This window comes from Geotrypetes seraphini, chromosome 12, assembly GCF_902459505.1.
Source record: "Geotrypetes seraphini chromosome 12, aGeoSer1.1, whole genome shotgun sequence".
NCBI classification, from domain to species: domain Eukaryota; kingdom Metazoa; phylum Chordata; class Amphibia; order Gymnophiona; family Dermophiidae; genus Geotrypetes; species Geotrypetes seraphini.
Window position 1 is genome coordinate 66,884,666 of NC_047095.1, and position 119,813 is coordinate 67,004,478.

At 42.7% G+C, this 119,813-nt stretch overlaps 1 protein-coding gene and 1 long non-coding RNA gene across 2 annotated transcripts; both read right to left on the reverse strand.

Annotated features, from left to right (window-relative positions):
* Window positions 1–3,447: 3,447 nt before the first annotated feature.
* LOC117346678 (vitamin D3 hydroxylase-associated protein-like) lies at window positions 3,448–80,036 on the reverse strand. Its single transcript, XM_033916632.1, has 15 exons — window positions 79,772–80,036; window positions 70,654–70,767; window positions 57,990–58,133; window positions 52,540–52,673; window positions 51,123–51,329; window positions 40,636–40,676; window positions 34,258–34,382; window positions 31,686–31,811; window positions 30,113–30,210; window positions 28,222–28,321; window positions 24,792–24,835; window positions 20,613–20,652; window positions 12,753–12,861; window positions 9,415–9,560; window positions 3,448–3,859 (listed from the first exon to the last, which is right to left on the reverse strand). Exons 1-15 carry the CDS (start codon window positions 79,997–79,999, stop codon window positions 3,731–3,733), a joined length of 1,785 nt encoding a protein of 594 aa, XP_033772523.1. The 5' UTR covers window positions 80,000–80,036; the 3' UTR covers window positions 3,448–3,730.
* An 11,267-nt stretch (window positions 80,037–91,303) lies between these two features.
* On the reverse strand, window positions 91,304–98,253 carry LOC117346122. Its single transcript, XR_004536561.1, has 3 exons — window positions 97,828–98,253; window positions 96,201–96,263; window positions 91,304–91,587 (listed from the first exon to the last, which is right to left on the reverse strand). It is a non-coding gene; the product is annotated as an uncharacterized LOC117346122 (long non-coding RNA).
* Window positions 98,254–119,813: the final 21,560 nt, after the last annotated feature.

A 119,813-nucleotide genomic window follows, 5' to 3' on the forward strand; every position in this document is an offset into this window, starting at 1 on the left:
AACTTTCCAGCAGAAGTTTTAGGCACTTCAGTCTAAATGAGGAATAACACCACACAGTCATCCACCCGGCAAAGATAAGTACAACATAGGATATAGCAACGCACGTGGAGTGCCTTGTGTATAGAATAAGGGTGGTCAGGGGACAGTGAAGGCGATGATGGTCCCCTTGTTAACCTCATTTTAGTGACAACATTAAAGCACTGGTTATAAGGTCTGAGCACTTCACTTTAATTTGAAAAGGATTTTAGTACGTGGTTTATAAATTTATTAGAGCTGTGATAATTAAAATTGCAAATAATGCCATGCACCATAAAAAAAGAATGCTTGAATTAAAATGGTAAGAAGTGTTTTTTGCATGTTGGTAGACACCTGAATATAATTAAAACTGGACTGATCTTGTTGGTTTATAATTCAGTGAATAAAACTTGCCAGCCTGGAAAGTCCCCTACTTGATCCCTCTGTCAGTGGCATAGCGAGGGTGAAGCGCCTGGGGCGGTGGAACCCCTCTCCCATCCACGTTTCCCCCCCCCCCCCCCGCTCCTTCCCCGACCCCCATGCTACATGTGCGCCCCCTTTCCCTTCCCCCAAACCTCTAGTTGTTTGCCGCAACCAACAACTTCAACGTGCTCCTCGCGATAACATCCTCTCCCTCCGACAAGTCCACTTTTGAATTTCAAGCGCTGCACATTTGGAATAAACTGCCTCTATCTCTACGACAGATCACCTCATACTTCCGCTTCTGGATGACACGTAGGGCTTATCTCTTTTCTTTATAAGATAACTCCTGTTTCCAACAGTGGCCAACCCAGGTCACTAAACTAAACTAAACCTTAGGTTTGTATACCGCGCCATCTCCACAAGCGCAGGGCTCGGCACGGTTTACAGGGTTAGGTTGAAAAGGAGCTACAATAAAGGGTTATAGGAAAGGAGCTAGGAAGATAAAGAACCAAAGAGCGGGAGGTGTTAGATTTTTGAAAAGAGCCAAGTTTTCAGGTGTTTGCGGAAGGATTGGAGGGAACTTGAAACTCTGAGCGGGGATGTGAGGTTATTCCAGAGTTCTGTGGTTCTAAAGGGGAGGGATATTCCTAGTTTTCCTACGCAGGATATACCTTTTGCAGAGGGGAATGATAGTTTCAGTTTTTGGGAGGATCTAGTGGAATTAGGGTTAGAGGAATTCCAGAAGAGTGGGATAACGGGAGGGAGGATGCCATGTAGGATCTTGAAGGCTAAACAGGCACATTTAAAGAGGACTCTGGAGTGAACTGGGAGCCAGTGAAGTTTGGACAGGAGTGGGGAGACGTGGTCAAACTTGCCTTTTGCGAAAATAAGCTTGGCCGCGGCGTTCTGGATTAGCTGAAGTCTATGGAGTTTTTTTTTAGTTAGGCTTAAATAGTGCCTGGCAAGATCCCAAGGAGTAGCAAAATTCCAGAGCTCATTTTGTGATGTCATAATGTCTCATTCCACCAATGCCTAAGAGCCAGCCTCAGCAGTGATGTCACAATGGCTTGATTATTCCTATACAGACAGTCCCCGAGTTAAGAACGAGTTACGTTTTTATAGCTGTTCTTAAGTCGGATTTGTATGTAACTCAGAACTTGAAGATTTTAAGATTCTGCTCCTAGCTGACAAAAGGGCCAACTGGCCCTACCAGTGTTCCCTCTTAAGGTACAGCATAAACAACCTCACACTGTTCTTAATGCGGCCATGAATCATTCCTGAATCTGCTACAGGAGAAGCGTAGAAGTCTCTGCCACTGGAAATACTGCTCAGTGAAATCAAATGAAGCCGGAACCGTGTTCTTAAGTCAGGCGTCTGTAACTCAGGGACTGCCTGTACTTGTATATAATATGTAAATTGTTTTGATGGTAACCACAGAAAGGTAGTTTATTTATTTAAATGAGCTCAGAACGGGTTATAAGTTAACATGCATAGAGTCAGACAGGTTCCAGTTATACTTACAAAACAATATGTTCAACCCACTTGATTTTGTGTCTTGCTAGAACCTTCCTCACGTACAGGCTACGCCTTCTCTCCTTCTTCCAACAAATATTGTCCTACCGGACATCAATGTGTAAAATACCACCACAAATCACAGCGGGAGAGCTTGTAATTTTATTAAAAGAAATTCCTTTGAGACGGAGGACAAAAGGCGCCAGAAGAGTTGGAGACAAGAACTATCGTACTTTGGTTTCGGCCATAGTATAGAAAATTGATCTGGTTACAGCTGATGAAAACAAACATTTAAAATGCTGGAATCGAACTATTACAAGGAGTTATTGAATTCACATGTTATTAACCTGTTATCTACTGGCAGCTCTTTGATTTTTTTATAGTTACAGATTAACCTTTTCAGTCATGAACATGAATTGTCAAACCAAAGATTCTAGAAATAGTTAATTAGAGTGAGATGAAAATATGTTCTAATATGACATTTACCCCTCTTTTACAAAACTGTAGCATGATTTTTTAAGCACTAGCTAGGAATTAGAGAATGACATGGTGACAAAATTCATCACCGTTCCCGTCCCCACGGATAACCGCGGGAAACCATCTTCATGTCATTCTTTAAGGAGAGTATGAATGGCCACAACCACTGACCCGCAAGCTTTACTCTGAAGAATGCTGGTGTAGAAGGACTGAGGTTGAAACAGACACTACAGAATGACAGTCTCTGGTATCCAGAGCAGATATTGTGATGTCATAATGCCTCATTCCACCAGTGCCTAAGAGCCAATCACATCACTGATGTCACAATGGCTTCATTATCCTTGGCTCACATAAGAATCAGAGTATGAATGGCCACAACCACTGACCCGCAAGCTTTGCTTTGAAGAATGCTGGTGTAGAAGGACCGAGGTTGAAATAGACACTAGAAAATGACATGGGATTATTTCCCACGGTGATGAATTTTGTCACCGTGTCATTCTCTACTAGGAATACTATGATCATCGGAGTTGCTACCACCGTGGCCTACAAACCACGCTACAGTTTTGTAAAAGGGGGAGGGTTAAATTGTTACAAAAACTACCCATATAAAGATAAAGAAATGTATTGGTGGGGCAGGAATAACATTAATAGAGCGTCTTAGAAAAAACTATTTCAGGATAATCCTTGCATGATCATCAGCGTACCCTCATAAATCCACCATTGAAGGGACAAGCCATTCATTTACAAATTTTGAGCCTTTTTTTTTTTTTAAGAGCATAAGTATAGCCTTACTGGGTCAAAGTAATGGTTTATCTAACCCGGTATCATGTTGCCAAAACCAAAATAGGAGCAACATTCCATACACAATCCCAAAGAATAGCAAGATTCCAAAATCCCAGAGAACAACAAGATTCTAGAACAATCCATGCTACCAATCCCAGGGCAAGCGGTGGCTTCCCCCATGTCTGTCTCGAGAGCAAACTATGGACTTTAACTCCAGGAACTTGTACAAACCTTTTTTTTAAACCTAGCAACGCTAACCACCGTTACCACATCCTCTGACAATGCGTTCCAGAGCTTAACTATTCTGAGTGAAAAGATATTTTCTCCTATTGTTTTTAAAAGTATTTCCCTCTAACTTCACTGAGCGTTCCATAGTTTTTGCCTCCTATTACAGAGATCGATCCTGGTTACATCTCAGAATTCTTCTGTAACAGGTTTTTCTAAGTTGCTCTGTTAATATTATTCCTGCGTTTAAGCAAAGCACCACTAACAAATGTTTGTAAGAGTGGTATACATGGGTTTATTTCTTTGTCCTCTTCTCCTGGGTCACCATTTCCACCTCTTTCATGAACCGCAGGCACAGTTCCTCCTGCCACGGTAATGCCACACACTGAACGGCCACGGGCAGCCCCACCCCTCCTTCCACAGCCTGCAGGGAAAGAAGAGATTGGCCATTACAAACACAAGACCTCAGGCAATCTTAAAAGCATTCATAAAGCTAAGACTTATATTCTGAATAATACAGTGGGCACCTTTGCTTCACCCTAGGTGTAAAAGAAATTAAATCCATGTCTTCAAGTGTTCTTGTGTTTCTGGTGCCTCTGCCTTTAATAAGTGTCATGTTTGTACAAAAGTCCAGGAAGGTACCACAGTATTAGCGGTCTGGGCCATGATTTGATCTGACCTATGGTTTCTAGAGATGTGTGCTCTTTCCCTATGCATCCTGCTGATTCACCCACTTTGGCGCATAAGGTGAAGGAGACCACAGAACTGCAATTACATTACATTGCGTGATTTCTATTCCGCTATTACCTTGCGGTTCAAGGCGGATTACAAAAGGAGTTATCTGGCCATTTCCAGAGGAATTGAAGAGTAGAGCGAGTTGCTTCAGAGAATTGGGACAGGTCTTGCATTGTTATTTTGTCTTCAAGGATTTCTTGAATAGGATTTCTTGAACGATTTGTAGTCTGGGGTCGTTATCAGTAAATTGGAGAGATGGTCGTCTAGTTTTGCTGCTTGTGTGGCTAGAAGGCCAACGTATAGTTTTTTCCATTTGACGCCTCTGATTGGGGGATGCGTGATTGGGGAATCCTACGGCATAGCGTTAATAAAAGCAACGGGGAAGCAGCGTGAATAGTTTGGTCTTCCTCAGTAATCTTCAGCATCAGATCCAGCGCTAGCACACTGGGATGGGAGTTGCATAATTGAGCTCCTAGGTATATATTCTGTGTGTTTTTATAAAGACATTAACGCTATGGCGAGACTTAAGGAACGTGAAATGCAGTAAGCACCGCAACTTAAAATAGTTAAACCGTGGGATGCACTGAGGTGTCCTGCACTAATTTGGTGATTTGCACACGCAAACCATGCACTAAAAAAATAATTTTAATTTTTCCACTAAGGGGGACACATGTGGTGGTGGAGCGAGGGCTTTTCTGCTCTAATCAGTGCGTCTGCATTTCCATGTGCTAATTAGCGAGTGAGTCTTACCACCTGCAAAATAGGTGATGGTAAGGGCTCCTATGTGAATTTTTGTTAATGGCAACATTAGCGCATGGCCTTTAATTCAGAAAACAGAAGGTCAGCCATCTCCAGCTGTGCTTAAAAGGGCCTTCAAGAATGGGAACGACCCGCACACGGGTGCACAAAGGCCTCTTTTTAGCGCATTTTAGTTAAAGGAGTCCATAATGTGGATCATCTACCCTGACACAATATATCTAAATGTGGGTCCATGTCAGTTGTTGGCTCCTGGTTGTTTTAGATACTGTATATACTCAAATATAAGTCGAGACCCCCATTCCCCCCCCCCCCCCAAGATATCAGGGAGCCCCAAGGAGCCTCTCTGGTCCAGGATAGGGTTACAATATTTGTGAAGACAAAAAAAGAGGATATATGACCCCACCCACAGCCCTGCCCACACACCACCCACTTCCTTAGTTCCCCTTCCCATCCTCTGTACCCTTTTAGTGCTTCTCTCTCTCTCCTTCCACCCCCCCCCCCCATGGGTGCCCCCTCTCTCCTTCCAATTTCTTCTCCTGCTATTCTTTCTCCCTCTCCCATCCAACACTACCCTACCCCATGCTCTTTTCTCCTGCACTCTCTCCATAATTCTTCTCCAGCCATCCGTCCCTCCCTTCATGCTTTCTCTAGCCCCTCTCCCTCCCTCTATGCTGTTTCTCCAGCCTCCCTCCCTCCATGCTGTTTCTCCAGTCCCCTACCTTCCCTCCTCTGACCTCCAATGCTGCTTCCCCTCATGATCTCTCTATCTCCCAATTCCCTCTCCTACCTCCTCCCTGGCCGGCCGCTATAATTTAATCTTTGGGCAGCTGGCAGCAGCAACAACAAGGTGAGCCTGTTACCGTCGGCCTGCCCCAGAAGCCACCTCTCTGAAAGTCCCGCCTATGTGGGAACAGGATGTCGCTGCCAGGGCAGGCTGCCAGTAATAGGCTCATTGTTGCTGCTGCCGCCAGCTGCTGGAAGATTAAATTACAGCGGCTGGCCAGGGAGGAGGTAGGAGAGAGAGATAGAGGTAGAGGTAGAGAGATTGTGAGGGGAAGCAGCATCGGAAGTCAGAGGAGGGAGGGTAGGGGAATGGAGAAACAGTAGGGAGAGAGGGAGGGGGCTGGAGAAATGGGTGGGGGAGTCGGGAGAGCCAGGTAAACCCAGACAGACTCCCCTATTTTTCAAAAATCGTCCGGGTACCCAGACAATCCTTGAAAAAGAGAACATGTCCAGGGTTTCCTGGACTTCTTGTAACCCTAGTCCAGGGAGGTTGGAGGTATCTCATATGGACTAGGGGAGGGGAAGGAAGGGGTGCTGTTTCAGGGGTTGATTATTTGGAACGCCATTGGTAGATGACTACACCAAAGAGCACGTGTTTAGCTATTAGCAGAGTAAGTTAAATTTCTATTATTTTCCAGAATAAATTGGAGATATTGAAGGTTTGTTTAATAAAATACTGCTAGATTTTTGCATAAAATGTATTTTTATTGTTATTTGATGACAGGAGAATGCTTTCCTATTCTCTCATGTTTGTAACACGATATTATTACCCAAAAAAACAATTAATGCAAATCAGAACAAATGGCTCCTCATCTTGACAGGAGTAGCCATGCAATTGATAATGAAAAACTGGAAAAGTTGGGATAACTTAAATGATAGGTTTTGGTGGGAATCTCTATGCCAGATTTATAAGTTTGAAAACATTAATTCTTTACAGCTGGGACACCATAGCAAATTCAAGGAAATTTGGGGCCCGTTAACAAAATATTGTAAGTTATGAATATGAATTATTATCATTATTATTATTATTGTTATTTCCCTTTGATTCATGAAAGATTGTTATACATATCCAGGAGGGGTGGGGGTGAAGGGGTTAAACAGTTTCATATTATTTGTTGGAATAGAGTGCAGTAGATTATATTACTTGATTGTTCATGTGTTTGCAATTTGTATTTGATGTCAAAAATGAATAAAGAATTATAAAAAAAAACCAAAAAAAACCACTGTATTACTGGGGTTCTAAAGAATCTGACCCCACTTGTTCTAATAAGCATATTGGAGACTCTATTTTTTTTTTCTGTACTGAGTTATTGTTCTTTTTTAATAAAACGGACTTGACTTAAAATGCATCATTGCTAAATGTGAAAAAAATAAAAGTTATAGTTATAATATCAAGAAATTTGCTCCATTGAGCAATAATAATAGCAAATTTTTAAGAAAATGGAGCTGTATGGAATCTGTGTCTTTGAGGGACCACTGGATGGGCTTTAAAATATATACTTTTTAATTATTTTCTGATCAAGCACAATCAGATTCATGGAGGGGAACTTCAACTCACGCCGTTTTTCCAATTTTAGGTTTTATCTGGATAACCCTACGAGGGAGTGCTGAAAAGTTCTCAGCCCAACCAATTAACTTCCTAAATTCTGAGCATTATTTTGCTACTGTGGCTGAAAAGAGTGTTCTCTTATTTCGTTAAGGGCCAATTTGCAGAAACATAATTCTATGTTTTGACCTTGTTTCAGATCATTGATTGACCCATATCCATGTCATTCTCTTCTTGGTTGGGCTGAGAATTTTTCTGCACCCCCTGGTAGTGTGAAGAGTTTCAGTCTCTGGTACCCAGAGGAGAGATTGTGATGTCATAATACCTCTATCCACCAATAAGAGCCAACCTCATCAGTGATGTCACAATGGCTGGATTGTCCTATACTTGGCTCACTTTTATTACATATGACGGGGTGCTGAATAGTTCTCAGCCCAACCAAGCAACTTCCTAATTCTGAGCGTTATTTTGCCACTGGAGCTGAGAAGAGCGTTATCTTATTTCGTTAAGTGCCAATTTGCATTAAAAAATTGTATGTTTTGACCTTGTTTCAGATCATTGATTGACCCATATCCATGTCATTTTCTTCTTGGTTGGGCTGAGAACTTTTCAGCAACCCCTCGTAAAACTTTAAAGACAAGACTTTAAAGCATCTTCTATTGCAATGTATTGAATAGGTAACCAGTGTAAATATAATAAATTAACTGTTTTGCTAGAGAATTAAAAAAAACTAAAAAAAAACAAAGGAGCAGGAGCAGACCACTTATTTTGTAATTTCAAAGTCTTTTATCCAAACACCAGCAAAACATTATACATATATAACAAAAGTAATTCAACTATGTGTTATAAAGGCTGTTTCCAAACCAACTAAAGGTACATCACTAACCAGGGCAGGACTAATTCGTCGAGGGCCCCTAGCCACACAAGTACACTGGGCCCCCTTCCTAGAGAACTCCATTCCTCAGATCAGCTGCTCTTATCTGCACCCTTCTCCTCCACTGCCAATTCCAGACTTGCTTCCTTTCCTCTAGCTGCCCCTTATACCTGGAATAACTTACCCGAGTTTGTCTGCCAGGCCTCTTCCCTTTCCTTGTTTAAAAGCAGACTGAAAACCTGCCTTTTTGATATAGCCTCCAATCCATAACCCTACTCCCCACCAACCTAGCCAGCAGATTAACGGTTTTCCTTAACTGTATCCATGACATCCTGTTTGTCTGTCTTGTCTGTTTAGATTGTAAGCTCTTTTGAGCATGGACTGTTTTATGGGGGAGGGGGGGGGTTGTGACTCTGTACACCGCTGCGTACACCTGGTAGCGCTATAGAAATAATTCATAGCAGTAGTAGTAGTGTGAAGAGTTTCAGTCTTTGGGAAGCAGAGCAGAGATGGTGACATCATAATGCCTCATTCCACCAATAAGAGCCAACTTCTTCAGTGATGTCACAATGGCTTGGTTGTCCTATACTTGGCTCACTTTTACTACATTTTGATTTCTAGAGTGGCTCAGTGGTTAAAGCTACAGCCTCAGCACCCTGAGGTTATGGGTTCAAACCCACGCTGCTCCTTGTGACCTTGGGTAAGTCACTTAATCCCCCCCATTGCCCCAGGTACATTAGATAGATTGTGAGCCCATTGGGACAGAGGGAAAAATGCTTGAGTACCTGAATAAATTCATGTAAACAATTCCGAGCTCCCCAGGGAGAACGGTATAGAAAATTAAATGAATGAACAACTGATTGGCCAAACGGCTCTATTAGATGGGAAAGTTAAAAGCTTATTGTGTCCTGGTAAGTAAGTAATTTACAGGTATGCATCGTTGAATAAAATGGATTTTAATTCTCTTTTAAGTTATTCAAGGGAGTGTTGTTGATGGGTAGCGCGTTCCAAAGACAGGGTCCCTGGACCGAGAAAATGATGCTGCGGATGACAAGCCGCCTTCGGTTACTCGATCGAAGCGATCGAGAGGGTGTGTAAGGTGCTGCACCAGAATTTAGCGTCTTATACGATTGGCACCTGCTGAGATGAATTACCGTGAAATGAGTGTCGGCTGACGTTTGCAATGTGACAATCTGTCCCTGGTCATGGCACTGAGGGGCTGGAGAACTCGCAAAGAGAACTAGGCCTCAAAGCCTATTTACTCATTTTCGCACAGACTGACCTTTTTTAGGGTTCTGTCCCAGGCATCGTTGTAATGTCCCTTGTAGTACCTCAGCGCATCCTCATCTTCCTCGGTCACTCTTGTTACGGGCACGACGCCAGCTGGGAAGTTCAGGACGTTGTAGAGCATCGTATACGAAATGCCAGCTGCAAGAGGTAACACACAAGCAAGAGTTTCAAGTTTCAAGTTCAAGTTTCAAGTTTATTCATTATTTGATTGATCGCCTATCATAATTACTAAGCGATTTACATATACAAAGAATACAGGATAAAACAATAACAATAATATAAATAAAAATATAAAAATCATTTAAATACTAGACAAATTACTACAGGAAACACTGGGATAGAGGGGAAAGAAATACAATTTATAATAGGAAAGGAGAGAACATTGAGGGTAAATTACAAAAGGAAAGGGAAAAACAAAATAAATTTGGAAATAATATTTTTAGATGACTAGTATGAATGGTAGTAATAAAGAGCAATTAGCATTTCAATTAAGTATTGAAAGCGTCTTTAAAAAGAAAGCTCTTAAGTTGGCTTTTGAATTTATCAAGATTTTTCTCTACCCTTAAATATAATGGGAGAGAATTCCATGTTTGTGGTGCTGTAACGGTGAAAATATATTGTCTTCAGGTATTTATGAATTTAACCCTTTCAGGACTAAGGGACATATTTGTCCCATAACTTTAAAATCCTATCAATTTTGATTGGGATAGTCTACAGTTCTAAATTTGATATGTACGGATTCCATAGGATACTGCCTTTATGTAAACAAACTGGTTCCGACATTCATTCATTAGCGTCGTTGCCAGATTGACGAGAAGATTCACTTGCCACACTGTCCATAAGCCAGAAGTGTGATTTTTTTTAAAAAAATAATGATATTTCACAAAAAAAATCAATTTTTTTGGCATCTGCAAGCCCTTTTTACCATAAAAATGTCGTCAAAACCACAAAAATTGGCCTACGATCCTTATGGTCCTGAAAGGGTTAAGAGTAGGAATAACCAATAACAGCTGTTCATTGGATCGTAAAGTTTTTTGAGAAGAGTATGGAATTAAGTCTTTATAAATAAATGATGGAGTTTTGTGTAGCAACGATTTAAAGGTGAGTAAAGATAATTTATACAATATTCGGTGTGCACAAGTTGAAGGCCGACTGGGCGCTGGAAAGCAAAACTCACCTGAATTCGCTTCAATACTATGACAATCTAAAGCAGGTAAAGAGCCTCTTTAGTAACTGGACTGTGTTCTCAAGCTAGTTAATAGTTGTCCAAAGTGAGGGAATTTAAGTACAGAGCTAGAATGCTAGATTTTCAGGGCGGCTACACAGCTATCCATTTCTTATGAAGTACAGTGCTCCCCTGATATTTGCGGGGGTTCTGTTCCAGGAACCCCGGCGAATGCTGAAAAGCCGCAAATATGGTTTTTAGCAGGGGGAGATAGGAGAGGACAGTCAGAGCGGCAGGAGAGGGCAGCCGGAGCGCCGGCGAGTGCAGAAAATCACTCGCGGTATGCTCCGACCGCCTCTTCCTGCACTACAGTCGGGCCTCACCAATCAGGAGCTGCTTTGATTGGCGAGGCCCGACTGTAGTGCAGGAAGAGGCGGTCGGAGCATACCGCGAGTGATTTCCTTCACTCGCCGGCGCTCCGGCTGCTCTCTCCTGCCCGGTCATTCGCGGTTAGAAAATCTGCGAATGACCGGGACCGTGAACAGCAAACCGCAAATGACCGGGGGAACCCTGTACAGTAAAACCTTGGATTGCAAGTAACTTGGTTTGCAAGTGTTTTGCAAGACAAGCAAGACATCTGATTAAATTTTAACTTGTTATATAAGCAAAGTCTTGCAATACGAGTACGTACAGTATACACGCGTCACATCATCACAACTGAGCCGATGGTTCTTCTCTCTCTCTCTCTCTCTCTGACAAGCAAGGTCTTGCAATACGAGTACATACAGTATTTTGTTTTGAAGTTTTGAGGTTGTGGAGTTTCCATTATTTCATAGGGGAAATTCGCTTTGATATACGAGTGTTTTGGGTTACAAGAATGTTTTCGGAACAAATTATAATAATAATAATAATAACTTTATTTTTGTATACCGCCATACCCCGAAGAGTTCTAGGCGGTTCACATTAGTTAGACAGAGATTACAAGTGGTTACATATCAAATTGATCATAGAGTTGCAAACAGCAAGGAGAAAAGTAGGGGAGAGAGGAGGGAGATGGGGGAGGGGAGTAGATCAGAAGGGGGGGGGAGGAGGAGGATAGAAAAAGGGCATTAAGGGTCTTGGTCTCGAAATAGGTGAGTTTTGAGTAGTTTTCTAAAGCCGAGGTAGTTGTAGGCCTACCAAGGTTTATGGTACTTATGTTTAGACATGGAAGTAATTCTCCATAGGAAGAATGACCTAGTGGTTGGGGCTGCTCAGTGGTATAGTTAGGTGAGTGGAGGATGGAGCACCCTAAACATTGTTTTTGCAGGGGACGCTGGTGCTAACACCTCTCCTCATCTTCACCCCCCACCCCCACCCTCACCCCGCGTTCTTTATTCATTTAAAAACTTTCAACAAGTAATTCATTATACAGTCATATACACTATAATCAAACTATAACTTCACCCTTCCATCCTTCTTCCAATATAATCATATAATTTTATACATATAAAATCCTCCCCCCCTCCCCTTAAACTTCAATAATCAAAAGGAGAGAAATAAATTATTAATGAGCAACATTTTCCAGGTACTGCTCGTCCCAGCCTTGGTTCCATTTTGACATCATAAGCAGCGCTGTACGTTTTGACATTTATAAACGGTCCCTGCTCGGAAGAGCGTACACTCTAACTTGGACAGACCGACAGACATATAGGGTTGGGGTTGCAGAACCCAAGTTGAGAAGAGTTAGGAGTCGAAAGCACTCTCAAAGAGGTGGGCTTTTAACTGGTTCTTGAATACTGCCAGAGACGGAGCCCACCGTAGGGATTCGGGCTTGATCCAAGCATACGGCACAGCAAGGCAGAAGGGACGGAGTCTGGAGTTGGCAGCTGAAGAGAAGGGCACATTTAGGATGGACTTACCAGCTGAGTGGAGCTCACGGGATGGGGATGGGGGACACAGGGGAAGATAAGTGAAGAGATCTCTTTAAATCTCTGTTTAAATCTCTTAAAGGGGGTCTTCCTTTAGAGTGAAGGCAATTAAGCGATGGTTTGCAGTGATAAGAGACACAAGACACTCTCCAGTCACACTGTTACCTTCAGCTATACAGCAACCATAACACTGGACACTGGATACCTTGACCCAGTGGCATTTCATTGCTAAAATAAAAATCAGAAAGCTCCTACCGAACAGTTTTCCGGGATATCCAATGTTAAAGGCGGGACCCAACATGGGACATAGCAAAACATCCAGATCTAGCCTTCTCCACTCAGTTATAAACTCCTGGCAGTAGGTCTAGAAGGAGAGAAATGGGCGCACCCGTCAGAAATACCGCTCACAAAAAAGATTCTTATCTAGAGATGTTCGGCACGGTGACCCGTCAACTGCGCCCTGAAGGTGGATACTATTTTGTCTTTTTGAGGGTTACAAAGTAACCCTCTTTTTTGAGGGGGGCCCCCACCCCACTCCACTACACTTAAAAGATTCACTTGCTATCTAGTGTTAGGGTAAGGTTTACATCATGATTATGGGAACCTTTTACATCAGTGGATATCTGGAAGGCCCTGATTTGCTCAGACTCCTCAGGCCCCGCCCCTTGGGAGGGGCCTGAGGAGTCTGAGCAAATCAGGGCCTTCCAGATATCCACTTATGGCAGATTCAGTCACGGGCTGCAATTGTCGTGCGCGTACTTGTCCCTGCAGACAACGGTGGGGGCGCATTTGTCGGAGTGCAATTGCCGTGCGTGGATTTGGCGATGCACCGTTTGGTACGATACAGGTGGCGCTGCCGTGGTTGGGACTCCTACTGCTATTTATCATTTCTAGAGTGCTGAAAGGCGTGCACGGCATTGCATATTTAATCTTCAGTAGACGGTCCCTGCTCAGAAGAGCTTACAATCTAATGTGGACAGAAAGACAGGACATCTCAGGGTTGGGGAGTTTCTGTTAGAAGGAATGATACAATGGGTATAGGTAGTGGCGTCGTGAGGGTAGGAGGCGCCGGGGCCCTCCCTTCCGCCCCTGTACCTCGTTAAATCGTCACCAGCGTGAGCAGCTTCTTCAGGCTGTAGCTCACATCAGAGTTGGCTTTCCCTCTGATGTCGCTTCCTGGCCCCATGACCCCAAAGTGATTTCAGAGGGGAGCAAGGCCAGCGCAAGCAACGGGCCTGAGAACTTGCTCGCGCTGGTGAAAATTTAAAGAGGTATGGGGTGGGGGGGGTGGAACGAAGGGTGAGAGTGTAGAATGGGGAGCCCCCTTTTCTACGCCACTGGGGTATAGGTATCTGACAGTGAGTGGGAGTTAAGTGGGCTGTTCTGGACTGGCTGCATGCTATCTTATAGTCTCGCTCTTAAAGTGGTTTCAAACCTTTGGAACGTCTACCGTCTCCATCGTATATTAAGATCTGAGGGATGTGTCAGCACAATAGTTGCACACCTCATCATTAATTAGTGACGGTGGGGTCTAAAGAGCTGGTGCAAAGTTATTAGGGACTCAAGCCTTGATAAAACACAGGGTGAAACATGTTGCGACGTTACATCAGACAATGTATTAGGCTTCCCGAAAGATCTTACACAAATTCCTTGAGATCTATAAAGCGAGAAGAGAGCTTAGAGACGTAAATGGGATGAAATTAAGTTTGCAGGGTAGAATGTCGACTAGGCATGCTAGAATCGGAGCACCAATGATATCTGTGGCTGGCGTAGAACTATGGAATCCTGCGGTTTTGTATGGGGAGGAGGAATTTTAAGAAAATGCTGAAAACTCAATTATTTGCCAGCGTCTTCTTATGCTAAGGGATATTTCAGCTGATAATCGCCTTTTAGAATTTTTTTTGACAGCAATGTATAATTTAAAGCTTGCTTGTACAGTGGTGCCTCACACAACGAACTTAATCCGTTCCAGGAGCAAGTTTGTTATGTGAAACGTTCGTTGTGTGAAACGCGTTTTCCCATAAGAATACCTGTAAAACAAAATAATTCGTTCTGCAGCCCTACATTTCCCTCCCTCCACCTCACCTCACATGCAGAGCCTGCCAGCCTTCTCCCTCACCCAGCCGCACGATCTCAAAAAGCTGTGCACGCGCAGCTGCTGGAGTTGATCAATGTTCTCCTCTCCTGCAACTTCCGGTTTCCGGTTGCGTCAGAGGAGAAGATTGAACAACAGAGCATGCGCGCATGTGCTGCTCTTTGAAAGTGTGTGGCTGGCCGAAAAAGAAAGCCGGAAAACTCGGTTTTTAAGGTAAGGTGGAGGGTGCTGCTGTTCCCGGCTCACATTAGAAAGCGGCGAGAGTAGTTCCGCCCCCCCCCGGGCCCCTCGGGCGACTTCGTTGTGTGAAACGAAGTTCGTTATAGGGAGCAAGACAAAAAGTTCGTTATGCGCAGCGTTCGCTGTACGAGGCGTCCGTTATGCGAGGCACCACTGTATTTCTGAACTGATTGAATTTGCGCTCTGTTTATAACAGGGACGATTAATGATGTTTTTTAGACATGTCTATGTTATATGTGGATTTTATGTACATGATATGGAAACCGCATAGTTGTATGCAGTATATAAATTTTTTAATAAATATATCCTTACTTTAGAGACCACAAAGCTAAGTACTCTTTGAAAGTACATAAATTCATATTTATATAAATACAAACTTATTGATTAAACAGTGCCTCTCAAACTTTCTCGAGCTGGGGCACGCTAAAGGTAGTGGCCAACGGTTTGAGGCACTCAGAAGTGCGCAGACGTCGCCGTGATGAAATCGCGCACCTGTGTGACATCATCATGTCGACGTTCACGCATGTGTAGAGGCCCTCCAGATGGGCGTGCCAGCAGTAGGAGAGGCACCAGCTGATTGCCTTCAGCAGTGTTTCTCAACGACTTCAAGCTAAGTACCCCCTAAGTCTAACAAATATCCCCAACCACAGACCACCCTAGGCCCACCCAGGCTTTGTCCCAGATCCCACCCCCTTTACTAATTGTAATGCAATTTTTTCCATTCATTTTTCATATACACACAATATACACAAAACTGACACATTTCAATTACTATATTGAAAATAAAATCATTTTACCTACCGGCGATCCTCTGCAGGCTGCAGTAATTAGCTTTAAAGGTGAGACCAGGAGGCCAGGGGGGAAGCTGGAGGATGCTAGAGAGAAGGGGGGAAACATGCAGGCCTTTGGCGAATCGGGCAGCGCTGGCGCTATACTGCTTAGGGAAGTCAGCTGGCAGGTGCCTCTCTTCCTCCTCAGTGTGCCGTGGCACACTTGGAATCTCAGGAGCTGCTTCAGGAAGATCCTGACAACGAGGTACAGGAGGTTGTTCAGCAGACGGTTCCAGTTCCGGAGTCAACAGATCGAACCACCCCTAAGAAGCGCAGGGTGGTAGTCATCGGGGATTCGCTACTAAGGGGCACCGAGGGACCAATTTGTAGACCACACCTGCAATCAAGAGAGGTCTGCTGTTTGCCAGGGGCCAGGATCCGGGATGTAACTACTTGCCTGGACAGACTCATCAAGCCCAGAGACCACTTCCCCATGATTCTCATCCACGTCGGAACCAATGACACCGCCAGGAGCACCGCGGAGAGCATACCCGATGACTTCAGAGCCCTGGGTGAGAAGCTGAGGAGGATGGATGCGCAGGTGGTCTTCTCCTCGATCCTCCCAGTGAGGGACAAGGGCAGGGCCAGGGAGGATCGCATCCGGAGGGCGAACGACTGGCTGCGAGGATGGTGCAAGGAGATGAACTTTGGGTTCCTGCACCATGGAGAGGCACTGCAGGGATTACAGGGACCAGACGGGTTACACCTGACCAGAAGAGGGAAGAACGTCCTGGGACACCGCTTAGCCCGCCTACTTCACAAGGCTTTAAACTAGGTAAGTTGGGGGAGGGTACTGGCACAAACAACCTACTTGACGAGCTAAGCTACCAATTTCTTCTTGAGACTGAAGTAAGGGAGACTAAAGAAAGTAAACACTATAATTCAGGGTCACATTATAATTCTGGATCACATTGTTATGCTGGGGCTAAGGGGAGTATACATTGTAAATCTGGGTCTAAGGGGAGTTCAAATTGTAATTCTGGATCTAGGAGGGGTGCACACTGTGATTCTGGGACTAGGAGAAGTACACATTGTAATTCTGGGTCCAGCGAAAGAATACACACTGCAAACTATATTATAGGAAGTCAAGTTGCTCAAGAGGGAATACCCCCACAGAGTACACACAATTCTGAGTCTGGGTTAGCCATAAACTGTAGTTTTGGGTATGGGGAGTCCGGGAAAGGTGCACATTGCAGCTCTGGGTCTAGGAAGAATACGAGACATGCAAATAATGCTAAAGGTGGCCTAGCTGCTATAGCAGGAATGTCCCCACTGAGACATAACAAACATACAACATGGAGGGCTATGTACGTCAACGCCCACAGTCTGGGAAACAAGATCCTGGAACTGGAAACAGAAATGATAAATGCCGACTTGGATGTGGTGGCGATATCTGAGACCTGGCTCACAGACTCCCACGGGTGGGACATGGTCATACCGGGTTACAACTTGCTTCGCCGGGACAGGGAGGGCAAAATGGGAGGAGGTGTAGCATTATATACTAAAGATGACATTAAAGTCACCAGAATCACAGATGTACGGTACACTGGAGAATCCCTTTGGGTAAATTTGGCCAGAGGGAAGGACAAATGCTTGTATCTTGGCGTAGTATACAGACCCCCAAGACAACAGGATGACCAAGATATGGAATTAATCGGAGATATAGAGAATATCACCTTGCGTGGGGACACAGTATTGTTAGGTGACTTCAACATGCCTGATGTGGATTGGGTCACGCTTTCCTCTGCTTCATGCAGCAGCAGGAGGCTATTAAATTCCTTGAAGGGAGCAAGACTAAGGCAACTAGTGTTGGAACCAACAAGGGATCAGGCAATCCTAGACCTGATACTTACCAATGGAGAAAGTGTCACAGAGGTCTCGGTGGGCGACACATTGGCCTCCAGCGACCACAACATGGTATGGTTCAATCTCAGAAAAGGTTTCACTAAATCTACCACACTAACCAAGGTCCTTAAATTCAAGGACACAAACTTCAAAGAAATGGGAGACTTCGTTCACCAGGTGCTACAAAGCCAAACAGAAACCGATAACGTGGAAGAAATGTGGTCAACTATAAAAGCCACCATACAGGAAGCAACAAACCGCTATGTTAAATCGGTAAGTAAACGGAGTAGGAACAATAAGCCACAATGGTTCTCTACGGAGATCTCGGACCTCATCAAGGAGAAGAAAAAAGCATTCATCTCTTACAAACAATCAGGGAAACAGGACTCCAGGGAAATCTATCTGACCAAGTCAAAAACAGTCAAAACAGCAGTTAGGGAGGCCAAATTCCGCATGGAGGAGTCTTTAGCAAGGAACATAAAGAGAGGAGATAAATCCTGTTTCAGGTATATCAGTGACAGGAACAAGAACTCAGGTGGGATAGTACGCCTCAGGAAACCAGGGGGAGACTATGCAGAAACGGACTCGGAGAAAGCCCAACTGTTAAATGAATACTTCTGCTCAGTCTTCACCCGCGAGGCGCCGGGACTTGGTCCTCAGCTGCAGACAAGGGTTGACTCAGCTGATCCATTTAGTAATTTTGAGTTTACGCCCAGCAGTGTCTACTGCGAGCTGTCAAATCTCAAGGTTAACAAGGCAATGGGGCCTGACAACCTACACCCCAGGGTGCTCAGGGAGTTGTGTGATGTCTTGGCGGAACCGCTATCCGCGCTCTTCAATCTCTCCCTTAGTACAGGTGACGTCCCGTTGGACTGGAAAATGGCTAACGTCATTCCACTTCATAAGAAAGGCTCCAAGATGGAAACAGCAAACTACAGACCGGTGAGTCTCACATCAATAGTGAGCAAACTAATGGAAACTCTAATCAAATGCCAATTGGATACGATCATGAACGAGGAGAATCTACGGGATCCCCGTCAACATGGATTTACTAAGGGGAGATCCTGCCAATCCAACCTGATCGGCTTCTTTGACTGGGTGACGAGAAAGCTGGATGTTGGGGAGTCCCTGGACATCGTATACCTGGACTTCAGCAAAGCATTCGATAGCGTACCACACCGCAGGTTGCTGAGCAAAATGAGTTCTATAGGATTGGGCGACACGCTGACGAAATGGATTGGGAACTGGCTTGAGGGTAGGCTTCAGAGGGTAATGGTGAATGGCACCCCCTCCGAAACGACGGAGGTGATCAGTGGAGTGCCACAGGGCTCCGTCCTGGGCCCGATCCTGTTCAACATCTACATAAGAGACTTGGCAGAAGGTCTCCGAGGTAAAATAACATTATTCGCTGATGACGCCAAACTAAGCAATGTAGTGGCCAAGAGTACAACAGACAAAAACTCAATGCCCGACAACATGATGCACGACCTACTACTACTGGAGCGCTGGTCTAGGTCCTGGCAACTCAGCTTCAATGCCAAAAAATGCAAAGTCATGCACCTGGGCAGCCATAATCCATGCAAGACTTACACCCTAAATGGCGAGATCCTAACAAGAACTAATGCAGAGCGTGACCTAGGGGTGATCGTCAGTGAGGACATGAAGGCTGCCAATCAAGTGGAGCAAGCTTCCTCCAAAGCAAGGCAAATCATAGGTTGCATACGCAGGAGTTTCGTCAGCCGTAAGCCTGAAGTCATTATGCCATTGTATAGATCCATGGTGAGACCACACCTGGAGTACTGTGTGCAATTTTGGAGGCCGCATTACCGAAAAGATGTGCTGAGACTAGAGTCGGTGCAGAGAATGGCAACCCGGATGATCGCTGGGCTCAAGGATCTCCCTTACGAGGAAAGGCTGGATAAGTTACAGCTCTACTCACTCGAGGAACGCAGAGAGAGGGGAGACATGATAGAGACGTTCAAGTATCTCACGGGTCGCATCGAAGTGGAAGAAGATATCTTCCTTCTCATGGGTCCCACGGCAACCAGGGGGCACCCGTGGAAAATCAGGGGAGGGAAACTGCACAGTGACACCAGGAAATTCTTTTTCACTGAGAGAGTGGTTGACCGCTGGAATAATCTTCCACTTCAGGTCACTGAGGCCAGCAGCGTGCCTGATTTTAAGGCCAAATGGGATAGATACGTGGGATCTATTCACTGAGTTAGGTGGGGAAGGGTCATTGCGGTGGGCAGACTGGATGGGCCGTGGCCCTTATCTGCCGTCTATTTCTATGTTTCTATGTTTCTATGAATGTGCCTCGGCACACAGTTTGAGATACACTAGATTAAAGGAATCTATACCTAATAAGTAGAAGATCCAGTGATGATATGACACGTCAACCTTTAGGCAGTGAGAGGATCTGGGTTGCACTAATTAATGATGAGGTATGCAATTGTTGTGCTATAGAGAGTACACCTCAATTTGATACACAATAGCTTTTAAAAAAATATATAAAGAGAAAGGTGCTGTTACTGAGGGTTGTTAGTGACGTGGAAACTAAGATTAAGCGAGAATTGGTGATAGGTTTTCAGTGGTAGGAGTGAAGCTTTGGAACTCTCTCCTTGGAGTCCTGCGATTATGTAAAGATTGAGTAGGTTTCAGGAAACGACTGGAAACTCTGTTGTTTGTTGACGCATTCATGTAGTTGGGCGTGATTCACGTGAGTTTTGAGAACCTCCTGGATTTATATCATACGGATTGATTGTACGCTATTGTAATTTGACACCGTATGACCCTCTATGAACGAATTTTGTATGAACTAGTAAGAATGTCATCTAAATAATTCTGCCTTGTATGTTGTGTGCGTTGGTTGTTATGTACTGGGTATGTTTTATCTATGATTTACAGCCGGTCTGTAAAATTTTTTTAAATGAATAACAATAGATCAGAGCAGCTGAAGCAATTTTATTAGCAGCGGGAAGAGGCTGGACTGGGATACGAGCGACATTCATGCCAGTGAAAGCCAATCCCCCCCGCCACACAGACACAAGGCGGTTTGCACAGATCAAAGCAGTGCATTGTGTGAACCCCCAAAAAATAGATTACCTGTATAGCGGTCTGCAGCCTCCAAAGCTCCTGCACAGACCTAAATATTCAAGGACACGTTTCATTTAATTTAATTTTTTAATTTAACTTAATTCTTATATACCGCTAATAACCGTGAGGTTTCTAAGTGGTTTACAAAAATGATGCATTAAAGATATAATAAATAAAAACTAAATAAATAAGATAGGTACTTGGAAATTCCCTAACTGTCCCAAAGGCTCACAATCTAACTAAAGTACCTGAAGAAATAGTATGAAAAATAAAAATAAAAAGACAGAGGTAGAGAGAGCGATAGAAATGAAATATTCCAACAAGTAATGAATAAATAATTTAAAGATAGAATTAAAATAATAATTAAAGTAAACAAAATAGAGATAAAAATAAGCCTAGAGAGAAACAGAAACACACTCCAAAAAAGCATCAAGATCTTTGACGCATGTTGGGGCAATTCTAGACCTGGAGGCCACCATTTAGGCGCGTCAATTTGGCGCACTGAGCCCCAGTTCATCGGTACATCAAGATTCTGCTATAGAGCAGCAATGTAAACCCAACTGGCGCAGGTACATTTAGGTGTGATCATTTACGCCAGGTGAATAGCGGGCATACAAGGATACGACTAAGTACGCCGGGCAGTGGGCGTAACAGACTATGCTATACATTACTCAAATAAGTTGGAGACATGAGCATAGCCCACCCAGGCTCCACCCATACATACTTCCCCCCAATTCGATAAATGGCGCACAAAGACAGGGGCACAATTGGGTGTGCAGTCATAGATAAGAGTCAGTTATACACGTAACTTAATTAGATAATTAGCACTGAATTGGCACTTAATTAGCTATAAGTATCAATAATTGGCACTTAATTAGCTATAAGTATCAATAATTGGCCTTAACGAGCGCCACTTGGAAATAATTTGTAGTTACGCACGTAACTGACTTTGCCCCAATTCTATAAGCCAAGGCCCAGATTCTATAAACAGTGCTTGAAGTTAGGCACTACAGATTTAGTCACCTAACTTACCCTCCCCCCCCCCCTTTTACTAAACCGCGATAGTGGTTATTAGCGCAGGGAGCTGTGCTGGATGCTCCCGACGCTCAAAGGAACTCTATGAGCGTCGAGAGCAGGACACAGCATTCAGCGCAGCTCCCTGTGCTACTAACCGCTTTCGCAGTTTAGTAAAAGGGGGGGTTATTTATTTGTTTATTTAGAAAATTTCTAACCCGCTTAAACCTAAGCAGTTTACCAAATACAAATGCAATCATCATCAAATAACATCCAAATCGATAAAACAAAATTCCAATATACACTTCTCCCTCAATATTCGCGGGGGTTAGGGACAGAGCCAGCCCGCGAATATTGAAAGTTCGCGAATAAGTTTTGGGCCGGCTCTGACCCACCCCCGCCTTCCCCTTGGCATCTCGGACCTTACCTGGTAGTCTAGCGGGCTTGGGGCAGGAGCAATCTTCCTACGCTCCTGCCCCGTGCAGATAAACTCATACAAAATGGCTGCCGTGAGTTCCCGTAGTCTCTCGAGCCGCAGCCATTTTGCATGAGTGATCTGCATGGGGAAGGAGCGTAGGAAGGTTGCTCCTGCCCCAAAAGTCTGCTAGACTACCAGATAAGGTCTGGGGAGGTCCGGGATGCAGTGTTTCTTATCCCAAAAAAATTGCGAATAACCGAATCTTAGGATACTGAAACCCCAGATTCATAGGGAGAAGTGTACTTATAAAAACTTCCCTGTCCATTCAGTTAAAAGTGGTGGGAATGGAGGCAGGGCTTGGGGGCATAACAGTGCTGAACTGGGGCATGAAAGGGCGGGGATGGGTGGGCCTGTGGGCGAGTCTAGGGGGGTCTGGATTTTCCAGACAGAAAATCTGGTAACCCTAGTTAAAAGCCTCCATGAACAGAGTCGTTTTCGATACCTTCTTCAACTTCTTCTATCAAACTGCGCTAGCAGTTTTTAGAGCAGAGAGCAACGCTGAATGGCCCGCACTGCTCCCGACGCTCATAGGAACTCTATGAGCATCGGGAGTAGCGTGGGCCATTCAGTTCGGCTCACCGCGTTACAAACTGCTTGCGCAGTTTGATAGAAGAGGCCTTTCATTTTTTAGTTGGCTTAACCGGTGCTGTTGAAAGCACCATTGAAAAAGAAAAAAGTATTTTAAAACAATTTTTAAAAATTAATTAGCCGATAGGGGCCTAACTCAGTTTACAGCAATGATCGCAGGCTGGTATATATAAAGGCACTGCGAGAATCGCAAGCTGGTGCGTGTCCCGATATTTATACTATCCCCAAATCCAAACTGATCCGCGTTCAAAAGTTTCGGATCACCCGTCTGCGATCATTGCTATATACTGAGAGACAAGGGTACTTGTCATCCAAAGATAAGTAAAAACTTTTTGGGTGTTTAATTGTCATATAGAAATCTATATATATATAAAATCGGAGGTATGTATGTGTGTATGTATGTATGTGTGTGTGTATGTGCCGCGATCACGCAAAAACGGCTTGACCGATTTGAACGAAACTTGGTATGCAGATCCCTCACTACCTGGGGTGATATGTTCTGGGGGTCTCTTCACCCAAGAATTTATATGTTCTTGCTCCTGGAGGTGAAACTAAAAATGTTGTTTCTAATCAAGTTTTGTGTTAGTTGTATTGTATTCATTTTGTCAAATATTTCACATTATAATTTGAATATTTTACTTTTTATAAAGCTGTAAAAAAATACTTTCATTCACCACTATAAAGTATCTTTATTTGAATCCATTTACAGTGTTATTGCTATAATTAAATACCCGTGCAACGCCGGGCCATCAGCTAGTTGTTAATATATTAAGGAAGTAAGCCATGAAGTTAACGGCAAAGTTATTCTGACCAAGGATGTGGCTCCTGCTTCAAACTGAAATACTTTGAAGTTAGGTTAAGTCCTTTGGATACTAAATTGATTATATCCCTAGAGACACCGAGGCCTTTTCTCCATCGCGTGAACCAGTGGATAGACTAATCCCTGTAACAGTATTTAAATTTTTTTATCGTTTTATGAATATTTATTTGAGTGGACATAATTGAGAGCACCAGATTTTAGAATTGCCCTTCACGTCACATTATATCATTAAGAACAAACTGCATTTCTGGGAAAAGTCTTCATCTGGGCAATGAGGGGGATGAATCAGAGCAAATGTCCCATACTTTGGATGGTCCTGGAGACCCGCATCAGTAACCTATCCCCCAAAGAGCACAAGAAAGTTTGCTTTCTTTATGTTTTATGTTTCGTCAAATCTTTATATGCCGCATATACAGCCAAAAAAGGATCAAAGCGGTTCACAATATAATTCAATCAAAATTATGAAAAGGGCTCCATTTAAATAGAAAAAAAAAAGAAAAAAGTAACATTCCTTATACATAATATTATATAGCAATCTCAATTAATAAAATTAAAGATAATGAATTAATTGAAAATAAATGAAAATAAAAAATGTAGGAATATATAAATGCAGATTGAAGTCCCAAATTCACATCTCGTCAGTTTAAAAAGGTCAATTGAAAATCATAGTAACATAGTAGATGACGGCAGATAAAGACCCGAATGTCCATCCAGTCTGCCCAACTTGATTCAATTTAAATTTTTACATTTTTTTCTTCTTAGCTATTTCTGGGCAAGAATCGTGTGCCTTTAGATGCCTTTTAAATTTTTGGAAAGATTCTTCCGTTCTTAATTCTGCAAGCAAACTATTCCATAGAGTGGCAGACAGCCAAAAGTCCTGCACCCCCCTTTTCCCCCGGACATTTTAAAATCAGGCAGGTGCTGTTTACATGGGCAATAACATTTTCAAATGCAATCCCTAAACAAAACCTCCCCCTGGGAACACCCTGTCTTGGCACGATGCACTTTTGGCCACGCTGAGGAAGGACAGCTTTTTGACGATCATTTTATACGTGTAAATCATGGTTGACATAATGGTCCTGAAAACTGCCCCAGTATAGAATATTTTTCTGAAAAATTCAATGAATTAAATACTGTACCAGTTAAAGTCTACCAGTCACGTGGAACTGCATTTCTTCTACTTGGCCGACAGACTGAAAGCACTCCAAGAGTTAAAAGGTCACGGGTGGATCTCCCAGTTGTCTGACAGCAAGGGCAGGGAAATTTTGAATTGTAAAGAATGTCTTACCTCACGCCACAATGTGACCTATAATAGTTGGCGAGTCTGGGGAACTAGAGGAAGAGAAAAATATAAAGATCTCAAAGAAAGTATTCTGTGCTATCAAATTAGCTGGAGAATGTACTGCTTTTCGTTTAAACATTTCATTTTAACCCAGCTTTCATTACTTCCCTTAAGGTCAATGAGCCTCGTGAACAGCCATGCTCTCAGCAAATAATGGAGATTTCGCTTTCGCTTTGGAGCAAGCTCCACCCCCACTTCCCATTTTTTCAATTATATGTAATCGCATATGGGGTAATATTTAGCCCACAGTGACTAGTGATTTGTAAACCACTTCTAGCTGTGGGATAAACTAATGCCACACCATACATAGAAACAGAGAAACATGATGGCAGATAAAGGCCAAATGGCCCATCCAGTCGGCCCACTATCTCCTCCTCTCCCTATTGGCTAAGGCTCTTAACATTTGTATCTCCTCTTCCTATAGGCTAAGGCTCTTTACACCTGCATTGTGAGGTCATAGAGCTTTATGGTTATAGAAACATGACGGCAGATAAAGGCCAAATGGCCCATCCGCAGCATCCACTATCTCCTCCTCTTCCTATTGGCTAAGGCTCTTAACATTTGTATCTCCTCTTCCTATAGGCTAAGGCTCTTTACACCTGCATTGTGAGGTCATAGAGCTTTATGGTTATAGAAACATGACGGCAGATAAAGGCCAAATGGCCCATCCACTATCTTCTCCTCTCCCTATTCCATCATCTCAATGGAGAAAAGAGGACAGGAAATAACCCAAAAGGCTGACATTCCATGATCTAAATAGAACAAAAAATTGCTGACACGCCATCATCCAACAGGAGGAAAAGAGCCGACACTCTGCATCCAACACCACATCGTTTATAGCTGATTAAAATTTACTGCCATAAGAACAAAAGAATTGCCACTGCTGGGTCAGACCAGGGATCCATCATGCCCAGCAGTCCGCTCACGTGGCAGCACTCTGGTCACATTGGTCAAGTGCCCTAACTGAGACTAGCCTTACCTGCACACGTTCTGGTTCAGCAGGAACTTGTCTAACTTAGTCTTGAATCCCTGAAGGGTGTTTTCCCCTATAACAGACTCTGGAAGAGCGTTCAAGTTTTCTACCATTGTCTGGGTGAAGAACTTCCTTACGTTTGTACGGAATCTATCCTCTTTCAACTTTAGAGAGTGCCCTCTCGTTCTCTCTATCTTGGAGAGGGTGAACAATCTATCTTTATCTACTAAGTCTATGCACTTCAGTACCTTGAATGTTTCGATCATGTCCCCTCTCAGTCTCCTCTTTTCAAGGGAGAAGAGGCCCAGTTTCTCCAATCTCTCACTGTACGGCAACTCCTCCAGTCCCTTAACCACTTGAACAAAGGAAGCAACAAACTTCAAGTCGTTCTTCAGATACGTCAAGGGGAAGCAACCGGCGAGAGAAGAAGTGGGACCATTGGACGATGGAGACAGAAAGGGAGTTGTAAAAGAAGAGAAAGAGATAGCTGACAGGTTAAATGAGTTCTTCACATCAGTCTTCACGATGGAGAATATAACCACCATACCAGAACCCGAGGAGATCGTAATAGGAGAACAAGACGATAAGCTGGTCGATTTAGAGGTAAGCCAAGAAGATGTACTCAAACAGATTGACAGACTAAGGAGCGACAAATCGCCGGGTCCAGATGGCATTCACCCAAGGGTACTCAAGGAACTAAAAGACGTAATAGCGGAGCCACTTCGACAGATATGCAACCTATCCTTAAAAACCGGAGAGATCCCGGAGGATTGGAAAATAGCAAATGTCACGCCCATCTTCAAGAAGGGCGCAAGGGGGGACCCAGGAAACTACAGGCCGGTGAGCCTGACCTCAGTCCCGGGAAAGATGATGGAGGCACTGATTAAAGACAGCATCTGTGAACACATCGAAAAAAATGGGCAGCTAAAACCGAGTCAACATGGCTTCTGTAAGGGTAGGTCATGCCTCACAAACTTATTGTACTTCTTTGAGGGAGTGAACAGCCAGGTGGATAAAGGGGAATCTATAGACATCATTTACCTTGACTTCCAAAAAGCCTTCGACAAGGTGCCACACGAGAGACTGCTTAAAAAGATATGGAACCACGGGGTACAAGGGGAGGTCCACCGATGGATCAAAAACTGGCTGGCAAACAGGAAGCAGAGGGTTGGCGTAAAGGGCCACTACTCAGACTGGAAAGGGGTCACGAGCGGAGTTCCGCAAGGGTCGGTGCTGGGACCGCTCTTGTTCAATATCTACATAAATGATCTAGAGGCGGGAACTAAGTGTGAAGTCATTAAATTTGCAGATGACACCAAACTATACAGCAGGGCTCAAACCAAGGAAGACTGCGAGGATCTCCAAAAGGATCTAACGCAGCTGGAAAAGTGGGCCGAAAAGTGGCAGATGAGCTTCAACGTGGGGAAATGCAAGGTCATGCACGTGGGGAAAAAGAACCCGATGTTCACATACAAAATGGGGGGAACACCACTAGGGGTTAGTAACCTGGAGAGAGACCTGGGAGTGATGGTAGACGCAACACTGAAGGCATCGGCGCAATGCGCCACAGCCTCTAGGAAAGCAAACAGAATGCTGGGTATCATTAAGAAGGGTATTACGACCAGGACGAAGGAAGTCATCATGCCGCTGTATCGTGCAATGGTACGGCCGCATCTGGAGTACTGTGTCCAGTACTGGTCGCCGTACCTCAAGAAAGACATGGCGGTACTTGAGGGAGTACAAAGAAGAGCAACCAAACTGATAAAGGGAATGGAAAATCTCCCATATACCGACAGATTGAAGCAGTTGGGACTTTTCTCCCTGGAGAAGCGAAGACTTAGAGGAGACATGATAGAAACCTTCAAGATCCTGAAGGGCATAGAAAAAGTAGACAGGGGCAGATTTTTCAAATTAAGGGGCACCACAAGCACAAGGGGGCATTGGGAGAAATTGAAAGGGGACAGGTTTAGAACAAACGCTAGGAAGTTCTTTTTCACTCAGAGGGTGGTGGATACATGGAACGCGCTTCCAGAGGCTGTTGTAGACAAGAAAACATTAAATGGTTTCAAAGAAGGTTTGGATAGATTCCTAGAAGAAAAGGGGATTGGGGGGTATAGATAGGTATAGACCATTGCTCAGGCAATGGGCCTGATGGGCCGCCGCGGGAGCGGACCGCTGAGCAGGATGGACCTATGGTCTGCCTCAGCGGAGGCAACTTCTTATGTTCTTATGTTCTTATGAAAATTTCAGAGAGGTCGCTGAAAGGGAGAAAGGCTTTGGAGTGGTTGGAGCCAGTGAGAGGGAGTCTGATCACTAAAGAGGAAGGCTAGATGACTTTGATAAACTTCTGTGGCTGAGGGTGACCTGTGTCTGCAACGAAAATGCAAAAAAAATGTCACTTACCAATGGCTTCAGAAGAAAAGCCATGATGCTCTTTGCCAAATGAGGAAGTCTGTACAGAAAGATCTGTTCCTTCAAACTTGGATCAACAATGTCCACATCACTAGGACAAAACAGAGGACAACCTCTCGTATACAGGATAAACACGGATTTGTATTTAGCACTGAATTGTACATATAGAGCCCCATCTATTTAATCTATCTATCTCAGTGGTCTCCAACTCCAACCCTTTGCAGGGCCACCTTTTGGATTCGTAGGTACTTGGAGGGCCTCAGAAAAAATAGTTAATGTCTAATTAAAGAAATGACAATTTTTCATGAGGTAAAAGGCTTCTAAATCTTTCCTTTTGGCTAAGTCTTATTACTAGTAATATTGTCATTTACAGCTAACGAGACATATGATCAAGAAACTCTTTTATTTTCCTTTTGTGATTATGATAAACATACCCAGGGCCTCAAAATAGTACCTGGTGGGCCACATGTGGCCCCCTGGCTGCGCGTTTGAGACCACTGATATAACGGTAGCATGTCTGGGCTGCCAACTAAAGATTTCTATGCATTGAGCAGAAAAGCATAATATTCACAGACACTGTAAGAAAATCTCTCTTTTTCTGAGAGACAAGCACCATCTGCAAACGGCACCATCCTCTTGTGAGTCTCCAATTAGAGAATGACACGGTGACAAAATTCATCACCGTTCCCGTCCCCGCGGATAACCGCGGGAAATAATCCCTTGTCATTTTCTAGTGTCTATTTCAACCTCAGTCCTTCTACACCAGCATTCTTCAGAGCAAAGCTTGCGGGTCAGTGGTTGTGGCCATTCATACTCTGATTCTTATGGGAGCCAAGGATAATGAAGCCATTGTGACATCACTGATGTGATTGGCTCTTAGGCACTGGTGGAATGAGGCATTATGACATCACAATATCTGCTCTGGATACCAGAGACTGTCATTCTGTAGTGTCTGTTTCAACCTCAGTCCTTCTACACCAGCATTCTTCAAAGCAAAGCTTGTGGGTCAGTGGTTGTGGCCATTCATACTCTGATTCTTATGGGAGCCAAGGATAATGAAGCCATTGTGACATCACTGATGTGATTGGCTCTTAGGCACTGGTGGAATGAGGCATTATGACATCACAATATCTGCTCTGGATACTAGAGACTGTCATTCTGTAGTGTCTGTTTCAACCTCAGTCCTTCTACACCAGCATTCTTCAAAGCAAAGCTTGCGGGTCAGTGGTTGTGCCCAATTATACTCTGATCCTTATGGGAGCCAAGGATAATGAAGCCATTGTGACATCTCTGATGTGATTGGCTCTTAGGCACTGGTGGAATGAGGCATTATGACATCACAATATCTGCTCTGGATACCAGAGACTGTCATTCTGTAGTGTCTATTTCAGCCTAAGTCCTTCTACACCAGCATTCTTCAAAGCAAAGCTTGCGGGTCAGTGGTTGTGGCCATTCATACTCTGATTCTTCCCTCTCTCCTTAAAGAATGACATGAAGATAGTTTCCCGCGGTTATCCGCGGGGAAGGGGACGGTGATGAATTTTGTCACCGTGTCATTCTCTATCTCCCATAGACGCAGGGAATCCTGCATATTACATCATTTCAGTGGAAGTAAAACCCGGATACCTCAATCCATCCTCCTTTTTCTGGGGCCTAGGATTTAGCAATTAAACCCATGGAATGCCAGGGAGCCAAACCAAGAAACACACGGGGCTCCTTTTACTAACCTGCGGTAGCGTTTTTAGAGCACGCTGCAAATTAGCGCACGCTAACCCCTGCGCTATGCAGAAAAACTAATGCCAGCTCAATGGAGGCACGCGCTAAAGATTAGCATGAGGAAACATGAACCACCCGATATCCTAATTTAGCCCCCGTTACTCACAACTTTTCCAGTAACGTTGAGGCTCCGTCAGCAAAAAGGCCTCTGATGAAAAACTCATTGAGAACATAATCCACCCGAGGAGGCACGAACAGGATAAGCTGTAAGGTTCAAATAGACAGACTGTAAGCAAATATTGGTTCTACAACATAAAACATGAATAGTTTTGTCACAAATGACGGAAGCAATGTAGAAGAAGAAACATTTTCTTTCCTTAGATCATGAATTCCTGCACCAGAAATTGTCTCGCAGGCTCGAGTTTAATCAGATCCGTTCTACTTATATAGCGCTGTACATTTTGACACGTCTTTCTCAATAACAGACTATGGACTTTTCCTCCAGGAAATTGTCCAAACCTTTCTTAAAAACAGCCACGTCATGTAAATGCGCACGAGTCGAGTCTCTTTCATTTGAAAGGAAGCTCTGGAATGAGACGGCATAGGATGAAGCTAAGAGGTGAAATCTGAGGAAATACTTTTTTATGGAAAGGGTGGTAGATGTGTGGAACAGTCCCCTGGAAGAGCTGGTGCAGGCAGAGACTGTGTCTGAATTCAATAGGGCCTGTGATGGGCACGTGGGATCTCTCAGAGAGAGAAAGAGATAATGGTTACCGCGGATGGGCAGACTGGATGGGCCATTTGGCTTTTATCTGCCATCATGTTTCTATGTAACCACAACCTCTGGCAATGCATACTAGAGCTTAACTATTTTCTGAGTGAAAAAATATGTCCTCCTATTGGTTTTAAAAGTATTTCCCTGTAACTTCATCGAGTGTCCCCTTTATCATCTTGGTCACTTTTCTTTGAACCTTTTCTAGTGCCGCTATATCTTTCTTGAGATAAGGAGACCAGAACTGAATGCAATGCTCCAGGTGAGGTCGCACCATGGAGTGATACAGAGGCATTATAGCATTCTTGTGTTTTTGTTTTTTTTCCCAATTATATTTATTAGCAATTGCAAAAGGGACATACAACCAGAGGGCAGCAATGAGGAACAGTGCAAAACAAGCAAATAATTGTCTCAGCAAGAAGCAGAGCGGGCCAACAATAAGAGAGAGAACAATATACCCGTAGGTGGATGCCCATCACAAGCATTCTTAGTCTTGTTAACCATCCCTTGAAGTAGAGAATGACACGGTGCCAAATTCATCACCGTTCCCGTCGCCGCGGATAACCGCGGGAAATAATCCCTTGTCATTTTCTAGTGTCTATTTCAACCTCAGTCCTTCTACACCAGCATTCTTCAGAGCAGAACTTGCGGGTCAGTGGTTGTGGCCATTCATACTCTGATTCTTCCCTCTCTCCTTAAAGAATGACATGAAGATGGTTTCCGCGGAGACGGGAATGGTGATGAATTTTGTCACCGTGTCATTCTCTACCTTGAAGCTCTTGAAAGGAGAGAAAGCTCGTGTGCATACAGTGCCATCTAGAGGCTGCCTGAGGAGCAGCAGAGGAATTGACACTCCTGAATTTGAGTACAGAGATGAAGGTTAAACATAAAAGCACTATTGTCCTCTAGGGTAAAAACTTGATCATTTGAAGTGAGACTCAACTAGCATGAAATGTAAATTGGGTACCTCGTGCCCCGCCGCCTCAAGGAGCTGCTTGGTTTCTAGGAAAGCTCGTCTCATGCTTGGGGGAGGAAGGAAGAAGCCATCGGTGTCATAATATCCAATCTTCAGGAGGTCAGTCCGGGAGTAGAGCTGCAGAGGGGAGGAGTAACACTTTCATGCAGCTCATCTGCTTTTCTTCATATTTGTTTAGTTCGATAGTTTTTAAATACGGGGTGTCCACAAACCCCCTCTCTTACTGAGGTGCGCTAACCGATGAGCAGAAGAATTAGAATTAGCGACAAATGGAAAAGCAGAGAATGAGTGCTTAAAAAACAAGGAATTAACAGCTTTATTAAAATAAAATAAGAAAGCAATATTTAGGGCTCCTTTTACAAAGGTGCACCAGGGTTTTTTTTTTAGCGCACACATAAGATTAGTGAGCGCTAGCCAAAAAACTACCGCCTGCTTAAAACCACTGGCGCACCTTTGTAAAAGGAGCCGATAATGTGTCGCCTGTCGTCCTGCACGCTTGCCAAGTCGTGTCCTACTGTATTAGCCATGCTAGGTTTTGTCAAATTCTACTCGCCACACCGTGTTTTATCATATTATGTTCTGCCATGCTTTGTTAAATATCCCCCCCCCCCCCCATTTTTATTAAACTGCGATAGCAGTTTTTAACGCAGGGTGCTGCGCTGAATGCTCTGCGACTGCACGGATCGCTTCTGCCGGCTTTTAAATTTTTTTATTTTTTTTTTAATCGGGCAGATATTTTGCATGTTTTACACACGCAAAATATCAGACCGATTTTTTAAAAAATTAACCCACCCACCCCTTCCTGACAAGTGCCCCTTTCCCCTCCCTCCCCCTCCCCAAACCAAAAAATAACGTGTGCCCCGCTTTTAAAATTATGACAGGAGGGTTCCCACTCCCTTCTGCCATCTCTACTATTTCTCCCACCCCCAAAAACAAATGGCAGGAGGGATGCCGATGCCCTCCTGCCACCCAAGAGACACCCCTTCCCTGTACCCGGCCTGACCCACCCCCCTCCCCGTACCTTTAAAAACATTGGGAGCAGGAAGGGTGCTCAGTTCCTCCTGCTCCTTAGGCCTCCCAGGATCTTTGGGAACAGGAGGAAGCATAAAGTCCTCCTGCGTCTGCTGCTCTGCCGGCCGCAATACAATACTGGCCTTAGGCCACGCCCCAGTGCATTATGTGATGCATGGGGAGGGGCCTAAGGCCATGATTGGCTGAAGCGCCTCAGGCTCCTCAGCCAATCAGGCGCTTCTTTAGGAAGGAGTCTAAAGAAGTCCCTGATTGGCCAAAAACAATGAGAACTGGGCCGCAAAGCTACATCCCGATGCTCCAGGCCCAGCAAAAAAGGATCCTTCCTGGCTTACTGCTCACACTCTCTCCTCCAAAAAAAGCCATACATGCCCCCCCCCCCCAGCTAAATCCCTATCTACCTCTACACCTAAAATTCCAAGCCCCCTCATCCCCACCCCATATGGCCCTAGAAACCCTAAAGGGGCTACCTTCTTTACCACTGGTGGTCCGGGGGTCTTCAGGCTTGATTGATGTCCAGTCTGGTGCTGTCTGCAAAATGGTACCTCTTGTAGTAGTCTGACATGACTACCACTAGAGGTCATGCTCCTGTATAAGAATATATGTATCTATGCTCTAACAGCAAGCTTGAAAAAGCTTACCGGTAATTACATTACATTACATTAGTGATTCAAGGCGGATTACCCAAGAGGTTATCTGGACATTTCCAGGAGAATTACAAAGTAGAGCGGGTTACTTCGGGGGAGATCTGGACATTGTATCAGGGTCATTACAAGATAGATAATTTATAGGTCCTTTTACTAAGGTGTGCTAGCCGATTTAGCGCACGCAAACTGATTTAGGACGCACTCAATGCTAACGCGTCCATAGACTATAACAGACACATTAGCATTTTGCGCACGCTAATTGTAGGTCCGTGCTAAATCAGTTTGCCCATGCTAAATCGGCTAGCGCACCTCAGTAAAAGAGGGGGTTGGTTGGAAGGTTGTAGGATCCGATGAAGACTGAAAGGCTTGAAATGTGGTGTTAGTTTGTCTCGATGGGTTTCTTGAAAAGCTGGGTTTTTATTTCTCTGGCCTTACATAAACTAAAATAAACCTTAAGTTTCTATACCGCATCATCTCCATAATTATAGCGCTCGGCACGGTTTACAAAAGCTTAATATGAGGAAGGAACAGCATAATGGGGTTGGAGGTTGAGTATAGCCTAGTGTTTGGATACTTTCGGAATAGTTGGAAGGAGCCCAGATTCTGTAGTGGGGCAAAAAGGTTGTTCCAAAGCCCTGTGATTCTGAAGAAGAGAGATTTCCCTAATCTTCCCGCATAGAGGATACCTTTTAACGAGGGGAAGGATAGTTTAAATTTTAAGGCGGACCTGGTGGTGTCGGGACTCGAGGAGTTCCAAGATAGTGGAATTAGGGGAGGGAAGATGCCGTGTAAGATCTTAAAAGCTAGGCAGGTGCATTTAAAATGAACCCTGGGAATTACTGGCCCCCGCTGGCACGTCAGCATTTACTATTTCTGCCCCCCCTTACCTGGTCTCTGAAGGGGACGGGAGGCACCGTAGGGTCCAGGTGGAACATGTGGTCACACAGAAGCGCCTTCATGCACAGAGCCAGGCTGTCCACATCCCTCGCCATCGGTCCCAGCACGGTTGGTACTAAGATTAATAAATAGCATGATTGTAAATTATCGGCACGTCAGTTGTAAAAATTTGTTTTTACAAACTAAGGCTTATACGTTCTCTATCATCTATCCTCGATACTACAGCCATCACAACTCTAATTCATTCACTTGTCATCTCTCACCTTGATTACTGTAACTCTCTTTACAATGGACTCCCTCAAAAAGAACTACGGCGACTCCAACTCATACAAAATACAGCCATCAAACTTATTTACAAATTGGGAAAATATGACCATGTTACACCTCTCCTGAAAGAAGCTCATTGGTTACCTATAACCCATCGTGTCACATATAGAACAATTATGCTAGTCTTCAAAATCAGATTCTCCCGCCAACCTTCTTTTCTAGATAAACTTCTCATCCCCTACTGTTCATCTCGGACCCTTAGATCAGCTGATCAAAACCTGCTATCTATCCCCACAATCAAAGATTTCTTTTATACGAGAAAGACCAACTTTTCGGTAGTCGCTCCTACCCTATGGAACTCATTGCCACCTCATAGTCGTCACGAGACATCACTTGATAAATTTAAGGCTAAATTAAAAACTTTCTTATTCCAAGACGCATTCTCCTGTTCCCAAATATAATTTATTCTTCAATACCTCAACCGCTTTTAAGAAGCGATCCCATTCCTTATGTTTCATCCTTCCTTTTTCCAATTTTTTTTTTGCATAATGTACTTTTTTTTTTCCCCCCTTCTATCTCATTATTCCCTGCCTTCACTTTCCAGTATGTGTAGTTAAAGTTTAAATGTCCACAATCCCCCTTTCTTTTTTCCATTTCAATTATATTATTTACTGTACTATTTTTAACTTGTAAACCGGCTAGATACTCGTTGATGGTCGGTATAGTAAAAATTTAATAAACTTGAAACTTGATAATATGTAGAAATAGGGGCGGTGCCTGAATATAACTCACCTTGGGCTACCACTGGGAAAGCGTGAGCAACATCTCAACGACTGGCCAAAGTAACCCACCAGCCTTTGCTTTGAACGGCACAAAGTGATAAGACTGAAAAGCCCAAACGAAACGAGATATGTGCTGTGAACTTTTAGGGGTTCCTTTCACGAAGGTCCGCTAGCGTTTTTAACGCACGCTAGCTGAAAATCTACCGCCTGCTTGAAAGGAGGTGGTAGCGGCTTGCGCGTGTGGCATTTTAGCGTATGTTATTCCGCTCCTTTGTAAAAGGAGTCCTTAAACTTGAAAAACATAATAATAATAATAATAATAATTTTATTCTTATATGCCGCTAAAGCCATAATAGTTCGAGGGGTTCATAGACAACGCCACGAAAGACAAAGGCGCGTGCCGACAACTGAGCGCAAAACGGAGGCGCGCGCCGAAGAAAATTACAGTTTTTAGGGGCTCCGTCAGGGGGGTTTGTTGGGGAGCCCCCCCAGTTTACTTAATAGAGATCGCGCCGGCGTTATGGGGGGTTTGGGGGGTTGTAACCCTCCACATTTTACTGTAAACTTAACTTTTTCCCTAAAAACAGGGAAAAAGTGAAGTTTTCAGTAAAATGTGGGGGGTTACAACCCCCCAAACCCCCCACAACGCGGCGCGATGTCTATTAAGTAAAGTGGGGGGTTCCCCCCATGCCCCCCTGTCGGAGCCCTAAAAACAGTAATTTTGAGCGGCGCGCGCCTCCGCACTGCGCTCAATTGTCTGGGCGTGCCTTTGTCCCGGCGCGCTTTTGACCTGACACCGTTCGAGGCAGTTTACAGTAAGAAGGGCTGGACAATCAGTGAAGAAACAATACAGATCACCAGAAATACATACATACTGGATAAAAATAAAGTAAAACAATGAATCCCTAGGTTACAAATCGATCAACCAATTGCGTTTTTAACTGATTTTCTAAAACTAAAATAGGATGGGTTATTACCCAACCAGTCATTCAGTTTGCCCACCTGGAAAGCAAGAGTTCTGTCCGGGAATCTTTTATAACGACAAGCCTTTATTGTCGGGTAGGTGAACATATGGATTCTACGTGGAGGCCTGTTAGGGCAATCCCCCCCAAAAAAAGTGAGGGACCAAATACGCAGGGGCCAAGCCAAATATTAGTTTAAAAAAGCATACAGGGACTCATATGTATACACACTAGTCAGTAAAGTGGTTGTGATATAAAATGAGAGACTGACTATAATAGTAATAGTTACCAGTAGGGAGAGAGCAAATAGCTACTTGAAAAATGCTCAGAGAAGTGAAACTCTGAAGGGGAGGTGGATACCTCCCCTTAGGGAAAGAGTTTACCGTCCAGTCATGGCATTTGCTTTGCAAAACATCACTCTCTGACCACTGGTAAAAAGCTTAGTTGTTTGAATAATGCTTGAAAGATCGACATCAAATGTTCAAAATTGTTATGCACAAGGATCTCTTGCTCGTTGAAAGAATGATACCATACACTTATCTGTGCAAACTTTTAAGGCTTGTGGTTGTTAGGACTCATGGGGGTCTCAACGTGGCCCCGTTTCGAATATCTGCTTCAGGAGACCCAATATTAACCCCTTTTTTTTTACCCTCTGTGCAACCGTATCAATCCAAGAGATGGTCTGAAATTACAACAAATTTATCTTATCAATACCACTCACAGCGCAGGACAAACTCACATAAACTGCGCTGTGGGGAAGCTATACTGCTTATTGGCAAAATAGAAGAAGGAAGAAAGCACGGAAAAAACGGAAAAAACTCACATACCGTTTACCGAATTCAGAAATTCCAAACGACGGAGACCGCTGTCCACCTCACCAACTTTATACTACAGTGAGGAGGAGGGGGGAGGGGTGACCTCCGACGGAGCGTGATGACGTCATAACGTCAAAAAGGTTATTGTTATGAAAGAACCACTGTCACTGTAAATAGGAGGAGGGGGGAGGGGTGACCTCCGACGGAGCGTGATGACGTCATAACGTCAAAAAGGTTATTGTTATGAAAGAACCACTGTCACTGTAAATAGGAGGAGGGGGGAGGGGTGACCTCCGACGGAGCGTGATGACGTCATAACATCAAAAAGGTTATTGTTATGAAAGAACCACTGTCACTGTAAATAAAGACTGTTGGAAAAGATGTTGAAAAAAATATTGAAAAAATAAATGTTGAAAAAATAATAAAGATAATAATTACAGGAAAGCGACCCACTCGATCTCATTATTTAACCCATTAGGATGAAGCGTGTTTAATTCAAAAATCCACTGTTGTTCTTTACGCCAGAGAAATTTGGGTATGTCACCCCCTCTGGTGGTAGTCACTATATCTAACACAGAAAATCTCAGATCAGCTGTATCATGTTGCTGTTGAATCCAATCTTGTATGAGGGGAGCTTCTTGTATGCCAGATCTGATTCTACTTATGTGCTCTCCTATCCGAGTTTTCACACTGCGAATCGTGCAGCCCACATATTGTAGCCCACACGGGCATTGTATTATATACACCACTTGTTTAGTGTTACAATCTGAAACTGTTGAAGTGAGTTTTTTTTAGTGGTGAGATTCATTTCTTGTAATGAAACGCTATGCTGACACATTCTGCAATGCCCGCACGGGTTGTGCCCTCTCGTGATGGTGGAAGCTTCTTGACAAGGGTTTATAAACTGAGAGTGAACCAGTCTTTGTTTCAGATTTTGAGTTTTAGAAAATGCAAAACGAGGAGGCCCCTGAAACTCAGGGTGATACTGCATAATATGCCAATGTTGTTTGATGGTACGTTTGATATGAAACGCCAGGTGAGAATATGGCAGAACACATACTAAAGATTGTTCATCACCTTTAGGGTGAGATTCTAACAACTGTGAACGATGGGCATACAAACCCCTCTTGTAGGCTTTATTTACAACTGTAACTGGATACCCCTTTTCTTTGAACCTGGCTTTCATGTCTTCTGATTTAGAAATGTAATCCTGTGTTGAGGTGCACAGTCTTCGAAGTCTCAGAAATTGACCCGCAGGGATATTATCCCTTAGGTGTTTTGGATGAAAACTGTCGTATTGTAAAAGATTGTTTCGATCAGTGGGTTTCCGATATATACTTGTTTGAAAACTACCATTGGCCAACTGAATGCTAATGTCCAAAAAAGGTACTTGGTGATAATCTTTGACCAACGTGAACTTCAAATTGACGTCACAGCTGTTCAGCCATTCTACAAATTGGTCCAATTCTTCTGCAGTACCCATCCATACTCCAAGAATATCATCTATGTATCGTTTTCAAAACAGCAGTTTGTGCCAATGTGCTGAAGAATATAAAAATATCTTTTCAAATTTAGATACGTAGAGACAGGCCATTTTAGCTCCCATGGCGGTGCCCTTAATTTGCTTGTAAAATACATCACCAAACTTAAAATAATTCATACCCAGCGCGATTGAGGCCAAACTTGTCAAAAATTTGATCCTGGTATCAGGAATGGCCAACATATGTAATTCCTCCTTAATGATGGTAATTGCTTCACGTTGGGGTATATTTGTATATAAGGCAGTGATGTCCAGGGTGAAAAGTATGGCACCATGTGGGATATTGTTAAACGTGGCCAAAAACTTTATCATACTGGCTGAATCTAAAACATATGAGGGTGCCATGGGAACCCGATCTTTAAGATAAGAGTCCAACATAGATGACAAGGGTTCCAATATAGATCCTATGCCTGAGACTATCGGTCTTCCTGGAGGGTTGGTAAGGGATTTGTGAATTTTTGGGACAAAATAAATAACTGGAATTTTAGGGTACTTACAGGATAAAAACCTGTATTCCCTCTCAGTTATAACTCCCATTTCCAACCCCTGGACCAAACAGTGTGAAATAACATCCTGAATATCTTCTACTGGATCTTGATGAAGGACCTCATAATATGTAGTATCTGTCAGTTGGCGTTGGGCTTCGGCCACATACTGATCTGTGTCCAAAATGACTCCTCCTCCTCCCTTATCAGCTGGTCTGATGATAATACTGTTATCTGTGGCTAAAGAGTTCAATGCCATTTGCTGGGAGCGAGACAGATTGAAACGGAGGGGGGAATGCTGATGTTCCAAGATACCTACATCTTTTAATATAAGATTCTCAAAAGCCTGTATGTGTGGATCCACGGTACCGGGAGGGCACCATGTGGATTTCAATGGTAATTGCACTTGTATTGAAGATTCTGAATCTGAATCTGTGGTTGTTAGGACTCTTGGGGGTCTCAACGTGGCCCCGTTTCGAATATCTGCTTCAGGAGACCCAATATTAGTTTAAAGCAAAGACAAAAAAATTTAAACAAAACTCTTGCCTCCATCGGCAGCCGGTGTCATTTTTGATCATAGGGACTAATATGTTTCCATTTTTTCAAACCAAAAATCAGGCGAATTTTGAATAACTCGGAGTCTGTTGATGCTTCTAAGTTGTGGGTGACTTTGATAAAATTAAGAGTGAAGGCATAGTCAAGAGAAGCTAAAAAAAAAAAAAGTATGAAAAGAGCAAACGGAAAAAAGAAACACTATTAAGGGTTTTTGCCGATGACTGTGCAAAATAGTAACAGTGATTGAAATAGGCTAAAGCTTGTTTCTCTACAAATAAGAATGGTAAATGAGAAATGATAATTATTCAACGATCCTTCAACTGAAAGTGGGATTTAGCGCTGTCTATTTGGACCACTTGGTCAGACATTTGTTTAGTTAGTGTTTTTTGCATATATGGAATTTCAAGGCTGCATTGTTTGTTCCCCTGATGAGCCAAACATTGGTGAAACAAGGTCGCTTGTTGGGAAGATTGGAGAAGACATGACAGCGTTGGAGCTCAAGTCATCTTTTGTCAGCTAAGTCCTTGAACGTGCCTCCGGGTGACTTTGCCCTTTTCTGGACCTGAGCTGTTCTGTGAGGGAGTTTTTTTTGCCAGTGAAAGTATTTCAAGCAGTTTTGATTTGTACCTTTTGGTCCTATACTGCTACATTAGTCTGAGGCTTTTTCTCCGTCTTTTTGGGGTGCACGCTGGGTTTGAAGAGGGGGGTACCTCGGTGCCACAATCACACATTTTGACTCATTATATGCGTCCTTGTATAATTTGTTAGCATATAAAGAACTGCCAACAGCTACCTGGGCATGGACTTAAGTATCAGTTTAAAAAAGGCTACCCCTAACCCTTTGCTGGACTCTTATTTCCTCTATTTCAGGCATCTGCATACATTCATACCAATGAGCACTCGAGCGAATGCATCCCAATAAATAAAAAAAGGCATAGAAGAAAGATTTTAAGGTACATTACCTGACAGTATGCCACTTGCAGGGCCAGTTACTCCAGAGGGACTGCGGGAAACAGAAACAAACAAATGCTCCAGTTTGTTTTCTACCACAGAATGGGCTTCCTAGGTTTAATTTAATTTAATTTATATAAAAAGAGCTGTGATAATAATTAATAGGTAGGTACTTCCTAGGTCAAAGTCATGAAAGTGTCAGTCATTCTGCCCAGTTTGGCCATTTCTGGGGCCAGGGCGTCAACATTTTCTCAGTGTCATAGTAACATAGTAACATAGTAGATGATGGCAGATAAAGACCCGAATGGTCCATCCAGTCTGCCCAACCTGATTCAATTTTAATTTTTTTAAATTTTTTTCTTCTTAGCTATTTCTGGGCAAGAATCCAAAGCTCTACCCGGTACTGTGCTTGAGTTCTCACTGCCGAAATCTCTGTCAAAGCTCACTCCAGCCCATCTACACCCTCCCAGCCACTGAAGCCCTCCCCAGCCCATCCCCCACCAAATGGTCATACACAGACACAGACCATGCAAATCTGCCCAGTACTGGCCTTAGTTCAATATTTACTATTATTTTCTGATTCTAGATCCTCTGTGTTCATCCCACGCTTCTTTGAACTCAGTCACCGTTTTCCTCTCTACCACCTCTCTCGGGAGCACATTCCAGGCATCCAGCACCCTCTCCGTAAAGTAGAATTTCCTAACTCTACCATCCCTCAATCTCAAATTATGTCCTCTGGTTTTACCATTTTCCTTTCTCTGGAAAAGATTATGTTCTACGTTAATACCCTTCAAGTATTTGAACGTCTGAATCATATCTCCCCTGTCCCTCCTTTCCTCTATAGCAGGGGTAGGAAACTCCGGTCCTCGAGAGCCATATTCCAGTCGGGTTTTCCCCAATGAATATGCATGCACTGCTTTCAATGCATATTCATTGGGGAATTCCTGAAAACCCGACTGGAATATGGCTCTCGAGGACCGGAGTTCCCTACCCCTGCTCTAAGGTATACATATTCAGGGCTTCCAGTCTCTCCTCATATGAATGTCCCTCTGTACTTGCCCCCTTGACTATATAGTAAGATGTTTCATTGTTTGTACAGATTTGTGCTTCTTTATTTTTCATCCATTTGATATAGTTGGGGGTTTTTTTTCCCACTTCTTTATTATTTTCAATACTTACAATAAATGTAACAGTAAATATTACATTTTATACTCAAATATCACACTTAATATTCTTATAATATCCATTTCAGAATTAATCCCCCCCTGTCCCCTAAACAATCACAATGCCCATACATAAAATATCTATAATCATCCAAATCAATTATTCAAAATTCATTAACCTATCATCCCCCCACCTCTCCCACCTCTCCCCGGATGTGCATATTTAAAGGGGAAAACATTATTTAAACATTACAATATTTTGTTAATGGCTCCCAAATCTCCTGAAACCTCTTAAAATTCCCTTTCTGAATGGCCAATGTCCTTTCCATTTTATACATATGACACAGTGAATTTCACCAAAAACTATAATTAAGCCTTGTCCAATTCTTCCAATTGCTCGTAATTTTTGTATGTCAACTCCTGTCATTATTAACAAAAGCCTGTTGTTCTTAGATGATATTTGGCTTTTAGCCCTCATTGACATACCAAATAATACAGTATCATAAGACAATGCCATTGGATTTTCCAACAATTAATTTGGCCCCATATTGATTTCCAAAATGCCAAAATAAAATGACAATAGAACAATAAGTGATTTAAAGTCCCTGCTTCGAGATGACAATGCCAACATCGATTTGACTTAGAGCTATCCAACTTTTGCAACCGAACTGGGGTCCAGAATGCTCTATGTAACAGAAAAAACCATGTTTGTCTCATAGATGCCGACATTGTACATCTCATCCTCCAAGTCCAAATTTGTGACCATTGAGACACAGAAATTTGGTGCTTAATCTCAATACTCCAAATATCCCTGAGAGCAGTTTTTGATTTCTTATTTGCTAAATTCGGCTAACAATTTATACCACTGTGCAGCCTGGTGTCCCAGAAAGTCCACCTGAAAACATATGAATTCCAAGCTATACTGATTATTTAAATTTTTCCATTCAGGCAGGGCCGGATTTAGATGAAAAGAGGCCCTCCTAGGTTATTCCACTTATGAGGCCCTTTCACCTCCCATTTTTAAGTTTGTAAATTACATGAGAGATAATAAAATACATCATTACTGTGATATATATCAATACGTTAAATGAAACATGTTGTTATTGGTACTAACCTTTATAAAAAATGTGACACGGATAATAAATAAAAAAAAGTCGAGAACACTTATTTGGACATTTATTCTCAGCACCATATATAGTACTTGTAACAATAACTAATCAAACATAACATACAACATTGCCCCTTCCTATGTCCATAGTGCCCCCAGTGCGTCCTTCTTCACCTCACCCCCCCTCCGATGCCCGCCTGCCTCCCAGCCCCCTTCCATTGAACACCCCCCCATGCCATCCTGCCTGCCTGCCTTCCATTAAACCCCCCCACCCCCCTCCGATGCCAGTCTGGGCCGCCCTGTCCTGATGGATCCACGTTTTGCCTCTTTCCCCGCGGGGCAGGGCTTTGCCCAGCTGTTTCCGGACTGACGTCTTTCCCTCCCCGATCCTCCTCCCAGGACGAGAAAAAGAAAGGGAGAAGCCGAGTCGGTGCCCCGTTGCGGCCGGAGCCGGTTCCGATCCCGAAGCGTAGAATTTCTCCTTATTTTCGGTTCAGTGTTTTAGTGTCCACTGTTTTTAGAATAGTGTAATTTTAATTTTGCTAACAATTTGAATGTAGGCCCCTCTTGATCTTGAGGCCCTAGGCTGAAGCCTAGTTAGCCTATAGGAAAATCCGGCCCTGCATTCAGGGAACCCCGCCTGAATGGTCTGCTTCAGTTGCAGCCATCTAAAACTTTGGGTTCCTTTTATCAAGGCGTGCTACGGGGATTAGCGCGTTGGACAATTCATCACGCCTAACCCCTGTGGCAAGCCAAGAAACTAACACCTCGTCAATGGAGGCTGTGAATTGTTAAGTCCAAATTTATGCTGCAACTGTGAAAAGTCAAGCAGCTTACCATTAGATATAACATCATCTAAAATACATATTCCTGCTATCATCCAATGCTTCCAGATAACCTTAAATCCGCCAATTTGAATCTTGGAGTTTAGCCATATAGTATGATTTGTTGATTTATGTATTGGGATAGGTGTTAAATTGTTGATATATCGTAAGGTTTTCCATGTATCCACTAAAATTCTGTTTTCTTTATATAATCTAGGCATTTTGATACTGAGAACGTGGCATAATCGCAGAGGAAACATGAGTCGCCATTCCAACCACAACCAATCTGGGAGATTTTCATTGAACTTTGGGAGGACCCAATACATACCTTGGCGCAAAATATAGGCTTGATGATACCTATAAAAATTGGGAAAATTTACCCCTCCCTCCGCAATTGGCTTTTGTAGAGATACTACCGAAATTCTAGCAATTTCCCCCAGCCAAATAAATTTTTTTAATGCATATGATATTTATGTGTTTATTATTCACTTTTATTGTTTTTATGATATAATTATAAATCCGTATGTTTTTATTTATGATAATTTGTATTTCTGTATTCAGTGCTCTCATGACTCATTCTATTTTTAATACTTCATTTTAATATACGAGTGATTTATGTTTGATGATATACACTTTTGCTGTTCTGTTTTTATAGGCTACATTTATATATCCCTGAAGAAGGCTTTTATAGCCGAAACACGGACCGTGTTAGGATCCATCATAAAACGGATTAAAAGACTCTTTTGTTAGGCCTGCACATTTTTAAGTATAAGTTATACTTGTATGTAACAATTGTTTTTATATATTTTTTTAAAATAAATTGATAGTCCTTGAAGTTGGTTGACTGTGGCCTTTCCCCATTCTTTTTTTGTTTCACATTTTCATACGTGGGGTTGTGTTTCCTCTCTGTTGTGGGATATATTCTTTATTTATATGGCCAGCAGTAGCATCGTATCTATGCCACCTGAATGACAATTATGATGCATCATTTATACCGTATTTCCCCATATATAGGCCGCGGACCTATACATGGGTTTTACAATCCCCTGCAATTGGTGCGGCTTCCTTATATGGGGTGGCCTATCTAAAGACATCATAGATAAGCCGCCCCATTGGAAGATCAGCCGTGGAGTCTCCTGTACCTGCAGCAACCTCCTGGACGGCTACCGGATGCCTCCTGCCTCGTCAAGGCTAGCGGTGCAGGGCAGAAGCGATCTTTTCAGTATCGCCGTCCCTGCGCTGCTTCCTCAATGCCTGCGCCAGTTCTCACAGAGACTCACAAGTCACGTGAGAACTGACACAGGCACTGAGGAAGCAGCGCAGCGCCAGCTGGATACTGAAAAGAATGCTCTTGCCCTGTACCGCTGGCCGCAACATGGCAGTAGGCGGCCCACCAGTATTTACTGGTGGGGGGGAAGGGATGTATAGGCTGCCCCAGCCGCCCCATTGAATAGGCCGTTTTAGATTTTAAAATGCTTAGATAAGCCACGGCTAGTAACATGGGGCGGCTTATCTAAGAGTTTTAAAATCTAAATCGGCATTTCATGCAGCCTATACATGGGGAAATACGGTACTCGGCAGACTTTTACTGTATTCCTGTTATATGATTATTCTCGATAGGTGTCATTGACTCGTGCTCAAGTCCTAGCGACTTGATGAACATCTGCTCTCACCATTGTCATATTAAATGTAATCCTCCACCTCCAACACTGCCCACCTGTTGCTGCCCAGATGGGTGGTACATGGTTAGTCTGACACCTCCGCCGAAACCTGTCCGCCTTGGGAGGCCCTGCTGGGAGTGAAACTACCGACGGCCTGGCTTTCAGCTTCTCAGATGTGCGCGAGGTCCAGTGGCACGACAAGTCCAAGTACCGTCACTGGAGATGATTATTCCACTGTGCTTTTTTCATGTGCCTATTTCTGACGCTGAATTCATGTAGGATTCAGGATCCACTTCCCTGTTTCCAAATTTGCCTCATTTATGCTTGCTGTATGATTGTTCACTTTTCTATTATTCAGATTTATTAACCGCCTTTATGAAGAGAAACTCCGCTGTTCAGGCAATTTGTCAGGACAACTTAATACAGACCCGAATTTTATCACCATGCCTGTAATGAACACAACTCAACAAAGCTTCACGTTTCTCTCTGTTCCTGCAGTTTATATCTTTTGAAATCCGCCTAGAGCCGCAAGGCTGAGACGGAATATAAATCACTAATAATGTAATTTGCTCAAGCTGGTGCACAGCAAGTACAATTTACAATTTTGATAACGGTGTAACAATAGCAAAATGACTGAAAAAATGAGATAAACTTGGAAACAGCAAATTGAAATGTAATAATAACATTAGTAAGATGTAAACATTTAACAGAACTGTAAAACAATCATATAGCCCAGGGCTGCCCAAGTCCGGTCCTCGAGATCTACTGGCAGGCCAGGTTTTCAGGATATCCACAATGAATATGCACGAGAGAGATTTGCCTGCACTGCCTTCTTGGTATGCAAATCTCTCTCTCATGCATATTCATTGCAGATATCCAGAAAACCTGGCCTGCCAGTAGATCTCGAGGACCGGACTTCGACAGCCCTGATTTAGCCGAAATACAGTATATATGGTAAAAGTCAGTACGATACAAATGATACCAAACAGGCAGCATAGCATAGCGGTAGGCAATTCCGGTCCTCGAGAGCCGGAGCCAGGTCAGGTTTTCAGGACATCCACAATGAATATGTATGAGATGGATTCGCACGCACTGCCTCCTTGGTATGCAAATCTCTCTCGTTTTTTAGCGCAGGGAGCCTATGAGCATTGAGAGCAGCGCAGGGCATTCAGCGCAGCTATCGTGGTTTAGTAAAAAGGGAGGGGGTATATTTGTCTATTTTTGTGTAGTTGTTACTGAGGTGACAGTGCTTAGAGTCATCTGCCTTGTCCTCTTTGAAAACCCGCGGAATGTAAATGATAATTCGCATTTTCTCTGCGTACAGCGCGCTTTGTGGTTTGTTTGTTTGGTTTTTTTTATTGTTGGTAGATCATTTTGACTTGGTCATTTTAAAAGTAGCTCGTAAGCCCAAAAAGTGTGGGCACCCCTGCTATAATGTAACCATTGGACAGGGTAGCAGCCTATAAAAAAAAAATTGCAGCTAAAGAAATAACATTTGGTTCATAGTAACATTTCAGTGAGAAAAGGTAAATTGAGCTCACAAATCTCTCTAACGAAAAAGAATGGGGTCCTTGTACTAAGGCGTGCTAGTCATTTTAACGGACGCTAACACGGCGAATACGTCTTAGTAAAAGGACCCCTATATTTTTAATACCAGTATGCCACTAAATAAGTGATAAGAAACCATGAAAAATGTGGCAAATTAAATCCAACATCATACCGTTAATTAAAATAATTGAAATCAGTTATGTATAAGAATATTTATAACACAGTCATATATGTGTATATTAAGAATATAAGAACTGCCGCTGCTGGGTCAGACCCGTGGTCCATCGTGCCCGGCATTCCGCTCATGCGACGGCCCTCTGGTCAAAGACTGAGACTAGTCCTACCTGAGTACGTTCTGGCTGCCTGAGTCCGATCCTCGAGATCTACTGGCAAGCCAGGTTTTCTGGATATCCACCATGAATAGGCACGAGAGAGATTTGCCTGCACTGCCTTCTTGGTATGCAAATCTCTCTCATGCATGTTCATTGCACATATCCAAAAAACCTGGCCTGCCAGTAGATCTCGAGGGCCGGACTTGGGCAGCTCTGGTTTAAACAATGATATGATATTATCAATAATGACTTAAGACACCCCCCCCAGCTTTTACAAAACCTTAGAATGGTTTTTAGCACTGGCCGTGGCAGTAACAGCTCTGACGCTCACAGGAATTCTATGAGTATTGGAGCTGTTACCGCCGCGGCTGGCGCTAAACACCATGCTACGGCTTTATAAAGGGGGAGGCGGGTTGTCTTAACCAGTGGTTCCCAACCCTGTCCTGGAGGAACACCAGGCCAATTGGGTTTTCAGGCTAGCCCTAATGAATATGCATGAAGCAAATTTGCATGCCTATCACTTCCATCATATGCAAATCTCTCTCATGCATATTCATTAGGGCTAGCCTAAAAACCCGATTGGCCTGGTGTTCCTCCAGGACAGGGTTGGGAATCACTGGTCTTAACCATAAGAGCCAACAGATATGTTTTCAGTAAACTATAATATAACCAGGAAAACGACATTTTCCAGAGACTTCAGATATTGGGCTAAAAAAATTAAATTCAAGTTATTGACAAATACGGATTAGTATAAAAATACTAGCGTTGAGAGGATTTAAAGAGTATTCCATGAATGTTTTAAGTATTTCGAAAGAGAGGAACCCAAAATAGCTAATATTTCCATAATTTATGTTTACGAATCTACATCAGTTTCTCCATACCAGACTTAATCTAGCCACTCCCTTTAGGAAACTAAACTAAATCTTGGACTTATATACCAAGTCATCTCTGAGAAACAAGACTCGACTCAGTTAACAATAGTTGTATTTCAAAGAAAGAGTGAACCTCATGGAAACATATCTGTTGGAAAACGCTGAAACAGAGTAATTTTCAGAATTTTTTGAAAAACTTGAAGGGATGGACAGGATCTTATTTGAGAAGGTAGATCGTTCCAAATTGCTGCTAGTAAATAGGGGAAGGAACAAACATTTTTACTGATAGATCTGGTACCTTTTACCCATCCTGTTGTTTTCCCCTTATTTGTTTTTCTTTCCTATCAAATATTGTATTTCTTACCCTCCTTCCCCATTTAAGTCCTGTAGGTCCATTGTACGTTTGAAATTTTGTACCCTTTGAATGCTGTAAATTTTATTTATGTTCATTGCTTAGAAGTTCGATTAAGCGATTTATCAAATTTTAAATAAAACTTGAAGTTTAAATATATTGATGAGTGCCCTGGGGTCATCGGAGTCCAGACTCTGGAGGAACCATGTGGGTTTTGTTGGGAGGGGAGGTTGGCTTGCCTAGTCCTTCTTTGTGCTTTCCGTGCTCAGGGGGGTCTTCGGACTCCCGTGTGCCAAAGAGACACACTCGCAACCCCCTCCATGCTTGGGGGGGAGGAAGGGAGGATTGGATTCCTGGGGATAGTAGGTAGATAAATGACACATGACTTTGTACTGTTATGCCTTGTTCTAGCGGATTTCCCACTTCTGTTCACTGTATTTTGCATTCTACTGTTTTCTTATGGTTCCATCTTTTTTTTTCAACCAATAAAAAATTGTTTACAATATAAAACTAGAGAGACCGGCGAATCAAAGATACCATGTAAGATATTTTTAAAAACTATGCAGGCACATTTAAACTGAACTCTCAATCGAAAAGGAAGTCAATGTAAACTCCTCAACAGAGGTGACACATTGTCATACTTTGTTATACAAAAGATCAATCTTGTGGCAGTATTTTTTCCATTTCCATTGCTCAAACCCACATAAATGGAGTTACAATAGTCCAGTTGTGCCAAAAGGATGGGAAGGTAGAAGAGGATCTTTCCATGTCAGTGCTATGCATATGTTGGCTGCCAACAAGAGTTGGCTGCCTACAAGAGTTGTCAAATTCCAAGTGTCTAGACTAGAGACCATTGGATATCGATTGGTGGTTTCCCCATTAAAATGAAAGTTAGATCTAAGAGAATTTTTGTATTAGTCAAGACAGAGCTATATTTTGTGACCTTTTCCATCAAAAAATTGTATTTGAGGGCAACCCCACCACATATGAATCATATCTCCTTTGATATTGCAGCCTCTCCAACATAGAGGAGAGATGTCAGGATTCCAACAATGTAATCATTGAGGAGGAGATATCTCTGTCCTAATTTGACCTTAGAGTATTTACACTTGGGGTGGGTGGGAGGATGGGAGGATTTATTAATTTGATTAGGGTAAGATTATTGGGGAACTCTATGTTGCTGAGTTTTATGGAATAATCATTGAATGGGTGGAAGAAATTGAGTGATTAAGTATAATTGTAAGTTGAATGTGCTTGTATTGACATATTATATGTTACTAGTCTTATAGCCCGTTACATTAACGGAAGAGAAGTGAGCAGAGAGCAAAGAAGAGGCGCTGGAGACAAACCGTGAAGAGAGGGAAGGGAAGAGGGGGGGTCATAGGCTTTTTCCTCCCTTCCCTGCGGCGGGAGCCTGAGCCGGCATAGGCGGTTGAGGGGGGAAGGTTGTGGTCGGAGTTGCTAGGCTGCAGCGGATGTGTGAGTTGCGAGTGTGGGGCCTGCAGCGGCGCGAGGTGGAGAGCAGGCTGTGGTGACGTAGTAAGCGCGCATGCGCACTCTCATGTCCGCGACGGATCAGGGAACACGACTTTAGAGTGCACATGCGCGGCGTAGCATTTTATTATATTAGATATATTCATGTTTGCACTATTGAAGTATGAAAATCAATAAAGAATTTTTTTTAAAAATTCTCAATCGTGCATTCATACGTGAGAGAGAAAAAGATGGTTGAACTTTATAATCCCAAACTTCATTCCAAAAAATGCTGATTTCACTTGTTCCAATGAGTTTCCCAAGAATTCATATATTGGAAATGTGAAGGTGGGAGAAAGAAGACGATACTTTTAATAGTGCATGAAATAACTTTCTTTAAGGAGAGATATTCAAAAAGAATTTCTTAAAAAAACTGTAAAGGTCAGTGAATATGCATCATGAGGTCATGTTTAGTAATGCAATGTCGAATTTGAAAATATTGAAATAGGGAGAAGTGAAGTTTGAACGTGCGTGAAATATCACAAAGTGCGCACAAAGTATTATTTAGAAAAAGATTGGCCAAAGGGAAGTTAGCTAGAATAGGCCAGTAATGGTATAATTGGAGTAGAATTAGGAGAAATAGATTTTAAAGAACAGGTTTTCTTTCAGCTAAGGGTTCCTTTTATCAAGCCGAGTCACTGGGGTTAGCGCATCGGACATTTCATCAAGCGCTAACCCCCGCGGCCGGCTAAAAAACTAACACTTGCTCAATGCAGGCGTTAGCGGCTAGCGCGGCAGGCGGTTTAACATGTGGTATTACGTGCATTAAACCCCTACCGCAGCTTGATAAAAGGACCCCCAAGTATTACTGTAATATATAAATGTTTTGCAATCATCATATTGAAAATGCAACATATGATATACCTTGTTATAATTATTGCATAATTCGATAAAAAATATTTTAAAATAAATAAAAAAGAATATTTTTTATACTTCTTTTAAAATAAGGTAGTGCCATATAGGTGACAGCTATCTTGCTTTCTTTTTCTACCCGGTTGCCATACTAGGTCAGAAAAGGGTCCATCAAATCCAGGATCTTGTTTCCACTGGTTACCAGTGCAGATTGCAAGCGCTTGGCAGGATCCCAAATCCATGCCAGACTTACCTCAGTCTATATGCTGTCGGTTTCAATCCACAGAGCCCACAGAAGCTGGCTGGCAGACGGATGCTCCCACCAGTATCAGATCCAATGCCGAGAATGCTTCCACCATTTGCAATCAGCGCACCCTCTCCTCCCGAGGAGCCACCAGGTGTCTTCTTGGGGTTCAGGGGATTCAAGGTCTGTCCAAAAACTGAGTTGCTGCAGTCATAGCTGAAGGGAGCCAACAAAAGAACTCAGCTCTTGAAGGAATGCAATGCTCTACTCCGGAAAATATGTTAGATTATAATTCCTTTTTAATTTTCAATACAGACTCGGTACAAATGTGAAAAGGACAAATCTGCAGATGGTACATACAGAGTTAGCATCGATTTAGGTCAGTGGTTTCAAACTCAAACCCTTTGCAGGGCCACATTTTGGATTTGGAGGTACTTGGAGGGCCTCAGAAAAAAAATAGTGAATGTCTTATTAAAGAAATGACAATTTTACATTATGATCAAGAAACTGTTTTATTTTACTTTTGTGATTATGATAAACATATCGAGGGCCGTGAGTTTGAGACCACTGAGTTAAGGGGAACAGTTAATCTGCTGGCTGGGTTGGAGGGCAGAGGGGAGAACAGGACAATCAAGCCATTGTGACATCACTGATGAGGCTGGCTCTTATTGGTGGAATGAGGCATTATGACATCACAATCTCAGCTCTGCTTCTCAAAGGCAAACAGGATGTCATGGTTACAGTTTAGCCAGTGGTCTCCAACTCCAACCCTTTTCAGGGCCACATTTTGGATTTGGAGGTACTTGGAAGGCTTTAGAAAAAAAATAGTTAATGTCTTATTAAAGAAATGACAATTTTGCTTGAGGTAAAACTTTTTATAGTTTATAAATCTTTCCTTTTGGCTAAGTCTTAATCATAATATTGTCATTTATAGCTAAAGAGACATAAGATCAAGAAACTCTTATTTTACTTTGTGATTTTGATAAACATACCGAGGGCCTCAAAATAGTATCTGGCGGGCCGCATATGGCCCCCCTGGCCGCAAGTTCGAGACCACTGATTTAGGTGGTAGGATTACCATTATTGGAACAGGGAATAAATTGCCCTAATCCCTCTTTGTTAGAAAATTTGACCCCCACTTTTACAAAACCAAAGCATGATTTTTAGTGCCGGCCACAGTGGCAACAGCCCCTACGCTCATAGGAATTCTGCGAGCATTGAAGCTTTTACCGCCATGGCCAGTGCTAAAACCTGCACTACGGTTTTGTAAAAAGGAGGGGGTGTAATAATGGTGTTAATATCCCTTAGTTACCCCCCAAATAAAATTAGATCAAGATTGCTTCACACTGCTGATGCACCAAGTAACTGAGAAAGCATTAGAGTCAGAGATACGTGGACAGAATATTATTACAGTCGGAATAGATACTTTAAAGTAGACTGAGAGACGTTGGTTTTTACAAACGGAACTGCTCCCTGCTTTTTCAGGACCTGGACTATCACACTGTCCTGTGACTCCAGGACATTGAGGAAGAATGCCAGACCACAGGGCGAGGCGGATCCCTAGGAAAGCAATGAAAGATAGTCAGACTTGCAATGTCGCCAAGTGTGGACCTTCAGTATATTCAACAAAAAATTCCAGACAAGTCTCTAGCAGGAGAGGCAGTTCAACGGCAAAGAGCACCGAGTCTCTTGTACAGCTCATAACATATTCACATTGCACTAAGGCAGACTCTGAGAAGTCCAGGAACAAATAAGAAATAGACACCCAACAAGTGTAATGGAAAAACTAACTAACTTGCTAGTCGAACACACAAGGAGTCAGGGGTATTGCAAAGGTAGGGGGCGCCTGGAGCGGTAGAAGCCCCCCATCTTCCTCTCCGCCACCTGCTCCTTCCGCACCCTCACACCACATTCGCACCCTCCCTTCTTTAAATCTTCACCAGCGCCAGCAGCCTCTCCTGCATGCTGCTCGTGCTGGCGTTGGCCTTCCCTCTGTCAGCACATCCTGACCCCGTGACCCGGAAGTGATTTTGGAGGGAGCCAGGCCAGCGCAAGCAGCAGGCTAAAGTAGTTGCTTGCGCTGGCGAAGATTTTAAAGGGGTACACCAAGATGGCGCACAGGGTGGTGCACCCTCCTATGTCACTGCAAGGAATGACACTAGCTGCACTTACCGGACATGTTTATCCACTCCTACCCTAGTGTGCAACGTTCTTTCTATTAGGCCCCTTCTTGTCTTACTCCTGTTTCTCTAGATAAGGTCTTGGAGACTGCAGTGCTTATCAAATGGTAATCTAAATGTTCCATCTTTGTTTACATCCTATACTGTCCATTAAAATGTTTATAGTATATTATTGTGTTGGCATTGTAATGTAGCACACAGGAGGTTGTAATCGCCAAAACGTCCAGGTGCCTATTTTCAAAACTTATTTTTTAGATGTCTTGCAGGTCATTTTCCCTCCGCTATATCTGAATCGTAAGTGGGGGGACACATTAGAGGCATGTTTTGGATGGGATTAGGGCTTGGATCTCTTAAAGGGATAATCAACCCTTTTTGAAGAGATCCAGGGTGTCATTTAGACGTTTGGAATTAGACCTGTTTTCAAAGGGCATAAGGACTGCTAGGTGCCTTGAAATTTTATTTAAGTTCTGCTTAAAATGATGTTTTCCTCTTAATGTAAACCGCCTAGATGTCGCAAGATTGTGGCGGTATAAAAGAATAATGTTATTATTATTAACTTAGGCGCCCCCTAAGTGATTTGCCCCGGATGACAAGGAACAGGTTGGGATCAAACTCAAACTAACCACTAGGCCATTCCTCCAGTCCACTAAAGAGCTATATTAAGGTGTTCACTTTTATGACATAAGAGGCATGTGTGGTTCAATATTCAAAGAGATGTAACCAGTCGTAAATGACTCCTGGCTGGTTAAGTCACTTGTCCGGGGCTAATCTGCTATTTTGAGGGCATTCTAAAGACAGAGTCTGCACTTGGTGGTTTAAGCACTCATATTCAGCATTTAACCAGACAGGACCACACAAAAGCCAGTCCTAGTTTTATCCAGGACTCCATAACCGGTTAAGTGGTGATTACCACATTTAACCAACTAACACCCCCACTTTATTTATTTTTTTTTTTTACTAACTCGCAATAGAGGTTTCTACCATGGCCCAGAGCGCTAAATGCTCACAGAATTCCTATGAGCGTCGGCGTTATTACCACCACGACCGGCGATAAAAACGCCTATTGAAGCTTTGTAAAAGTGTGGGGGGGGGAGGGGGAATTATTATGCTCATTGTCAGGGAAAGTTTGCCTTGAGAGACAGGTTGGAGAAAACCTTTGTCTGCATTTTATTATTTATTTATTTAAAATATTTATTACTTGCATTATCCACTAGTTCAAGGCGAGGTGCAATAAAGACATGCAAAATCAGAATATAAAACAAAGCAAAAAGAAATAAACTTTAGGTCATATACATCCCTTAGTCCAGTGGTCTCCAACTCCAACCCTTTGCAGGGCCACATTTTGGATTTGGAGGCACTTGGAGGGCCTCAGAAAAAAATAGTTAATGTCTTATGAAAGAAATGACAATTTTGCATGAGATAAAAGTCTTTATATTTTATAAATCTTTCCTTTTGCTAAGTCTTAATAATAATATTATAATTTATAGCTAAAGAGACATTTGATCAAGAAACTGTTTTATTTTACTTTTGTGATTATGATAAATATACCGAGGGCCTCAAAATAGTACCTGGAGGGCCGCATGTGGTCCCCGGGCCACAGGTTTGAGACCACTGCCTTAGTCCTAGTAATATAAGAGGTCCACTAAGCAACAAATATTTTATCATGTACATCAGTGGTTCCCAACCCTGTCCTGGAGGACCAGTAGCCAGTCAGGTTTTCAGGAGAGCCCTAATGAATATGCACGGGGTAGATTTGCATGCCTGTCACCTCCATTATATGCAAATTTCTCTCATGCATATTCATTAGGGTTATCCCCAAAACCCGACTGGCTGGTGGTTCTCCAGGACAGGGTTGGGTAACGCTAATTTACATAATTGAAAGGGCAATTTCAAAACTGCGTAGGCAGGTGCAAAGTCCATGAATTTTACAACAGTTCTCAAAGGGAAGCTATGGGGAGCGTATTTTAAGGAGGTGCTAGAAATTTCATCATTTGAAGAAATAGTAAATGCTCTAGATCAGGGATGTCAAAGTCCCTCCTCGAGGGCCACAATCCAGTCGGGTTTTCAGGATTTCCTCAATGAATATGCATGAGATCTATTAGCATACAATGAAAGCAGTGCATGCAAATAGATCTCATGTATATTCTTTGGGGAAATCTTGAAAACCCAACAGGATTGCAGCCCTCGAGGAGGGACTTTGGCACCCCTGCTCTAGATTTAATATTGTCTTTAGAACTTTCAAGGAAATTAGTCAAATCTAAACTAGCTCCACCTAGATCGGTGGTTCTTAAACCTGTCCTGGGAGGACCCCCAGCCAGTTGGGTTTTCAAGATATCCCTAATGAATATGCATGAGGCCGATTTGCATATAATAGAGGTGACAGGCATGGAAATCGGCCTCATGCACGTTCATTAGAGATATCTTGTAAATCCGACTGGCTGGGGGGTCCCCCAGGACAGGTTTAAGAACCCCCGATCTAGGTGGAGCTAGTTTAGATTTGACTAATTTCCTTGAAAGTTCTAATGACGATATTAAAACCAGGGCAACCCTCGTTGTTATGTCCTCTACAGAGAAGCATAAATGTATGGTTCTGAAAGCTTTCTTTAAGAATAAAGATTCTTCATTTTCAGCTCAAAGAATTCACTTTTCCATTCAGTTGAGAAGGAACCAATTTCTTAGATTGAAAGCTCGTACACTTGCAGTAGAAGCCACCTATTTTAACGGTTCCCCTACGGTTGACTTGTTGGCAAGGGATGAATTCTGTTGCCTTTGATCCCACACAATTGGAAAAAAGTTTCTAGGTTAATTCTTAAATGTCGTATTAAATGTCATTTGAACTTCCCTAATGTGGGCTACCTGTACCTGTGGTTATGAGATGGGATATTTGATATATTTATTTTGTTTTGTATGTCTTTTAAAGATTGTGCTTGTGAATTTGTTATCCACTTAGGAAGGTGTATTTTCCAGACATGTTATGGTTATATACTGTAGGACCCTGGGCAAGTCACTTAATCCTCCACTAGTGGACCCACCGGGACAGACAGGGAAAATGCTCGAAGTACCTGTATGTAATCCACTTTGGCTGTATAAGTACAAAAAAGGTGATATTCAAGCCCCCAATCCCTCTCCCCTATTATGAATTCTTTAATTTCCAATATTGTCCAAGGATACAATATCGGAAAAGATTTGCCCCTGGTTTTAATGCAGGTACATTTTCCAGCAAAAGAAGTGCAGAGTTTTGAAAATGAAAACCTACCTGTGTTGTTTTCCCCACACTAGGAACACCCGGAGAAAATGCAGCTATAAGGAAGTGTCTGGTGGGCAAATTTCCAAAACCTCCTTTACCCACAGAAATAGCCATTTACACATTTTTTTCCCCCAATTGGCTTTCTCAAAGTAGAATAGAGTTAGGGACGGTGATCTGTGTTTATGTAATGATTGATTTTGTAATGGAGAATTTTTAGCTGTCTGTATAAATGATGCTTCATTGAAATTTGAGTGCTTTATTGTTTTGTCATTAGAACAGTTCTTATGGAGATGTAGTTTGTTATAATATTTATGAAGAAAAAAAATTTTTAAAAAAACTTTTGTTCTTAATCTTTCCTTTTCTATTTTTAAATGGAGTTCTTTTCTTGATGAATGTGATTTATGCATTGTATATAAAGTTTTTAATAAACATTAACATAGGATGATTGATTATGGCATAATCATGCCGGTATTAATAACTCTTACACCACCACAGAGCTCCATGTATTTCTATATAAAGCCCTTGTATTGTAACACCTCACAACTCCTTATGGTAACATCTCTACAGAAGCTCATGTATTGTAGTGCCTTTGCAAAGGCTCATGAAAACTGCTCTGAATTGACACCCCGGTCATTAGTAGCGGTATAGAAGCTCTCAATAAACAAATACAGTGTTCCCCCGTGAATTTGCGGTTCGCGGACCCGGTCATTTGCAGTATGCTCCGACCGCCTCTTCCTGTACTAACATCGGGCTTCGCCAATCAGGAGCTGCGTGTCAAAGCAGCTCCCGATTGGTGAAGCCTGATTGGTGAAGCCTTGACAAATTACAGCTATACTCGCTCGAGGAGCGCAGAGAGAGGGGGGACATGATCGAGACGTTCAAGTATCTTACGGGCCGCATCGAGGCGGAGGAAGATATCTTCTTTTTCAAGGGTCCCACGACAACAAGAGGGCATCCGTTGAAAATCAGGGGCGGGAAACTACGAGGTGACACCAGGAAATTCTTTTTCACTGAAAGAGTGGTTGATCGCTGGAATAGTCTTCCACTACAGGTGATTGAGGCCAGCAGCGTGCCTGATTTTAAGGCCAAATGGGATCGGCACATGGGATCTATTCACAGGGCAAAGGTAGGGGAGGGACATTAAGGTGGGCAGACTGGATGGGCCGTGGGCCCTTATCTGACGTCTATTTCTATGTTTCTATGTTTCTAGTACAGGAAGAGGCGGTCGGAGCATACCGCGAGTGATTTCCTTCACTCGCCGGCACTCCAGCTGCCCTTTCCTGCCTCTCCGGCTGCCCTCTCCTGCCTCTCCCAGGTGAAAAACCGTATTCACGGTTTTTCGATATTCGCGGGGGGTTCCTGGGACGGAACCCCCGCGAATATCGGGGCAGTACTGTAGCTTTTGAAAATGTTTCACGCATGGAAAATGCAGTAGAAATTGCCTAATACCTTGTAAGCAATGTGTTCCTTCAGGCTGATGGGGACCCCATACAGCAGACCCTTCTGCTTCTCCGTCTTAACTTCCTGAAGATGATTTTCGCAGTCTGGAAGAAATGCAGTCACACAGTTCACCTTTTCGTTTGCTTCCAAAGTCTAAAATACATAGAAATAGCCATTAAAGATGAGGTGGAGGGGATTTGATAATAAAGTGCAGGTTTAATGGTATACACAGGTTTTCCCTGCACAGGAAATGATGAATTTTCAAAACAAAAGCATAGGTATACTTCCATTTTGAAAATTGCTCCAGAGAATGGACGTGCTTACATTTTTTATTTTATTTTTAAATCTTTATTCATTTTCTTATGTTACAACAAGTGTTTTAAATAGATTCATTAGAAATTTGAATATATACACTTGATTAATTCACATATTAATTTTAAATTTAACATTTCTTTAAAAATTCAATATTATATAAATTTATAATATTATGTCATAAATCTAAATTTATATAATTTTTTTTGAATATAATAATTTCCCATCCCTCCCTCCCTTCCAATCAATAATACATACAATCATCTTTATTGTAAATTCATTCAAATATTGATATAGTATGTAGTAATCAGGAATAAAATCCCACCCCAATCCCTTCTATTCAATTATCTTATCTTGGGAAAAGTTAATCATTCATTACAGTATTCTGTTAACGGTCCCCAGATATTTTGAAATTTACTCACATTGCCTTTTTGTGTTGCATTAGCTAGTTCCATTTTGTATATATGGCATACAGAATTCCACCAAAAATTGTAATTTAACATATCATGTTTTTTCCAGTTATATGTTATTTGTTGTATTGCTATTCCAGTTAAAACAAAAAGGAGTTTATTATTACTTGATGAAATTTGGCTTCTTGCTCTCATGGTTGTTCCAAATAATATAGTATCATATGACAAGGCTACTGGATTTTCTAACATCCTATTAATTTGAGGCCAAATTGATTTCCAGAATGATAAAATAAATGGACAAAAGAATAAAAGGTGATCTAATGTCCCTACTTCAACGTGACAGTGCCAGCATCTATTAGACTTAGAGCTAAATGCTTACATTTAATAATGATAAATTTGGGAAACACTTCAAAGGCTAATTAATAAATTATATTAAATATTGACATCACTAGTGTCATAAGCTTTTTAATGATCAATAGTCAAACCTATATTACAATACTGAACACATCACATCTTATATAAATTTTAAATAACATTCACCCACACAGAATCCACCTAGAGGGGCATAATCAAAAGAAACGTCTAAGTCCGTTCTGGGCCTAAGTCACCCAAAGTCGGACATGGGAAAAGGTCCACTTTCAAAAAATATGTCCAACAGCCGTATGATCGTCCAGACCACTAAGTCGTCCATCTTTATACCTTATTTTCATCCAAAAATTCATCCTAGTCAAAAAAGCCTAGAAAAAGACCTTTTTGACGTGGGCGGGGTCAGCAAAGTGATGGACTGAACACCTAAACATTGCACCAGAGTAGTGGGGTACCGTACAGGGCACCGCTGTGAACTTCACAAAAAGGGTGCCACATAAACATCTCACTACAGCTCCCTTATAGGTCATGGTGAGCCCCCAAAACACCCCCAGAACCTACTAGACCCACCTACCTACCACCCTAATAGCTTTTATGGCTGCAGGAGCCACTTATATAGCAGTACAAAAGGGTTTGGGGGTTTTTAAGGGGGTGCACATTTTTCACGATGAATGCAGTGATTAGAATGGCTTATGGGCCTAGGTCCTCCTCTCCATGGTTCACTAACCCATCCCCAAGACCACTTAAGCCACCTCCTTGCAGCTCTACTAGGCTTTCCTATGCCAGGCTGCCAGGTGCTGATGTTCTGGAGGCAGATGTGTAAAGTTGTTATTATAATTTTTAGGGTGGGGGGGTCAGTGATCACTGGGGCAGTTTGTGGAGGTCTGTACTTTGTGTCTGCAGTGCTTATCTGGTCAGTTTTGATACCTTTTGTGGACTTAGACCTGGTTTTAGATGGCCTAAGTCACAATGTCCAGGCAGTGTTGTAAAACTTTTGGTTATACATGCAGTAGGATGGCCCACGGCCCGCCTAAATCCCGCCCTCGACACTCCTCCTGACATGCCCCTTTTAGCTCTGGTCGTTCAGCAGCACTGTGCAGGCCTAAGTCATTTTTAGATACGTCTAAAACCCGGTTCGATTATCGGCACTTGGACGACTTGTGTTACTGATCGTCCAAGTGCCGATTTAGGCCGGTTTTCAGACGTATTTCTGTTTCGATTATGAGCCCCCTAGTGTGTAAAATCATGAACGTTCAAAATAAGTATTAACTGTATTAATAAGTATTAATAAATAATCCAAAACTGAACTCAGGTTCTTTCTTAGTTCCGAGCTGTATCTTTAAGTTCTCTTTTAGATGTTTCTGAGACAGAATATAGAAACCAGAATCATTTGGCGATCTTGACAGCCTTCATTGCAGCCTTGCTCAACGCTCGACGGTGCTCACATTTACTCTCGCCTCCGTTTTTCTGCACTGATTTACCCACATATTTTCAAAAGCGTTTGCATAAAAGCCCAGCCCTCTCCTGTGCCCTCCCTGGGAATGTCTCCGCTCAATTTGGGTAAAGTTAGGTGCGCATAGAGCGCATACACTTACCACAGTGAGGGGCTGATTCTGTAAACAGCGCCTAAATAGGCCGGCGCTAGCCGCGTGTCAATCACAGGCACGGGTTCACAGAATCGCGGCTAGCGGGCGCCCATGTCAAAACGTGGGCGCCCGAAATGTAGTCAAGGGTTTTAAAAGCTTACATTTTAGGCGCCTAAGTTAAGGGACAATCGTGGCTAGCGGGCGCCTAACTCACGCTCCGCCCGCGGAAACGCTCACGTAGGCATTAGGGGGCAAATTCTGTAAGAAGCGGCCAAAAGTTAGGCGCCTATATAGGCATCGTTCAGCATGGTGTCAGGTCAAAAGCGCGCCGGGACAAAGGCACGCGCAGACAATTGAGCGCAGCACGGAGGTGCGCGCCGCAGAAAATTATTGTTTTTAGGGCTCTGACGGGGGGGCCGGGGGGGGAAACCCCCCACTTTACTTAATAGAGATCGCGCCGCGTTGTGGGGGGTGTGGGGGGTTGTAACCCCCCACATTTTACTGAAAACTTCACTTTTTCCCTGTTTTTAGGGAAAAAGTTAAGTTTACAGTAAAATGTGGAGGGTTATAACCCCCCAAACCCACAACAACACCGGCGCGATCTCTATTAAGTAAACTGGGGGGGCTCCCCAACAAAACCCCCCATCGGAGCCCCTAAAAACTGTCATTTTCTTTGGCGCGCGCCTCTGTCTTGCGCTCAGTTGTCGGCGCGCGCCTTTGTCTTTCGTGGGGTTGTCTATGAACCGTTCAGCACGATTCAAGTCAAATTGGGCGCTGTTTAGTGAATCACGCTGAGCGGCACCTATTTTGGAGGTGCCCAAGAAATAGGCCAGCTCTAGGCCCAGCTCAAAGTTAGGCACCCTTGCGAGCGCTTAAGCACGCTTAACAGCAGCGATTCTGTAACAAGGTGCCTAACACAAAGCCATGCCCAGGCCTAACGTGCATAGCGCCTACTTTTTTGAAGACTGCCTAAATTTTTAGAGGCGCCTTGTTACAGAATCGCGCTTTCTTGATAGGCGCCTATGTTTCAGTCAGTGCTGATTAAAAAGCTTAATTGCGCTTGTTCTTCAATTTCGATAGGTCTTATCTAGTTGGGCGCCTCTTCCGCCTTAACGCTCCCCCTCTCCACATTAGAAAACAGATCAAACACTCTTCTTTGCATCAGATCAAATCCTTAACTCTCCCCTCCCCCCCCTCAACACTGCCCACCTTTCTTTACTTTTTCCCCCTCCTTTCCCCCCTTCCAAGATCCCTGCCCCCTCCCTCTCATATAATATGCACTGTTCCCCCCTCTCATAAATTCAATTGTACTCTCTTACAGTACATACCGTATGCGCTCTGTATTTGAAGGATCCCTAGCTAGCTGACATAGCTGGGTCACGGTGTATATGAAGAAACTATCAGTGGGTCATAATTAGTACAAAGAACAACTTGTGACTCCATTTTATTGCTCTGAGAAATCACGTATACATACAGGCCTGTTCTATGTATCTGTCTTAAGTGCCAGGCACGGCAAGGAGGCAAAAGGATGTTGCTGTTAGTTAGCCTTGATGTATAGATTATAGGATGGATTTATGGTTTTGTTTTTCTCTCTGCTGTTACCTTTTGGTCAGAGCTGGTTAGAACTGGTTTGGACTGGTTAGGACCCTATATAACTTTTGTGTCCGAGATCCTCAGGGTCTTCTGTTTATGCAGCCAGTTCTGCCCAGAAGTCCAGCATATATGCTTGTTTAATAAAAGCCTTTTTACATCTCTTCAGTCTCTGGCTCAAGTCTCTGCACTACTAACGGAGGGCCTTATCCTAAAAGGTACCTTCATTTGGCGCCCGAACAGGGACTTGATCTACAGACTTGAGCCTGTTTGGCACGATCGTCTCCCTCGGAGGATTTCAAACCTTGCCTCCTACGAGACCCGTAATAGCCGGCATTAACCTGGTGGTTGACCAGGAACGGTTTCTCGTCGAAGACAACGGATTGCACCTCGAGAAGGAACGAATCGGTGGAGATTTCTGGCTCCTGGTTTTGTTGTGCCGGTACCGGACCTGTCTTGGTAAGTGAGAAGTTGATTCCTTCTCTATCCTGTCTCTACCTCTTCTGTCTAGTAACTTCTTAATCCGTTGTGAAGCACAGAGAGGATTCTGGTTTCTGGAAATTGGAACTTTTGTTGGGTGCATATATAGATTGTATAATATGGGTCAGAGCACCACCGACCCCCTTCAGATCATGCTTAAATATTTTACAACTGCCTTTTCTGGCGATTATGGCGACCCTAAGATTTTTTTATTGTTTTCTTCATCCTTATTTTTATTGTTGTCAAAGGCTTAGTATTTGGAATTTAATCAACTTTTTGTCATACTTGTCAAATTAATAAAACAAAAGCTCTGGGGACACCTGACAAGACACAGAGAACAAGAAATTGGTGATGTTGAGAAATTACCCGGGGAGATGGAAATAGCATTTAGGTTGGAAACCTGGGAAAGGTTGGTAAAGCAAGCCAGCATGATTGTTTTGCCGAAAGTTGCAGACAGGATAGTGTAAGTTGCTTAACAGGGTAAAATGCATGTGGATCAAGACAGAATTAAGAATGTGAGTTCGCACTGATGAACGAGAATAAGGACTGTGATTTTAGATATATGTTGCGTGCAGTGGATTTGTTACAGACAGTGAGTAATTTAAAGAAAGTTGAGCCAGATAGTTTACGTGTTCTCGCAGTTGTCAAAGTGTGTCTGCTGGTAATAAAAAAAAAAAAAAAAGCAACCGTTTGTCAGACATGTGGGGTTTGTGTTTGGCACATCCCTGCCTTTGTATCCCAGTGTTGGGGGATTTAAAGTACAAGACTAACAATGATAGAGGTTAAGTATCCATATTTTTCTGAAAATTGAAATATTTGCTAAACATGGGCTTGATAATTCAAGTTCAAGTTTCAAGTTTTATTATTATTTGATGAATCGCCTATACAAACATTCTAAGCGCTGAACAAAAAAAAAAAAAAAAAAAAAACCAATATTTTAGAGGACAAACAATTTTAAGACACAAGTACAAAGTTAAATAACAAAGTTTTTAAGAGTTTTATAAAAGAGATAAGATCTTTTTCTTTTCTGATGTACAGTAGCAGTGCATTCCACGTTTGTGGCGCTGTAACAGAAAACATGTCATTTCTTCTTGTACCCACAATTTTTAAGGAAGGGACAGTTAATAAGTCTTGTGATGATGATCGTAGAGAACGAGGGGCATAATAAGGAATGATCATTCTAGACATGAATTGAGGCTCATTGAAAGCTAGAACTTTAAAAACCAAGAATAATATCTTAAAAGTAATTTGGTGGCTAATAGGTAGCCAATGGGACTTAATCAATAGCGGTGTAATGTGGTCAACTTTTTTTTTTTCCTTTATGAATGAGTTTTATTGATAACGGATGGATTGAGATTACTTCTTTTGTGCTAACAGTCTCCCTTGCTTTCCCGTATTGTGTCTTTATCCTGGTGTTCTTTATGAATTCTTTCTTCCCATGCATGTTTGTATAAAGTGTTATTATCAATCTGATTTTAAATACAATTGGAAAGAGAAATACCTTTCAAATAAACTTGGTAGCTCAAACTCCAGAGGAAGGGGGTAGTTATTATGTAAGGACAGTGCAGAGTAAAGTAGCTACATCTAGTCTGCAGCAGTGCCCACTCCTCAGAGTGTAGCGGGACCCAGGTGGCAGACAAGGGTTCCAGGTCTGCCTGCAGGGAACATGGCTAAGTGACCTCAGGGGTGGTGTCACGTTAAAATGTCTCTTCTTTGTCTTCGCAGTCATACATACAGAGCTGTTCTGGACCTGTTACAATGAGCCTTTTTCTACCCAGAGAAGGAGGACAATGTTCTGCTTTCAGTAACCTTGAAATGACCTTGCACTTAACATTTAACATGTTTCTTTTTTTTTCCTTTGAATTGACATTGCCATACTTCAGAATACCTCTATATTTAACATTGTACACTGTATCTTACTTTACCTAGTAAGTTTTGCTTATTTTTCAAGATTGAAGCACACCCTAGCAGTTGCGTCCCTGTCTGCCTTATGAATGTAATTGGCAGGGCACCAAGCCAGAGTGATAACATTCTTACGTTTTCTCTTTCGGACGTTCCAGTAACCATTTAGATGCCTTTTATGATTATGTGATTATTATGCCATGTGTTATATCGCACTTTACTTTGCCACTGTGTGCACACAATTATGATTCGTGCTATGATGGACGTTTGTTTTTGTATAACTGTGCATTTCTCTGCAGATCTAAGTTCAGCTCTGAATCCTTGCCAGCTGGAAGAAAAGTTTCACGCCTTTTCTGTTTTCTATGTTTGTTTATGCCCTGTAATCTTTGTGTTGTCTATCTGTTTGGTTTGTGGGGTACCCCAAGGAAACCAACTATACCATTGGCCATTTTTGGAGATTTTTCTCTCCCTTTTTGCATTTTTGTTTTTTTCCTATCTAAATTGCCTTTCTAGCTGTTCACGCCCACGCTGCCCTCTGGCGCCAGCGCTCCTTCCTCACCTCCTCTGGATCCCCTATCCAACACCACCAACTCATCCTGGACCTTTTGGATGCTATCCTGCTACCCTCCAAAGTTTCTATCATGCACTGCTGGGCCCACCGTCGCCTCCGTGATTTCATCAGCCGCGGTAATGCCTTGACTGACCGCTCGGCTCGCCAGGCGGCCCTCCTAGGTCCGCCCACACCCCCTCTTCTGTTATCCCTTTCCTCCCCTCAACCTTTCCTTCATTCCCTTTCCCCCCAGTACACTGACCCCGAGCGCAAGTAGGCCACGCAGCAACCTGGCCATTGCACCCTCCCATCCGGATGGATTACTATACCCTCCTCCCACACATCCACCCCCCTCCTGTATGTTCCACAACTCCTGGCCCTCACTGTTGTCCAACGTGCACACGATTTTTCTCATGCCGGTAACCCAGCTCTCCGCACTCTTCTCCGACAGAATTTCTATATCCCGAATCTCTCTCAACTCATCTCCCATGTTCTGCTCCGCTGTGTCATTTGCCTCCGACACACCCCTCTTCTGTCAGATCCCCCGTTCCTGGTCACCAGCCTATCGGTTCACACCCCATGCAAGTCCTCTCTACTGATTTTGCCTACTTGCCCCCCTCCCATGGGTTCCGTTGCCTCCTGGTTTTCATTGATTCCCACACTGGGTGGCCAGAGGCCTACCCAGTGCGCACAGAGAAAAGTAGGGAAATAGTAAAGGCTTTACTCCATGACATCATCCCTCGCTATGGCCTGCCCCTAGTGATTGGCAGCGATAATGGCCCCGCCTACATATCACAAGTCACACAAGCAGTCTCTCGGGCTCTGCAAATCACCTGGAAATTACATGCGGCCTATCACCCCAGAGCTCTGGCCAAGTTGAACGCATCAACAGAACTATTAAAACCCTCCTCGGAAAAGCGGCAGAGGAAAGCCGCCTGCCATGGCCCAAACTGATTCCTTCTGTTCTATTTCACATCCGCTGTACCCCAGGTAAACGCAATCGGTTGTCCCCATTTGAGCTCATGTATGGCCGACCCCCGCCGATAGTCAGCCCAGACCCTGAGTCTCTTGAACAGATAGGGAACGCTATCACAGACGCAGAGATAAAGCAGCTAGGAAAGACCATTATGAAATTACAGAACTGGGTCATTTCTAGAGCCCCGCTACCAATTACAACCCCTGTCCACCTCTACAAACCTGGGGATCAAGTGTGGCTGAAAGTATGGAAGAAAGAACCGCTGAAACCCCTTTGGACAGGGCCTTTCACTGTCTTACTTGCTTCCCCCACAGCTGTCAAATTGTCCCGCCACGAGTCTTGGATTCACTACAGCCGTGTGAAGCCCGCTGCTGAGTATATTTGTGAAAAAGGGCCTACTAACCTTCAACTGAAAATCACGCGGCTACCCCACACTCTGGAAGAGTAATCACGCACGTCTGATCCGGAGATCTGACAAGATATTTAACATGAACTCTGTTGTATATTTACTGCTTGTGATTTACGTCTTGCCAACATTGTCCATGTCCCCTACCCCTCCCACGCCTGGGTGTGCCCCTTGTGTGGCACTAGTGGACAATGGGGGCAAAACGGAAAATGTTATTAGATTTCAAACTAATTATGAGTGTAAGGGTCAACTAGTGACCCCTGTATGTATATAAAACAAGGTTGAATATTCTATATGTAATAATGGAGATTCACAGATCTGTTTCGACCCCAAAGCAACTAATAGGGATACTTGGATAGAGGTCAGGTCAGTCTGGGATCAGGGCCCCCTGATTCAACAAACCCTGGTCACTAATCCCCATGTCCCGGCCTCAGTCCTCTTTGATGCTTGCCATGCCATGGACCAGAACCCCACCTTCCTTGGACGTTGTGGTGCCCTAGCATGGAGGAGGGAATATATGCACAACGATAAATACATGTGCCTGGCGGGACAGAAGCCGTCCCACTGTGAAGGGTCTTCCGAACACTACTACTGTAACTACTGGAGATGTGTATCCTGGGCTACTTGGGGTATGACCCGACTGCCCACCACCCGAGCCATATTATCCAAAGTGGTGACTACCTCTGACTGTGGCCTCCAGAACTGTAATCCACTTAACTTCACTATCCTACAGCCGTTTAAATGGAACCTCGATGATAGCCTCCGGAAAGCTCGCTATCTTGTGGGCCTACAGATATATGGTAAAGGCACGGACCCTGGTACTGTCTTGCACATCAAACTCGTTGAGAGACACCGAATCCCTGAACAACACAGCATTGTGTTCCCAGACTTTTATGAACATATGAAACTTGACCAACAAGACTTTGTGCCCTCTGCCACCACTCGCAACCTTTTCATACAGTTCGCTGAAGCCATAGGAGCCACCTTAAATCTGACAAACTGTTATGTCTGCGGGGGCACCCAGCTGGCCCCTGAAAAACTCCATTCTGGCAAAACACTGCATACAGCGCCTCGGACCATCCTTTACCACTCGTGTTGGACACCTGCAGTGCCAATCCTTATGGACTAAAAACAGCACCTCTCAGCCTGGTTGGACTTATTGGACCGGAGATCCTAAGTTAAAAATACCCAGACGATGGAATACTACTGGCAATGCTACCACATTAAATGTCTACCTCAACCTGCCTGCTTCTGCCCCTTGGGCTGCACCGGAAGGATACTACTGGATCTGTGGGAAAATGGCATACCCCACTCTACCCTCAAATTGGACTGGCACTTGTTTTCTGGGCACTATCAAACCAGCCTTCTTCCTCCTCCCGTTATCCGAAGGAGAACATCTGGCTGTCCCAGTATTCGATCAACGGGCCCGTTCTGAAAGAAGCCTGGAGATTGGTAAATGGGGAGACACTTGGCCCCCGGAGCGCATCATTGCTGTCTACGGTCCTGCTACTTGGGCTGATGATGGTATGTTTGGGTACCGGACCCCAATCTACATGCTTAACCGCCTCATACGACTGCAGGCGGTTTTAGAAGTTATCACCAATGAAACAGCTAGGGCCCTGGGAGCCCTGGCCAAAGCGAACACTATGATGCGTACCGGCATCTATCAGAACCAACTGGCCTTAGACTATCTATTGGCCGCTGAAGGAGGGGTGTGTGGAAAATTCAATCTTTCCAACTGCTGTCTACAACTGGATGATGAAGGATTTGTGGTTGAAGAGGTCATAGACAAGATTACCAGATTAGCTCATGTTCCTGTCCAGACTTGGAAGGGTTTTTCTGCTGATATGTTTGGACTCAACTCACTGACTGATTGGGCCTCCAAACCGGGACTCTTTAAAGCCCTCACCATAATTTTCCTGGTATTCTCTGTCATATTTTGTGTTCTTCCTTGCCTGTTACCATGTTTATTGAAAACCCTTAACCGTACTATTAGGACTACGATTGACAAAAGTACCACCGCCCTAGTCCTGGCCCTTTCCTCCTATCACCCAGTCCCCACTTCTGATACAGATGGCCCTGACCTCCCATAACCCAGCTAGTCAGCTAGCCTACAGAAGAAAAGTTGGGAATGAAGGATCCCTAGCTAGCTGACATAGCTGGGTCACGGTGTATATGAAGAAACTATCAGTGGGTCATAATTAGTACAAAGAACAACTTGTGACTCCATTTTATTGCTCTGAGAAATCACGTATACATACAGGCCTGTTCTATGTATCTGTCTTAAGTGCCAGGCACGGCAAGGAGGCAAAAGGATGTTGCTGTTAGTTAGCCTTGATGTATAGATTATAGGATGGATTTATGGTTTTGTTTTTCTCTCTGCTGTTACCTTTTGGTCAGAGCTGGTTAGAACTGGTTTGGACTGGTTAGGACCCTATATAACTTTTGTGTCCGAGATCCTCAGGGTCTTCTGTTTATGCAGCCAGTTCTGCCCAGAAGTCCAGCATATATGCTTGTTTAATAAAAGCCTTTTTACATCTCTTCAGTCTCTGGCTCAAGTCTCTGCACTACTAACGGAGGGCCTTATCCTAAAAGGTACCTTCAGTATTAGCCCTTCCTTCACTTAAATCGTCAATGTAAACTAGTTTGACCCTTCGATTGCCTTGTTATGTTCTTCTTTTTTCGATTGCACTGTATGTAACTCATTTATTTGTTGTGAACCGCCTAGAACTCCCTGGGTATGGCGGTATACAAAAATAAATTATTATTATGAAATAGGTGCTTAACATTAGGCCCTGCTTACAGAATTTGGGCCTAGGTGCATTATGATAGGCACCTATCACCCAATTAGTTTTTTTAAACCAATTATTGAGGCTGTTAAGGGTATTTTGCCAATTAACCCCTCCGCTTTTACTAAATTGCGATAGCAGTTATTAGCGCAGGGAGCCGAAGTGAATGCCCAGCGCTGCTCCCGACGCTCATAGGAACTCTATGAGCGTCGGGAGCAGTGCGGGGCATTCAGCGTGGCTCACTGCGCTAAAAAAGGCTATCACGGTTTAGGAACTGGGGGGGGAGGGGTAAGTTAGGCACTTAAGAGGCACTTATCTTTAGACGCCCTTCATAGAATCAGCCCCTGGATGGATAATTCTGTAAGGAAGGTACCGACATTTAGGGATTCTTTTACGAAGGTGCAGTGAGGCCTTGCGCATGTTTACCGCATCCTAAAAGGGCTTACCTTGAAGCATGCGCAGGCATCCCACGCTAAGTTCCAAATGGGCGTCCGTTACCCACGCACTATCTTATCTTAACAAGTTTTTTTCCTATTCCACCTTTACCAAAATAGTTCAAGGACAGTTAACAGAAATCAAAGAACCAGACTAATTTGTCTGGGAATTATAGATTTGAAGCATGAAACCTGCCTGGCCTAATTAAGCCCAATTTTAAATCTATCGTGGTGGAAACAGGAAAGATTTTCTAAGTTTTCTGAACCAAAATTGAGAGATAGGTGCCTACCCGATTCTTTAAAGGACAGGCACCTATTGCATAGCGCATAGTGGTGCCTAATGCCTTACTAGAGCATGACGTAGGCACCGCTAAGCGCGAGTCTCCCAAAAAGCTTAGGTTCTTGAAATGTAGGCCTTTAAAAGCCTGGCCTAAATTTCCGGCCCCAAAGTCTTTACATAGGCGTCGCTAGGTGCGATTCTGCAAAAAGCACCTAAGCATGTCTGACCAGTGGCCGGTGCCATTTACAGACTCTGGGTCTTAGTGGCACTGAAAATGCCACGATAGCGCCTGACGCAAAACCGAGGAGAAGTTAGTCCTTGGCCAGATAAGTGTCAATATTCAGCACTCAACCAGCTATGATAAACACATAAACAGGACTGCCTTAAAGTCCGTCCTACCTTTATGTGGTTCGCCATGGCTGTTCTAGAACTGCCCTATGCATGTGGCTCTCAATATATAAGAGCTTGAAAAGAATTTTTTTAATTTGCCTTCATACAAATTGGCATAGGTTAAACAAGATTTGTAAAGCCATATAAATACTATACTGTACTTTGCTGGTGACATGACAAAACTATACAGTGTTTCTCTCACTTTTTCCATGTAGGCACAGAGGACACTCTCTGGAGACAGGGAGCCTTCCTTCAGCTTCTCAGTAAGCTCGAAAAGTGATAGGGTAAGGATGGAGCCACAGTCTATGCCTGGATTCTGCAAAAAAGATGGATATAATTTTATTATGTTTAGGAAACGGTGCATGAAACACTGCAGCACAGCTTCCACAAAAATGGTGTAGAATGGGTAAAAGTGAATTCATGTTTTACTCTGTCAAAAATTACATAGAGTAGGAGACATTCAATGAAGTTACATGGAAACACCTTTAAAACAAATAGGAGGAAATATTTTTTAGCCAAATGATTAAGCTCTGGAACTCATTACCAGAGGATGTGATAACAGCGGTTAGTGTTAAAAAATGGTTTGGACAAGTTCCTGGAGGAAAAGTCCATAGTCTGCTTTCTGACAGGAGAGGAACACATTTCTCTGGGAAGTGAACATTATATTGCTCTGTACTTAGATAATGTGGGGAATAAAGATTCATTTTAGGTTCCTTTATAAAGACAGTTTAAAGAAAGGTTTGGGCAAATTCCCGGAGGAAAAGTCCATAGTCTGTTATTGAGACAGACATGAGGAAAGCCACTGCTTGCCCTGGATCGCTAGCATGGAATGTTGCTACTCTTCGGGTTTTTGCCAGGTACTGGATTGCCTGGATTGGCCACCGTGAGGATGGGCTAGATGGGCCATTGGTCTGACCCAGTAAGGGTATTCTTATTAGCTAGTTTCCATAGTATACACGTAAAAGCCTTTTCCTCATAGTTTTTAAACTTGAACTTTATGCTAGAGTTAACAGTCACTGCATACACCATTAACAAATAGGTTCTGGCAAGCATAACAGGGCGTAGCTCAGTCTTCTTACCTTCCTGCCCACCCCAAGCACATTTTTCACTTATAATTTTTATTTATAGTCAGTTATTCTACTTAGGATAATAGGACAAGTGCTTATTACAGATTCTTATCACATTTCATTACTTGCTAAGAATCCGACACTAATTAAAGCAGACAATATAATCCTGCACTTCTTCGAGGGAGTAAACAGGCATATAGACAAGGGCGAGCCGGTCGACATTGTATACCTGGATTTTCAGAAGGCAATTGTTGGCATATAAGATTATATGACACCTGGGCCGGCTAGTGTACATCCTAGGGTGCTGAAAGACCTCAAATGTGAAATTTCTGATCTGCTGTTAGTGATCTGTAATCTATCGCTAAAATCATCCATAGAACCTGAAGACCGGAGGGTGGACAAAGTTATGCCCATTTCTAAAAAAAAAAGGTTCCAGAGGTAATCCAGAAAGTTACAGAATGGTATGCCTGACTTCAGTGCCAGGCAAAATAGTGCAAACTAATATAAAATATATAATTACGGAACACATAGACAAACATGGTTTAATGGGACAAAGTAAGCTTCAGTCTAGAGAGGTCTTTCCTCACCCAATTTGCTTAATTTATTTGAAGTTGTGGATAAAGGTGAGCCAGTTGATGTAGTGTATCTAGATTTTCAGAAGGCTGTTGACAAAGTTCCTCACGAAAGGTTCCTGAGAAAATTGATGTGTGGCAAAGCTCAGTTGTGGATTAGGAATTGGTTATTGGATAGAAAACAGAGGGTTGGGTTAAATGGTCATTTTTCTCAATGGAGGAGAGTAAACAGTGGAGTGCCACAGGGGTCTGTACTGGGACCGGTGCTATTTAAATTATTTATAAATGATCTGGGAAGTGGAACGACGAGTGAGGTGATTAAATTTGCAGATGACACTAAACTGTTCAAGGTTTTCAAAACGCATGCAGATTGTGAACAATTGCAGGCAGACCTTAGGAAACTGGAAGACTGGGCGTCCAAGTGGCAGATGAACTTTAATATGGACAAATGCAAAGTGATGCACATTGGGAAGAATAATCCAAATTATAGTTATCAATGCTAGGGTCCATCTTGGGGGTTAGCGCCCAAGAAAAAGATATAGGTATCATTGTGGACAACACAATGAAACCTTTCGCCCAATGAGCGGCAGCAACCGAAAATGCAAACAAGATGCTAGGAATTATTTAAAAAAGGGATGGAAGACAAAACTAAGAATGTTATAATGCACTCGTATCACTCCATGATAAGACCTCACCTAAGTATTGCACTCAGTTCTGGTCTCCTTATCTCAAAAAAGATATAGCGGAACTAGAAAAGGTTCAAAGAAGAGCGACCAAGATGGTAAAGGGGATGGAACTCCTCTCATATGAGGAAAGATTAAAACGGTTAGGGCTCTTCAGTTTAGAAAAATCCATGCTATTCAAGAAATCCATGAACACCATATGAAACATTTCAATCCTCTGAAGCAACCCGCTCTATTCTGTAACACCTCTGGACATGTCCGGAAATCCTCTTCTGCAATCCGCCTTGAACCGCAAGATAATGGCGGAATAAAAATCACTCATGTAATGTAATGTAAATCCTGAGTGGAGTAGAACGGGTACAAGGGGATCGATTTTTCACTCCGTCAAAAATTAGAAAGACTAGGGGGACACTCAATGAAGTTACAGGGAGATGCTTTTAAAACCAATAAATACAAGTCCTGACGTTGCTCATTAAAATTGAACCGCTTAACACTGACTTAGATAGGCTGCCCCCTGCGCACTGTTCCTCTAAGATGACAGAGAGGCCTCCACCTACAGTCCTGTCAGTAAGGGGTGCTGTTTCGCTATCACATTCTCAATAGCGAGACATAAGCAAGACATCAGGGAATCTGCCTGTCTCTAGCAACTGAAAAAACACAGTATTGAAACAACACCTCCAACTTGCAGCAATGCAATGGCAGGACTCCCACTCGGTTAAGAGGGCATGATGCTCTCTGAATATTGGGTCCTATTTGCGGGGTATAAGAAACAATATGGTATACAGTACTCTCACAAAATTCGCGGGGGTTCTGTTCCAGAAAACCCGCGAATTTTGAAAAACCGCAAATGCGGTTTTGAATATGTCAAGAGGCAGGAGAGGGCTGCTGGGGCGCTGGCGGGTGCACTAAATCATACCTGGTAAGCTCCAACTGCCTCTTCCTGTTACTAAAGTCAGGCTACACCAATCAGGAGCTGCTTTGACACGCAGCTCCTGATTGGTGTAGCCTGACTTTAATACAGGAAGAGGCGGGTGGAGCATTCCGGTAATTACTGAGTCCGCAATTTGTGAACCACAAATTCATGGGGGAACACTGTATATATAGTTTTGTAATGTTTTATTTATTAGGTATTTATATACCGCCTATCAAGGTTATCTAAGGATTATAGTCAGGTACTCAAGCATTTTCCCTATCTGTCCCAGGGGCAATAGAGGATCGAGTGACTTGTCCAGGGTCATAAGGAGCAGCACGGGGTTTCAACCCACAACCTCAGGGCCTCAGTAGCTCTAACTACTAGGTCACTCCAGGTTAGAGTTGGGATTATTTGGGATATAGAAAGTTAGATCAAGCTAGGAAAATACAGGTCTGACTGTCACAACTAGGCCACAGATGATATCAATTGTTTTGCTACAAACAAATTGTTTTGATATTTTGAACATTAACGAAGGACCCAGATATGATGCTTATTTCAACCAGCTTATACGTCAACTTAGCATCCTGAAGGTGTGAATAACCAAGTCATGGCACCTGGCAGAGTCTTGAACAAGGACTTCCAACACCTGGACAAAATGGAAAACGGGCACTGGATCTTTCCTTGCCAGGGTAAGGTGATGTGAGTTGAACGTAATAAGAGCCCTGTTATCAGAGACATATAAAAACTGCTGTTTCTGGGACTACAGCCAGAGGCTTCTGTTGAAACTGGAGGAGAAGTTCAGGCCTAGTGGGTGTGTTAGTCTGGTTCCTGGTTCCTGGGAGCTGCTCCAAGACAGCAAACACCGAGATCTTGCTTGAGCAGCAACTGTGAATACTGTACTGCCTGGAAAACAGCCATCCTAGGGAGGGTGAGAACATTTTAAACACTGGAATAGACAAGGTATACTTAGAAGAAATCTAATATGGTGTGGTAAGCTGATTACGAAGCATGCAGTGAAACTGAGTTTGGGGACGAGATTGGATTGTTATTCTGAATTATATGTAGTGGCATAGTTTACAGTTTATAGCTTATCCTTGATATAGTGCAAATAAAAAAATCATTATATAAGTGGTTTACAGTGGAAAAATAAAGAAGGGGAGAACATATCACATAAAGATAAGCTTCTGTATAACTGTAAACTTTAATTATATGTAACATAGTAAAACAGTAAATGACGGTAGATGAAGACCTGAACAGTCCATCCAGTCTGCCCATAAGTTATACTCATTAAAAAATATATGATTAGATGAACTTGTCTCTTCTTTGATATTCTGGGCCGTAGACTGTAAAGTCTGGTATTGTCCTAGGTTTCAAATGCTGAAGTTGCCATCTTTAAGCTCACTCCAACCATCCCGTTGTTTGCAGGACATCTACCGTAAAGTCTAGCCAGTAACATCCTCCTGTTCCATATTAGGGGAGTTCCCATTGATGCCCACCCCAGCCCATCCTACATCGAATCACCATAAATGGGACACAGACCGTGCAGGTCTGTCCAATACCGGCCTTAATTCTTTAATTTACATCCTTCATTTTCTAATTAGAGATCTTCTATGTTTATCCCACACTTTTTGAATTCCAGCACCGTTTTCCTCTCCACCACTTCCCTCGGGAGGGCATTCCAGACATCAACCACCCTCTCCGTGAAGAAGTTCCTAACTTTGCTCCTAAGTCTTCCTCCCCATAACCTCAAATTTTGCCCTCTAGTTTTACCATTTTCTCTTCTCTGGAAAAGATTTGTTTCTATATTAATGCCTTTCAAGTATTTAAACGTTTGTATCATATCTCCCCTGTCCCTCCTCTCCTCCAGAGTATACATATTTGGATCTTCCAGTACTGGAAACATTTATATAACCTTTGAGATAGGTAATAATTCTTTATTTCACAATCCTAGTGTGTACAAGTCATAGCATCTGTGGTTTCTTCTACTTCCTCTTATAACAATATACATAAGGGGTATAGTTCACTCAGTGCCTATATTGTAGCTTACTTATAGCAAGCTAACAAGGAGAGGCAGAAGTTTGTAAATTAGATGGAATATAGAAAATAGTGGCGCTAGAAAAGGTTCAAAGAAGAGTGACCAAGTTGATAAAAGAGATGGAACTCCTCTCGTATGAGGAAAGACTAAAACGGTTAGGGCTCTTCAGCTTGGAAAAGAGACGGCTGAGGGGAGATAGGATTGAAGTCTACAAAATCCTGAGTGGAGTTGAATGGGTACAAGTGGATCGATTTTTCACTCCGTCAAAAATTACAAAGACTAGGGGACACTCGATGAAGTTACAGGGAAATACTTTGAAAACCAACAGGAGGAGATTTTTTTTTCACTCAGAGAATAGTTAAGCTCTGGAACGCATTACCAGAGGATGTGGTAAGAGTGGATAGAGTAGGTTTGGACAAGGTTAGAAAAGTTTGGACAAGTTCCTGGAGGAAAAGTCCATAGTCTGTTATTGAGAAAGACATGGGGGAAGCCACTGCTTGCCCTGGATCGGTGGCATGGAATGTTGCTACTCCTTGAGTTTTGGCCACATATTAATGACCTGGATTGGCCACTGTGAGAACGGGCTACTGGGCTTGATGGACCATTGGACTGACCCAGTAAAGCTATTCCTTTGTTCTTAAGTGGGTTTGGATTTCTTTTTTCATATAATCATTAGAGTTGGCGGTACATAGAAACAGAACCAGCATAGGACACTCGTATAGTAGGCGCAGAATAGTGAATGCTTTACAACAGGGGTGCCCAACACGTCGATCGCGATCGACCAGTAGCTCAGGAAGGCAACGCGAGTCGATCGCGGAGCCCATCCCGGGCTCCGTGATAGACTCGTGTTGCCGTCCTGATCTACCGGGCCGATCAGCCTTCCTCTCCAGTGTTCTCTCTAGGGCCTTTTAGCTGGGCGGTCCGCCCAGCTGTCATCTGCTGCTGCCGCCGCTGCTGAATATTAAAAAAACACAAAAAAAACCGGCTTGGAGATTTCAGCCCGTAGCGAACTTATGCTCCGTGGCTCTAACGTGTGCGTGCCGGTTTCCCTTCTCTTCCCTCCGAAACCGGAAGTTATGTCCGGGGGGAGGGGGGGAGAAGGGAAGCCGGCACGCACATGTTGAGAGCCCTGAAGCAAGCGTTCGCTACGGGCTAAGGCGGGAGACATGTTAGTGAAGCATTTCCTCTTCTTGCTGCCGGGTCCTGCCTACTTTCTGTTTCCGCGAAGGCATTTCCCCCAACAGTTCCTCGCGATGCTGGTCGGCCAAAGCAGGGAGAGGTTGGGGCGGCGGCGGCTTTTGGGCGTGTTATTGGCATCGGCTTTCGGGCCTGTTATTGGTGGCGGTTTGGGTCCTGGTCCCCGATGGCAGTGGCAGTGTCTTGGGGGAGGGCAGGGAGAAAGAAAGAAAAAGGGCAGGCAGGGAGACAGAAGGAAAGAAGAGAAACAGAAAAAAAGGAAAGGGAGGCAGAGAGAAAGAAAGGGCAGGGAGAGAGGAAGGAAAAGTTGGGGGAAGGAATGAGGTCTGGAGGAGAGGAAGCATACAGGCTAAAAGGGAAGAAAGATTGGATGCACAGTCAGAAGAAGAAAGTGCAACCAGAGACTCATGAAATCACCAGACAAGGTAGGAAAAATGATTTTATTTTAAATTTAGTGATCAAAATGTGTCTGAATTTATATCTGCTGTCTATATTTTACACTAAGGTTCCCTTTTACTAAACCGCAATAGTGGTTTTTAGCGCAGGGAGCCTATGAGCGTCGAGAGCAGCGCTGAGCATTCAGCGCAGCTCCCTGCGCTCTAAAAACTGCTATCGTGGTTTAGTAAAAAGGGAGGGGGGTATATTTGTCTATTTTTGTATGGTTGTTACTGAGGTGATAGTGCATAGAGTCATCTGCTTTGACCTCTTTGAAAAACCCTGGAATAGGAATGATAATTTCTATGCGTACAGTGTGCTTTGTGTTTTTTAAAAAATTTTATTGTTGGTAGATCATTTTGACTTGGTCATTTAAAAAGTAGCTCGCAAGCCCAAAAAGTGTGGGCACCCCTGCTTTACAAACAAGACTTTCTGCACAATAAATTCTTCCGAGCAGATCAAAACCTGGCTCCTACATGCCTTCGACCGGTCCACTAGAGAGCAGTATGAGAATGGGGAGAGAATTCCTAAGAACGTCAGAGTTTTTACCACTGCGTCCGGCGCTAAAAACGCTAGCACAGCTTTTTAAAAGAGGGAGTAGGTAAGTTACTTCTATACTCTTTGAAACAGGATAGATTTCACTCTTTTTCTAAATTGCATCACATTTGAGGATCACTTACTCCCACTTTTACTAAGGTGTGCTAATCGATTAGCGCACCTTAGTAAAAGAGGGCCTATATTTCAACAGGCAACGAATTCCATAAATTTAAAAAAAAACTCCGGGTACTATACCAAGTATTTCTCTAACTTTTAAGTTCCAGTGGAAATATTGGAAGTTCCTGAGGGTTCACTACCTCCATTTACACAGGTTTACTATTTACCCAAGAAAAATCAAATTCAACAACAGGAAGATAGCCAAGAACCAATAGATGTATCAGCATTATTGGAATTATCAGATAAAGAAATGGTTACTCCCGCAACATTAGTGGCAACTTTAGCTCTAACGATGGATAGGAACTGGATTTTGAGACTTTTCTTTAAAAACAGAGTGAAAGAATTTATGGGTCTCAAAATACAAATGTTCCCAGACTTAGCCAGGGACACACAAAGGCGAAGAAAAGAGTTTCTTATGTTAAAACCGGGAATTATAGCTCTTGGAGCAACTTTTTTTCTTCGATACCCTTGCAAATGTGTTATACAATATAATTCTCAAAAATATGTTTTCTTTGAGCCCTACCAGCTGACAACTTTCCTATCTCTTTCTCGGCTTGAGAAGGAAAATTAAGATGTCCACATCAGCTGACTTGCATTATTTTTCCTTGGTAAACATTTCTTAGTTCTCCGTTTTATAATTACATTTTGTGGACTTGAGCTGATTTAAGTTAAATTTAGCATCTTTGAACTTATTATATTACTGTGGGATTTTCTCTTTCTTGACTTAAAAGCTTTCTGTACAAGTATATCTTGAATTGTATTACTGAAAATTGAATAAATAAATAAATAAAAAGTTCCAGTGAAACAACTTGAAAAACTTTTTTGAGAACTTTTCTAGAAAGGGAAAAAGACGGGACAAACTTGTGCACCGGAGCTCTAATGCAGCTCCCTAAACTAACGTCATAGACTGACGCAGTCACCTATTAGATTCAAAGAGATCTTAAGACGATCATTTTTGACGTGCTCAGGGGACCTCTAGACATCGCTGCCTCATCCTCTACAACTTTTCTGTCCTCTATGTCGTTACAGTCCAATGCATTTCCTTTCTCCATCTTTTTTATTTTACTTTGCAAACCTGCTCTGATAGCCTATGTTCCCTCTAAGCTGAGCACGTCAGCGATCGCTTATACGGTCTAGGAGCGTCGCTCACAGGTTTTGCAAGGTCGCTCACAAAAATACTTGCAAATCTGGAGAACTCGTTGCTCACACGAAAAAAAAAGTTGGGTTTTTTTTTTAAACTTGTCACTTTACATGAGAAATATTTTGCACGCACCCAGCTGATCCGTAGAGAGGGCATTGCCAGTAGGTCCCCGGAAAGTGGTATATCAAGACCAATAAAAACCTGAAACTTAAATAATAATACTTAGAATTGTGACTAGGTTTGCTACATAAATCCTACTGTCAGAACGTTCCCCTTGGCTCTTATGCTGCACCTCCTCCTTCTACTTGGCACTGTATTACGGAAATTAATTTTCACCTTGCTGATTTTTATTTGGAACACTCCCGCAACTCCAAATGTCAACGTCTTTCAAACTGACTCCAGAGATGTTAATAGTTTTTGTCATATAAATCCCTGCATAATCATGTATCGCCCTCCAATATTCCCACCACAGTCTATAACAGGTGTATACATTCCGACAGATGTCAAGGAATATTTATGAACTTCTGCAAATGAAAATAGATATGGGAGGGGGGAGGGAATACCTGTTTTTTAAACCGCAAAACTGCTTCTTGCAGTTCCTTCAGGCTTTCATCTCTCTTCTGTCTTGCCTTTTTTAGATTATTTCGAATTCTCTTTCTTTCAAGCCATTTCAGGGCAAGGACGGCTGCAGCTGAGCCACACACAATAACAGTTAGGATGCGAGGGTCTTTCCCAGGTTTCGATAGAAGCTGCTGCACTCCTGCCACACTCATAATGTAGCCGCTGTCCATCTCAGATGGCTCTGAATAATTGGAGACAGAGCGCCAGCAGATCTGCAAAACAGAGCTGAAAGTCTGAGCCGAATTCTCCAGGTGTGCTGCTGAAACCCAAGAGGTGGAGACTGTCTCTTAAAGGAACCAGAGCATTAAGAGCTCGTGTAAACCATTAGGCTTACAGATCCTACACCAATAGCTAAGGGGACCTTTTTTACCCAGCATAGCAAAAGGGGGACTACCATGGGACACACTTCAGCATCATGAGCAAACTGCAGGCCACTTGGCAGGTAAAGGGACCCGACACGGTCCATGTTTCTCAGCACTGACACCTTAGCCCATAGATCAGGCAAAATTGTTGCGAGCATCTTTTGTAAGCACCATCTTAGGAACCCCTGATGAAGAAGTGTTGATCGAAACATGAATCATGCCGGGTCCCTTTTCCTGTCAAAATTTATTTATTTATTTATTCAATTTCCTATACCGTTCTCCCAAGGGAGCCCAGAACGGTTTACATGAATTTATTCAGGTACTCAAGCATTTTTCCCTGTCTGTCCTGGCGGGCTCACAGTCTAGCTAACAGGGGGGGGGTGGTGGGGGAGGGTTTAAATGACTTGCCCAGGGTCATAAGGAGCAGTGTGGGTTTGAACTGACAACTTCAGGGTGCTGAGACTAGCTTTAACCACTGTACCACACTGTCCCCATTCTCTCCTTGTTTGGGCTGAGAACATTTCAGTGGCTCCTCCTATTGTGATGTCATAATGCCTCATTCCACCAATGCCTAAGAGCCAGCCTCATCGGTGATGTCATAATGGCTTGGTTTCCCTATACTTGGGCCCATTTACTCGATGTGTCTGCCTCACTGAAATGACAAATGTGGAATAAATTTTTATTCCATATTTATGTATTCATTTTTCTAATACCAATCTCCTAGAGGAGCTCAAAACAGTTTACATAAATTTATTCAGGTACTCAAGCATTTTTCCCTGTCTGTTCCGGCAGGCTCACAATCTAATGTACCTGGAGCAATGGGGGGATTAAGTGACTTGCCCAGGATCACAAGGAGCAGTGTGGGTTTGAACCCACAACCCCAGGGTGCTGAGGCTGTAGCTTTAACCAATGTGCCACACTCTTCGTGCAGACTCTTAGAACCTAACGGATGTAGCGGTATATAAGAAATAAATTACATTACATTACATTACATTACTCTTAGAAATTGCAGGAGAACCTTAGCAGATTGGAAAACCGGGCGTCTAAATGGCAGATGAAATTGAATGTGAACAAATGCCCTTTGGCTTTTATCCTACTGAGCACAGGTGTTTTGGATTTGTAGAACTTATTAAAAGTACAATCATTTTAAAAAAAAAAAAAACTGTCTCCAACCAACCAAGAAGACAATGACATGGATATGGTTCAATCAATGTTGTGAAAGTGTAGAATTTTGTTTCTGCAAACTGTCACCTAACGAAATAAGATGCCACTCTTTTCAGCTAGAGTGGCTAAATACTGCTCAGAATTTAGGAAGTTGGTGGGTTGGGCTGAGAACTTTTCGCCACCCCCTCGTATCACTACCTCTGACACCCTCTATATTCGTGGTCAGTCCTTGGTCTAGCGACACTGTAGTGCTGAAGTGGAAAGTGATGCTAGGTTCAAGAACCATTACAGAATCGCTCGAACCACTTGTCAACCATTTTCATGGCCATAAGCTGATTTGCAGTTAGAAATAAAATGTCGTGTTGTTGGCGTGATCCATGATTTACGGGCACACGTTAAAACGCACCTTCTCTCAACCATAGCTCACAACTGACTGACTGCACCAAATAAGTTGAAACTTGTCACACACTGTTACTGAGGTTTGATGCCTCTCCGTTGGAAGGCACTTGGCAGTAGCATTCACCGTATTTTTTTTTTTTATCACACCTCTTACATACCAAAGAAAAATGAGCCATGATCTTCTTGTTAGGTGCCATCAACTTGAAAACCATCTCTGAAAACGCTAACTCCGTATTGTAACACCTTTACACAAGCTCATGTAAACCGCTCTGAATTGACTCCCCAGTCATTAGTAGTGTTTGAGTGCTAACGACTTGATGACCTTCTGAGTTACAATTTTAAGCATATCATTCCTTTGCAAACATTGGGCTCCTTTTACAAAACGATAGTAGTTTCTACCTTAGGCCAGCGAGGTAAATGCGGTACTTTGATGCTCAAGGGCATTCTATGAGGGTCAGAGTACTTACCTCATAAGAACATAAGAACATAAGAACATAAGCAGTGCCTCCGCCGGGTCAGACCATAGGTCCATCCTGCCCGGCAGTCCGCTCCCGCGGCGGCCCAAACAGGTCACGACCTGTCTGAATCACCAGAAGGGGCCCCCTTGCCACCTTGGTTTCTCATTGAAGTCCTATCTTCCCATCGAAGTCCTAACCCTCCGGTCCTGCACATGCACGACCTGGTTGGGTTTCTATACTTATTACCTGGTTAGCTTTCTATACTTGTGTTACATCCCAGCTCCTCCCTCAGTATCCCACGATCCCTTTATCCCTCAGAAATCCGTCCAATCCCTGTTTGAATCCCTGTACCGTACTCTGCCTGATCACTTCCTCCGGTAGCGCATTCCAAGTGTCCACGACCCTTTGGGTAAAAAAAAACTTCCTTGCATTTGTTTTGAACCTATCTCCCTTCAGTTTCTCCGAATGCCCCCTCGTACCTGTTGTCCCCTTCAGCCTGAAGAATCTGTCCCTATCCACCCTCTCTATGCCCCTCATGATCTCATCATTACCTCATCATTACCTCATCAGCCTGTGGTAAAAAACCTCTACCGTGGCTTTGTAAAAGGCAGCGGCTGTCAATTGTTGTTTGCTATGAATGTTAAATGTTGAATTAATGGGGAGGAGCTCAGGCATGGGGGGGAGAGAGAGGGTACAGGGGGGACATAAGGGAGAAAAGATGGTACCTTTTGAAGGCATTCAGGGATGTGCAGTATAACTCTTTGTAAGGTTGAAATATAAAGATGCATTATATTTTAATAGGGATTTCAATCACAGGAGCTTTAAAGGAAAATGTTTAGAGTGGGGGGAGCACTTTCTTTACAAAAACTACAAAAACTAGGGGACACTCTATGAAGTTACAAGGAAATGCTGTTAAAACTAATGGGAGGAAATATTTTTTCACTCGGGAATAGTTAAGCTCTGGAATGCGTTGCCAGAGGTTGTGGTAACAGCAGTTAACATAGATGGGTTTAGAAAAGGTTTGGACAAGCTCCTGGAGGAAAAGTCCATAGTCTGTTATTGAGACAGACATGGGGGAAGCCACTGCTTGCCCTGGATCGGTAGCATGGAATGTTGCCACTCTTTGGGATTCTAGAACGTTAGTCTCTGGGATTTGGGAATCGTGTTATTCTTTGGGATTCTGGTTGGAATGTTGCTACTATCTGGGTTTTTGCCAGGTACCAGTGACCTGGATTGGCCACCATGCGGACAAGTTACTGGGCTAGATGGACCATTGGTCTGACCCAGTATGGCTAGTCTTATGTTCTTAATTATCATGGGCTGGTGGTCGAAGTCATGGATGTAAGGACTAGGGTTACCATATGGCTCCAGAAAAAGGAGGACAGATTGAGACATCCGAGTTTTACTTCCATTGCTTTCAAGGGCGGAAAAACCCAGATGTCTCAATCTGTCCTCCTTTTTTGGAGCTATATGGTAACCCTATGCAAGGCAATTGTTCTCAATCCAGTCCCTGGGACACATCTAGCTAGTCAAATTTTCAGGATATCCACAATGTATATGCTATCTCCATAGAATGGAGGTAGTGCATGCAAATTTATGATAAGTAGATAAGGACAGGTTGTTCACCCTCTCCAGGTAGGGAGAACAAGAGGGCACTCTCTAAAGTTAAAAGGGGATAGATTCCGTACAAACGTAAGGAAGTTCTTCTTCACCCAGAGAGTGGTAGAAAACTGGAACGCTCTTCTGGAGGCTGTTATAGGGGAAAACACCCTCCAGGGATTCAAGACAAAGTTGGACAAGTTCCTGCTGAACCGGAACATATGCAGGTAAGGTTAGTCTCAGTTAGGGCTCTGGTCTTCGACCTAAGGGCCGCCGCGTGAGCGGACTGCTGGGCACCATGGACACCATTGGTCTGAGCCAGCAGCGACAATTCTTATGTTCTCCAAGGTAGAGAGAACGAGAGGACACTCTAAAGTTGAAAGGGGATAGATTCCGTACAAACGTAAGGAAGTTCTTCTTCACCCAGAGAGTGGTAGAAATCTGGAATGCTCTTCCGGAGTCTCTTAAAGGGGAAAACACCCTCCAGGGTTTCAAGACAAAGTTGGACAAGTTCCTGTTGAACCGGAACATATGCAGGTAAGGTTAGTCTCAGTTAGGGCTCTGGTCTTCGACCTAAGGGCCGCCGCGTGAGCGGACTGCTGGGCACCATGGACACCATTGGTCTGAGCCAGCAGCGACAATTCTTATGTAGTAAAAGAAACTTGTATTTATTTCTTAGCTATTGTTCTGTGAAGGCCCAAACTTGCTGCCTTGACCATTCTTTCAGAGGTACTTTGCTGTTATCACACATTAGATGCAAAAATTAGCATTCAAATGCAAAGCCTCTCTGCTAACTATTGGAAGTGTTCTCAGGGCCAGCCCAACCATTATGCAACTAGGAAAGCAGCTTCTTGGGAGCAGCAAAGATTCAAATCAGTGGCATAGTAAGAGGGAGGTGGGGGGAGGATCACCCCATGCGGCAGCACCTTTCTGTCCCCTCACACCATGCTCGAACCCTCCCTTTCCAAGCTCCCCTCCCCCCCCCCCCGTACTTTTTTAAATCTTCACCAGCGCAAGCAACTTCTCCGGCCTGCTGCTCTCCTTGGGCTGGCTCCCCTCTGAAACCACTTCTGGGTCGTGGGGCCAGGAAGTGACATCAGAGGGAAAGCCAATGCTGGCGTGAACAGGCCAGAGAAGATGCTCGCACTGGTGAAGATTTAAAGGAGTGAAGGGAGGGCGTGTGGCGTGGGGGTTGGGGTAAGGAGGGCACAGGGGGGGCACCACCACCCTTGCTGATTCAAACCAACAGACAGCCACAGCCCTGCAAACTCAAAGAACCACAACATATACTTTAACCTTCATTTCTATAGGATGATTGTTGAGTTTAGTTCTCAAAATTGGGGGGGGGGGGGAGGAGTAGGATAGAGGCCTGAATGTAGTTTGAAGGAGATTTTATGGCTAGAGGTCCTTGAGATCCACAACCTAGCCTGGTTTTCAATGAATGTGTACGAGATCTATTTGGAGCCAACAGTTAAGGGATGGGTGTTGGTAGGGAAGGATGCCATCTGAGACTATGTTTGGGTAAAGAAAGCCTGTGAGTACAAAGAGACATTTGGAAATATTTCTTTATTTCGTTCATTCATTTTCTATCCCATTCTCCCCAGAACAGGTTACAGGTTGACAAGCATAATATACAGTAGACAGGTTACAATTTGTCAGAGACACAGGACCAGTTTTTATCCTAACTCGACACATACTAGGGATCTAATACTAATATTCGTGGAGGGGCATCTAGACCGCCTGAACGTCTAGCTTTATACCACATTTTTGAACAAAATTTCATCCAAGTCCCAAATTCCCAAAACAAGACCATTTAGACATGGGAGGGGTCAATCTTGCAATGGACTGGCCACCTAGACATGGCAACAGAGCAGTGGGGGCACCTGACAGGGCAGTGAGCCCCCCATAACCCACTATACCCATCTGTCTACACCTCCAATAGCCCTTATGGCTGCAGGTGGCACCTACTGTATATGGCAGTAGAGTAGGGTTTTGGGGGGGGGGGGGGTTGTTGGTTTAGAGTGGCTTATGGGCCTGGGTCCTCCTCTCTATGGTTCACTAGCCCATCCCCCAGGCTATTTAAGACACCTGTGTGCAACTGTTCTAGGCTTTCCTATAGCAGGTATTGATGTTCTGGAAACAGGTATGTACTTTTTTATTCTGAACTTTGTAGGGGTGTGAGGAGGTCAGTGAACACTGGGAGAGTGAGTGAGGGTCTTTACTTTGTCTCTGCAGTGGTTATCTGGTCACTTTGGATACCTTTTTGGCACTTATACCTGTTTCTGCATCATCTAACAATGTTCAAGTTTCATCCAGGATGTCTAGTAAAACATTCAATTAACCCTGCAGGATGGCTAAGGCCTAGATTCACTAAACTCACCGATCGTATCCCGACCAGTTTGTGATTGTACCCTGACACCCACCCCATTCACTAACCTTCTACCCGATCTATCTCCGACCCGATCCGATCTGCCCATGAAAATGAGAAATGGCCTGCATAAGTAGGAAGCCATCGATTCACTAAGCAGAAGAAGAAACACCGATTGGGTTTGCCAATCTTTTTTAAAAAAAATCTTTATTCATTTTCAAAAATGACAAGTGTACAACATTCATTCAGAAATACCTTAATTCATCACTTGACATTCTTATTTGTATTATTCCAAATAAATAATTATATAAGAAACCCACCCCTCCCACCCATATACCAATAAATAACAACTATCAATTATTATCCGTCATAATCCCACCCACCCCTTATCTTATCCAATATTCTGGTGTTTAAGATGTCTGATCACTAGAATAAATCGTCAATGGCCCCCAAATTTTTTCAACTTATTATAATTACCTTGTTGCAAAGCAAATACCCTTTCCATTTTATAAATATGGCATACTGAATTCCACCAAAAAGTATAATTTAGTTTAGTATAATCTTTCCAATTTCCTGTAATCTGCTTAATGGCAACCCCTGTTAATATTAATAAAAGTTTATTATTATTAGCTGAAATTGGGCTTTTAAATCTCATTGATGTACCAAATAGTACAGTATCATATGAAAGGCCAACATGATTCTTTTTTTTTCTTTTTTTTTTTATTTATAATTCTTTATTCATTTTTAAAACTTTCATCAAGTGTACAACAATCATAATAAACACAATTAATCAGAGCACTTGCATATCTTATCATTATAATCTAAACATACAAATGTAACCCTCTCCCCACCCTCCCTCAAAGCCCTTCATTCATAATAAGAAACCTATATTTGTATCCCTCCCCCCTCCCAATACTATATGGTGTATAACTAATAGAAAAATGGCATTTAATCATGACAAAAAGACGTTAATATTATTATAATTTCCATTTTGTATCGCTATTGATCTTTCCATTCTATATATGTGACATAATGAATTCCACCAAAAATTAAAATTCAGCCTACTATGATCTTTCCAATTATTAGTAATATGTTGGATGGCAACTCCAGTCATGATCATTAAAAGTTTATTACTCGATGATATCTAACTCTTTTTTCTCATAGACATTCCAAATATCACAGTATCATAAGATAACGCTACATGGTTTTCCAATAAACAATTTATTTGATCCCAGATTGAGTTCCAAAAGGCTAAGATATGGGGACAGTAGAATAAAAGATGATCCAAAGTCCCTACCTACAATTTACAATGCCAGCACCTATTGGACAAGGAACTATTTAATTTTTGTAATCTAACTGGGGTCCAGAAAGCTCTATGTAACAAAAAAAACCAAGTTTTTCTCATAGACGCTGACATTGTACATCTCATTCTCCAAGACCAAATTTGTGGCCATTGAGATGCTGAACATGATTTTCTAACAATGAATTAATTTGGGGCCAAATTAACTTCCAAAAGGCATTTATATAGGGACAGAAAAATATCAAATGGTCCAATGTCCCAACTTCTAAACTACAATGCCAATCTGAAATGAAGTGACTGCTGAGTCCTTGCCGACTCTCCTGCTTTCTGCCGCCCTGAAATCCCAGTAGTGAGGTTACAAAACAACCATCATAATAAAATATAAAATTGTACATATGCATATGAACACCCTTTTTATATATTCTGCATAAAGCGCAATGCAAGCCCGTGGTTTTAACCCGCGGTTCGTGGTTTTAAAGCATGTTCTGTTCCACAATCTGACTGCACAAATTGAAATGATTTCTTTTAAAATGTCCATTCGTAGGGCCAGCAAGTACATTGCAGCCACCCCTCCCCCTTTATTTTGACCTCGTTTGTGCTGTAGCGTGATCTGCAAATACCACTTTATACTATCTACCACACTCCGTACACAAATTGGTCTCTCTTTTCCCTCTCCCTCTCCCCCTTTTTCTTTCTTTCAAGGTTTAATAAGTATTTTGTATATCCAGTAGTTTACTATAGTAATTGCATCCGTAGTAGAATGTGTGCTTTTATATTTAGTTATTATTCAAGTTTGCTTGAAATTACTTAACATAAAAAGAAGTTTTGAGGCCTGCCCCAGCCTTCTTGTCTAGGTGCTGTGCTGAAAGCACCTATTACAAAAGCATGACTGGGTGTGCCAGTAAAAAGACAAAAGACATGGCCAGACAGATGCAGCTAAGGCAAATACACAACAGCATGGCATGGATCCCTGCCCCCCCCCCCCAACGGTCTACATGAAATTCTCATCATGACATCACCGAAATAAAGACTGCCCTGCTCTGTGATGCACTGCTCTATGATTGGATATGAGCGAGAGACAGCCCTGAGTTTTGATGCATCCTGGGAGCCCCCCCATACCCACACATCTATAAAGCATCAATATCATGCGGCCTTTGGTCTCTCTTTCCTCTTTTCCTGGATCACCAAGGCTGGACACTCTCTTTTCTCCCTCTGCAACCATGTGCTTCTACACATGTGCTGGGCCCTGTGGCCTTCTAAGAACTTTTCAACCAGCAGTGTGAGTAACTTCGAACCTTTAATCTTAGAGAAATTTTGTCTGTGTATTTCTATTTATTTGCTTAACGATCTTACTACTTCTACCAGCTTGATTGTAATTTTATACTTGCTCCAAAAAGAAAATAAACTTTCAGTTTGCTTGTAAATGTTCTGGGTCTTGGTCCTTGAATAAATATTCATATATATTTAATTATAGGTACAAAGCTGACTGTCAATCAAGCAAGCTAACTTTCCCCAAATGAATAGTTCTTTATAACACATATTTCTCTAAGCCAGAGAGGGATGTGTATTATTGGTTAAGTTCCATCCAATTAATAATAATTTTATAATGATGCGAAGAGCAAGCGCATGTGCAAATTGGATCTACAACCAACAAGGATAATCTGCGCATGCATCTCAATCGCTCTACAGCAATCCATGGGATCGCTGTAGGGTGTGCATGCGATCAGATCACTTGCATGAAGAATCTCTAGTGAATCGGTCGCTTGGCAAAACTCAGCCAAGAATCGCCCAACAACAATCCAGATAGGTGAGTTTAGTGAAGCTAGGCCTTATTCCAGGTCAGTCCCCAACCCACCCACATACTGCTCTAATCACTCCTCCAGATATGTCCCTTTCATCTCTGGGTCTATAGCAGCATTCAGAGGCATAAAAAGTCTCAAAGCACGTCCAGAAAGTTGGTTTATCGGCACTTGGACAATCTGTCTTTTAGGTCATCCAAGTGCCAACATGGGCAGGTTTTTAGATGTGTTTAAGTTTTGATGATGAGCCCCATCATATATAGTTTACAAGATAAATTTGACATGGTTGCAGTGCAAGTTGAGGAGTCTTTTAGGGGATCTGATCTGTGGCAGCAGTTGAATCCAGTGGCTTGGTATGAACTGGGAGTAGGACAGGGCTAGGAGGCATTTTGAGGCATATTTCATCCTGGGACCAGAGGGACCTGTTTGGCATGTACAGAGGAAGCTTACTTGTCATGTAGCCCAACGCAATGTTGTGCAAGGTTTTGACTGCTAGCATCAGGCCCTTGAAGACACGGGCAGCCAGTAAGCCAACGATAAAGCCTGGGAGATAGGATCGCTGGCACGGAGGTTTTTTAGAAGCCTGATTGCTGTGTTTTGTACATGCTGAGACATTGTATGTTCTTCACCGTGAGACCATTGAATAGGGCATTGCAGTAGTCCATGTGGGATAGGACTACGGCACACAGTAGTTGGGTAAAGCCAGACTCAGAAAAGTAGCTCCTTATTTTTCAGAGTTGACGTAGGTAGTAAAATAAGGAAGATACCACCTGAAAGACACTGGATGGTTGGAAAGCGATATGTTGGAGACAAGGAGTATTCCTAGGCTGTGTGCTTGGATCGTGTGCAGTTATGGTAGTTGAGTTCCAACGTAGCGAGGGATGGGTGCAGTTGCAGTGTTCTTTGCAGTTCCAAAGGAGTACCATTTTAGAGGCATTTCGTTGCAATTTGTTGATGAACAACCAGTTTTTGATTTCCAAGAGGCATTTTAGGAATTTTTTAATCTGGGCATTGCGAGTTTCTCCTAGTAGTAGGTAGAGTTGGATGTCATCCGTGAAGGAGTAAATCTGTATTTGGTATTTGTGGACTAAATCTAGGACTGGTCTAATTTAAAGATTGAATAATAGGGGTGATAGTAGAGCCCCCTGTGGAACACCGTATTTGATTGGTTTCGATAGTGCATCGTTGAGTAGTACGCTTGAACCAATGTAATGCAGTGTCTCGGATTCCAATTTCAGAGAACCGTGCAATGAGGAGAGGATGCAGTGAGATCCATCAGTACCAGAAGGACATCATTACTCTTATACACGAGTTTCCAGCAGTCGATGATGTCGAGAAGGACAGTTTCAGTACTGTGAAATTTCCTGAATCCTGACTGAAAGGCGGATAGGGCTCTTTGATTGCTAATGAAGGAGTATAATTTGTTTAATACTGTTTTTTTCCAGGATCTTGGAGATGAAGGGTAGGTTGGAGACCGGTCTACAATTGCTGATCACACTAGGATCAAGTGTGGGTTTTTCAAGATCAACCTGATGACCGCTGTCTTCCAGTTTACTTGATACTATGCCCGTTTGTAGAGAGGTGTTGATGAGAGGAAGGATGGAATCTATAAAGGCATCTTTCACAGCCACTAGGAGGCGTGGTGGACAGGAGTCCAGGTTGGAGCTAGAAGGGCAAATAGAAACATAGAAACATAGAAATTGACGGCAGAAAAGGGCCATAGCCCATCGAGTCTGCCCATACCAATGACCCACTCCCTGATTCTTACTCCCCTATAGATCCCACATGAATATCCCATTTTCTCTTAAAATCTGACACGCTGTTGGCCTCAATCACCTGCTGAGGCAGCTCGTTCCAATGATCAACCACCCTTTCGGTGAAGAAGTACTTCCTAGCATCACCTTGAAATTTCCCTCCCCTGATTTTCAGCGAGTGTCCTCTGGTTACCATGGGCCCTGTAAGACTGAAGATATCATCTTTCACCTCTATACGCCCCGTGATATATTTAAAGGTCTCAATCATGTCCCCCCTCTCTCTTCGCTCCTCCAGTGAGTACATCCGCAGTTTTTTTAACCTTTCTTCATACGTGAGATCTCTGAGCCCCAAGACCATCCTGGTAGCCATTCGTTGAACCGACTCAACTCTCAACACATCTTTCCGGTAGTGTGGTCTCCAGAATTGAACACAATACTTGAGATGAGGTCTCACCATGGATCTGTACAGTGGCATTATAACTTCAGGTTTTCTGCTGACAAAACCCCTACGGATGCAGGATGTGTCTAGTGTTTTGGTGATGTCATCATGGGATCCTGGAAAGGAAGCAGGAAGTCAAAGTGTGAATGAGAGAGGTCTGGAGAAGCATTATAAAACATTTTACTGCTTTATTCAAATGGAAGAGTAAACAGTTCTTAGAAAAATATCATATATACTTTGCAGAAAACTCTTATTAATAGACAGAGGATTTGAACCCACCGAAATCTGCTACTTAGTGTGAAAAATGTCAGAATGTTTAAGTCAAAATGCAAATGGCTTTTGGTTTTTTTTAATTCTTTATTCATTTTTGCATGTTACAACAAGTGTAGCAGTTAAACTCATATGAACTTAAAGAAACACACTTGATTAACTCTCATATATGCATTAAGTATAACATTTCATTACAAATTAATATTCTGTAATATTTTAAATATTATGTAAGAAATCTAATATATAAATTATTCTTATTGAATAGAATAACCTCCCCTCCCCTCCCTCCCTACTCAATAATACATAGATGTATCATTACCATGAAACTATTCAAATAATCATGTATTATAAAATAACAAAAGTAAAGCCCACCCATTTCCCCCCTAATCAAATATCTTCTCATGGGAAAAGTTAATCATTCATTACAAAAATCTGTTAATGGTCCCCAGATTTTCTGAAATTTACTAAAATAACCTTTTTGCGTTGCTATTGTGAGTTCCATTTTGTATATATGACATACAGAATTCCACCAGAAATTGTAATTTAACCTGTCATACTTTTTCCAATTGTATGTTATTTGCTGTATTGCAACTCCAGTCAAAATAAAGAAAAGTTTGTTGTTATTTGATGAGATTTGACTCCATGCAAATGTTTTTTTTGGGGTTTTTTTTATAATTCTTTATTCATTTTCATATTTTACATGAAGTGTACAAAATATTGAGTTACAACTAATGAATACACAATATCACTTTTATATCTATTACATAATATTCTGAACAAATTTTTTTATCCCCTCTCCCACCCCCCACCCTTCAAGTACTTTCCAATCACCTTATACATATTGTATACCATATTATAACATGTTATGTAAAATTATTTTCACTACCCCCCCTCCATGTGTGCCATAAAGAAGACAAGAAAAAGAAGAAGATAAATCCTACTATTCATTCAGTACAATATTTTGTCAATGGCCCCCATATTTTTATAAATTTAGGATATGTCCCTCTTTGTATTGCTATTACTCTTTCCATTTTGAATATATGACAAATTGTATTCCACCAAAATGTATAATTAAGGTTACTATGATTCTTCCAGTTATTGGTTATATGCTGAATGGCAACCCCTGTCATGACTAGTAAAAGCTTGTTATTTTCTGGTGAAATTTGACTTTTTTTCTCATCATCATTCCAAATAACACTGTATCATATGATATTGCTACATGATTTTCCATCAATTTATTAATTTGTGGCCAAATTGCATTCCAAAAACTTTTAATGTAGGGACAATGATACAGTAAATGATCCAACGTCCCAGGTTTAATGTAATTGGTCTGTATGAAAAGGGAGAATTAATAGGATGTTAGAAAATCCGGTAGCCTTGACATATGATACTATTTTATTTGGAACAACTATGAGAGCAAGAAGTCAAATTTCATCAAATAACAACAAAGTTTTGTTTATTTTAACTGGAATAGCAATACAACAAATAACATATAATTGGAAAAAACATGACAGGTTAAATTACAATTTCTGGTGGAATTCTGTATGTCATATGTACAAAATGGAACTCACCATTGCAACACAAAAAGGACATTGAGTAAATTTCAAAAAGTCTGGGGACCGTTAACAAATTTCTGTAATGAAGGATTAACTTTTCCCATGATAAGATATTTGATTAGAGGGGAAAAGGGGTGGGATTTTATTTTTGATTATTACATAATATATCAATATTTGAATGAATTCACAATAAAGATGATTTTATGTATTATTGAATTGGGAGGGAGGGAGGGATGGGGGATTATTATATTCAATAAGAAGGATATAAATTTAGATTTCTTACATAATATTTTAATATTATAGAATACTAATTTCCTAATGAAATGTTAAATTTGATGCTAATATGTGAGTTAATCAAGTGTGTATCTTTAAGTTTTATATGAGTTTAATTGATACACTTGTTGTAACATACAAAAATGAATAAAGAATTATTAAAAAAAAAAAAAGGGAGAAGGATTAATGCTCTTGAGGGACAAAGGATGGAAGTTTGTCACCCAGGGCTTCTTTTGCAAACCTGCGCTAGCAGCTGCCTCGCGGCCAACACTCCGACGTCCATTAATTCCCACGGCAGCAGCCGCTAGTGTGGCTTTGTAAAAGGGAAGGATAAGTTGGGAGTTATGAATAATATGGCCTGACCCTGTACGTTTGATGTATAAAACACCAGATAGAGAGCGATTTTGATTTTCTGGCGCACGCTCATCTGCATGTTATTTGTGCTGAGTATCCCGTAGAAAAGAAAAGGAACTGGCCTGGCCTCTGCGCACAAGAGCCGAGCCGTAGACACAGACCCAGTACAGTTCCTGATTGCTGGAGCTCTCAAACACAGTGGTATAAGTAAAGGGGGAGCGGTCCACCCCAGGCGCCGTCTTTGTAGGGGCACGTCACCCATCCTCCTCTCCACCCCCTGCTCCTTCCCTGCCCACCCCCAACCTTCTGTCGCGCCTATGTCAGTTCTTCTTCTGATGTCACTTCCTGGACTCACACCCAGGAAGTGACGTCAGAGGGAAAGCCCATGCAGGTGTGACAGCAGGTTAGGAGTTGCTGCCCCAGAAATGTTACAGAAGTATGGGGAAAGGGAAGCGGTATGTGTGTGGGGCAGTGGGGAAAGCGGGAAAGGAGCGTGTAGGGGTGGGGGCGCAGAGAAGAGGGCGAGGGAGGGCGCCACTCACCCTCCCTACGCCATTGCTCAAGTAAGTTTTATTTTTGTTTCACACACGATATGGATGCACATGCTGTACGTGTTTCATGTGAGTGTGTGTCCCGCATCCAACAGCTGCATCTTGACCACGGGCACTGGACGCACAAACAGTTACTGACAAAATATTTCCCATGGTAAGAGGTGGCCATTCCCTGCTGTGCTCATTTCAATACTCATGAGCTCCTTGTAATGCATATGCATAGGGTTCTCAGTGGCGTAGTAAGGGGCACTGTCTTCACGAGGGCGCCACCCCCTCCCATACACCCCTTGAAATGTCCGCTGGTGTAAGCAGCATCTTCCACCTGCTGGTTATGCTGGCCTTGCCTCTCTTCTGACATCACTTCCTGTTTGCAAGACCAGGACGTAACATCAGAAGGGAGCCAAGGCTGGCACAAGCAGCAGGTGGAAAATGCTGTTCGTGCCAGCAAACATTACCAGAGGTACACGGGGAAAGGCACTCAAACAGTGAAGAGAAGAGCAGGGGGGGTGTGGCACAGGTTAAAATGTACTGTGTCAGCATCTATGAGACAAACTTGGTTTTTTCTTTTGCATAGAGCTTTATGGACCCCTACACGTTTGCATAGAATTGATAGCTCTAAATCTAATAGATGCTGGCACTGTCATGTTGAAATTGGGACATTAGACCATCTTTTATTCTTTTGTCCATTTATCTTAACATTCTGGAAATCAATCTGGCCCCAAATTAATAGGATGTTAGAAAATCCAGTAGCCTTGACATATGATACTATATTATTTGGAACAACAATGAGAGCAAGAAGTCAAATTTCATCAAGTAATAACAAACTTCTATTTATTTTAACTGGAATAGCAATACAACAAATCACATTTAATTGGAAAAGGCATGACAGATTAAATTACACTTTCTGGTGGAATTCTGTTTGCCATATATACAAAATGGAACTCACCATAGCAACACAAAAAGGATATATTAATAAATTTCAAAAAATATGGAGACCATTAACAGAATTTTGTAAAGAACAATAATTTTCCCAGGTATAGAATTTGATTAGAAGGGAAAGGGGGAAACATGTTTTTAAATAATATAAAATAAATAAAAATCTAAATATATAAAAAAAAAACTAATGGAATTTTGATTGAAAGGGAAGGGGAGGGATGGGATATTATTATAATAATTAATAAGAAATATATAACTTTAAAATTCTGATATATTAATTGCATCTATATAAAAAAAGTTTTATCAATTTATCAATATGTAAGCATATCAAGTGTGTATATATAAGTTTATATAAAGAATATGTAATTCACTTGTTGTAACATAAGAAAATGAATAAAAAAAATTCAAATAAAAAAAAAAAAAAAAAAAAAAAATGATACACAAGTTTGAAGGAAAAGGCACAAAAAATGTTAAACATGCCAGGAAGAGAGATTTTCTTGGTTATTTATTAAAGCCAGAGTTGTAGGGTGAGAGTGTGGCGCAGTGGTTAAAGGTACAGCCTCAGCACCCTGAGGTTGTGGGTTCAAACCCACGCTGCTCCTTGTGACCCTGGGCAAGTCACTTAATCCCCCCATTGCTCCAGGTACATTAGATAGATTGTGAGCCCACCGAGACAGACAGGGAAAAATGCTTGAGTATCTGAATAAATTCATGAACTCAGCTGGGAGAACGGTATAGAAAGTGGAATAAATAAATAAACTGTAGAAGGAAAAAAAGAAGATTTCTTACCTGATGTGCTTAAGTGATATTTTTCCGAAGATTTCACTGGCGACCAATGTTTTAAAGAGAGACCTGGGAAGAGAGAGACAAGGAAGAAACTAAGGTGACTGAGATATTGAAATATATACACTGGGAAAAAAAACCCAAAATAGGGAGAAAGACAAAGGAGGGAAGGAAACTTAGGGCCATGGTAGGGATTCCCCTGTGGAAAATGCACCAAAGCCTCTTCAACTTTTATGGGCTTCGGTGCATTTGCCGCAGGAGAATTGATACCACAGCCTTGTAAAAGGGGCCCTTAATGAAAGAAATATAAAGAGATTAAAAAATACTTCCCTGCGGACAGGAATAGGGATACTGTAGAATCTGAAGTAGAGAATGACATGGGGACAAAGTATGTCCCCCATCCCCATGAACACTGTCCCCATCCCTGCAAATTCTGTATGATCCCATCCACAATTTATATTGAAATCATTCTTTTTTTTTTTTTAATTTTATTTATTGAATTTTTCAATTTTTACAATGTTTGAAATTAAAGTGATATAATTAATTACTATATATCATTGTATCTATCATTAATACAACTTAATTTATAAACAGTATATATTATATATAATCAAAAGTTATACATCCCTCCCCTTTTTCCAATTAATGATTCTAAAAATTATACATGTCCCTCCCCTTTTCTATATAAGTATTATAATTGTGCTAAGAAATCTAATCATTAGAATAATTAGTCAATGGTTGCCAAATTTTATTGAAATTATGAATGTTCCCGTGTTGTAATGTTATTACTTTTTCCATTTTGTATATATGACAGACAGAGTTCCACCAGAACGTATAATTTAATTTGGTATAGTCTTTCCAATTCTGAGTTATTTGTTGCATGGCGACTCCTGTCAATATTAATAGTAGTTTATTATTGTTTACTGAGATCGGACTCTGAGTTCTCATTGCAGTTCCAAATAATACAGTGTCATATGTGAGTCCTACATGATTTTCTAGTAATTTGTTAATTTGGGGCCAAATCATATTCCAAAAGGCATTTACACAGGGACAAAAAAAAATTAGATGATCTAACGTCCCTATTTCTATTTTACAATGCCAGCATCTATTGGATCTAGTATTATCTATCTTTTGCAAGAAATCATTCAAGTATAAAAAGAAACAATATTCTATACAACTGTCATATTATAAATCACAAATACAGTCCCCTTTCTCCCAGTCCCCTCCCATGTCTGGCATTGCCCCTCTGTATCCATTTACTTCCCCTTTGCAGCATTCCCCCTTGCGTCCTTGTCTCTATGCTCCCATCCTTGCCCACCATCTCCCCTCCTTTCATATATCTCCCTGTGCCCAGCTTCTTCCCTCTCCTACTCCCTTACACCAGTGTCTCTCTCTCTCTTTCCTCCCTCTCTTCACTGTGCTCCGTATTTCACTTCCTCTTCCTTCATCCTGCACCCAAAATACATGTATGTTATCCTGCACTAGTCTTTTCTCTGCTTAGTTGCTTTGTGGTGCGTTTGAATTTGTTCACATATTTGAATTTGTTCAGCAAAGCACTTCTTCCCTCTCTATGTTCCATCTTCCTGCTCGTCGCAGCACTGACAAGGAGCGAGCTGCGGCCCCCAACACTCACCGCCAAAACCTGGGGCGTCGCTCCCTTCACGGCCCGGATGATCCTGATTCCTGCCCTGCTAGGGCCACTTCCTGAAGGCTGGACCAGCTCTCCACTGCACCGTTCACCCCAACCAGAAGTTACATCACGGGGCGGATGTGGCAGAAGGAAGGCACAGGAGCAGGCATCCGATTCTTCTGTAATGTGCTATGGCTGTGCATTGTTTGGAATTCTGGAGGCAAAATCTCTGGAGAAATAAAATATGACCAATAAAATGAGAATTATCAAAATGGTAGAAGATCTGCACCTTAAGCTCAAAGATATATGTATACATAAACACACATACAGAGTATGCAAAAAGAGCATAGGTTTTTTGTTTGTTTTTTTTTTTAATCTTTATTGATTTTCTAAATTTGACAGTGCAATACAATTAATTGAACATGGAAAGATTATACTAAATTAAATTATACATTTTGGTGGAATTCAGTTTGTCACATATATAAGATGGAAAAGATGATAGCGTTACAACAAGGGAATCTTCATAATTTTAAAAAAATATGGGGACCATTGACTAATTACTAATTACTCTAATGATCAGATATCTTAGCACATGGGTAGTATATATGTGGGATTGGGGTGGAAATGTATATCATATGGAATTAGGAATATTGATAAAAAGGGGGGGTATTTATTTTATCTTACAAGAATATTTGATTGTAAATACAAGTGATATGTGAAAATTGTTTTTATTATGTTTAATTCACTTGTAAGATTCAAAATAAATAAAGATTTACAAAAAAAACCCAATTAATTGAGCATAAAATAATGCATAAAATGCACTATTAACTACACCAGTAATACATAAAACAATCATTTTCTCCCACCGTCCTCCCAATTATTATTACAATATGACATATGATGTGATTTCAATATTATAAGTAATTTTTTTTTTTTAATAATTCTTTATTCATTTTAAAACTTTCATCAAGTGTACAAAAATTGCAACACAATAACATAGATTTAACCACTTGTACATCTTATCATTATAACTATAAGTAAGTAATTTTAATACTCAAAATACATTTTCCTCCCCCCCCCCCCCACCCATCCACCCTGGATATATAAGGAAATCTAAGAAAAGGAGAGATACATGACCCTTATTGCGAGGTAACAAATGTAGTCAATGAACTACTAAACCCCTTACATTCCGCATTCAATCTCTCATATTTATATGTGGTCCACACATTTGCCCACCAAAATGTGTAATTTATTCTGTCGTGGCTCTTCCAGTTATGTGTGACCATTTGGATGGCTATTCCCGTCATGATCAAGAAAAGACGGCATAGTTAACGTATGATGAGCACATTTCAGGAGAGGGACCTCGGGTGATGGCCAGAAGGGGTATAACCAGCAGAAGAAAGAAGGGGTTAATGCCCTGTAAAAGCCATTAATGAAGCCTGAGATGAAAAATCACTACCTCTGTGAGGATAACACCGGCCTAAGTCCTGCCATTTAGGTGGGTGAAGAATTGGCTTCAACCCTGACTACTGCACATATACAGGAATTGGAGTTTGAATAGAAACCAGATGGAACAGACTGTACAGATCCCCCCAGCCACGTTATGCAGACCACAAAACTATAACACAGCCCGAGTTGGAATGCATGAATAAGTCCCCTTGATCCATAGTGGGTACCCAAGATAAGTCCCCAGCCCAAAAAGTGGTTATGCTTGTCTGGTTTTAAAGAGGCAGGCTGTACAACAAAGGAACATTATGATAATCATATTGTAGCCAATGATAGGAGAGACATGATCGAGACGTTCAAATATGTCACGGGCCATATTGAGGTAGAACAGGATATCTTTTTTCTTAAATAACCTTCGGCAACAAGAGGACATCCGTTGAAACTCAGGGATGGGAGATTTCATAGTGACACCAGGAAGTATTTCTTCACTGAAAGGGTGGTTGATCATTGGAATACTCTTCCACTGCAGGTAGTTGAGGCCAGCAGCAGGCTGGACTTTAAGAGAAAATGGGATAAGCAGGTGGGATCACTTCAAAGAAGAAATTAGGGGGTGGGCAGACTTGTTGGGCCGTGGCTCTTTTCTGCCGTCATCTTCTATGTTTCTATGATATGGTTAAGGAAAATGTATTTCACCAATCCAGGATAAGGGTAGGAGGGAGATTATTTGGCAAAATGTGTATATAAACAGGATGGAATTGTTAGACAAACTCAGAGAAATTCTCCACTCTGAATTGCTAGAATTCAATGTTGGATCTCTCCGCTTTATCTGGATAATAATAGCTGCTGCATAGCCATTTGTATTGCAAATATAAATAGATTTGAAACTTCTTATTCACTATAAAGAGACTGGTCTTGGTCGCTTCTGAGGCGGCCTAGCAGCGGCCTGCTTCAGGCCCAACTTGGAATATTGTATTCAGCTGTGGAGGCCACATCCTGCCAAGGACAGAAAAGCGACAAGTGTCAAAGTTAAACTTATCTTAATTGAGCATTGGCTTTCTCTCTGTTGAAGAACCGATCACCCCTCTCGACATGGATTCACGTTTCCCGTTCTTCTTCAGGGTTGAGGTGCTTCGGTGTAAATATCTGTAACAGCCCAAATTCACATGAGAATCCATCCCTTTTTATATTATTTCAGAGAAATATATGCAAACAAGCACCAAGAAATTTCTTCTTACCAGTTCACCGTTAGCGATATGGCGGTGGCGTCCCATCACCCGCTGCTTTCACATATCAGTCAAGGCATCAACAGTGGCATCCAGTCAAGTTCCGCCTGACCCTGATCCTGTTTCAGGCTTCTGATACTGCCATAAACCTATCCAGGAGATGGTTGAGGCCAGCAGCTTGGATTTTCTCAAAATCATTAGGAAAATCCCATGTGCAATACTGAGTGCTGAACAGATAGAAATATAGAGCGGGTTCTGTGTTCTCTGCACAATGGATGCGGAAGAGTGAGTGAGCATTTTAAACAGTTCTGTCTGGTCAATCTGGGTTAGGAATTGATAAACTTTGTTTACTTCTACAGCGCTACTAGAACTGCACAGCACGGTACACATTCTTTGCTGGTACTTTCTGTCCCTGGTGGGCTCACAATCTGTTAGCGGGGGAGGTAGTGTTACCCCACCATCCACAGGGCGAGCACAACTTTACTTTACCCACAAATTAGTCACACAAGAGGCCGATACCTCAAGCAGTACTCTCCCCTGGAGGATGAGACACAATAAAATACGGACACAGCAAACTACAGTTGCTGGACTGGTATTTCTGTCCCTGGTGGGCTCACAATCTAAGGGTTTAAAAAAAAAAAAAAAAATTATATTATAAAATTATCTGTACTGTAAGAGTGTAATTCGTTCATTGTATGTTTTTTGTTTGGGTTTTTTTTAATTGTGATCCGCATGGAATTGCAAGATATGCGGAATAAAATTTTTAAAAATAAATACCTTGGGTCATTTGGAGGTACCTCTGTCCCTATGGGCTCACAATCTACAATTTGTACCTGGGGCCATTTGCAAGTACCTCTGTCCTTTGTGGGCTCACAATCTAAGTTTTATACATGGGGCAATTCGCAGATACTTCTGTCCCTAGTGGGCTCACAATCTAAGGGTTTTTAAAAAAAAAAAAATTATATCATAAAATGATCTGTACTGTAAGAGTGTAATTTGTTCATTGTATGGTTTTGTTTTTTTTAATTGTAATCCGCATGGAATTGCAGGATATGCGGAATAAAATTTTATAAAATAAATACCTTGGCTAATTTGGAGGTACCTCTGTCCCTATGGGCTCACAATCTACGATTTGTACCTGGGGCCATTTGCAAGTACCTCTGTCCCTGATGGGCTCACAATCTAAGGTTTTTTAAAAAAAAAATTATATCATAAAATGATCTGTACTGTAAGAGTGTAATTTGTTCATTGTATGTTTTTTTTTTTTAATTGTAATCCGCATGGAATTGCAGGATATGCGGAATAAATTTTTTTTTTTTTAAATAAATACCTTGGCTAATTTGGAGGTACCTCTGTCCCTATGGGCTCACAAACTAAGATTTGTACCTGGGGCCATTTGCAAGTACCTCTGTCCCTTGTGGGCTCACAATCTAAGATTTGTACCTGGGGCCATTTGCAGGTATCTCTGTCCCTTATGGGCTCACAATCTAAGGGATTTTGGTTGTTTTTTTTAAATTATATCATAAAATGATCTGTACTGTAAGAGTGTAATTCGTTCATTGTATGGGTTTTTTTTTTTAATTGTGATCCGCATGGAATTGCAAGATATGCGGAATAAAATTTTTTTTAATAAATACCTTGGGTCATTTGCAGGTACCTCTGTCCCTATGGGCTCACAATCTACGATTTGAACCTGGGGCCATTTGCAAGTACCTCTGTCCCTTGTGGGCTCACAATCTAAGTTTTATACATGGGGCAATTCGCAGATACTTCTGTCCCTGATGGGCTCACAATCTAAGGGTTTTTTAAAAAAAAATTATATCATAAAATGATCTGTACTGTAAGAGTGTAATTTGTTCATTGTATGGTTTTTGTTTTTTTTAATTGTAATCCGCATGGAATTGCAGGATATGTGTAATAAAAATTTTTAAAATAAATACCTTGGGTCATTTGCAGGTACCTCTGTCCCTATGGGCTCACAATCTACGATTTGTACCTGGGGCCATTTGCAAGTACCTCTGTCCCTTGTGGGCTCACAATCTAAGTTTTATACATGGGGCAAATCGCAGATACTTCTGTCCCTGGTGGGCTCACAATCTAAGGGTTTTTTTTTTAAAAAAAACATTATATCATAAAATGATCTGTACTTTAAGAGTGTAATTTGTTCATTGTATGTTTTTTTTTTAATTGTAATCCGCATGGAATTGCAGGATATGCGGAATAAAATTTTTTAAAATAAATACCTTGGGTCATTTGTAGGTACCTCTGTCCCTATGGGCTCACAATCTAAGATTTGTACCTGGGGCCATTTGCAGGTACCTCTGTCCCTATGGGCTCACAATCTACGATTTGTACCTGGGGCCATTTGCAAGTACCTCTGTCCCTGATGGGCTCACAATCTAAGGGTTTTTTAAAAAAAAATTATATCATAAAATGATCTGTACTGTAAGAGTGTAATTTGTTCATTGTATGTTTTTTTTTTTAATTGTAATCCACATGGAATTGCAGGATATGCGGAATAAAATTTTTTAAAATAAATACCTTGGGTCATTTGTAGGTACCTCTGTCCCTATGGGCTCACAATCTAAGATTTGTACCTGGGGCCATTTGCAGGTACCTCTGTCCCTATGGGCTCACAATCTAAGATTTGTACCTGGGGCCATTTGCAGGTACCTCTGTCCCTATGGGCTCACAATCTAAGATTTGTACCTGGGGCCATTTGCAGGTATCTCTGTCCCTTATGGGCTCACAATCTAAGGGTTTTTGGTTGTTTTTTTTTAATTATATCATAAAATGATCTGTACTGTAAGAGTGTAATTCGTTCATTGTATGGGGTTTTTTTTAAAATTGTGATCCGCATGGAATTGCAAGATATGCAGAATAAAATTTTTTTAAATAAATACCTTGGGTCATTTGCAGGTACCTCTGTCCCTATGGGCTCACAATCTAAGATTTGTACCTAGGGCCATTTGCAGGTTCCTCTGTCCCTTGTCAGGGCCGCCATCAGAAATTTCTGGGCCCCTTACTGAGCAATCCTATTGGGTCCCCCATGCACCCCTTCCCTCCCTGACTCCCCCTTCTTCCATGGGCCGAATACACACATACTTTTCTCTGTCGGCTCACTCTTTGACCAAAAGATTTGTAAGCCTGCAACCACGTCAAGGTAGACTCTTTCAGCAGCTCTCCTCCCTCCCCCTTACCTTTGTGGCCAAGTCAAAATGATCTACCAACAATAAAATTTTAAAAACACAAAGCACGCTGTACGCAGAAAAAATGTTAATTATCATTTATATTCCGCGGGTTTTCAAAGAGGTCAAGGCAGATGATTTTATGCAATGTCACCTCAGTAACAACTATACAAAAATAGACAAATATTCCCCCTCCCTTTTTACTAAACTGTGATAGCGGTTTTTAGCGCAGGGACCTGCGCTGAATGCCCCACGCTGCTCTTGAAGCTAATAGGCTCCATGCGCTAAAAAACGCTATTGCGATTTAGTAAAAGGGGGCCATAGTGCAAAATATAGACAGCATATATAAATTCTCAAAACGGACACATTTTAATCACTAAATTGAAAATAAAATCATTTTCCTACCTTTGGTAATTTCATCAGTCTCTGATTGCACTTTATTCTTCTGACTGTGCATCCAATATTTCTTCCCTTCTTTCAGCCTCCTGTATGCTTCCTCTCTTCCAGACCTCATTCCCTCCCCAAACTTTTTCTTTGTTTCACCCTGCCCCCTTCTTTCTTTTTCTCTCTCTCCATACCCCCTTTCATTCTGTATGTCTGTTTTTCTCTCTCTCTCTGTGCCCCATTTTTCTTTGTTTCACCCAGCCCCCTTTCTTTTTTTATTTTTCTGGCTCCCTGTCCCCCCCTTTCTTTCTTTCTCCTTGCCCTCCCCAATGCCACCACCATTGGGAAAATGCTGCCACCGCCACTGGGGAATAGGCAGGCGCCGAGTTCGCCCTGCTTCTCTTCCCCGCGGGGCCGACCAACTCTCGCCACTCGACGTCAATTCTAACATCGGAGAGGACGTGCTGGGCCAGCCAGGCAGCGATTGGCTGGCCCAGAACGTCCTCTCTGACGTCAGAATTGACACGGGTGGTGAGAGTTGGTCGGCCCCACAGGGAAAAGCAGGGAGAACTTGGCACCGACCTGTTCCCAATGGCGGCGGTGGCACTCAAGTGGCTAAAGAGACGCAGTTTGCCAGCCTAGAGAGAACACTGGAGGGTGGCCAGCTGTGCACCCCCTTTGGGCAAAAAACCCGGGACAGACCTGCCTCCACCCCCACCTTGGTATGCCACTGTCTGTACCTCACTCCCTCCCTATGACCAAAAATTCTCCTTTCTTCTATTCCCCGTGTACACAACCATCTCTTTCCCTCCCTTCCTCTCTCCCAAGTCCTTGCCTTCTGTGTCCAAAAACACATTTCATCCCCCACCTCAGCATCTCTTTCCCTCCCTTCCTCTCTCCCAAGTTCATGCCTTCTGTGTCCAAAAATGCTTTCCCTCCCCCACTTCAGCATCTCTTTCTCTCCCTTCCTCTCTCCCAAGTTCATGCCTTCTGTGTCCAAAAACCCATTCCATCCCCCACCTCAGCATCTCTTTCCCTCCCTTCCTCTCTCCCAAGTTCATGCCTTGTGTCCAAAACACACTCCCTCTCCCTTTTGTGTTCCCCGTTTGCCTCCCAGCCCATCTTAGCAACTTTCTCAGCAAAATGTAGCTCGAGCCGCGTAGGCTTGTCTTCTATTTCCTGCCTGTCCTACCGCGCACACATAGCCGACCAGAAGTCTTCCCCGACTTCAGCGCTGACGTCGGAGGGTAGGTTTGATTAAGCCCTCCCTCCGACGTCAGCGCTGATGTCGGGGAAGACTTCCGATCGGCTGTGTGAGCGGCAGGGCAGTCAGAGTAGAAGACTAGCCTCGTGGATCGAGTTATATTTAACCCCGCGGGTCCCCCATAGTCCCTGTTCAGCTCTCTCTCCTGTGCACCTCCTTGGGGCGTGCACCCAGGGCGCATTTCCCTCCTAGGTACGCTACTGGCCCCGGCCCCCTGTCAGCTCCGGGTCCCTGAATGCAGGTCTGGTAGTACTGCCCTGATGGCGGCCTTGTCCCTTGTGGGCTCACAATCTAAGTTTTATACATGGGGTAATTCGCAGATACTCCTGTCCCTGGTGGGCTCACAATCTAAGGGTTTTTTAAAAGAAAATTATATCATAAAATGATCTGTACTGTAAGAGTGTAATTCGTTCATTGTATGGTTTTTTTTTTTAATTGTAATCCGCATGGAATTGCAGGATATGCGGAATAAAATTTTTTAAAATAAATACCTTGGGTCATTTGTAGGTACCTCTGTCCCTATGGGCTCACAATCTAAGATTTGTAACTGGGGCCATTTGCCGGTATCTCTGTCCCTTATGGGCTCACAATCTAAGGGTTTTGGGTTGTTTTTTTATTATATCATAAAATGATCTGTACTGTAAGAGTGTAATTCGTTCATTGTATGGTTGGTTTTTATTATTGTAATCCGCATGGAATTGCAGGATATGCAGAATAAAATTTTATAAAATAAATACCTTGGGTCATATGGAGGTACCTCTGTCCCTATGGGCTCACAATCTAAGGGTTGTTTTTTAAAAAAAATTATATTATAAAATGATCTGTACTGTAAAAGTGTAATTTATTCATTGTATGTTTTTTTTATTATTGTAATCCGCATTGAATTGCAGGATATGTGGAATAAAATTTTTTTTAAATAAATACCTTGGGTCATTTGGAGGTTCCTCTGTCCTTTGTGGGCTCACAATCTAAGATTTGTACCTGGGGCCATTTGCAAGTACCTCTGTCCCTATGGGCTCACAATCTACGATTTGTACCTGGGACCATTTGCAAGTACCTCTGTCCCTTGTGGGCTCACAATCTAAGTTTTATACATGGGGCAATTCGCAGATACTTCTGTCCCTGATGGGCTCACAATTTAAGGGTTTTTTTAAAAAAAATTATATCATAAAATGATCTGTACTGTAAGAGTGTAATTCGTTCATTGTATGTTTTTTGTTTGGTTTTTTTTAAATTGTGATCCGCATGGAATTGCAGGATATGCGGAATAAAATTTTTTAAAATAAATACCTTGGGTCATTTGTAGGTACCTCTGTCCCTATGGGCTCACAATCTAAGATTTGTACCTGGGGCCATTTGCAGGTATCTCTGTCCCTTATGGGCTCACAATCTAAGGGTTTTTGGTTGTTTTTTTTTAATTATATCATAAAATGATCTGTACTGTAAGAGTGTAATTCGTTCTTTGTATGGGTTTTTTTTTTAAAATTGTGATCCGCATGGAATTGCAAGATATGCGGAATAAAATTTTTTAAAATAAATACCTTGGGTCATTTGCAGGTACCTCTGTCCCTATGGGCTCACAATCTAAGATTTGTACCTAGGGCCATTTGCAGGTACCTCTGTCCCTTGTCAGGGCCGCCATCGGAAATTTCTGGGCCCCTTACTGGGCAATCCTATTTGGTCCCCCATGCACCCCTTCCCCCCCTGACTCCCCCTTCTTCCATGGGCCGAATACACACATACTTTTCTCTGTCGGCGCACTCTTTGACCAAAAGATTTGTAAGCCTGCAACCACATCAAGGTAGACTCTTTCAGCAGCTCTCCTCCCTCCCCCTTACCTTTGTGGCCAAGTCAAAATGATCTACCAACAATAAAATTTTAAAAACACAAAGCACGCTGTACGCAGAAAAAATGTTAATTATCATTTATATTCCGCGGGTTTTCAAAGAGGTCAAGGCAGATGACTTTATGCAATGTCAACTCAGTAACAACTATACAAAAATAGACAAATATTCCCCCCTCCCTTTTTACTAAACTGCGATAGCGGTTTTTAGCGCAGGGACCTGCGCTGAATGCCCCACGCTGCTCTTGAAGCTAATAGGCTACCTGCGCTAAAAAACGCTATTGCGATTTAGTAAAAGGGGGCCATAGTGCAAAATATAGACAGCATATATAAATTCTCAAAATGGAGACATTTTGATCACTAAATTGAAAATAAAATCATTTTCCTACCATTGGTAATTTCATCAGTCTCTGATTGCACTTTATTCTTCTGACTGTGCATCCAATATTTCTTCCCTTCTTTCAGCCTCCTGTATGCTTCCTCTCCTCCAGACCTCATTCCCTCCCCAAACTTTTTCTTTGTTTCACCCTGCCCCCTTCTTTCTTTTTCTCTCTCTCCATACCCCCTTTCATTCTGTATGTCTGTCTTTCTCTCTCTCTCTGTGCCCCATTTTTCTTTGTTTCACCCAGCCCTTTTCTTTTTTTTTATTTTTCTGGCTCCCTGTCCCCCCCTTTCTTTCTTTCTCCTTGCCCTCCCCAATGCCACCACCATTGGGAAAATGCTGCCACCGCCACTGGGGAACAGGCCGGTGCCAAGTTCTCCCTGCTTTTCCCTGTGGGGCCGACCAAATCTCGCCACTCGACGTCAATTCTAACGTCGGAGAGTACGTGCTGGGCCAGCCAGGCAGCGATTGGCTGGCCCAGAACGTCCTCTCCGACGTCAGAATTGACACGGGTGGCGAGAGTTGGTCGGCCCCACAGGGAAAAGCAGGGAGAACTTGGCACCGGCCTGTTCCCAATGGCGGCGGTGGCACTCAAGTGGCTAAAGAGACGCAGTTTGCCAGCCTAGAGAGAACACTGGAGGGTGGCCAGCTGTGCACCCCCTTGGGGTGAAAAACCCGGGACAGACCTGCCTCCACACCCACCTTGGTATGCCACTGTCTGTACCTCACTCCCTCCCTATGACCAAAAATTCTCCTTTCTTCTATTCCCCGTGTACACAACCATCTCTTTCCCTCCCTTCCTCTCTCCCAAGTCCTTGCCTTCTGTGTCCAAAAACACATTTCATCCCCCACCTCAGCATCTCTTTCCCTCCCTTCCTATCTCCCAAGTTCATGCCTTCTGTGTCCAAAAATGCTTTCCCTCCCCCACTTCAGCATCTCTTTCTCTCCCTTCCTCTCTCCCAAGTTCATGCCTTCTGTGTCCAAAAACCCATTCTATCCCCCACCTCAGCATCTCTTTCCCTCCCTTCCTCTCTCCCAAGTTCATGCCTTGTGTCCAAAACGCACTCCCTCTCCCTTTTATGTTCCCCGTTTGCCTCCCAGCCCATCTTAGCAACTTTCTCAGCAAAATGTAGCTCGAGCCGCGTAGGCTTGTCTTCTATTTCCTGCCTGTCCTACCGCGCACACATAGCTGACCAGAAGTCTTCCCCGACTTCAGCGCTGACGTCGGAGGGCAGGTTTGATTAAGCCCTCCCTCCGACGTCAGCGCTGACGTCGGGGAAGACTTCCGATCGGCTGTGAGAGCGGCAGGGCAGTCGGAGTACAAGTCGGAGTAGAAGCGGTTTTTAGCGCAGGGACCTGCGCTGAATGCCCCACGCTGCTCTTGAAGCTAATAGGCTCCCTGCCCTAAAAAACGCTATTGCGATTTAGTAAAAGGGGGCCATAGTACAAAATATAGACAGCATATATAAATAGCCTCGTGGCTCGAGTTATATTTAACCCCGCGGGTCCCCCATCGTCCCTGTTCAGCTCTCTCTCCTGTGCACCCCCTTGAGGCGTGCACCCAGGGCGCATTTCCCCACTAGGTACGCTACTGGCCCGGGCCCCCTGTCAGCTCCGGGTCCCTGAATGCAGGTCTGGTAGTACTGCCCTGATGGCGGCCCTGTCCCTTGTGGGCTCACAATCTAAGGGTTTTTTAAAAAGAAAATTATATCATAAAATGATCTGTACTGTAAGAGTGTAATTCGTTCATTGTATGGGTTTTTTTTTTTAATTGTAATCCGCATGGAATTGCAGGATATGCGGAATAAAATTTTTTAAAATAAATACCTTGGGTCATTTGTAGGTACCTCTGTCCCTATGGGCTCACAATCTAAGATTTGTAACTGGGGCCATTTGCAGGAATCTCTGTCCCTTATGGGCTCACAATCTAAGGGTTTTTTTTTTTTTTTTTTATTATATCATAAAATGATCTGTACTGTAAGAGTGTAATTCGTTCATTGTATGGTTGGTTTTTATTATTGTAATCTGCATGGAATTGCAGGATATGCAGAATAAAATTTTATAAAATAAATACCTTGGGTCATATGGAGGTACCTCTGTCCCTATGGGCTCACAATCTAAGGGTTGTTTTTTTAAAAAAATTATATTATAAAATGATCTGTACTGTAAAAGTGTAATTTATTCATTGTATGTTTTTTTTATTATTGTAATCCGCATTGAATTGCAGGATATGTGGAATAAAATTTTTTTTAAATAAATACCTTGGGTCATTTGGAGGTTCCTCTGTCCTTTGTGGGCTCACAATCTAAGATTTGTACCTGGGGCCATTTGCAAGTACCTCTGTCCCTTGTGGGCTCACAATCTAAGTTTTATACATGGGGCAATTCGCAGATACTTCTGTCCCTGATGGGCTCACAATCTAAGGGTTTTTTTAAAAAAAATTATATCATAAAATGATCTGTACTGTAAGAGTGTAATTCGTTCATTGTATGTTTTTTGTTTGGTTTTTTTTTTAATTGTGATCCGCATGAAATTGCAGGATATGCGGAATAAATTATTTTTTTTTAAATAAATACCTTGGCTAATTTGGAGGTACCTCTGTCCCTATGGGCTCACAAACTAAGATTTGTACCTGGGGCCATTTACAAGTACCTCTGTCCCTTGTGGGCTCACAATCTAAGTTTAATACATGGAGCAATTCGCAGATACTTCTGTCCCTGGTGGGCTCACAATCTAAGGGTTTTTTTAAAAAAAATTATATCATAAAATGATCTGTACTGTAAGAGTGTAATTCGTTCATTGTATGTTTTTTGTTTGGTTTTTTTTTTAATTGTGATCCGCATGGAATTGCAGGATATGCGGAATAAAATTTTTTAAAATAAATACCTTGGGTCATTTGTAGGTACCTCTATCCCTATGGGCTCACAATCTAAGATTTGTACCTGGGGCCATTTGCAGGTACCTGTGTCCCTTGTCAGGGCCGCCATCAGAAATTTCTGGGTCCCTTACTGAGCAATCCTATTGGGTCCCCCATGCACCCCTTCCCCCCCTGACTCCCCCTTCTTCCATGGGCCGAATACACACATACTTTTCTCTGTCGGCGCACTCTTTGACCAAAAGATTTGTAAGCCTGCAACCACATCAAGGTAGACTCTTTCAGCAGCTCTCCTCCCTCCCCCTTACCTTTGTGGCCAAGTCAAAATGATCTACCAACAATAAAAGTTTAAAAACACAAAGCACGCTGTACGCAGAAAAAATGTTAATTATCATTTATATTCCGCGGGTTTTCAAAGAGGTCAAGGCAGATGACTTTATGCAATGTCAACTCAGTAACAACTATACAAAAATAGACAAATATTCCCCCCTCCCTTTTTACTAAACTGCGATAGCGGTTTTTAGCGCAGGGACCTGCGCTGAATGCCCCACGCTGCTCTTGAAGCTAATAGGCTCCCTGCGCTAAAAAACGCTATTGCGATTTAGTAAAAGGGGGCCATAGTGCAAAATATAGACAGCATATATAAATTCTCAAAATGGAGACATTTTGATCACTAAATTGAAAATAAAATCATTTTCCTACCATTGGTAATTTCATCATTCTCCGATTGCACTTTATTCTTCAGACTGTGCATCCAATATTTCTTCCCTTCTTTCAGCCTCCTGTATGCTTCCTCTCCTCCAGACCTCATTCCCTCCCCAAACTTTTTCTTTGTTTCACCCTGCCCCCTTCTTTCTTTTTCTCTCTCTCCATACCCCCTTTCATTCTGTATGTCTGTCTTTCTCTCTCTCTCTGTGCCCCATTTTTCTTTGTTTCACCCAGCCCCCTTTCTTTTTTTTATTTTTCTGGCTCCCTGTCCCCCCCTTTCTTTCTTTCTCCTTGCCCTCCCCAATGCCACCACCATTGGGAAAATGCTGCCACCGCCACTGGGGAATAGGCCGGCGCCGAGTTCGCCCTGCTTCTCTTCCCCGCGGGGCCGACCAACTCTCGCCACTCGACGTCAATTCTAACGTCGGAGAGGACGTGCTGGGCCAGCCAGGCAGCGATTGGCTGGCCCAGAACGTCCTCTCCGACGTCAGAATTGACACGGGTGGCGAGAGTTGGTCGGCCCCACAGGGAGAACTTGGCACCGGCCTGTTCCCAATGGCGGCGGTGGCACTCAAGTGGCTAAAGAGACGCAGTTTGCCAGCCTAGAGAGAACACTGGAGGGTGGCCAGCTGTGCACCTCCTTGGGGCGAAAAACCTGGGACAGACCTGCCTCCACCCCCACCTTGGTATGCCACTGTCTGTACCTCACTCCCTCCCTATGACCAAAAATTCTCCTTTCTTCTATTCCCCGTGTACACAACCATCTCTTTCCCTCCCTTCCTCTCTCCCAAGTCCTTGCCTTCTGTGTCCAAAAACACGTTTCATCCCCCACCTCAGCATCTCTTTCTCTTCCTTCCTCTCTCCCAAGTTCATGCCTTCTGTCCAAAAACCCATTCCATCCCCCACCTCAGCATCTCTTTCCCTCCCTTCCTCTCTCCCAAGTTCATGCCTTGTGTCCAAAACGCACTCCCTCTCCCTTTTGTGTTCCCCGTTTGCCTCCCAGCCCATCTTAGCAACTTTCTCAGCAATATGTAGCTCGAGCCGCGAAGGCTTGTCTTCTATTTCCTGCCTGTCCTACCGCGCACACATAGCCGACCAGAAGTCTTCCCCGACTTCAGCGCTGACGTCGGAGGGCAGGTTTGATTATGCCCTCCCTCCAACGTCAGCGCTGATGTCGGGGAAGACTTCCGTTCGGCTGTGTGAGCGGCAGGGCAGTCGGAGTAGAATACGAGCCTCGTGGCTCGAGTTATATTTAACCCTGCGGGTCCCCCATCGTCCCTGTTCAGCTCTCTCTCCTGTGCACCCCCTTGGGGCGTGCACCCAGGGCGCATTTCTCCCCTAGGTACGCTACTGGCCCGGGCCCCCTGTCAGCTCCGGGTCCCTGAATGCAGGTCTGGTAGTTCTGCCCTGATGGCGGCCCTGTCCCTTGTGGGCTCACAATCTAAGTTTTATACATGGGGTAATTCGCAGATACTCCTGTCCCTGGTGGGCTCACAATCTAAGGGTTTTTTAAAAGAAAATTATATCATAAAATGATCTGTACTGTAAGAGTGTAATTCGTTCATTGTATGGTTTTTTTTTTTAATTGTAATCCGCATGGAATTGCAGGATATGCGGAATAAAATTTTTTAAAATAAATACCTTGGGTCATTTGTAGGTACCTCTGTCCCTATGGGCTCACAATCTAAGATTTGTACCTGGGGCCATTTGCAGGTATCTCTGTACCTTATGGGCTCACAATCTAAGGGTTTTTGGGGTTTTTTTTTAATTATATCATAAAATGATCTGTACTGTAAGAGTGTAATTTGTTCATTGTATGGTTGGTTTTTATTATTGTAATCCGCATGGAATTGCAGGATATGCAGAATAAAATTTTATAAAATAAATACCTTGGGTCATATGGAGGTACCTCTGTCCCTATGGGCTCACAATCTAAGGGTTGTTTTTTTAAAAAAATTATATTATAAAATGATCTGTACTGTAAAAGTGTAATTTATTCATTGTATGTTTTTTTTATTATTGTAATCCGCATTGAATTGCAGGATATGTGGAATAGAAATTTTTTTAAATAAATACCTTGGGTCATTTGGAGGTTCCTCTGTCCTTTGTGGGCTCACAATCTAAGATTTGTACCTGGGGCCATTTGCAGGTACCTCTGTCCCTATGGGCTCACAATCTAAGATTTGTACCTGGGGCCATTTGCAAGTACCTCTGTCCCTTGTGGGCTCACAATCTAAGTTTAATACATGGGGCAATTCGCAGATACTTCTGTCGCTGGTGGGCTCACAATCTAAGGGTTTTTTTAAAAAAAATTATATCATAAAATGATCTATATTGTAAGAGTGTAATTCGTTCATTGTATGTTTTTTTTTTTAATTGTAATCCGCATGGAATTGCTGGATATGTGTAATAAAATTTTTTAAAATAAATACCTTGTGTCATTTGGAGGTACCTCTGTCCCTATGGGCTCACAATCTACGAATTGTACCTGGGGCCATTTGCAAGTACCTCTGTCCCTTGTGGGCTCACAATCTAAGTTTTATACATGGGGCAATTCTCAGATACTTCTGTCCCTGGTGGGCTCACAATCTAAGGGTTTTTAAAAAAAAAAAAAAACATTATATCATAAAATGATCTGTACTGTAAGAGTGTAATTTGTTCATTGTATGGTGTTTTTTTTTTATTGTAATCCGCATGGAATTGCAGGATATGCGGAATAAATTTTTTTTTTTTTTAAATAAATACCTTGGCTAATTTGGAGGTACCTCTGTCCCTATGGGCTCACAATCTAAGATTTGTTCCTGGGGCCATTTGCAGGTACCTCTGTCCCTATGGGCTCACAATCTAAGATTTGTACCTGGGGCCATTTGCAAGTACCTCTGTCCCTTGTGGGCTCACAATCTAAGGGTTTTTTAAAAAAAAAATTATATCATAAAATGATCTGTACTATAAGAGTGTAATTCGTTCATTGTATGTTTTTTGTTTTTTGTTTTTTTAAATTGTGATCCGCATGGAATTGCAGGATATGCAGAATAAAATTTTTTTTCATAAATACCTTGGGTCATTTGTAGGTACCTCTGTCCCTATGGGCTCACAATCTAAGGGTTTTTGGGGTTTTTTTCAAAATTATATCATAAAATGATCTGTACTGTAAGAGTGTAATTCGTTCATTGTATGGGTTTTTTTTTTTTAATTGTGATCCGCATGGAATTGCAAGATATGCGGAATAAAATTTTTTAAAATAAATACATTGGGTCATTTGTAGGTACCTCTGTCCCTATGGGCTCACAATCTAAGATTTGTACCTGGGGCCATTTGCAGGTACCTCTGTCCCTTGTCAGGGCCGCCATCAGAAATTTCTGGGCCCCTTACTGAGCAATCCTATTGGGCCCCCCATGCACCCCTTCCCCCCCCCCCGCCCCCCTTCTTCCATGGGCCGAATACACACATACTTTTCTCTGTCGCCGCACTGTTTGACCATAAGATTTGTAAGCCTGCAACCACGTCAAGGTAGACTCTTTCAGCAGCTCCCCTCCCTCCCCCTTACCTTTGTGGCCAAGTCAAAATGATCTACCAACAATAAAATTTTAAAAATACAAAGCATGCTGAACGCAGAGAAAATGTTAATTATCATTTATATTCCGCGGATTTTCAAAGAGGTCAAGGTAGATGACTTTATACAATATCACCTCAGTAACAACTATACAAAAATAGACAAATATTCCCCCTCCCTTTTTATTAAACTGCGATAGCGGTTTTTAGCGCAGGGACCTGCGCTGAATGCCCCACGCTGCTCTTGAAGCTCATAGGCTCCCTGCGCTAAAAAACGCTTTTGCGGTTTAGTAAAAGGGGGCCATAGTGCAAAATAGAGACAGCATATATAAATTCTCAAAACGGACACATTTTGATCACTAAATTGAAAATAAAATAATTTTCCTACCTTTGGTAATTTTATCAGTATCTGGTTGCACTTTATTCTTCTGACTGTGCATCCAATATTTCTTCCCTTCTTTCAGCCTCCTGTATGCTTCCTCTCCTCCAGACCTCATTCCCTTCCCAAACTTTTTCTTTGTTTCACCCTGCCCCCTTCTTTCTTTTTCTCTCTCTCCATACCCCCTTTCATTCTGTATGTCTGTCTTTCTCTCTCTCTCCGTGCCCCATTTTTCTTTGTTTCACCCAGCCCCCTTTCTTTTTTTATTTTTCTGGCTCCCTGTCCCCCCATTTCTTTCTTTCTCCTTGCCCTCCCCAATGCCACCACCATTGGGAAAATGCTGCCACCACCACTGGGGAATAGGCTGCCACTCCAGCTATCGGGAAATGGCCGTCGCCGAGTACGCCCTGCTTCTCTTCCCCACGGGGCCGACCAACTCTCGCCACTCGACGTCAATTCTAATGTCGGAGAGGATGTTCTGGGCCAGCCAGGCAGCGATTGGCTGGCCAAGAACGTCCTCTCCGACGTCAGAATTGACGCGGGTGGCAAGAGTTGGTCGGCCCCACAGGGAAAAGCAGGGAGAACTTGGCACCTGCCTGTTCCCAATGGCGGCAGTGGCACTCAAATGGCTAAAGAGACGCAGTTTGCCAGCCTCGAGAGAACACTGGAGGGTGGCCAGCTGTGTACCCCCTTGTGGCAAAAAACCAGGGGCAGACCGCCCCCACCCCCACCTTGGTATGTCACTGTCTGTACCTCACTCCCTCCCTATGACCAAAAATTCTCCTTTCTTCTATTCCCCGTGTACGCAACCATCTCTTTCCCTCTCTTCCTCTCTCCCAAGTCCTTGCCTTCTGTGTCCAAAAACACATTCCCTCCCTCACCTCAGCATCTCTTTCCCTCCCTTCCTCTCTCCCAAGTCCATGCCTTCTATGTCCAAAAACCCATTCCATTCCCCACCTCAGCATCTCTTTCCCTCCCTTCCTCTCTCCCAAGTTCATGCCTTGTGTCCAAAACGCACTCCCTTCCCCTTTTGTGTTCCCCGTTTGCCTCCCAGCCCATCTTAGCAACTTTCTCAGCAAAATGTAGCTCGAGCCACGTTGGCTTGTCTTCTATTTCCTGCCTGTCCCGCCGCGCACACATAGCCGACCAGAAGTCTTCCCCAACTTCAGCGCTGACGTCGGAGGGCGGGCTTTGCTTAAGCCCTCCCTCCGACGTCAGCGCTGACGTCGGGGAAGACTTCCGATCGGCTGTGTGAGCGGCAGGGCAGTGGAGTAGAAGACGAGCTTCGCAGCTCGAGTTATATTTAACCCCGCGGGTCCCCCATCGTCCCTGTTCAGCTCTCTCTCCTGTGCACCCGGGGCGCATCACCCCCCCCCCCCCCAGGTATGCTACTGGCCCGGGCCCCCTGTCAGCTCCGGGCCCCTGAATGCAGGACTGGTAGTACTGCCCTGATGGCGGCCCTGTCCCTTGTGGGCTCTCAATCTAAGTTTTATACATGGGGTAATTCGCAGATACTCCTGTCCCTGGTGGGCTCACAATCTAAGGGTTTTTTAAAAGAAAATTATATCATAAAATGATCTGTACTGTAAGAGTGTAATTCATTCATTGTATGTTTTTTTTTTTTTTTAATTGTAATCCGCATAGAATTGCAGGATATGCAGAATAAAATTTTTTAAAATAAATACCTTGGCTAATTTGTAGGTACCTCTGTCCCTATGGGCTCACAATCTAAAGGTTTTAAAAAAAAAACAAAAAACTATTATATCATAAAATGATCTGTACTGTAAGAGTGTAATTCGTTCATTGTATATTTTTTGTTTGTTTTTTTAAAAAATTGTGATCCGCATGGAATTGCAGGATATGCGGAATAAATTTTTTTTTTTTAAATAAATACCTTGTGTCATTTGGAGGTACCTCTGTCCCTATGGGCTCACAATCTAAGATTTGTACCTGGGGCCATTTGCAGGTACCTCTGTCCCTTGTGGGCTCACAATCTAAAGGTTTTAAAAAAAAAACAAAAAACTATTATATCATAAAATGATCTGTACTGTAAGAGTGTAATTCGTTCATTGTATATTTTTTGTTTGTTTTTTTTTTAAATTGTGATCCGCATGGAATTGCAGGATATGCGGAATAAATTTTTTTTTTTTTAAATAAATACCTTGTGTCATTTGGAGGTACCTCTGTCCCTATGGGCTCACAATCTAAGATTTGTACCTGGGGCCATTTGCAGGTACCTCTGTCCCTTGTGGGCTCACAATCTAAAGGTTTAAAAAAAAAAAAAAAAACTATTATATCATAAAATGATCTGTACTGTAAGAGTGTAATTCGTTCATTGTATGGTTGGTTTTTATTATTGTAATCCGCATGGAATTGCAGGATATGCAGAATAAAAATTTATAAAATAAATACCTTGGGTCATATGGAGGTACCTCTGTCCCTGTGGGCTCACAATCTAAGGGTTGTTTTTAAAAAAAATTATATTATAAAATGATCTGTACTGTAAAAGTGTAATTTATTCATTGTATGTTTTTTTTATTATTGTAATCCGCATTGAATTGCAGGATATGTGAAATATAATTTTTTTTAAATACATACCTTGGGTCATTTGGAGGTTCCTCTGTCCCTTGTGGGCTCACAATCTAAGATTTGTACCTGGGACCATTTGCAGGTTCCTCTGTCCCTGGTGGGCTCACAATCTAAGTTAGCAGGGGGGTAGTGTAACACCACCTTCGACAGGGTGAGTACTGCCTTACTTTACCCAATAGGCCGATACCTCAGGCAGTACTCTCCAATAAAGTGACTGATGCTTTTAGAGATCCAATTTTGGACTATATGGCCTCCTTTTTTAACATTTCTCGATTAAAAGCAGCAACTTGAGTACTCAGTTAAAATGAAAAATCCAATGTCCAAAACCATGTCTGCACACAAAATAAAAATCTTAATTCCTGGCCTTCTTTAGCGTTTGCCTGCTTTCTTGTTTCTGGGTTCAGGTGCTGCTGGAACTTTAGTCTTCCCAGTTTAGACTCAGGACCTTCATGGAGGATGAAAGCGCTATACACTCTATTAACACAGACCCAGCTCTATATCTCTGGCTCCTCTACATATGTTAGTTAAAAGTCACCAGATTAATGTTCAGCCCTCAGTATCCGTTGTTTAAAATATTTACTTACTCCTAGGCCTCTGACTGTGCTCACTTCACTCTTAATCAATTCTGCTGTTTAGCTAAAAAAAAAAAAATAAATAATAAAAGCATTAGGGGAAAATACACAAATTTATTATTTATTTAGAAATTTATATACCACATACAACTATGTGGTTTACATATCACATACATAATATCTTGCGTTCCCTGCAGTTTCTATACATATAACATAGGCATAACTAGATAACTTCAATAACATCCCACCCATATAAGATGTCATGTACAACAATTCATATCAAATTTCAACAGTTAGGAAGCAAAGACCTTAATTTCTTAAAGCACTCTAATTGAATTGAGTTACATACCTTTTCCACACTCAGGTTATCTTCCAACTCAGCCTCCACAAATACTGTTAATCCAGGTTCTTCCAGAAGCTTCTCTTTCCTCTTCTTTTCCAATAAAAGCCCAACAACATCCTGCCAGATCCTTCACCATCTTCTAACTGACACAGACATGCAATAATAGCCCTCAGAATATTTACCTTGGTTTCCATGACAACCAGCAAGCTAATGTGTTCCTGGACAAAGGTGTCTCTTACAATTCTGTAGGTTCTTCCAGAAGCTTCTCTTTCCTCTTCTTTTTGAATATAAGCCCAACAGCATCCTGCCAGATCCTTTGGCATCTTCTAACTGACACAGGCATGCAATAATAGAATAGTTACCCTGGTTTCCATGGCAACCAGCAGGCTAATGTGTTCCTGGACAAATGTGTCTTACAATTCTGCAGCAAATAAATCTCATGAGCCCAGTATTCACTTCGCCTCAGAAAAATGATTTTAACCTCACAGGGGTTACAGTAGGCCACTAGTTAAGGTGGTGATCATAGCAGAGTAGCATTAAGAGTTGAAAGCTATCTCCAAAAGGAGGGTTTTCAGCCGACCTTTGAATAAGGGGCGTGACACATGGACTCAGGTAGTTTGTTCTAGGCATATGGGACAGCAAGATGAAAGGAACAAAGTCTGGAATTGGCAGCGGAGGAGGAAGTGACAGATAAAGGCGACTTATCTGAGTGTGAGAAACTGCCCACCTTGATAAAGAACTCCACAGAGATTTTGATAAAGTTTTTGTCTTTATTTCTTTCTGGCCAGGAAGAGTGTCTAATTTGCATCAAAAAGCACACTTGATGCCTCTTCTATTAAACTGTGCTAGCAGTTTGTAACGCGGTGAGCCGCGCTGAATGGCCCTATGAGCGTCGTGAGCAGCGCGGGCCATTCAGCGCGGCTCTCTGCGCTAAAAGCTGCTAGCGCAGTTTAATAGAAGAGGCCCTTAGCTCATTACATCCATTGGTTATATAGTTAGTGCAAACTTTTATTAGTCCCTCCTGCCAGTCTGCCCATTGGCTAGAGCAAGGACAGTTCACAACCTATTAGATACTTTCTCAACTACTTCCTGTCTCTCTGCCCCTAGTTACTTCTCCCATTACTCTTATTGGCCAGACCTCCAACCGTAGTTACAATTGCCTCACGTGACATGCTCAGATCAGCTTTTTGAACAATAGCCCTTATTGGTTAGTTATGTTGACACCTCACATCTTAGGTTCA

Coding starts and splice junctions, on each gene's coding strand:
- LOC117346678 (XM_033916632.1), bottom strand. CDS start 79,999: ATGGACAGCGGCTACATTATGAGTGTGGCAGGAGTGCAGCAGCTTCTA. Junction 30,211..31,685: donor TTGAGGCGGCGGGGCACGAG/GTACCCAATTTA, acceptor TGAACCTTACAG/CTTATCCTGTTCGTGCCTCC. Junction 28,322..30,112: donor TCAACGTTACTGGAAAAGTT/GTGAGTAACGGG, acceptor GTTTTGTCCTAG/TGATGTGGACATTGTTGATC.